The sequence below is a fragment of the Lissotriton vulgaris genome, chromosome 5 (assembly GCF_964263255.1).
Source record: "Lissotriton vulgaris chromosome 5, aLisVul1.2, whole genome shotgun sequence".
Lineage (NCBI taxonomy): Eukaryota > Metazoa > Chordata > Amphibia > Caudata > Salamandridae > Lissotriton > Lissotriton vulgaris.
In genome coordinates, this window is record NC_141693.1 from 1,624,218,933 (window position 1) to 1,624,363,111 (window position 144,179).

Genomic DNA, 144,179 nt, shown 5'->3' on the forward strand with positions numbered 1-144,179 from the left:
GCACAGGGGCGTAGGAGACAATACATTTCTGTGGGGGAGGGGAGGGACAGAGACATTCTTGGGGATTTTCCATTGACTCTGTTTGTGAACCGGATGCTCCAATAACATACACAATCCTATAGTTTTGAAGTCAAATAGAGAGAAAGGCAGACATGTTGGCGGAGGAGTGTCATCCAACTGTCTGGAAGAACCAAAAGAAAGGAAAAAAAATGATAATAGCATAATGGCCGGCCAGTAGGTAAGTGTTTTTTTTTAACCCGAGCCCCCCATACCTGCTTTTTCCAGTTAGCAGCTGCGACTGCATGTTGTCACGGTTTGAAGGTATGTTTTATTGTTATTTACATTTGCTGAGTAATTGAACCAAATGTGAAAAAATATGTTGATGAGCCTTGTATCTTCATGCATCAAGCAAATAAAGATGGGAGGGGAAAAAGGAAGAACAAACTAAACTTGTAGTGACATTCCTAAACGTCAAAATGCCCAAACCATCTCTTATGTATATGGTATTTGCAAATGGCAGCAGGACTCTGGCCTGATTTAGGTTTGGGCAGACAGGTTACTCCGACACAAGGCTGACAGATATCACGTCCGCCAAAATATAGGTCCCATTGTATCCACTGGGATTTATATTTCAGTAGACGAGATACCCAACACAGATGTGACGGAGTAACTCGTCTGCCTAAAATCCAAATCACGTCCTTTGTCTGTTCTGGGATGTCGATAATCTTAGCCAAGTTTCATTCAGTGGAGACCACTGAAGCTTCTCTCAGCCTCACAAGAAGATACTGGAATAACTAAACGAATTTTTAATAGTTAATCAACCTGTGTAAAACAAGCTCTCTCTGTTGGAAGCATTTATTGGAGTATGTCTGCCAGTTCCAGGGCTGAAGAGTACTTTAATTACTTGATGATATAGTAATTGAGCCGAAATCAGTAAAAGGTCAATTTCTTCATATTGAAAAATAGTGCCAATGCCATTCCTGTTAAAAGCAGCTGTCCAAGATTTTTCAAAATACCTAGGGTGAGGGTGATCCCTGACAATTGCAGGATGAAAATGTCTGCTGCTCCATCTCCTACAGTTGTTGCAGTTCAATGGCATTAAGATGGAAGTTAGCAGTATAAACACTGTACTGGTTAAATGAGTTGTGCAGACTGTTAAAAAATCCATCACTGCACAGCTTTGCTATTGCACTTTTTGCTACATTCACAGCAGGTAGTAGTCCTGATATAGTTTGATGGTAGCCGTGCATGGCGGTATTCAAACATTCCATAAGCTGCTGTACTTGGAGACCAATCCGAAGATCTAGGGAGGTTGTTCCTTTCTGAATGTTATGTTATGTTATGTTACAAACTTTTGTATTGCGCACAGCTGCCCCAGCTAAGGGGCGTCCTGGCGCATGGCAGATAAAAATGCAACACCACAGGAAACATAACAGAAAGGAGGAAAGTAAATTATTAAAACAAAAAAGTTTTTAAGACTTTGCGAAAGACTAAAAGATCATCGTCTAACAGCCGCATCTCTACAGGAAGGGAGTTCCAGAGCTCGGCTGCTCTGACCCGGAAAGAACGGCCACCGACCCGACACAGTCTGTATCGGGGAATCACAGTAAGTGCTTGGCCCAGGGATCTCAGGGGCCGAGTAGGCACATACCAAGACAGAAGGTCCGCAAGAATTGGGGGAACTACCCGCCTCAAAATCTTGAACGCCACACACAGCACTTTAAACTGAATTCTGGCCCTGATAGGCAACCAGTGCAGTGATCTCAATGTGCTGGAGACAGAACAAGTTCGAGGTAGGCCAACAATAGCTCTCGCCGCAGCGTTCTGGACGCGTTGAAGGCGGGTAACCTCAGCCACATTGGACCCTACAAGAAGAGAGCTGGCATAGTCCAGGCGAGATAACACTGTAGCCTGGACTATCAGCTGCCTGGTGCGATGGTCAAAAAACTTCAGAACAGGGCGAAGCGACCGTAAGATACCAAAGCAACAGGCCGCGGTTTTCTTCGTGTGGCCTACATAGCTGAGGGAGGGATCCATCCATACTCCTAAGTTCTTTAATTCCGTGACCGGAAGGGGGGCCGGCCCCAGCTCCGTAGGCCACCACCTGTCCCCCCATAGCTCCGATCTCTTGCCGACGATCATGATCTCCGTTTTCTTAGCGTTGAGCTGGAGACAGTTGTTCTTCATCCAGCTCGCCACCGCCCTAAGTCCACTCTGAAACCTGGGGGCATCCCAGTCCGCATCCCCGCTGATCGTAACCGCTAGCTGAGTGTGCCAGCAAACCGCAAGCACATGTATACACATTGACACTTATCCTGGAAGTTGGTATTTGTTCTAGGGTTTTCAGAAGAGGTTTGTAGTTATCCATTACTTTTTGTACAGCTTTTATGCTGACCGCACAGCACGTTGAACATAATGGCTTTATTTGCAACACAATAGCAGGGCCTTCAACATAAAAACCTCAAGCTTTTGTTGTCTAATCTATAGGAAGAGTTATTGTTGATGGATGACACAAGAGTAGCGTGTGCTAAAACTGCATATCTAGCACACAAACATGAGAAGCCCTATTTGACACATTTACAATAACAATAAGCCTCCTGTTTGAGATGCTTGCAAAAATTAGATTAACATTGTTAGTATGGAAGAGAGATGCAAATGTGAAAAAGTCTATTGTGTGAGACATATACGCAAGAAGTGTAGTAAGTTACATGCTCACACTGAAGATAGATGTAGTGGGATTTATAGAATGAGATGTGTGTGGGGAAAACTGAAAAGTAGGGTGCTATTGAAGACCACAAATACCAGGGATTGACTGTGATGGTTTTAAACACTAGAAAACAAATTGTGTGAGGTTTACAAGTGAATACAGTGGGTGGAAGGTTACAAATGAGTATTGTGTGGGGTGCACAAAAGAACAAAACTTCACCTGGAGAAATCTCACAGAAATGAATAACATGTTATATATAATGTTCTTTACAATGTGTGATGCTTTCAAACATGAGAACCTTTAGACATGATATGCATTCAAACACAAGAAGCCTAAGGTGGGAAAAGTGCACACACATAGGTAGTCTAGCCATGTGACACAAGACAAAGACAAGCTGATCTGTTTCCAATATCTTCCCATATCGAACAGAGCAAAAGGCAAGTGCTTGGTGCCAGCTTTAGGGTGGTGGCACTGTCTCAACAGGCACCAACCTCAGGAGTGGGGGGTTGCTGCAGTTCAAAATATTTTATGGGGTTAAAACACCTACAGCAAGGTTTTTTGTGTGCCCAGCAATTTTCACACAATGATAATGCCAGGATAACTCTGGTGATTAATGTACTTGCTGGAAAGATCTGAGCTTGGCATAGCAGCTCATAGATTTGTAGTTTATGCACCCAGCGGGTTACTGCTTTTCAAAAATGTCCTTTTTTTCTTTGCAGGTCGAGTTACAACCATTCTTATAGAGCAGAGTGAGCTATGCACTAGCGAGATAGAATATCAGAAACAAAAATATTGTGAGACAAATACTGTGTCATGAATATTGAGGACAAAACGATTGAAGGTAGGTTCCTATAGTTTATCTAAATGTTGCTATATATAACTCCTCATATATGTAGCTTGACATTAGATATATCTTCAAGATACGCAGATGTGAAGTAAAGAATAGTAACTCTACACTTACCTATTTGCACTCACCTTCTTGATATTTTGGCCCTCAATATTTTTGACATGGTAGTCTGTCCACACTGTATTTTTGTTTCCAATATTCCGTCCGTGATCCCTTAATCCCTATGCACAGGCTACAAAGATCTGCATGCAAACTGCAATGCATAGGTTTATAACATTACTGTTTCTTTCAAAATGTTATTGCTGTAAAGTTGCTAAAAAGACTTTATTTGGATAGTCATGCATTCCTATTAGTGTAGACAACCCCACCCAGTGTGCTACGTTATAAATCATGAGGTTGTGTTTGTCCAGACTAATTACAATGCATACCAGTATGGAATATATATGACTACCACAGTTTGTAGCTCACATTGTCTTCAGTAGCATTTTTCTGTACTTTCTTTTATATCCAATTGTATCGCCACTCTTTTTAAGTGGTAATGACCTTAGGTGTTCTTTTTAAAATTTGCTATGATTTTAATGAATTGTGCAAAAATAAAGAAACTTGAATCTTGTCTTCTTTAGCATTTACTGTACATAGATTTACACACTTGTATGATTCATTGTCTCTGTTTAATCAGTATGTATGATGTGGAGCACCCTAAACTTGGATGAGCAGCTATAAAAAAATATATGTGATAGAAAGTCTATGAAGAGATGAGTGGCACAGTTGGAGGGTGATCAGCGCCACTTCTAAATAAACGTGCAGTACTATTCTGTGAAACCCAATTTGCTTTTAGTCATTTTATTGGTGCAATTATATAGCATGGGGAGTTTGGTGAGCAACAAAGCAATTTCACATGGCAAAAGTTTTTAAAAAACAAGTGGGTGCTGCAGGGCTTTTTTATCTGTTGGCTTCCATACAATTAAAATTGGCTAATAATCGAAAAATTATTGCATCATTTTTAGGAAGAAATGTTGCTAATGTAACATGCCAGAACAATAGTGCAGGATTACAATATTATGAAGGAAAAACAGACCAATTAAACACAAAAATGCATTCCAGATGGCGGGAGATGAGTTAAATGCTATATCTTCTACTCCGAACAGGACAAGTCTTGTAGGTCATGTTAAAAGTCAAAAGCAGCTTCACTCAAGTGATAGACTTAGAGCCTTATTATGATGAAGGTGAGACCACCACCGACAGCCTGTCAATGGCAGTCCCACCACCATAGTAAACATGTTTACCACCCGCCATATTACAAAATAGCTCGCTGAGTGAGCGGCCCAGCTTTTAAAAATATTGACCAAATTAAATTGAGTATGGTAGCTTGATATAAAATATATTAATGATAAGGTATTTGGATAAAAGTTCCTTATAAACCGAGGTTATGTTTATTGCATCACTTCCAATTTTCTGTTTTAAAGGAAGCTCAAACACTTACATCAGAAGACCATAAGTTAGATAAGTTAGTAAAAAACGCTCTGGACAGGGCAAGATGGCCGCCGACTGACCTCAGTGAGAGCAGTCCAGACTCTCACTCTCCCTAATGCACCTTAAAATGTTTGGGCAAGCGGATTAATATGGTTTTGTGGACTCACCTGCTCGGATGGTTTGAAGCAGAGTCTCGAGTGCAGTGGTCAGTGAGTCGTAGATTACTCCTGCGGTGGTTAAGGAGGCTCAGCGTGACCCTCCGACTTATTTTGCAGTTACATTGGAGGCTGTGCCGACATTTTCAACTGAGATGAAAACAAAGTATGGCTCAGAGAACAAACAAGACGGCGAAGGAACTAAAGGAACAAAAACTAAATGAACAAAAAGACTTAAAAGATCAAAGGGGGTCCAAAGATGCGATGAAGGATGGTATAACAGACACAGCGCACGGCATAAACCAGGCGCGGCGAGAGGGTCTTGGTAAGAAAGCCAATGACAGTGCGGTGAAAGTGAAAGAAACCGGCGAAGCTGGGAGTACTAGTCTTCGTGCTGCCGCGGCTATTATGGAGGGCTCTCTGCGGCAGCAGACGGTCGCTGAGGCATTCAAAGTGAGTTTGGCTTCAAATATGGCTACTCCTGGGACTCCCAAAGATACAGCACCTCAGAAAGATATGGGACTTGTGGCCGCTAATCGGATTGAAATCAGCCAGGGGGGCAGAGCAAAGTCGGGTACACTGACTTTGGAAATGGAATCAGATCAGTGTGCGCCCTCACCTCCGCCTGTTGCCGGTAAAGCGTTAGGCGGAAATCCAGGACCGGAGTTGATCGAGATGCGGAATCGGGAGAATGAAAAGACTAAACGAATGTAACTCGTATGGAAAACACTGAAGGGTCTACAGCAGGACTGCAGGCACAAATATCCGGTGAGTCAGCTCGGGGTGTGAGTAGGGAGGAAAGTCCTATGGCTGCTGAGCGGTGCCCCCACACTGCTTCTGTTGACATATCACCTGGAAAGGCAGCTATTCTCGAGTCTGCGCCCATAGAGTCTGACAATGATAATAGCAACAGCAATGGCTTGATGTTAAATGCTGACAAAGACAAAGGAGTAACTCCATTAACTAACTGTAAAACACTACGAGGCACAGGCAGAGGCAAGGCCTGAGGAGGTGTTGAAAGATAAGGACAGTATCAGTAGCGGGTCCAGTGTCTTTACCAACAAGATCAATACGCCACTATGGTCTAACGCTCCCTTATTATCCCCAGATGGGGATTAGTTCATTCACTAAATGATGATTCTGAGTCATCAGAGCTCAGTGAGCTTGAAACATCGGAGGAGACAGTTTCAGGGGAGTCATCTGTCACACAGAGAACACAACCTAGCAGATCCATTAATTCGAAGCGACGGGCCAAATCTAAAGCTAGATTAGTAAAATCAGAGTCTGCTACAGCTCGTAAACTTGAATGGGATCATTCGCCAACAACATTGACCACGAGTATGGGCCGTAGCCCCAACCTTGATAAAGGGTCTCCAGGAGGCTCAAATAGCCTTAACAACTCAGATTCTACTGCTCCGTCTCCAACATTAGAGCTATTATACGCTACTCTAAAACAGACGCTGGGGGAGGCTAGACAGGAGAGCAAAAGACCGCTACAGGCCACTAAAAAATTACAAGAGGCCATCCGCAAGGTTAATAAGCTGTGTACTGACATGACCAAATGGGTCACACAAGTGGAAGAAAGAACTGTTGCCGTAGAGGTAGAAGTCAACAAGCTACAAGCATTTAAAGAATTTCAAGAAAAGCAGTCTTTGGATGTTTGTTGGAAGCTTGAAGAATTTGAAAACAGGCACCGCCAAAACAATGGACGGCTACTTGGTTTGGCAGAAAATGCGGAGGGGGAGAATATTATGGCCTTAGTCATTTCTTTGCTGAAAGGCGCCTTTCCTGAGCTCGCCCACTGGAACTGGGAGACGGAAATCCAGCGGGCACATCACTTTCCAATGACTATAAGAACAAATGCTAATAGCCAAGGGTAGCAACCTAGAGCTATTCTGATTTTTGTTGGGAATTTTCTATTAAGGCAGGCCATAATGGATCGGGCCCGACCCGACTCAAAGCGATCCTATGAAGGACATACCTTTTTCGCTCGACCAGACTTTTGCCACACCATGTTCGAGAGGAGGTTGAGACTTCGGCAGATGATAGCTCTGTTTCAAGGGGTTGGCTGAAAAGCTTTCTTGTTATTTCCTGCAAGACTCAAGGTTATTATAAATGGAAGGGTCAGAATGTTTGTTTCTGAAATGAAAGCTCAAGAATACCTAACTGTACTTAAGGAGACCAGGGGGCGGACTGGAACAGGACATACCACAGCTGATTAATTTGATTGGGATTTGGATATATGGGTGATTAAGTATGCAATTGCTTTGAGGTCAATTTTTTGTCCAATGGTTTGGTTATTTGGTATGGTCACTAATTTAGATTTGACATAACGGAGAGAGTCCACATGGGTGTAGGGCTTGGGGAGCCTCGGGGGGGGGTGAGAATTGGTACTGCTTGAGACGTGGGATCGGCTACCATACATAGGTCATGCCTGACCTATTTGCCTGTAAGGGTTGCAGGGGGAATGGGGGGGACAGCGGGGAGGGAAGGGTAAGGGTAAAGGATCAGCACAACACAATACAGTATTATATATGAGGGAAGGTAAGGAGATGAGCTTTGGCAGTCAAAACATGAGTAGAATGAATTTTGTATGTCCTCGTATTCTAAAAAGTAAAGATGATCGGTAAAGGTAGTTGGAATTGGGGAATTAATACACAATGATTTTACGAATAGCTACAGTTAATATCTGTGGATTAAATGATCAAAGCAAAAGGCAAATGGCCACAATTTTGTTTAAAACTTTATGCATAGACATACTTTGTATCCAAGAAACACATATAGAAGTTTCCAAAGTAGGCATCTTAGAACTGTTAGGATATAAGCTGATGGTGAACACCAAACATGGTACACGCACAAGAGGGGTTGCAATCATGAACCGTGGCAGCTGATCAGTGGGGTCAGTGGGCCATAATCGAATGTTTGATTGGAGGTGAAAAAATCACTATATGTTCAGTATACGGATCGAATGGAGATGATCCTGAGGTACTTGAGTATTCAGATTCTGAACTCACACTATGGTCAATGCCGGCCATCGGCTGTGGGGACTTTAATAATAATGGGTTAGGGGTTCACTGGGGTACCACCGGAGGTAGATACGTGGGTAGGAAAAGAAGGGTTTCTGCTGCTCTCACAAATCTGATTAGTAATAACGGACTTATTGATGCATGGACCTATCTGAAACCTAAAGAGCCCAGTAGTACGTCTTTTTCGGCACATCATAAAGCTATCTCATGACTAGATTCGTTTTTTGTATCACACCAGTATATTTCTAACTTTAGGATTGATAAATATCCACGGATTCATTCAGACCACAATCCATTAGGTCTCACAGTAGGCTGGACTTGAACGGAGATTACTACACAACCCAAGGTATGTTGCTCATATGAAGGGGTGGATCAGGGAATTTTGGTATTTTACCCAAGAGCCCACAAGTATAGGGATAGTTTGGGATAGATTTAAAGCCGGAGTTAGGGGGGAAACTATGAGCTACAGCTTGCATCGACAAAAAAAAGGAGGCACAACAGGAGAAAGCAATTAAAAATAAGTTAGCTAAAATAGAAGAGGAATTGGCCCTTGCAGTTAATCTGGGCAGACCAACACAGGATGTAATGGTACAGTTAGCAGTAAATGCAGCTGAAGCTGGAGAGCGGGTTGCTGTAAAAGCTGCAGACACTTATTTAGCAAAAAGAGAGTACTGCCATGAGTTTAGTGAGCGAGTGGGGCACGCTTTGGCTAAAAGAATAAGACAAAAGGCAGTGGCTGGAGAAATAACAACATTTTGGATGATAAAGGGAGTTTAGTAGCTGATCCCCTAGGAATTCAGGAGGTCTTTTGGTTATACAACTTTATAGTAGCAAATCCACAGAAGCACCAAATGCAATACAAAAGTATTTAGATAAGATACTCCTGCAACGGATCGATGCTATATATAGAGAGGAACTCAAGGGTATTTTAACGCAAGATGAAATAATGGGTGCTCTTCAAAATTTGCCATCCAGTAAGGCTGCTGGGCCCCATCAGATTCCGCTAAAGTTCTATAAAACTTTTGCAGATATAATAAGATCTGATCTGATCAAGGTTATGCGGCGGGCTCAAAAGGACGGATCTGTCCTGGTGTGTTGGGCTAGGGCGGATATAGTAATTTTTCTTTTCTTGTAAAAAGACAAACCATTGAGAGAGCGAGGCTCATATCGGCCAATAACTCTTATAAATAGCGATACTAAAATTGTTTCAAAAGCTATGGCAACAAGGATAAATAGTATAATGGGTAAAACTATTCATCCATGTCAACATGGGTTTATAATGGGCCGTGGAACAATGCAGCATGTCCGTCAATTAATAACACTCTTCGACGCAATAGAGATCTCAGGAGACCCTATGGCGGCTCTATTATTAGATGCTGAGAAGGCATTTGATAGGGTCCCCTGAGATTACCTCTGGGAGGCCATGAAATGGTTTGAGTTAGGGGGAGGATTTATAAAAGCTGTTCAAGTGCTATATAAAGTACCCACAGCTCATCTACGGCTAAATGGTCGTTACACTGCACCGTTTAATATCAAGAGTGGAACACAGCAAGGATGCCCATGTTCACTCCTGCTATTTTCTGTTTATATTGATCCTCTATTTTGGCTACTAGATGCTAATAATGGAATTACACCCATTGTGTCTCAGGGTTTGGAATCTAAGATATTGGCCTACGCCGATGATGTTGCTATCATCACAGCAAACCCTCCAGCTGCACTTATGGTGGTAGAAGAGGTAGCGCAGGATTTTGGTAGGCTTTCCGCGTATGCATTGCATAAAACTAAAACACAAATTATTATGAATAGGTATAGTACTATGGCCGATCTCCGAGTAGCTCAATCAGCAATGTATTTAGGTATTATGATTACGGCTGACCTGGGGAGCTTGGGTGCTAGGAATATTCGGCCGATAATTACCAAGGCAAGAACTGACTTTTATAGGATCAATAATGTACATTTGTCCTTAGTGGGTCGCTGTAACGTGGTGAAGATGATGTTTTTACCTAAGATACTCTATCTGTTTAGGGCTATACTGCTGGAATTTGAGAAGGTTTGGTTTTTAACATTGGAGAACATAGTGAATCGTCTGGGCGCATGGGAAAACTCAGAGGGCTCTTAGGTTAATGTCGCTTCCACGGGAAAGGGGGGGTTTGCCATCCCGTATTTCATAATGTATTACTGGGCTGCAGCAATCCAGTATATGAGTCTTTTATTTGGTGCTACTTTAGAAAATTCTAATGATTGATTGATTGATTGATTCGATATTTATATAGTGCTGACTGTCGCCCTACGGGCATCCTGACGCTTCTAGCTGAAGATAGGACCCAGATGGAAAAAGGCATAGCCGAAAATATAGGAGGCAGAGAACTAAGTTTTTGGGAAGAGCCAGGTTTTAAGGCTCTTCCGGAATTCTGATAGAGTGGCTTCTAGTCTCAAGTTCAGGGGGAGTTCGTTCCAGAGGCGTGCGCCCACGACGCTGAAAGCCCTCCCTCCTGCTCTAGCCCGTCTGACTCTGGAAACTGCCAGGGGACCAGCACTGGAGGACCGAATGTGCCTCTTAGGTTGATACCACCTGACCTTTTCCTGCAGAGGGATAGGTCCTAACTTATGCACTGCTCTGAAAATCAGACATAGCGATTTAAACTGAACCCTTATCAGGGCCATGGTGGAAGATGAGCTTCGCGGCCTGCTAAGTGCTAATTTCACCGCTGCGGATTGTATTCTTTGCAGACCCTGAATGATATAGAGTGAGGCACCTGCATAGAGGGAATTGCAGTAATCCAACCTGCTTAGCACGGTGCTCATCACCACCAATGGTCGTGTCTCAGTAGGGAGTAGCAGAAGTATTTTCCGTAGCAATCTAATTAACGAGAAAAAAACATACATTAGCAGTCATAGTAACATGGGACTCCATCTGGAGGTTATCATCAATTAATACCCCCAGATTGCGTACCTTCTTGACCGGCAGTATAGATTCGCCCTCCGGGGTAAGTTTAAATTCGCACGGTAGAGGTTTAAATATCGTTGCCGAGGAGCAGTACAGCACTTTTGTTTTTTCACTATTAAATTGAAGGGAGTTTTTCCTAAGCCAGCCAGCCGTCATTGCATGCATTGCTGGAAAAATATCCAGAGATACCGCCTGTTCCTCTTCTAGGGAGAACGCTAACTGAGTGTCGTCAGCATATTTAACTAGGCTGACTCCAAAGGATTTTATTAAAGATAGCAGGGGCTGCAGGTATATATTAAAAAGAATGGGACTGATCGCAGAGCCCTGCGGTACTCCATGTGTAACTGGCATTTTTCTGGAGGAGAATGATGCTAAGGAGACAAACTGTTGTCTTTCCGTCAAGTAGGACTGGAGCCATTGCAAAGCCCGCCCCCACACCCCCAGACTCCTAAGCCTCTCCATTAGGATAGAGTGATTCACCGTGTCGAATGCTGCAGACATATCGAGAAGCACTAAAACAGTTGCATTCCCGTCATCGGCTCGCATGCGCAGGTTATCCATCATAGTGACAAACGCCGTCTCAGTCCCATGTCCTGGTCTGAACCCAAATTGGTCTCTGTCTAACAGGCAGTTATCCTCCAAAAAGTATGACAACATCCGGCTGATTGCCTTTTCCAGAATTTTGACCGGATAGGGCAGGAGGGAGATGGGTCTAAAGCTGGCTGGGGTTGATGGATCCAGGGTGGGTTTTTTAATCAGTGGTGTCACCACCGCCTGTTTCCAGCTACCCGGAACTGTTCCTTCCCTCAGCGATTGGTTACAAATCTGTCTCAGCCATGGTAAGGTGTCTTTACCAAAGGTCTTCCACACTTTAGGAGGGAGAGGGTCACACGGGACCCCGACATCACACTGTGCCCCAAGCTGTTAAAATCCTCATTAGTGAGGAGCGGAAAGTTGTCCAGGGCCACTGATTGGGAGGGGTCATCTGCCACCATTTGTATAACATTATCTAGACGTTCACCATTCGGATTGAGTGTGTTAACAATTTTTTCGATTTTCTCCTGAAAATAGTGAGAGATATCATCACATAGCTCTTGTGATGCTACTACCTTGTTATTTAGACGGGTATGGGAGGAAAGGTCCTTAATGATTTTAAAAAGGGCTTTAGCTCCGTTCGGAGCGCCTATTATAGAGGAGGCATAGAATTCGGCCTTTGTTTTAAGGATGAGATCTTTGTATTTCAACGGTATGGCTCGGAGTTCTTTTTTGCCTTCCTCGGTGTATCCCCTTCTCCATTTCCTTTCCGCCTTCCTACGGAGTTTTGAACCAGGGGGCCATGATTTTATTCCTATTTTTTAAACGCTTTATCGGGATTAACTGATCTAGAATATCCGTCAGATAACTAGTATACTTTTTATAGTTCTCTTAACAGTTACTGATGTTGAAAAGTAGTTAATCTCCTTATCGAGTAGAGGAGAGCCGGACCTGTCTAGTTTTGACCAGTCCCTGCTGCTTCTATATGAGTTCTGCAGGCTTTTTACCTCTGAGCCGAGCTGTGTAATTTCAAACTGAATAAGAGAATGATCAGTCCAAGACTGTGGTAGTATATTTAATATCTTATTAGCCTTAATAGCCTGATCAGAGAACAGTAGATCAAGGGTATGTCCCCCTTGGTGTGTGGGCTGTTCCACTAACTGAGCCAGATTCAGGTTAGCACACGTATGTTTCGGATCTCTCAAGTGGCTACTACAGTTCCCTGCCTCCTTGAGGTTGAAGTCTCCCAGTACAATCATCTTGGTGTGTGTCAAGGTTAGATCGGTAATGGTGTATAGGAGATTTTGATATTGAGGAGTACTACCGGGAGGTCTGTAGCACAACAGTCCTGTCAGTAGGCAGCCCCAGGTGTCTGTATCGTAAAGCCCATGCTCTCTATCCCCTGGATTTCATCTGTCAGTAAGGAGGTAAGGTTCAGCTCCTCCCTATAGATGATCCCCACTCCTCCCCCTCTGCCGCTAGGTCTTGGCTTGTAAATGATTTTATAGCCATAGGGGTAGGCGAGTCCTAATTCCACCATTGATTCAGCAGTAATCCATGTCTCTGTCAAAAACAGAGCATTTAACCTCATATCTTCAATTAAGCCCAGGACATCAACATGGTGCTTCACGAGGGAGCGTCTATTAATCAGTCAGCATATAAGATTCTTTCCCATTGTTGCTTCATGAGATGTAGGGGGGTCACTTTACTATGTATCTTACCAAGATTTATAAGTTGGTCCCTATCATAGACCATGCATCCCACAGCTACCCTCCGATGTACAGCGTGGCTGGCGCTGTGCGCGTCCTGGGTGCTGAAGGGCGCAGATGGGCTTGCCTCTGGCACGCCAGAGGCGTGCCCGCTGCGCGTTTGCGCTGCACGCTTGCATTTCCAGGCTTTTATGCTGTCCGAAAAAGCCTAGAGCGCCTCGCAAAATGGTGCCGGCAATGGCAACAGGACGATTTGTCCCTCACCCAAAATGGCGCTGCTGCGATACCTAGGTCCGACCACGCTACGCTTACTGCCCCGCTAAATCAGCAGGTGTGTGAATCAAACATTTAATGTGCAGGTGTGTGGCTCAATTAAAGTTCTCCCAATAAACAGTTTATATTTTATTAAAAGAAAAAGAACTATCAGCTCACAGCGAAAATTAAAAAAGGAGCTGTCACCTCGTGACGAGTAATAATTAAAAAGTTCTGAGTAAAGCAGTTCTCAGCCTTCTAATGCAATGCCGAGTCTTTTTTACAGTCTAGCGCTGCGCACTTGCATTTCCCGGCTTTTATGCTGTCCGAAAAAGCCTAGAGCTGAGGAAAGAGTACTTCCTGATGTATATAAGTTGTTACTTGGGTATTATGCTGAGAATTGTTTTATAATATTTAGTGATCCCAGTTACTACAAGAAGACTAAATTTAAGACTCTTCTGGTGGCCTTTCAAATCTGGGCGGCACTCAAAAAAAAGATCGGTCTGGAACGAATTAATTACTATACTCAACTTTATAAAAACCCATCGCTTCCCGAAATCTTCTCAAATGGGATTATGGTGGCCTGGTCAGAGCAGGGGGTTCGGAAAATAGGGGATTTAATTCAGGCGGAAGGTTTTTGTCAGTTTAGTGACATTCAGCTGGAGTATGGACTCCCTAGAAACAATTTCTTAACATTTTGACAGCTTAGAAGTTTTTTAGTAAGAAGGTGGGGGGGCGCATGATTTTCTTCAGTCTAAGCTCATAGACACTAAGCATGGGCGAATTTTGCGAATCTCGCGTTCGCGAATTTTGCGGATTTGCGAACTCGCAATCCGCAAAATCCGCGAATTCTCGCGAATTTGCGGATTTTTTTTTTTGTGTTTGCGCGGGTTTCTGCCAGTTCGCGAGGGTTTTGTACAATTTCGCAAATTGCGAACTTACCTGTCGGGTCGCAAGTTTCGCGAACTTGTTGTTTCTATGTGTCCAGCCTGTTTGGGACACTCTTCTTCATCACTGCCACTCTCTGTCACCACTGCCACTCTCTGACTACTCATGCCACCCTCTGGCCCACCCATGCCACCCTATGTTTCATCACAGCACCCTCTGGTTGTCCAGGCAGTGTACATTATTGTGGCAACGCAAGCACACCTTCCCTGCCTCAAGTGACCTGAATTAATTTGGGGCTGATTAATGTGTCACAGAATATTTTTTTAGCTGGCACCTGCTTCCTTAGTGCTTCCTGATTAGTGATCTTTTGCACTTGCTAAGTGCTTTCATTGTTGCAAAATTAGTTACAACACCTGCCCTGCCCCAACTGACAATAATGAATTAGGGGCTGAATAATGGATTTGAACTTCCAGCCTGGCTCCTGCTTGTCTCCCTTAGCTGTAATTCAGGACCTTTGTGGCATATGTGTAACTATTCTGAGGTTCAGAGCAGGGTCACATAATAGTTGCAACTGGCAACTGAACTCTGGAGGGGCCCCTCAGGAAGCACTACAGGAAATGGCTACTAATGATGAGTCTGAACTTTTGAACCTGGTAAGTAGTTTCAGTTTTGCTAAGATCGTATTTCTGCAATTTTGCACTTATTCGCGGGGCGCGAAGTTGTACTGGGAAGCCGCGAACTCACGCGAACAGTGCGAGCAAAATCCGCTGCTCGCGGATTTGCGGATTTTGCGGGAGATTCGCGAATCTCGCGGATTGCGAATTTACCGAAAATCCGCAAAATCCGCGAGCAAAACGGATTTTCCGCCCATGCTTAATAGACACTATTAGGGCTAGCAGGAAGGGTCACATTAGGTATATATACGCTGAATTGGTAGCACTGAAACAAGATGATCTGGCTAAGCATGCGGGAAAATGGATGTAACGGGTGGGTGCAAAGCCAGAAAGGTTCCGCGATTCTATAGAATTAGGACAGACGGTTATGTGTGCAGCCGGGCTCCAAGACCATCATTATAAGACTATTTTTGCACTGTATTATACCCCGTCGAGAATAGTACAATGGGGTGGTACGGTAGGAATCAGCTATCCGCGCTGTGATCAGGGGCGGCTCCAGGCTCATGGTGGCCCTGAGCAGGGAGCAAAGATAGGGGGCCCCGGAAGAGGGGGTCAGGGCAAGCGGAGCCCCCCGGATCTCAGGAGGGGGGGGCGTCAGGGTGTTAGGAAGTGGAACAGAGCCGGAGGCCACCAAATCCCTGCCAGGGGCCGCCACGCAAATGTGTATCCATCCTCAGAGGATTATTATATTAAGGATATATATTGGCGTGGAGGCCCCTGGGGTTTGGTGGCCCTGTGCAGGTGCACAGCTTGCACATGCCTAAGGCCGGCCCTGCTGTGATGCACCCGCGGCGGATCTTATACATATGTTTGCTTCTTGCCCACGCATAGAAAACCTATTAGATTCTATTGGGAAGTTTTTCGACCTGTCATTAGGACTGAAAGTCACGTTAAACCCTGCCAGGATTTTCCTTGGACTTAGCATCGGGGTGTTCCTGAACCGGCCTATCAATTCCTCTTTTTGGCTATGCCTGTAGTTCGGATTAATATTGCTTCAGCCTGGCTGGATCCGCTGCCTCCTACATTTCAGCCGTGGCTGTCAAGATTACATTCAATATTTAGAGCTATATATGAGAGAAAGTGTAAAAAAAGTTAGACTACTCGGTCGGCGTATATGGGTCCCCATAATAAGGTGGAAGGAAGCTAATTAAAATGTTGTAAAATCCGCAGGCAGTTATGTTTGATTTAGGATAGAGCACTGTGTCAAACTTAAATTTCGGATAATAATATGCAATGGCTGTATTATTGTTTGATATATGTTACTTAGATGGATGGTTGACAGCTCGCGAATGCTCATCTTTTTTTTTTCTTTTTTCTTCTTTTTTTTATTTTTAATTATTGGATGTAACCTCATTGGTAAAATATGGTATAAGAAATTGTGCTAATCTTGGAGTTTTGAAAAATTCTGAATAAAGACATTTAAAAAAAAAGAAGACTGTAAGTTGGAATTGTCAAAATTTCTAAGAACCCGTCTAAAAAATCGTTAACAAATTTTGGATTGGATACGAATGTTGGACACAGATTAAGCCCATCTAGCCTGCATGCTGCAGCACTGACTGTCCTCTCACAGATATAGTGAGAGTTCTGTTTTGAGGTGGCCCTGATGTTACCGACACAGTGGCAAGCAGAGCAAATGACACCTGAGGGTCTGGACATACCCTGTCTCTCATTGTTTGCGGTTCTTGAGCCAGTGTACAACACCTGTTTGACATAATTCTGAGTCATATTTGAACTGGAAAATGTGTGTTAATTTTGCTTTCTTTCCCTGCGTGCGCTAAGGCTGGGTGTGGTTGACTTAGCTCACTCAGGTGTGTAACATTGTTGGTTGTAAAAGAATGACCCGATCCTGAAAATATAAGTGAGCTTCAGCCCGAAGCCTTTTAGCATAAGGTAAAACTTTATAGTCTGGCTCTGGCTCTGGTTCTGGCACAGCTCAAGCTCCCCTAGGACCCTTCATCCCAAAGTGAGCTGAACCTTTAAATGGCTCTTGTCTCCGGCACCAAGAATTACGAGAAAATGCTTTAACATTTGGGGCCAGATGTAGGTGGCCATTTACCGGCCGGTAACGGCCGATTTTGGCCGTTACCGACCGGTAAATGAGTTTTTGGGATGTAGGGGGCCAATTTTACCGATTCGGTAAATTTACCGAATTGGTAAAATACCGAATCAGTATTTTTACTGATTCGGTAACTTCTAGATGTAGGTGGGACTCTTCTGAGTCCCAAAAGCCTTTCAGATTCGGTATTTTACCACCCAATCCAATTGGGTGGTATAATACCGAATCCAGGTGTGCATGCACATGTGTGCATGCACACCTATGCCATGTGACAGACAGACATGCCCTTAGGGCATGTCTGTGTGCCACATGGCACACATGCCTGTATTTGGGGTGCTAGAGGGTATCGAAGTGACACCCCCTGCACCCTTGCTGGAATCGGTATTTACAGAATCTGTAAATACTGATTCGGTAATGCCCATTGATTCCTATGGGCTTCAATGCCCATGGGAATCAATGGGAATTACTGAATCGGTATTTACAGAAACGGTAAATACCGAATCTTAATGATTCAGTATTTACCGATTCTGTAATACCAACATCCCCCCCCCCCTCTATTTTACCACTTCTTAAATACCGAATCGGTAAAATTCGGTATTTAAGAAGTGGTAAAATAAAATTACCTACATCTAGGCCTTGATGTATAACAGAAGAGAAGTACCCATCTAGTGGCTGAATTGCACAATTTAAAACTACAAATTCTGTCAAATCCCAAGCAGATTTTTATTTCACCATGCAGTCTTTTTGCTTCATTCACACATGTGACAGCACCTTAAAATTTGTAAGTTCAGGATGTGTGGTATATAAAAACTTCTTGTGTTTGAATTAATAGCCTAACCCAATGTGCTCTGGAAAGACTAGACCCCTCCACACAGACCCTCAGTGCCCAGCACAGATCATCCTCCTCTCTGCAGACCCATTGTGTCCAGAACACATCCTTCCTCTCTCCTCAGATGCTCTGTGCTCCACACCCCTCTCCTCAAGTGAATTAAAATCACACTGGAGATGTCAAAAGCGATCAAGTACAACAATTGTAATTGTCCTTGGAGTTAGCAGTTCTGCTTCTCTGTATGAACTTGGGCCATTCAGCGCCACATCAGTCAAAACTGGGAGCATTTACACTGAAGAAGCTCTTGGTGTTACAGGCTTTATTAAGAACCGTGTGCTGAAAGCTATAGCCCTGTGCAAAGCTGGGTGAACATGCACACTGAGCTTCCATACCCTTATTTCCCAAACCCGTGCACAGTCCACCACCCTTACATCACATGGAGGGGTGCTTTGTCAAATGGAATATTCATTGATTTCTTGTTTATCATTAATCAACTATGATATAAGTCAAAAGATTGACTAAGAGATCTTGCCCTCTGTAACACAAGAAGTTGAATATATGTGAAATTGTAACCCTCTTCCTCCAGACCCAAAGATATCTGGAGCCCACTATGTACCTTTTTATTCCATGTCCAGAAGACGATAATGTTGAGCCACTGACCTCCCCTAGCCCAAACCACATATTAGAGTAAGCATTTTATTCCTGTAAAAAATATATGTATGTACATTCTCTCGTTGTCCTTGAGCATTCCTTGCCCCTCCAAACCGAGAGTTGCGTCGTGGCTTAGACTCCTTGAGACGAGTCAGATTAATAATTCAAAGAATGACAACGGCGTGTGCAGTTTTTAACTTTTATTTTCTGCCACCACCATGGTAGCACGGCGTCGTCATTCTTTAGAAATATGTATATATATATATATATATATATATATATATATATATATATATATATATATATATATATATATATATATATATATATATATATATATGTATATGTGTATATATATATATATATATATATATATATGTATATATATATATATATATATATATATATATATATATATATATATATGTGTGTATATATATATATATATATATATATACTCACACGTGTAATCCGGCGCAATCCTTTCCAAGTAAACCAAAAGGAATCACACAGGAGCCGTGGCCTCTATTTCAGTGCAGATTTATTACAGACACAAACGTCCTACGCGTTTCGGAGTGGAACACTCCTTCGTCACGGGCAAACTTTGTGCATTTCATCTTTGTTAATAAAGTAAATCAACATGTCACGTGATATAGTAAACATAAACAAAATACTTCTTCATATTATACAACATATGAGTATTTGCAGTATTTATAAGTTTGTTCAAGGTTTTTTGTGTCAACGGAAGGTAAATGACTAGCATTTCTAGAACAGTATTTTAGCATATCAAGAACTCCCTGATTTATAAATGCAGCGTTCGAGTGACGCATTCAAGTAGCACACATTAACTTATAACAGTTAAAGACCATCTTTCAAATGATTACTTGTGTTAATTCAAAAAAGAGGAATAGTGCTCAAGTCTGGTTGACATAAATACGGTTAAAATAAATACCGTGTAAATAAATTAAAGTCGGCTGTCCTGGGATTTGAACCCCTGTTGATCAAAACGTTGAGCAGTGGTATATTAGTCCACCGCGCTACGGGAATATTACCTCATATCATCCCGAAAGAGTGCTGCTTATGTTAAGCTCGCTTTTTGAATGGTATGAATAACTGCTGAAAACAGCCTCAACATTCAGACTGAAATCATGCTACATTGGTTATGGATGCCCCAGTGGGCGAAACATAATTATAAAACCAAATCATGCAGTACAAGTTTTTGCTGGTATCCAGTAGTTACAATACGTGAATAATACTGCTAATTCCTGAGTATCAAGCGCAAACAACTTTATTAAACATGATCATCACTGTTTGAAATAAACCATTCAATGTCTGAAACGAAGCCCCTGTGTAAACAAATATCGGCACTCAGACTACGCACTGTTTGCCTCAATGTCGTAGAATCTATCATATATGTTTAAGGAACATGGGGGTCCTAATAGGACACATGTACATTAGTTAGCACAGTTCAATAGTGCCCCAGTGGGCTAAATCAAAATGAAAGAATTTAGCTGGAGTGCTGCCCCTGTGGGCGAGCTGTTCAAAGGATAGCCAATTCATCTTTTCTTCCTCAAGCATCTGTTACCTTGAAAAAAGACAGAATGTCTATTAAAATCTTCATATCGTAACAAAAGTTACTAAAGAGGTTACACAAAATTTCTAAAAACAGCAAGTAGTAACAACAGCAGGTATGCATGGACAAATTGAACCAAACATGCGTTTTAATATAGATGTACTGATAACTCTTCATCCATATTCAACCCATGGGGCATCATGGTGTTGAATCTAATTATGAATTTGGATTCTAATTTTCTGAGTTCTAGCAATCTGTTGCCACCTCTTGTATTCGGAAAAACACAATCAATGGCAGCAAATTTGATGAGATTGGCATTACTGTTGTGTTTCTCTTGAAAATGCCGGGCTACTGGGTATGTTTTATCATTTTTATTGATAGCCCTCAAGTGTTCTAACACTCTTTTCTTTCCTGGATGGATGGTGCTTCCTATATAATACTTAGAACATGGACACTTGAGAATGTATACCACATATTCCGTATTACAATTCAGGTGTTTTTGTATAACCCATGGGGCCTCGTTATTATTGAATTTCACTGATTTAATGCTGCTACTGTATTTACAGGCCTTGCATTGGTTGCATGTGAAAAACCCTTTAATTGCATTTTCTTTTTTGGGATTGGGGATCATATTGTTACATAATTGGTCTCTTAAAGATTTGGGTTTGCGAAAGGTGAGAGATGGATAATCTCCTATACAATCCTTCAAATCCTTATCTGTTTTAAGCACTTCCCAAAACTTTTTTAGGCTCCTCCTGACCTCCCATGCATGAGTGCTGTAGGTAGTGATAAACCTTATAGTTTCCTTAGGCTTAATGACTGCATCAGTTTCCTTAGGAAACAGTAGTTCATGGCGATTAAGAGCTTCTACTTTATTGATCGCCTTTTTCACAGTTTTGGCACTATAGCCACGTGCTAGGAAACGCTCTTGCATGATGCTTTTTTCATTTTCAAATTTGCTGATGGTACTACAATTTCTGTATATATATATGCAGCAAACAGTCGTCAATAATTCATCCAAAAAGACGACAGCGGACCCAGAAGTTTGATGGTGCTTAAGATTTTATTGTGCTCTTCCCCGCACCTCCGCCATGACGCGTTTCGAGCCCAAACGGCCCTTGATCATATATATATAGAGCCAATACACAGAGATCTGATAGTCTACAATATAATATGCATTCTCACCACTGCGAAGGTCAAGCTGTCTCTTACTATTTAAGGCCTTTTGCACTCGCTCTTATGGACATGGACTGCACTCACTGTATTTCCCTGTACCAATGTGAAATGTGTGTAGACTTATGCGGATGCATTGATGCAAACTCTGTATTTCTGATACCTTGGTCGACTATCACCAATGTACCCTGATGTGTAACTGTTATTCTTTTTTGTTTGACAGTTTTTTCTGTCTGTTCTCATAAAACTCTTAAATTAATAAAGCAAATTATGATATAAGTCAAACTTGAATATTAACCCGTTACCCGCTGCGTAAATTCTGCCGCAGTGCGGGTGATTTCTTGCGCGGGCAAGTCCGTGTCGGCCAAAGGATGTGAGCATTGCTACGAAGGTAGTGCTCGCGACGGCCATTGGCCGACGGGCTCAGCAAACGGGTTAAAACAAAAGATCATAATATAAGTCAATATGCTGGAGCATGTAACAATAACAACAACATAAATAATAAAGCTAGGCTAAACTGACAAAAATAAAATGGGATTTCACCCTATCCATGCTGTAAACTAGCCCTTTATTATTTTATGTAAAAAACATTAGGCATAGATGTCAGAAATACATACTCTTCTAGAAGCTGAATTGTGCAATGTGAAAAGGTCAAATCTGGGCTTATCTCGGTTTCCCTATTTCACCAAATGGTACCATCTTAGGCAAATGCTGTATCTTGCGGAGCCTCCTTTTAGGTCTCGCCTAGGCAGCACATGCGCTGTCACTTCGAGATATGCTTTATCTAGAATAATGGCTTTAAGCAGCACCCATCTTTCTAATTGACAGCTTACTTTACTGTCCTTTGTAAATTGCTGCTTTTCATTGGTTAATAAACTCAGCAGCCCCTCCTTTTCTACTTTTGTAAGCTCCCATGCGGACTGCTCCTGTTACATGTGGTTTTACTTGTTGTCATTTATTACTTTTGGAGAACTCTTTGTTTTCCTTTTTGCTTGTTTAATGTCAGGTACTGCATGCACCCACGCTTGTTCCACCTCCCCGGCTGCAGCTGACTCCTCCTCCTCCCCGTTGGCTCACTATCTATGGCTGCAGCTGCCTCCTTCGCCATCTTGGTTTTCAAACATACAGCCTGGCATCCTAGTCCCTGCATTTCTGTGGATGCTGCCGCCTCTGTCGCAGAGCTGAATTAGTATATGGGCTTTCCTGCTAGGTAATCCATAATTAAGTGTGCAGCGCCAATGCGATTGCAGACTGTGCCTTTTGGCCACATGTAAAACTGAGATAATGTGCCCCACTTGTCCACCCAGGGACGCTGTTTGTGGTATGAAAATGAATGGTGTGAATAGGAAGCAAACACCTACGTGTGAAGAGACACTCGCTCACGCCCATGCTTGCTCCCTCTCCTTGGCTTTAGCGGGCTCCTCCTCCTCGTTCACTCCCTCTTCCTCCTCACTCCTACTTGTTTTATTAATGCTACCGGTAAACTAAAATAGCAAACAGTGGGATGCCACAAAATCACTGCACCTACAGGTTAAAAAACTTCAAACGCATGACCTTGCGTCCCCATCCCTACCTTCTTATAGCTGCTGACACCTCTGTCTCTGGGATGAATTAAGTTTGCAATCTGTGGTTATGATGATAGCAGATTTTTTATTGGGAAGTCAGTAATTAAATGTGCGCCGCCAATGTGCTTGCAGACTGTGCTTTTAATACTGTTACAGTTGCCTGGGCAGCAGACAGTAGTAAAGGGAGGCATGTAGGGGAGAACGAGGCAGCTTTGATAGTGCACACCGGCTGACCTCGGGTACGCTGCTCTCTTCAGGAAAGTCAGAAAAGTCTTCAGGAAGCTTGGCCCATCTCCCATCGTACACTGGCCTCCCCCCTCTGCTCTGCTTTGATGACTGGCAGCGGCTTGCCTTCCAACGCCTCCAGATGAAAGTTGCTTGAATCAGGGGTTTTTAGGGCAATGCAGGCGTGCAATGGAGCACACTGTGTACCCTGTGACATTGATTTGGGAACTTTTCGCAATACTTACACTATGTCATCATCTGTGCTCACGGTTTGAGCAGTCAACAGCGTGAGTAGTGAGTGCCAAATTGTTTCTTAGACTATCTAGAAACTGTAAAATGTGTGACAAGCATAAACCCTGGCCAAATCACAACTTCACACTACTGATGCACCACCATATGCCTGTGACCCACGAGCCCCTGAGTAACACTGGTTATCATGGACCACTATGTTCTGCTAATGTTGTGCAATTAACACACGAATCACATCATGCTGTTTTACCAGAACCATGTTGACAGAGATGTGTCAATGCCACATAAACAGTGGTGTGAAAATGCAATGTAATTTACCACCATCCATATAAATGTACCCAACAGCATGCAGATACTATTGCCCATGTAAATAATGCCATGTGAATGCCATGTAAATTATGAGGTGCAATGTTAGTATTCCAATACATTATAAATTGCTTTATAATAACATGTGTGTTAGGGTTATTGTCTTCTTAAGAATATGCAATACCGGCATCCATGCCCCATTAAAAAAAAATGCTGTACAATTCTTATCTTCATTATGGCTCTCAACTTTTTTTCGCACTCTTTCTTATCTCTCTTTCCCGTCTACCTGCTCCTTCACTGTCTCCCCACCCACCCTCTTCACTGTTCCTGTCTGCCTACCACTCCCTTCTCCACTCCCGTTCCCTCTAGAGAATCCTTAAAACTGCTGAAGTTTACTTTGTATGGCATGTATTTTCCTTCTTTATAATTTATTGGGATCCCTGTCAGTGGTTGAGTACAAACTCATAGATAAAGGCACATTTCATGTCTGCAGGGTAGGGTATGGCCTAAAAAGGTTAGGTTAATCTCAGTATGTGAACCATGATTAGTGAAAGCAATAAATAGATCTTTGAGCACTCACCCAGCACCCTCTATACACAGTGGCGTAACACAGGCCCCCACAGGCCCGTGTTGCGCGGGTCCGCAAGCTGCAGGGGGCCCACTCAGGAATCATCAACATAATACACAGTTGGTCTTCCAATCTTACATTCAGTGACATATACAATTTCCATTGTACTTGCTATAGTCAAACAGTTTATGTATGTTTAATTACGACCATTTTTATAAATGTTCTGTCTCTACATCTTCTTGAGGACTCTGTAATAAGATAATCGAACCTGGAACATCATAAACTTCCCCAACGCCCCATTTTCCCACCCACCTTCCCACCAATCGGCTCACTCCTGTACTTATCAACCTAGCGTTCCGTTGTGCATATTCCTTTGGGTCATCTCTTCTTAACAAATACTTTTAGAGCTTGAATCCTTACTGGGGAGTTTTGTAGAGGGGGACTGCATCACACTGCATGGACTCAGTGACTCGTGGAAGATGGGACAACACTTATTAGGGCCCTAAATGATCTGCCAGATCTTTAGCCTTCAGTGCTTCCAACATCTGGTCCCAAATCCATGGAAATGGGAGTTTTGCGCTCCCCGCGTAATTCCTCTCTTCTAATGATGGCGCTTTCTGCTCCTCCCCATCTGGCCATCTCTGTGTGCCATGTGTGTAATGGGGAGGAAGAGCCGACTTCCACATCATCGTAATAGCTCGTTTCGCTATGAGGATGGCCATGGCCGGAAATTTATACTGTTTTCTAAGTTTTTTCGGGTAAGGGTGTAGACCTAGTATCCCAGACAGAGGTGCTGTGTCCCAGAAAGAGGTGCCTGTCATATCCTGAATTACATCCCATACAATTGACCAGAATCCCCTCAACCATGGGCAGTTCCATAACATGTGTAGAATATCAGCATCCACCACCTTACTCTTGGACATCTGAGTATAAACAGTTGAGGCCGTGTGGGGTAAGTTAGGCCCTTTGAAGAATCATGTATTGGATATATTTAAATTTGGCATTTAGGGACACCTATTTTGGGGAACTCTAGTGCATACGCCCATTCTTTATCCGTCATTATTTTTACTGAGGTCTCTCGCCCACCAAGGAGGCCCCAGCATGCATTCTAACACCCCTATAGAACCAGTGGATTATGTATCGTCCCTCACCCATCTTCTAGATTGCTTACACCAGGCGATTTGTGGTGGGTTTGTTCCCATTCAGGGACCAGTGTTTCTTTACATAATGAGCAATGGTAGCGTGTATAATAAATAATGTGCGGGGAACTCTGTGAGTATGGATGAAGTTGACGTGGTCGGCTAGTGTGCCATCTATGAACAAGGCTCCCACTGTTCTCACCCCCCCTTGTGTCCATTGTACAATCCTATGTTTTGTAATTGGCCCCACTGTAGTAGGTATACCAAGTAATGGAACGTTAGGCAAGTATGGGTTAGTTTATTTGGTGTATTTCAATGTACCTTTCCAATATGGGATGGCTGTTTTGAGAAAAGAGGGAGTGTCAGGTGGTATTTTAGAGACGGGCAAAAGCAGTGTGTGCAGAATTCCCTGTTCTAATTTTCGTGTGGTATATCCAATTTCGTTTAAGTTGCGGCTTGCCAGCCAGTATTACAGCTATTGTAGTTGGCTAGCCATGCAGTACGCTCAGGAGTTGGGGGCTCCCAGTCCCCCTGCTTCCAGTCTCAGTTGTAATTTTACGAGGCTCAACCTCCGGCATCCTTTACCCCATAATAGCTACATGAGGAGAGTATCTAGCATAAGAAATACACTGGCCGTTATCAGAATCGGTATGTTAGTAAGGTAATACAATAGTCTTATGAGTAACACCATCTTGGAGATGGCTATTCTCCCCATGACCGAGAGGTAGTGTTGTCCAGAAGGATATCTGGGCACGTTGTGATCTAATTGCTTTCATGAGGTTCCCTTCTAAGAGTTCCTAAGGTGTTCTATATATTTGAATACTCAAGTATTTGAAGGTTTAAGGTGCAACCAACAAATCAATTAGACCAAAATGGTAAAATAGATTCTAGTTTTATCCACTTTATGATGCAAGGAAATCATTTTTAGCATTTCCTTAGCAGATAGGCTTGATCTTGATATTCAAAATTTCTGACAAGTTAGTGTAGTGGTTCTCTGGTAGACAGCTTTAAGTTCATTTGATTTGTTTAGGACGGTCTCTTTTGTTTTGTTTCTTTTGTGTGTGTGTGTCTGAGGTTTTTTTTAGGTGGAATTTGATTTTGATTTGCAGATAGTAGCTTTGCGTTGGTTGTATTCTATGTGTAGTATGAGCGTGCCTTAAATACTTGTGTGCCTCAAATACTTTGTGAAAAAATATAAACTGGTGTCATTAGCTGTGTAAAGTAGGGCACCTTTAAAGCAATTGGCACTACTGAAACCAGTTGGCTTGTTGTCCCACCAGACCATAAAACAGGCACACAATCATTCAAAACACCGGCCCATTCACTGGCATCTCAGAACAGCCTATCTGGCACTTCCTGATTGCCCTATCGGCAGTGCTATTGAAATTATATGGAAGGAGAGGGAGACATTATGCAGCAGAATTGAGTGAATTATGCGGCAAGAAAAAGCAAATTATGCAGGATCATGCGGCACATTTTGTAATAGTATTACTTTGTTATTTAGTCAGGTTAAAAACTAAAATTAAGACAGCTATATTAATGCCTTAACCGCAGCGGTTTTTCCGCAGTGGTGCGGGCGTTCTAAAGGGTGGGCGGGGCTGCATCGGCCGTTGGTCGTGCGCAGCACTGGGGAGGGAGTGCTCCCGTCGGCCAACGGCTGACGGGAGCATGGAAGGGGTTAAATGTGCTAACGCTTAAACAACGCCTTTAAGTACTGTTCGATTTCACGCATGACCTGTCTTTACAAAAAAGCCCATAAGTTTTGATACAAAGGGTCATCTAAAGAGCTATAAGAAAACAAGGGAGTAGGTCTAAAGGGAAACTTATGCAAGAAATAACCTGTGCCAATGCACTTGCTGTGTCAACTTGAACAATCGCATTTATAATAATTGGCAGGGAAGGAGGATTTTTTTTTGTGGTCTATCGGCTGATAAGCTACAGAAGCTGCTCTCAAGCCAGCCCCAGTAATCCACATGGCAATGTAGCAAATCTCTGCTTTCTAGACTTGTGCTGTTTCAGGGGCACTTTCCACACTGCAGCTGCGCACAGACATTAAACCATTGCACCTTGATATTTAAATCACATTATTCTTGGAATATCTAGGGAGATAATATGTGTGGCTCCAACAATGTGATTGGGGCTGCTGTTTAAAAAAGACATTAAAGCATTTTGCCTCTGATACTGTATTCAACAGAAAATAATGTGGGAACATCATCCTTTAGTAGGCTGTATTAAGAGTGCAGTTCCTTATGTTGCTAATATAGGTCCCTTTGAAACTCCAGAGGGACATCTAGTAACAGCCTGTGATACTGCACCCTTTTATTGCTTTGTGGATATTCTTTAATTTCTTATGCTACTGCTGGGATACTTTTTACAAAAAAACATAACTAAGAAACATTGTCATTTGCAACCTAAATAGCTCTAACCTTCACTAACATGAGACTGGTCAGACCCTCCAGGTTTTCACTTTTGTACACTTTTGTAAGAATGCCGCGATTTTTACAAAAGTGCCCGTGAAATCGTCACTTTTGTAAAAAGTCTGTAGTTTTTACAAAAGTGCTGGTGGTTGTTGAGGGCTGTTATTGCTGAGTATATTTCTGATAGTTGCTGAAAGTAAATGTTTTTTGAAAGCTGCTGAAGTTGAGGTCAGTGATTGTTGAAAATAGTTAGTAAGCCGCTGAAGTGGAGATGAATGAGGATGTAGAAAATGCTACAATATTTTGGTGAAATTTAATATTGGTGACAATTTTGCCGAAAGGTCAAGGTCAATGTTTCCCAAAGCTTTTGAAGCTAATAGTCATGATTGTTGAAATATTTTAAAATATGCGAGGTTCTGCTGCAAACCTGAGTACAAAAACCTTGCAGTAGTAATTGTCATATTTCCATCAGAATATAAGCACCCATACCAAAAGAACTTTCACCCAATCCATTATGAATACATAGTTCCTTAATACTGTGTGCACACTTACACACGTGGCTGTTCGTTTGTAAGGATAAGGAAGTCCAGAGTGAACAGATTTCTTCTCATTCACTTTATTAAACCAAATATGAAATTGGAAACCCCCAAAACCCAACTCTTTTACCCAAAGTGCAGTACTCTTTAATATTAGGGATGTGCAAAGTTGGCTGACTTGCAACTTCATCAACATTTTTAAAGTTTACGAGTTGCACAAAGTTCAAAGTTAGCATAGTTAGAAAAAGGAAAGGCAATTTTAGCAGCCGTTTGAAGCAGCAAGAAACGGTCCTCATTGCCTTGAGGGAATATAATTACATGTGGGTAGACTGGCTGAGCATAGTCTCTTAATTAATACTCATTCATAAGCAACATTTCCTTTTAATTTTAGTATATTATATTAGTACTTTTACCATTGCCTCCAGCAAAAATTGTGAACCCATGTACTATAACTATTTAAGCATCTTTACCACACAGAGGGGAGAATTTTTAATGAAATTGCACGAAGGGACTCCATTTTCACTCTAAGAGAATATATGTTTCAATTTGTTATACAACATGCACAAAAGAATGGCAAATATCAGGTATATTTTAAAGATGAAAGATTATTTTGCAAATAGGGTGAATAAAGTTGTGAACTAGTGGCAGGTTTCTTATATGAGAAATACAAAATGAGTTGGTGATGCATTATACCATTATCTTGCTTACTTTTAAACTCTGCAACACAATGCCATTTCCTATGGGATGCTACCAGGCCATCTTTGATGAGCTTCTCAGAACCTATACTAAAGCAAATGGAGGACTGCATTTTCCAAGGGATAAAAGCCTTCACCTGTGGGCTGTTTCCTCTGTTCCATATCCCAGGTTGCCTATTTCAAAGCGGAATACTCTGCTAAAACAGTTTCCATTGATATAAGGCTGAAAATGAATGATTAGGAGTAAAATAAAGTGCCGCAAAAATGCCGCTACATTTCCATATTTGTGCAGCTAAATTTCCATATTTGTGCCGCTAAATTTCCATATTTGTGCCACTAAATTTCCATATTTGTGCCGCTAAATTTGCTAATCCATGCAGCTATTTCCTGATGCTTATTTAGCCTGCAGGCATCAAGCTGAGTTCCCTATTTAGATCTTCCTCATTGCCATGCAGGGTTCATCTTCAAAGCCAAGTGGGGGAAGGGCCAAGGATGGCAGGATGCAGACATCAATCAGAAAACACAACTTGCTCCTCCTCTCTTCCTTTGTCTTCATGCATGCAGAATGGGGGCAGCTGTCAACAGCACAAGCAAAAGGGCAGATGGCGCAGGTAACTTCCTGACTCATCTTAATTTTGTGACCATCACATTGGTCACAGATAACTGAAAGCAGTTTGGCAGTTCAAGTGCAGGGCCACTCTTTGCGTGCTAAAGGCCCGGCGAATCATGAAAATGAGAGGGAAATTATTGTATCCCCTTGTCTCCCCCACCCTTGTCCCTAGTGTCCCTCACTTCAAAATATAGGAGGGGGATGCATCCCTTGCATCCCCCATATACCACACATCATTTTTTAGGGCAGAGACTGGAAAGGGGCGACCACTCGGTCCCCCCGAACGTATGGCGGAGTACCACGATCCCCCCGGGAAGCCATCTTGGGCGGGAGGCGAGTCTCGGCTGGTATGCCCGAAGCGGCGTAGCCGGGGCGCGCCTTTTCCCGCCCTAGAGTGGGTTGGCCTAGACACTGACGCAGCTGGCCACGCCCTTGGGGCAGGCAGGGGCGGGTTTACGCCCGCCCTGAAGACGGATAAAAGGAGAAGCAAGACCAGAAAGCATCCTCTTGTTCCTGTGCTCTGAAGCTGCACCTCCTCGCTGCACGTGAGCTCGAGACGGAACGAAGAGCCAATTTTGAGCGTGGTAATCGTTCTTGTTTGTTTTTCAGATACTCTGTTGGAGAATGCCGAAGAAGGCGGGAAAGCGCATGACTACCGACCAGATGCTGCGCGTTCTCATGAAAGAGGTATCCGACCTAAAGAGGCGAATGGATAAAGACGAGGAAGGGGGCCCGAAACGTCCTTTGGCGGGAGCAGCCCCGGGAGGGAAAAACAAGAGGCCCAGGAGGGGAGCAGCTGGGGGAGACATCCCAGGTCCCAGTACCCCGCTCGAGGCACCCACTCCCGTGCCGGAGGAAGGGAATCCGATTCCCGTTGTGGTCACCCCTGTGTCCGGGGAAGATATGCCGCCCGAGCTGGCAGCACAATTAGCAGCGTGGTTGGGTAAAGGTAGCGAGGGCGCCACGGCTGTCGACGCGCAGGTGCTGATGAAGCAACTACGTGAGACACGGGAAGCAGCGAAGGTGTCCATGCCGGCTGCAGCAGTAGAGAAGCCACAGGGGACGGGTTCAGTCGCAGAGGCGGCGTCCGGTTCAGGTAAGCGGCCATTGCCGATTGCGAGGGATGAGTCAGCACCCTCTCGTAGGGAAAAGTTGGGTCAGCATGTCCCTTTGGCTATTAAAGAGAAGATATGGGCAGGGGAGTATGTAAACATCTTCTCGTTGCTTACTGATCACTATGAGATGGAGCATGTTAAGGGCCAGAAGGACCTCATGCATCCGAGCGTTTGGCGCGCAAAGATGGCCGCCTTTAAGGTAAATGAAAACATTGGCAATTGGGGCAAAGCGTGGGGGGTTTTTACATCGATCTTGGGGGAACGAAGGCCCGATTTGCTACCCGAATTGCCGATTTATCAGTCACGGATCATGGGGTACTCGGTATCACACGAGGGTAATCATTGGTTCTGCTATGATAATCTTTTTAGAAAGGCTAAAGAACATGATAAAAACTTAACTTGGGATTGTTATGATTCTGTGTCATGGTCCAAAATGGAGGATACTGGTATGTTGAAATTGCCATTAGTAGGGAGTAACGTTGGTGAATCCTCCCGCCAGTATGCCGGGACGCCCTTTCGATCAGGTGCGGGTACCGACAATTACTCGAGGCCTGCCGGCAATACAGGAAAAGGGGGGTTTGTTGGAACTTCAACAGGGGTAAATGTACTAGGCCCCAGGGGTCGTGCAAATTTAGACACGAATGTAGTGGGTGTGGGCAATCATCCCATCCTGAGTCCACGTGCAGAGCCAAAACGGGTGATAACGGGGGTAGAGGAGGCGCCAAACAGGTCTAACATAGTCCGAGGGGCGCCTTTACCTACCCCGATTGATACCTTGGCAATGATTCCCTGGCTCAGCGAATACCCGGATCGTACTTCTGCTGGGGTGTTGCGGAACGGGTTTTCATATGGTTTCCGCATCCCAGTGGGGGACTTTCAAGGTGTAGAGAAATGTAAAAATCAGCTATCGGTCTTGCAGCATACGACCGTGGTACAGGATAAGATCCGGAAGGAGGTTACTCGAGGTCGAGTCGCCGGTCCGTTTAGTGTACCCCCGGTTGCTAACTTTGTTTGTTCGCCTTTAGGGGTGGTCCCCAAGAAGGACCCGGGTGAGTTTCGGCTGATACATAATTTATCAGCCCCACGTGGTCTTTCCGTAAACGAAGCGATAGACCCGGAAGTGTGTTCGGTGCGGTACGCATCCTTCGATGAGGCCGTAGCCATTTTGAATCGCCTGGGGCCCGGTGCGCTGATGGCAAAATCTGATATCGAGTCAGCGTTCCGGTTGCTCCCGGTACATCCAGACGATCAGCGTCTCCTAGGTTTCATGTTTCAGGGTCATTATTACATGGATAGGTGTATGCCGATGGGGTGCTCTATATCTTGTGCCTATTTCGAAAAATTCAGTAGTTTTCTACAATGGGTCTTCACAAAGAAGACGGGTTTCCAACATGTGATGCATTACCTCGATGATTTTTTGTTCCTGGGGGCAGCCGGGGATCCGGAATGTGGGCAGGCTTTGGCTGAATTTTGTGTCTTAATGAATCAGTTTGGCGTGCCATTGGCACCAGGTAAGACTGTGGGTCCTTCCACTTGCCTCGAGTTTCTGGGGATCGAGTTAGACTCCGGAGAAGGTTGTTTTCGTTTACCAGGTGACAAAGTGTCAAAGTTCAGGGCATCCCTGCAAATGTGTATAAGTGGATCTAAGGTCAAGCTGCATCAATTACAGCAGTTAGTGGGTCAGTTGAATTTTGCCCTGAGAGTTATACCAATGGCCCGCCCCTTTTCCCGTTCGATTGCTCAAGCCATGGTCGGCCTGAAGGAGGGCCATCATCGCACAAGGCTCTCGGCAGAGGTCCGCCAGGACATGCGCATTTGGTTGGCATTTCTGGCGGATTTCAATGGTCGAGTCGTCTGGAACAAACCGGCCGTGTCCTCTGAGGAGCTGGGGCTGTGGACAGATTCGGCAGGGAGCATAGGTTTTGGTGCCATTTTCGGCACAAGATGGTCTGCACAAAAGTGGCCGGCATGGTGGCATGACAGTGGACTGACAAGTAACATTGCTTTCCTGGAACTTTTCCCCATTTTGGTGGCCCCGAGAACTTGGCCCGAAGGGTTCAAAGATCACTCTGTGGTATTCTGGTCTGACAATATGACCGTAGTCGAGTGTATCAATAGCCAGGCAGCACGATGCAAATGGATTTTGAGACTGCTCAAGGAAATTGTTTTACTGTGTATGCAATTGAATGTGCTATTCAAAGCAAGACATGTCCCGGGGGTAATGAACCAGGCGGCTGATGCACTGTCTCGTTTTCGTATGCAGGCTTTCTGGGGTTTTCTTCCCACAGCGGACCCGGAGCCGGCACCCTTTCCCGAAGCTCTCTGGTCTCTCGGTGCCCCGAACTTCGTAACCTCGTGGGAGAGAGTTTAGCACCCAGGACGAGGAAGGCATATGAAGGGGCGTTCCGGTCCTATTTAGCCTTTTTGGGGACTGATAGAGAGGAGCTTTCGGGCCAGGAGGAATGGGTAGTGAACTTTCTGATGTCTTTACATCTGGCTGAGAAATCGGTGGCCACGGCTCAGAGGCATCGGGCTGCCATTTCCTTTGTTGCTAGGGCTCATGGGATCCAGGACCCGACAGCGTCTTTCGTTGTACAGAAAGCGCTACGTGGGTGGCAACGCCTTGAGGGTCGCAGAGTAGACGAGAGGCGCCCGATAGGTTTGGATAGGCTGGCCCAGTTATTATCCAGACTCCCTGCTACCTGTTCATCTCAGTTTGAGACAGTGTTATTCCGAGCCGCTTTTACGCTGGCATTTCATGGGGCTATGCGGGTAAGCGAACTAGTGGCGAGGAACAAGCAGGATGTGACAGGAGGACTGTGCCAGGAGCACGTTCAGATCAGAGGGGAGACAATGACGATCTCATTTGTCAGGTCCAAGACCGATCAAAGTGGGATGGGTGACTGCGTAATCATACGCAGGATTCCCGGGTCCTCCATGTGCCCGGTAAAGTGTTTAGAAGATTATTTAGCACGAAGGGTGGCATCATGGGGGGGGACCTTGTTGAGACACACTGACGCCACCCCACTGACAAAGTTTCAGTTTCAGCGGGTGCTTGCGATGTCGATTGCCGCTGCGGGCTTGAACCCGGGCGAGTTTGGGACCCATTCCTTTCGGATAGGGGCTGCTACAGAGGCTACAGCCAGGGGTCTGAATGTGGAACAAGTAAAACGGGTGGGGCGTTGGTCCTCCAATTGTTATAAAAGGTATGTGCGGTTGCACATGTTGTGAAGCTGTAATGATGTACTCACGCTTCTTGTTTTTGTTTGGTTTTCAGTTGCGCAAGCCTACGAGGCGGGGCGGACTATGCAGTCGACCCAACATCGGGCCAGCGGTCAGACATCACCGGCTGTGAAAAAGGAGGTGTGGGTCGTGGGCCACTCATACGTGAGGCGTGCCGCGGACGTATTCAAGGCAGGTGACATGATTCACGTGGCTGGGGAATACGGGTACAGTGTGTCCTTCTACGGAAGAGGCGGTCTCTGTATTGACCAGTTTCAATCATTTTTCGAGGGTTTGCTAGGGCGGACGAGGTCACCGCCGTCTGTAGTCATAGTACATCTTGGGGGTAATGATTTGGTCACCACTGGTAGACGACTTCTTCTTGAGGAGATGCTTTCCACTGTAAGTTGGTTAGCGAGGAGAGTTCCAGGGTGCACAATTGCGTGGTCCCATATGATCCCACGAAAAGTGTGGCGGGGGGCTTTTTCTGTTCCTGCTTTGAATCATTCTGTTAGAAAGATTAATAACAAAGTGAGTAGGTTGTTCCGTTCCAAGACACTGCATTCTATTTCGCATGGGTGTATTAATGATGACAGTATGTATTTGGGGGATGGTGTGCATTTGTCTCGGGTGGGGAATGAGTTACTCATAGGAGACTTCTTAGCATGGCTAAAGACGTTATAACATGACCTTTAGGTAGGAGTTTTGTGGGGGGTCCGGATAGCCGGTCAACTATCCGGCCTGTGGCGGTAAGGTCATGATCGGTGAGCACTAATTGGAAGATCCCTATGAGTGGGCGTCACCCAGCACGGATGGGAGCGCTCGGGGGAGGTGGCCATTGGCCCCTCAACGGGGAGGCGGTCCCTTCTAAGGATGGGTCGCCGAAAGGAAAGGAAAGGCGGTCAAGGCCCCTTCCTGGGTAGGAGGGGTTACAGTCCCCTCCTGGGGAATTTCCCGGGGCCAGGACGTCTGCGACGGCAGATGTGGTAAGTTGTGTGGGGTTTGGGGGGGGGTCTACGCTACCTTCTAGATACCTCACACGAGTCCTCGTACGACCTTTAAGTGGCGTTGAGTTTTATTGGGGCCCCCGTCAAGTCAAGGGAAATTGGTAGTTGCACTTGAGGTACGCCTCTGTGCCGCCCCTCACAAGTGAGGGCGATATTTCTGGGTTAGGGATCTTGACACCGGTTACGACCTTGCCGTTGGCCCTTAAACGTTAGGATGTACAATTTCAAAATTTCAAGTAAATGTTTTGTAGGATGTTAGTTCGGCTAGGAGAACCTTTGTATTAGAGAATCTGTTAAAGTTAGCCAAACATCGCAATGTGGTAATGAAATTGTACATAATATGAAAATGTTGATTTAATGTTTTAATTTTGTTTCATATTTTAATAAATACGGCCGGGAGGGTCACTCCCTCCCGTCTTCCAAAAACTTCAGAACTGTTTCCGGTTTCCCATCCTTGGGGATTGTGTTGAGAGGGGGTGGCGGGTATCTCAGCCATATGGAAAGGGGCGACCACTCGGTCCCCCCGAACGTATGGTGGAGTACCACGATCCCCCCGGGAAGCCATCTTGGGCGGGAGGCGAGTCTCGGCTGGTATGCCCGAAGCGGCGTCGCCGGGGCGCGCCTTTTCCCGCCCTAGAGTGGGTTGGCCTAGACACTGACGCAGCTGGCCACGCCGTTGGGGCAGGCAGGGGCGGGTTTACGCCCGCCCTGAAGACGGATAAAAGGAGAAGCAAGACCAGAAAGCATCCTCTTGTTCCTGTGCTCTGAAGCTGCACCTCCTCGCTGCACGTGAGCTCGAGACGGAACGAAGAGCCAATTTTGGGCAGAGACAAAACTAGTAAAACTCGTTAGCACTTGCCAGCATTTCTGCCACACTTTTGATGAAGCAGTGTAGTTACATTTCAGGAAAACTGTTATGCTTTTACTTTTCTTCTGGGTTGTTAACCTTGCTGTGAGGCAGTACTAACAATTCTCAGCATGTCGACTAATTAAACGAGACAGTAAAGGCATTTATTAAAAAATAATTTAAAAGGAGAAACAACTGAATAATCCCTTCCAATGAGAGAGTACTGTCTTTTGTTGCATGACTGATGTAGTTTTAATCAGAAAGTGCTGGAACTTCTCAAGGTATGTCGTGCTTATAATGGCATGGTACCACCGCGTCTCAGCGGGGGCTTTCATCCTTTTCATCCTTTTTACTGGAGAGTACTAGCATGTAGAACATAGAAACGGACAGATTTATATCTCGCCATTGTAGACCACCGATTCATCTTTAAGTTACATTACCATAGGCAATCGGTCTAATATTTTCGAATCGCTTCCTGCGCTCCGCTCCTATTGGACATCGACAAAACCTGAACTCTAATATTTTAAGTCACAGCCTTTTCAGGGGCAACAGCAAGGAAATGAAATAAACTTTCTATTGGACTGTAGCGTTCTGCTGGACACATTCTAGTCTTGCAGCGTGAGGAAAGCTGCCCTGGCTTGGTGAAGTTACCTGCGCATCAGAGAAGCTGATGCGATATATGAAAATTAGTTAGCTGCAGTGCTAACTCTTTCTGTGCCCTCCTTTGCGACGCCGAGAGACAGACGAGGCCCGCAGCGTTTGGAAAGGTGCTAGAGCCTAAGACTAATGCTGCAGTGCCACGTAGTGGCCATTCCCCTGCATTGCTCCCATCAAGTCCTATCAGCAAAGGGAGACTAGGTTATCTCTACCACAAGGTTCCCAAGTAAAGGTGGCATTCGGATTGGACTCCAGAACAGAATCAGTGGGTGAGACCAGCCTGCTTGCAAAATTCCAGTTTTGTCTCTTCACCATAAAACAGATTGAAAGACAATGGCTTGAACAGCTCCTTGTTCAAAGGAAACAGAGACTGACTCAGGGAAAACTGCAACACAGCACACACCCCAGGGCCAGCCTGTTTGCTGCAAGGAAGGGTGAGAGTGCAAACCCCTAAAGAGAAACTACAGCAGAGGCCAAAAGCTACCACAGCCCAGGAAGCAGCCAAGAGTCCAGCATAAGCCAAGCCCAAAAGCATAAAAAGCCAAAAAGGTGGGAAGCACAGCCGCCAGCAAGTGCACTCAAAGCACAAGGAGCACTGGGCACTACTTGACCCCCTAGTGGCTATCTGAGGCCTCTGCACCTGGAGAAGATAATGCTGCATGCCTACTAATGGTGAACGACCTCCACTGTAAGACAGAGGAACAGGCACGCAAGGTGCCAGGAGAGGGCACCCATGAAGAGGACGGAGCGTACAAAGTCAGAGGTGCGCAGAAGGCCGCACCAACGAACCTGACAGCTTGGGCAGGCGCCCGGGAGATAAAGACAAGTCCACAGAGAAGAACCAATCCTGAAGGCAGCAAGGAGACCATCTGCATCTCTGCCGCACCAGCGAAGCTCCACAGTGGGCCAAGGATAGCACAGAGTGTCCTCCTTCACATTGCCTCAGGACGAAGTCGCCAGTGACTCAAGACAGGCAAGAGGAGAGTCACAAACTTCATGTGGCAAGCTGCCATCGCATCATGTGCTCCAACAAAAGGCAACAGGTGGCAGGACGCCACATCACACCGCAAGCATGCCCGAACGGAGGCAAGCGTAGGTGTAACAATAGCACCGTCTCGAGGCGCAAGCACAACGCATTCGAGCAAAGAGTTAACCTGCCATCCTGGCAGAGGAGTAAACAGAACAAGGTGGCTGGACAGGAAAAATTCATATCATAAATACCAGAAACGCAGTCAATATGTACTACGTAACCGCGGGATTTATGTCCCAAAACAAATTTATTTTCTTTTTATCTAGTTTATCAGAATTTCAAAAACACAAGGACAACCCAAAGACTGTCACGACAGTGAATTCATGAGTACAATATCTACAAATATACAAATTTACAAATATACAATACTTACAAAGTGAATGAAGCAAAACAAATAAGAACAAATAGAAATGACACACCAATAAACAATGAAGTAATTCAGTATACAAAAATCAATTGCATTTATATACAGTGCAAAAAGTCGTGCAAAAAGCAAGGGTACAACCAGTCCATGGGACTATGAAACCAAGCGACAGGCGGGGGCAGATGGAATGGGACACCTGCCTGCCTGACAGAACCCGTGGTTCAATGTTTGTATTGGGTTACACAGCTAGGATCCAAAGTAGTGGACAAATTCTTTTCCTAGATGCACCCTTTTAAGTAACCACAGGGTGGAGGTGTCAAAGGTGGGCAGAGGAGCACTGTGAAAATCCCTGGGGAGGGGATGGGGCCCGCAAACAGCTCCTCAAGGAGAAGAAGCACATCCTACCAACACGACAGACCTGCAACATGTCAGCCGCAAAGTAAAGATCCTCCTAAGAACCGGACACGACCAGCGAGATGTCCATGTTGCGCAAATATGAGACATGTGGCAGGATGCCACATCTGAGTGATGAACCTGGCCATAGAAAGGAGAAGAGCGTGACATGACGGAAAGGAGAGTGGCACAACACCACAGGGCTAACAACCACCACAGGCGCGCAAGAAGGAAAAGGGGAAGTTTGACAGGAAAGAGGACTCATGCCAGCACTGGAGAAGGTGTTCATCATCACAAGCCAGCCACTGAGGTGCAGAGATGTTCATGCAGACAGCTTTGTGGGAGGACCATCTGTAAGCCGCCAGCAAGCGTGACCTGCGTCCAAGCCCCACTCTTCACAGTGCGACCATCTACTCACCTGTCTCCGGCTGCTTGGCATCAATTGCATCACATCTAGAAGTGTACCTGTCAGAAGAGAACCGTAAGTGGGCACGAAGTCCCTCTAACCCTCCTCACGCCACAAGGTCACCTAAAGCATGAGATCGATGACTTTTGCCCAACCAAAAGAAAATTATTGTATCTGTCATACAGGTGCATCATCACCAAAAACATCTGTAGAATATCGCATCACCAGAGTAGATCCAAACACTCAAGACATCCGGAGTTCAATGAGGCTAGCCACCCAGGAACCTTCTGTGTGCCCCCGTAAAAGAGAAGTCTGCCGAAGAAGAGCATAACCAACCATTGAACTATCCACCATTGAGGGTTACACGAGGGTTGGCTGCGGCCCTGTTGGGAGTTCTGCGAGACCCCTGAGCACGGCCTAGTGAAATGCGCGGTCACTTTTGCAATCCATGGGCAAGGGCCTCAACGAACTTCCTGTGAGGGGGGAATCCGAATCAGAGAGAGGCATCTGCAGCAGCTCCACGACAGGCACCAGGCAGCATGGAGGTTGCAGATGGAGACTTGTTACCCAAAGACCATCTGAGGAAGGCATAGAACCAGAGTCCTGACAGTGAGAGCACTCAGACTGAGACTACATGAGCGATTTGGCTGAGCTCCTGTTGGCAGTTCCTCAGCGACGCCTTGGTGCACATACAAGAAGCCTGCACAGTCCCATGGCAGCCCGGCAAGAAGGCGCTCCAGGAAACTCCTGTGAGAGGGAAATCCAGGTAGGAAAGACAAGCCTGAAGTTGGTCGGCTATTGGGAACTGTAAAAGCCTTATCGCCTCCAAGTAAAGCCCTCAGCCGCCAACGCTCATATTTGCAGGCTACTGTCCACCGGAGCCTCAGCGATTGCAAGAAGATCTCCAAAGTGGACTCCACCACTGCTCCAGATGCACTGCTATTTGACCTGTGTAAATAGACTCCAACACCGCAAGACCAGGTTGGTCTGAACTTAATCGCCAAGACAGACTAATGCTTCCTGACCATGTGGTCCAGAACTCCAGCACAGCCCAGCAGATGACCTGAAGAGACTCATTGGTGCTGTGTATTGTTGTTTTGTTTTCTTCAAAGGTTGGACTTTTGTTTGTTTCTTTTTCAATAAAATTTGTGAGGTATGTAGTGTCCCGCTGGACATGTTCTAGTGTTCCACTTCTGTTTGCACCCCATACTGCACACCCACCCATCACAGGCATCCCTGGTCAGGTGACCATGCGAATAAAAGGGGCCGGGCTCACGTCCCCTGTGCCAGTTCCTGTATTGTAATACCTCCTCCATGTGGTCATTTACCTAGCATGGGAGCCTCCGGCCCAAGACACCACAAGGTCAATTCCTACTGGACATTCGCAAACACTGAAAAGTAACAATTGGGGGTGGAGTTTTTTTCACAGACAGTGCAAGGGGAGGACACAAGCTTTTAGTACATCTCCATCCTCTTGCTAGTGAGTTTTCCTAAATATGCATATGACTTTTCTTTTTAACTACTGTCATTAAATGTGTGTAATTGTAATATTCTTGAATTACATATGTAATTCTACAGTGCCCTAAAATGCAGTAAATGAGAACTCGAAAATACCAGTATAGCATAGTAAACCCTCACATCTTAATAGCAATGATAATTACTTTGTAGAATGACGAAATTTGTCTAGCAGCATTTGGTCCATAAAGCTAACAGGATTGCATGGTTATGATCTTTTATAAATGTTGCACTTTTGTTAGCTTTACAGCTAGCGCTGTAATATTGTCAGGGATTCAGCACTGGTTTCTCCTTAGGGGCACAGGAGGATCGCCCCATCTGCTGCGAGCGCAGCAAATAACCAGCTTAAATAAAAAATAGTCTCATTACCATTTTCTAAAAGAGCCTGCCGTAGCGAGGGGGGCTCATTCACTGAATGATAAGCATAAGGTGCAGCCAACCCGACATGCACCCTCTGCGTTCTACTATAGTAATAGTGTTAAACAGCCAGGGGATTGCACAGGCAGGCTCCCAGTCAGCAAAGGAGTGCTGGGTCAGCCTGCTGGGCCCAATGTTGACGCATCTCTCATGCTGAAAACAGCATGAGAGTAGCTGCAGAAATGGTTAGGTTCCCGTTTGAGTAAACTGAAGTTTCATTCGCCTTCCGCCAGACTGCAGAATTGCCGCTGCTGTTGATGATGGACAGAGATTGTTACTGGGAGTGACCATGGTTGTGAGGGTAGCAGCATAGGAGCTCATTTTACAGACCATAAAAGAGCCTCTCGCCAGAGTGGACTGCACTGGGTGAAGTAGCAAGTGAGTTTGCACTCTATGGGTGCGACAAGGAATTAAGGACCCGATTCACAGAATGAACTTAAAACTAAATCCTAAACTTACTACTATTTGGTATTGACAGAATGCACTTACTACTTCTGGCATTCACAGAATGAACGTACTACTTTCGGTATTCACAGAATGAACTTACTACTTTTGGTATTCACAGAACAGACTTACGACTACTAACTTGGGGTCCATGGGGCCCATATACGAGCACTCTCATATATGGGCCCCACTCTCTGGAATAAGCTTCCCCTCAACCTGAGACAAAATACAAACTATCTTTTCTTTAGGAAAACACTAAAGACATTTTTGTTTCAGACATCATAATTTTCTGCACGCTCATGAAGTATGGCTCTAAGCATATAAGGTGAACTAAGGGCGGAGATACCCCTCCGGGGGTCGGGGCTGGCGCTATATAAGCACCTGAATAAATAAATAAATAAAACTTGATGTCCACACCCGGGCCGTAATTTCCACCACCGAGCCGTAATTTACGGCTCTCCGGCGTAATTTACGATTCCAACCCGCAATTTCCACAATTGTGCCGTAATTTACGATTCCGGGCCGGAAAAAAAGATTCCGGGCCAGAAGATACGATTTTTTGGCAGTTAGTCATGTTAGTCAAGGGTAAACACCTGTCCAAGTGCCTACCATCCCCCACCATGGATCAGCTGACACACTGCAGCCAATCCCAGCCAACAACTCCATTTTACCGTGGTGAATGTTGCCAGTGCCTACCATCCCCCACCACGCTCCAGCTGAAGCCAATTAACACTAATTGACCAGCACCACAAAACACATAAAAGCAGCACACATTGAAGGAACAGGTTTGGACACTGAGAGTTTGTGTCTACAATACAATGCAAAAAAACGATGGATTTGGGCCCAGATCTTTGGACTGGGGTGAATGTGTGACATTGATCCACATTCGGTCCATCACCTGTTTTGTTTGCAAATTCGCCATAAGTGCGCTGGGGATGCTCAGACGTGGGTCCCAGGCACTCCACACCACTGGAGTCAAGCTAGCCGGGCTGATGAGAGGTGTTACCTCGAAACCGGTCCGGTCCTCGGATGCTTGATTCCGTTCTGGGAAGGACATGGCTTTTGTAGTTCGGACTGGACTGTTCTCATGGGGCACAGGGTCAGAGCTGATTTGCATATCGCCATTGTCTAACCCAGGGTGGTGTGGAGTGCAAAAAAACGATGGATGTGGGCCCAGATCTTTGGACTGGGGTGAATGTGTGACATTGATCCACATTCAGTCCATCACCTGTTTTGTTTACAATACTCACAGTGCCACAGAAAATGGAAATGAGGAGAAAAAAGAAATTTACAGCAGAGGAGACCACCATGCTTGTGGAGTTCATAGTCAGGTACCACAAGCGCCTATATGGACTCCCACCCTACTGCACCAGTGGGACACAGAAGACAGCCCTATGGCAGCAGTTGGCCACTGCTGTCTAACCATTGGGGGAGGAGAGGCGCACAGTACAGGACCTAAAAAAAAGTGGCAGGACGAAAGGCAGAGGGTGAAGGAGAAATACTCCAAGATCAAATTAAGCAGGATCCTCTCTGCTGCATACCCTGGACCCCGCATCCATCTCACCCTACTGGAGGAGGATATCCTCACAACAATACACCCCCACTTAGTCCATGGGCTGCCCGTCAGTGACGTACGCTACGTGGTACCAGGTAAATGGAATGAAACGAAAAAGTGCATGAAAAGATTGTCTGTGTTACACTGTCATTGTGATTATGGAACTTGTCCAAAGTGTATATAAAAATATAGTCAGTCAGAGACTCATGTGTCACCCTCTACGTAGCAGCACAAGTCCCAGAATCCTTTGCATCAGAAAAGGCTAATCCCTCCCCCTCTATTAAAAACATGGGCACAGTACTGCTGCCATACATGCACAACCCTGCTAATTCAATGACTGTTCATATTCACTGAAAATGTGCAATGATATATGGAAATGCTAAATAAAGTTAAAAAATAAAAAGTAGCAATTGACAAATATTAGCAGGGAAGCGCCAGTACCAATGTGACATGCAATTCAACCCTTGCACAAACACGGATGGGTCGCGTTTACTTGGTGGTGCACTGTGGCGCAGGGATAGACAGATGTGTGTTGAATCTTATGGTGTGTAGGGGGGCTTAGCTGGAGTCATGTTGCAAGAGCAATGCAACTCCAATAATGTCCATGCACTGCCCATACCTAAAGTGCTGCGCCACTCCTTACGTCTGCTTCAAGCAAGCGTAAGGTTGCGTTGCTGCGGCCTCTGAAAAGTGACTGTGAAATCTTGTAGATTTCACTGAATCACGTGTACGCGGCATATCCCAAAGGAATGCCCACCCTGCCTACATCAAAGCTGACGCAGGTTCAATGTTGTGCAGGGCCTCACAACGTGACGCTTCACCATAGAAGTGTCACGTTGTGAATAATTCCAAATGTGTTGTCTGTTGTACACCACCGTTGTGTCACAGAAGTGATGCAACAGCATTGTAAATCTTATTCAAGGGGCCTGTAAGAAGTATATCACCCTGTGCCAGCCTAAATCACAAAGCACAAGGTTAGAGTATCATCAGATGTAAATATGCCATACACATATTCTGTTGTCCATTTTCCACTCTGCCACGCCATACATCCCCAACACACCACTGTTCCTACCTGCCCAGTCTGCGGCAGTACTTCACAATACTGTTAGCACGCAGAAGATATGGGCAAATCCCTGAAACGTTCCACAAGCACATTTGCCATTTGTTTTCTTTTCTCTCTTCTCACCCATTGACACATCCAGCCAGAGCACAGACAACTGCAGTAGCAGAGGTCCTGCATCTAATGGGAGGAATCAGCAACGTACAGAGGAAGGCATGACAACCACACTAACTGGTAAGTCAAACTGGCCAGGAGATGGTCAAAATGCATACATTGTCAGGAGATGACAGAGGGACAAATAGTGCCCACCTATGTAAGTCAACCAGTGATTCAAAATTTGCTTCATTACAATTGGAGTTGTCAATGGACATTCACCTTTACCATATGACATTTGTGAACAGCGAAATACAAAATATAAAATGTCTTGGCCCATCATACCTTTGTAATTGTTGTGCACAGCATGTATTTCACCAACAGTCCCGGACCGGGGAAACCAATCCTGTAATCGAGGACCACAACTTGTCAAAAGGGTGTGCCCACTATATTGTAATAGTGTCTGTAGACCTGATCAAGAAATTGTATTTGCACAGACATGGAAATGAATAACAAACAGTGAGATACCAGTCTCTGTAGTATTGACAATGCATACAGTGTCCAACTTCAAATCTTTCCAATATACATTAAATTGCACAGTCCACACAGCTGGTCATGTACTGCGTACATTGGATGGATTATGTTCTGGGCATCAACAAAACACGATAGTGGACCTTACCTCTGGATTCGTAGGTATGTCATTGTGATATAGGTAGCATCAAGGTAGTGGGCCCATTCTAAGTTATATGTGGGATCACTCATTACATTATGTATGGCACACTTCTGCAACAGTGGTGCCCACAACTGCTTGTGCTTGTCCTCTGTGCCAGAAATTGAGTGCATCACATGTGGCAGCAGAAATGTAAAGTTGCAAAACACACTTATCATTGTAGGTACAATGCGGTCCTCCCAGAATCAAAGACGCACACTGACTTCTGCTACTAGGTTGGACATGACATCTGTCCAGGGACCAGACACTGCTCAGGTGCTGGGCCAAGGTAACTCAACCTGGCTGAATGCTCATTAATTGTGCCTTTCACCTCCACTGTATGTGTTGTACAACACTGTTGTCCTGCATCACAATATGCTCACATAGGGCATTTGAACACATGGCCGATCAGACCGTGGTGGCAAATGAGAGGCTGACACAAAATGTATGCCAAGTGTGTGCAGAATGGACATACAATAGAACAATGTGTCATATGAACTGACCAAAACACAACAGGCTTGCAATTCAATGTTAGGATAAATCCTTAGCAAAATGTACATTGTTAAATCAAAATGAAATTGGTATGGCTGAGGCACACACTGGTGCCATTTGTGTACCTTTGAGATGGGTGTAGGGGCTGCTAAGGTGACTCTTCATGCAGTTACACCTGCAAAATGAATTGGCTGAAGAGCAACATGATAATCCAGTGCAGGTGGCAAGCCTGAAAGCTTATCACCTCATCTGCAATGTGTGATCATAACCAAATGTTGTTTTCTGCTTGCCTCCCTTCTATCGTATTCACAAGTATAGGTGAGCATTTGACATATGAGGTTTGGATGTCTGCTGCACAAGACACCATCCGTTGTCATGTAAGTAGTACCATGATGTTGGAAATGGAGTATGGGAACAGAGAACACTCAAAGGTTGGACATTAGCAATCTGTGTTCTCTCATTCAAAAATGAGCTGTGTGACCTCATGGGTAGGGAAGCACAAATGGGCAACATCATGTCCTTGACAACTGCACATCTCAACCATGAACTCCTTTCTAACTTGTTAACAGGCAACATTACACCCATGAAAAAAGTTAGTGCTAATGGTAAAGGTGAAATCAGTGTGATGCAGATGAGTCTGGGCCATTTATCCCCTTCCTTGAAAAATCAGTAACCTTCTCATACAAGTTTGTCAGTTGATGTGTCATCTTATTGATGTCAGTGCTGCATGGATGTAACAGCTGGCAAATGCTGCTTGTGAGCAGGTGCCCACATGTAAAGTCAATGAGGTAAACATGCTGCACATCGTCCTTGATTAGCCGCAAATGGTTAATGAGAATGACATGTTGGCTCATAGCTACAATCTGTTGTACTAAAATATGGACATGTATTTCTCATCACAGGTGCTGACAGGATGAGACTACTTCAGTGGACACCATCCCGGGGGATGCATGACATCCTGGCTGCAGCAGTGAAACTCTCGTGCACCTGTCCTTCAGGGAAATCGGGCATGAGGTGTGTCACCAGCTTAGATTACTAAGCCATGACAGAGATCGAGATCCCCTTCTGCATGGAATCAACAGTTGTTGTTTACAAAGTGAAATACAAACCAGGAGTGTCACATATGCCTGTCTGTCAATTGGTGATGTAGATCATTGAGAATGTTGTTTCTAACCTCTATAGCTATGTCTACAACAACTATGAGGAGACAGGTGCAGCAGGATACACCAGGGGGGAACGCGAAGGGACAGAGAGTTGTGGCTGGAGCTGGTGAGTTTGCTAGTATTATGTACATCGTACATACGGGGTGCCGCTCATCGTTGGATTATCCCTGCCACGAGGATCGCTTTTGGGCGTCTGTTCCCTTGCCTGCTCCCTGAGGCTGTCGCTACTGGTGTGAGCGGCTCCGCAGTCGGCGGAGAGCTAACTCGCTCCCAGCAAGCTGCAGTACAGGTCGAGGACTATTGGCGTGCACTTAGCCTTGAAGCCTACCGGGGGACTGCGAGGACCAGCATTCTCCACTCAGCACAGCTGGTGCCTCTTCCCCCGGCGGCCACGCCCTCTGACTCGAGTCCTTATTACCTTTCGCGACACCCGCTTCGCGGGTGTCGCTCATCGTTGGATTATCCCTGCCACAAGGATCGCTTTTGGGCGTCTGTTCCCTTGCCTGCTCCCTGAGGCTGTCGCTACTGGTGTGAGCGGCTCCGCAGTCGACGGAGGGCTAACTCGCTCCCAGCAAGCTGCAGTACAGGTCGAGGACTATTGGCGTGCACTTAGATTTGAAGCCTACCGGGGGACTGCGAGGACCAGCATTCTCCACTCAGCACAGCTGGTGCCTCTTCCCCCGGCGGCCACACCCCCTGCTTTCACGTATTTTACTGGCGTAAGCACCACCGCGACGCGGGACGGAGCTCGGGGCGAAGACCGGGCAAAGAGCAGGCCATTTTAGGCCGTTCGAGACCGGTGGAGACTGGACTGGGCTATTCCCCTTGGCCCCAACCTTGTTGCTGTTTAAGTTCGCCCATTGAGACACCTGTAGACTATAAGGTGGTATGTCCACATGGGAGTATAGAAGTAGGGCTGCCAAAGGGAAACTGCAAAATGGGACACTTGATGACTTTATTACCAGGACTAATACCGCCATAGACATTGAGATCAACAAAATGCAGCATAGGGTTTCCATTGAACTCAATATTGCTAGAAGGTTGTCCCAGGAGCTGGCTATGGCCAAAAAATCTTCTCTAGGTCAGTTTGCCCTTGCCAAAACACCTGAACGTTTAGTAGGCCCGGCTCCCATTCTGACACAGGAAGTCATCCACCAGCCAGCACTCTCGTCCCTGTCAGCCCCAGCATTAATGGCGGAGTCTCCCTGTTTTTCCCCACCCACTCATAGTCCATCATTGGGTGGGGTGGCTGGGACTGAGGGGACCCTTTCGGAGATGGCACCTGCTGTTAAGTGTAAGGTAGTGAGTGAGAGGATCTCCCTTATCCCCCAAAAGGGTGCTATCCACAAACGAAAGCGCAATAACACATCTGCCTATTCTAGGAAAAAGACCAAAGTTGCAAAGGCCCAGTTTTTTTACGGGGACAAAGCCTAATGACAAGAGGGAGGGTAGGCCCCCCCCCCAATTACCCTCTCTTACACCCCCTGTTGGATCTCACGCATCCCTTTTGATGGGAAATAATTGCCCCACTGCATTAGAATCTAGTTCAACTAAAGTGGTGGGGGATCATGATAATTTTGTAATAGAAAGTGAGAATGGTGGGGTTCCACTCTGTACGATACAAGGGAAGGATGTGGAATTTCTAACAATTGTTTTGGAAACATTAAAAAAACTCTTAACCCACCTCGAGGTTAGGCTGTCACGAATAGAAAACCAGCTGCTTGAGACAGAAAAAAGCATTTTAACTTTAGCAACCCTGAGCATACCCGAAAATAAACCAACTAGTGCCCTAGTTGCCACTCGTATTCTACCTGCACCTGCTGCCATTCCAACAGAAGTTTCTGCGACTAAACCCATTCCGAAACCTCAGCGTAAGGTTGTAGCAAGCACTCCCACTATTCCAGCACTGGAGGATGCTAACCAGGTGCTAGCCTATTCTCCACCAGCCCCGAAACCTACGGCAGTCCCGAGAACTAAAGATCATAATACACACCACTTTACCTCACAAAGGGCAAAACCTTATACAAATCATTGTAGGGGTTATGTTGATCTCCCGCCAGATGTAAGACCCTATGTAGTTGTGTTAACGGGGGTACCGGAAATTCCACACCATCAACAGGAAGACTTTGGCTCACTCAGAAATAAGGTAACCCATTGGCTTAATGTAAACAGACCATTACCTAATCACCTGAGAAGCAAAATCCTTATGGTGCGGCGGGTCCCCTGGATAGGTACCTCACATAAATCTATCACAGGTGATTGTGTTATTGTCTCCTTTGAAGATCCTAACACAGCCTACCACATCCACTCATGGAATAATTATGGTGGGAACACGCCCATAACATCTAGACCTCTAACCTATTTTTATCCCCGGCGTTCATATCCTAACACTGGGGGAAATTGGAATTGGATCCCGGCAAGAAATTGTGTCCAGGGCGGGCTATCCAACCACTGGCAAGGCACACATGGTGGGTGGAATGGGGCACCCACTTATAATAGATTTGGGTGCCTCGAGGATGTGGATTGACTTTCCCATAGGGCCTCTGACACACTGCCCCCAGCCGCCCCACACTGTTCTTTGCCTTGCCCTTTACCCCGCTCTGTCCTCTTACCACCAGAATGTTCCCCTGATAACTGTAAATCATTTATAGGTGAGACTATACACATAGAGGGGGATGATGTTGCACACGGTGTTGGTGGCACATTTCCTGAGCCCAACTACGATATTGTGAACCAACTTCTACCAGCTGGTGAGAATGCTAAGGGTATCCCCTTTCTTAAGGAGCCGTATGAAATAAACTTGCAGCATCCAGAGGGATTCCCCGGCACTAAGTCATCTCTCCTTGCTCTAGATACTCGGGGCGAAACATCTGTATCTAGCAGCTACATTGAGCGGCCAACATTGCAGATAGGGGGAAAACTCACTGAGCGTCTTGTGGAATCATCTGGGAGGCAACAGCTAGCTTCGTCCCTGGCTAATGCCCCGAATATTGCTTTAGTCCCCTCCACTGTCGATTGTGTGCTGGACGTCGAGGGAGTTGGTGGCGAAGGCCTAAAGTTGCTTAGCTGGAACATAGCTGGCCTTGCACGCAATATAGACCTACCCGATTGGAACACATTTGTTGATTCCTTTGGGTTGTGTCTGTTTAAAAAAACCTGGACCGTAGAACCACACTATAAGGTGGGCTTTACCACCTATTTTGTCCCTGCGATCCAAGCACCTGGAGGGAAAGGCCGTCCTTCCGGCGGCCTCCTAATTTGGGCAAGTATTTCTCTAGGTCTCTCCTTTAGGTCTATAGCTAGTAAATATTTAGACTTGCAGAGAATCACAGCTAGAGGTCCACGTGGGGGGAGAAGGCTTGAAATCTTTAACATTTATGTTAGGGGCTCGAGGGGTGGGTCTTCCACATTCTCTCTTATGGGCATTGAGGAGGGCCTTAGTTCCTGTGCACCAGATTCCCTAGTAATATTAGCAGGCGATTTCAACTGCACATTTGAACCCCTTGCTAGGGAGGATATACTGGGCACTGGGGAGGATGATGCCAGAAGAGGTATCCCTTCCCTCTCACTGGCCCCTATTAGAAGCTGGTCCCAAACTGCTATTGATCTTAATGCTCTCTGCCTGGAGCATGGCCTTAGGGCCACCAATGGTAGATCGGCCTCAGACCAGGCAGGTGCTCATACGTATAATAGAGTAGGACACTCTTCACATATTGATTTTATTTTATTGAATTATACCCTTTGGCCCCACTTAAGAAGAGAAGTGGAGAAGTGTGGCTCAGGGGTTAGAGGCGGCAGACCCGGAAGCTGAGATCGGCCCTGGACCAGGGTTCAATTCCCCGCCTCGGCGGGTCTTGGGCTAAAAATTCCACGGTCTCGATAATTCTCGTTCCGGTGCCTTCTCGACTCACGGGTTCACGCTCTGCGACTCTGGGCAATAGCTTGCTTAATCTCCACAACGGCCCCTCGCGGCGGGATGCCTGGCTTTCACCTTGTGGATACCCTGCCGGGGCCTCTCACAGGGGAATACCAGGACGGGTTCCCTAGGCAAGCGCCAGGATGCCCTTTGTGGTGACAGGTTGCGCTATACAAGTATACCTACATTCACATTTACATTTAATAGATATGGAGGTCCTATTGATGTCTGTTAGTGATCATAATCCTCTATCCTTGTCACTGTCCACCTTATGGATGGACTCTCCCTTGACACAATGCCACCCTGCTAGGAAAACAACGCACAAAGTTATGTTATGTTATGTTATGTTATGTTAGTGCTATTTGTATTGCGCACGGCTGCTCCAGCGAAGGAGCGTCCCGGCGCACCGACAAGGTGGCGAACACAACACAACTGGGGAACAGAAATAATTATTAAGAAATTGGGGAGTGAAGGATTTAACAAAGCTCAGAAAATAAATGAGTTTTAGCGGCCTTGCGGAAGGAGAGCAGGTCACTAAAGGTCCGGAGTTTCAAAGGGAGAGCGTTCCAGTGTGCGGCTGCCCGCACCTTAAAAGAGCGGCCCCCCACCCGACTGAGTTTAAACCGAGGGGCTACCGCTAATTCTTGGTCTAGCGAGCGCAGAGTGCGGCCCGGGATGTAAGGGCGCAAAAGTTGGTGCAGTAAGGGAGGTGATAGGCCCTTCAGAATTTTGAAGGAAAGGCACAAAACTTTAAAGTGGATCCGCTGCCTAACGGGTAACCAATGCAAGGCTCGCAAAGATGGACCGGCCGAGCAAAACCTAGGAAGACCTACGATCGCTCTGGCCGCAGCGTTCTGCACTCTTTGAAGTCGAGTTAACTCAGCCTGGTTTAATCCTATAAAAAGGGAGCTGGCATAGTCCAACCGCACCAAAACCGTTGCTTGCACCACCAGTTGGCGAGTTGCGGCATCGAAGTATTTGAGGGCAGGGCGCAGATTGCGCAGGATGCCGAAGCAGCAAGCCGCCGTCCTTTTGGTGTGGCCAACGAAGTTGAGGGAAGGGTCCAGCCAAACACCAAGGTTTTTGATCTCCGCAACCGGAGTGGGGGTCGGCCCCAGCTCAGAGGGCCACCAAGTATCTCCCCAAAGGTCCGTCCGCTTCCCAAAGATCATCACCTCCGTTTTTTTGGCGTTTAGTTGGAGACAGTTGGACGTCATCCAACCAGCCACCGCCCTGAGTCCTTCTCTGAATCTTGGGGCATCCACCCAAGAGTCCCCACTGATCGTGACCGCTAGCTGGGTGTCATCTGCGTACGACACCATGGTCATACCACAGAGCTTCACAACCTCAGCCAGCGGCCTCACGTAGATGTTAAACAACGTGGGGCTCAGTGAGGAGCCCTGTGGGACCCCAAGAGACAGAGGATGACATTTGGACTGGTAGGGCGGGGACGCCACACAGAAGGAACGATCCCTGAGAAACGAACGGAACCACTGGTGTGCAGTGCCGATCACCCCTATCTCCTCAAGACGTTGCAGGAGAATGTCATGGGAGACCGTGTCAAAGGCGGCGCTAAGGTCTAACAAAACAAGCGCCGCCGTTTGACCTGCATCCAGAACTACCCGAAGGTGCTCGACCATAGATAACAGTGCTGTCTCCGTACTGTGGCCAGCCCGAAAACCATTCTGGGTGTGGTCCAGAATGTTAGCACGCGACAGATGACCAGTGAGGGCGGTATTGACATGCGCCTCCGCAAGTTTGGCTGGCCACGGGAGAAGCGAAATCGGGCGGTAGTTCTCCGATTTTGTAGGGTCGAGAGATGGTTTTTTCAAAATGGGCATTACTACCGCATGCTTCCATTTCAAAGGCACCTGGCCTGATGCTAGCGACGTGTTGATTAAGTCGCAAACCGGGCGAGCAAAAACCTGGTCTCTGAACATAGGTGGCTCCCTACTTATTGTGGCAGACGACTAAAATGGAACACCTTTGCGGCTAATGAAGATAAGATTCAGGGTGCAAATTAATTATGTCTAATACCGCTTTGCGGCTAGTCACCCTTGAAGCCTCCAACCCTGAAGTCTCCAAGTTGTTTTCTGAAACAACAAAAGCACTAGGCGATTTGTTTGTGGTTCATTCCTCAGGCGCCAGGAGTAAGACTTATGGTAATCACACGCGCAATATGGGTTGGTTTACCCAGGCCTGTAGTGTTGCCAAGAGGGAGTTGGTGAGGGCGGTGAAAGCCAAGGATGGCCCCCAGATTAGTTCCGCTAGGTGTACTTATCGAAAGACTTTAGCAAAGGCAAAGGCCGAGCATGAGAACCGGTTCTGGCAAGATCTACTGGTCGCCAGCTCGAGGAAAGATTCTAAGGGTTTTTGGGATCTAATAAGAATGAGGGACAAACCTACGGACTCCCTTATCACATGCAATATAACGGAGGATGTATGGTTTGACCATTTCTCAAAGCTCTACTCTGTGGCCGCGGCTCCACTACTGAGGTGGAGCAGTACTTCCCGAGCAACACTGAGCTCAGAGAGGTAGTTTTATTCACGCACAAGGAAGTAGAAGGGGCGATCAAGTACTTGGTTCCCAATAAGGCAGCGGGCCCAGATGGTCTCCCTGGGGACTTGCTTCGTGTTAATGTGGATGAATGGGGGAGACTCATTGCCTCAGTGTTGAACGGTGGCCTGGCTGGTTTAGACCTCCCAGATTCATGGAGGGGTGCAGAGGTCGTACCAATCTTTAAGAGAGGAAGTCGGGACGATCCCTCTAATTATCGTCCCATAAGCCTCCTGGATTCCACACAAAAGTTGGCAGGTAAAATGGTCCTAGGTAGGCTCCTACAGTGGGTTGAAGAGAACAATATTTTATCCGACTTCCAAGCCGGGTTTAGATCGGGCATGGGAACGATCGAGCAAGCGCTCCGGCTGTTGATGTTGTTTTGGAAAGTGGTTGTACTGGGCAAAGGCAGTCTATACCTTGCGTTTATAGATCTAAGGACTGCCTTTGACCTGGTCCCACGTAACCACCTTTGGAGCGTCCTCCATTCCCTAGGCATCCCCCCTTACCTATTGGATATGCTGCTAAGATTTCATGCCAATAACTTTACACAGATTAGGTGGGGAAAACAGGGTCAGAGAACAGCTTGAATACCGGTAAATAGGGGTGTCCGCCAGGGCTGTGTGCTAGCTCCCACTCTATTTTCATTATATGTCAATGAAGTGGTTGAGCACCTACTACAACATCCAGCAGATGCACCATCCCTGGCGGGTAAGAAAATCCCCACACTCCTATTTACCGAGGACACCCTCCTCATCTCCAAGTCACCAGTGGGCTTGCAGTGTCTTCTAGATAACTTTAAGAACTTTTGTGATTCAAGGGGATTAGTCATCAATACGGGAAAGACGAAGTTTCTGGTCCTAAATCCTCCCAAAAAACCAGTCTACCCACCTACCCTTGACTCAGTACAACTCGAGAGGGTCAAAGAGTTTGACTATCTTGGCATTCGTCTCTGCGACTCCCTGAGTTGGAAATCACACCATAACAAGATGCTGCTGACACATAAGAGGGTGACGGGGGCTCTCCTAAAGGAACACCGGGGCTCTTCTCTAAAACCCATTGCACCGGTCCTCGATATTTACAGAGCCCGAGCCGTCAGTGCAGCCCTTTATGGGGCCGAATTATGGGGTGTGCAAAATGTGGATCATCTAACTTATTCTGAAAATAAATTCCACAAAGACCTAATGGCCCTCCCCTATAGCACCCCAACCCTACCTCTCTTAATTGACATGGGCACACGTCCTATCAGTGACCAGGCAAAACTGCGCCCACTCCTCTTATGGGCTCGTATCTGGAGAGTCCCAGAACTCTCCAGCTATGCAGAGGGGCTAAAAGAGATCCTCCTCATGCCTGGCTGGGCTAAGATCCAGTGGCTAAGGGGAGTTAAGCGGCTCCTATTAGACTTGGGACTTGAGGATGCTTGGCTCACTCGATCGGCCCCGCCCAAGTCAACCTTGAAGCAACTTTATTGGGCATGGGTGATTGAGGATAGAAAAGATAATGCTAAACTGTCCAGGGCCACGACCGAATTCCTACAGGTAAAGGAGGTTCACTTCTGTGAGCCTTATCTGGATTGTATTAGAACCCCGTGGGATAGGGCACTCTACTTCAAATTTAGGGTAGGGGTCCTCCCCCTAGGAACTATGACAGCCAGCTGGAGGGTCCTGATGCAGACAACCCCTTTTTGTCCCTGTTGTGTGGAGAGGCTAGAGACAGTTCCGCACTTACTGTTCGAGTGCCCGGCCTATGTAGCCCCCCGTAAAACATGGCTGAAGCCTCTGTGTAGAGAACTTAAAACCAGATCCCACAAGGAGGCGCTAAGTATCTTGCTAACTGACCCCCGGCCATTGTTTGCGATTGGTATGGCTAAATTCCTAGGCTGGGCCTGGCGCATTAGATTGTATAGACTGTCCCATCTTGTCTAAACTGTTTTTAATGTATATGTTTTTATCAATGCTGTTTTTACTATTTTTATGTAAATGTCTTGCTTTTTATGATATGAATTATATATCGAAATAAAGCTATTTACTACTACTAAGTATTATGTACATCTCCTTGTAAAACCTCAATGCTATGGTGTGAGCGGTCATTTGTGGTGGAACCCTAACCAGATCACATGATCCTCATCTGCTGATGCAAAGTACAGTTTATACAACCCTGGTGTTGCAACACATGTAATACCTGGTCAATCACTAATACGGTTGCAACCTCTGTGTTTCAGATGATGCTCAGGGAGAGGATGACAGACCGACAACCAGTGCTGGCTAATGAGGAATCAGAGGGGAGAATCCCCTGATCATCCAGGCAGTAATGTCGGCAGCAAGTCATGCTCAAGAGGAGGATCAAGATCATGAGGACGTTGACTTTGAGGAGGATGATGACCACATATCCATCGACTTCGTGGATGACGATACTGATGTCACTGTATCACATCCTCTGCCAAGCAATGCTCGTCTTCCTCCTCCCAAACAAACAATACCATGTCCTCAGCATAGATCAAACTAGCCACGGCTCCCACACATCCAATCACAGACATCACTCCCTCACAGCCCTCACGTCCGTGACCAACATGGTGGTTCCCCTACCCGCTCTTCCCTACGCAGTGTATCCCTGCTATTCTCTCCACCATCTGTGGGAAATACCAGCCCTGTTGTGGTGCAGGTATCCCCTGGGCACCCTTCTCCTGCCCACAGTCTTCCACCTGCCACCCCCCCCCCCCTGTGTTTGGACCTGCTCATCTCATCCCTGGCAGACACTTGTAGAGGGGGCCTGCACATGGCGATGGTGGCCAGTGGGAGCAGCACTTCTACCAACAGCAGGCAGATGTGAGGCAGGACATTCATGCCATAGGGGCTACCCTGTCAGACATGTCTGGGTCCCTGCAGGACATGGTCCAATTATCTCAGGTGGTGGACAGGATGTGCCAAGCTTTGGATAGGATGGATAGCACTTGGCAGGAAATGTCCAGGAATATGACAGACCTGATATCCATCCAAAGGAAAGAGAGTGCAAGACACCATGCCTTGGCCATGAAGATGATGGAAGGCATTGTGAGTGTGATCATAAGTCTCCCTTCACAGCCAACACAGGAGTGGAACAATCATACTGGCCTGCAGGACAGCACATCCACACACCTGTCACACCAACTGTACAGCACCACAGCAAAAGTACACAAACACACCGGCACCCTGAACAGGCACCCCCACCACCTGCACAACCAACCCCTGTATAGTCACTCCCACTACACCCACCACCTGCGCAAACACCACCAACCTCTGTAGAGTCACTCACACCACCCCACCACCGGCACAAACAGCACCAACCTCTGTACAGTCACTCCCACCACCCCCACCACCTGCACAAACATCACCAACCTCTGTACAGTCACTTCCACCACCTGCACAACCAGCCCTTGTCCAGGCACAGACACCAAATGTGCAGACAACATCTGCACCTGCACCTCTTGATCACCCTGTAAAACACCCACATACACGAAGGCGACAAACTCAAACTGACCCCTCACCGCGTTCATCACCCCCACTATTGCGGAGACGCAAACACGATCGCCAGTGACATTCATGTGGCCAATTTGTCTTGGGGCCCTTAGGTGTATAGTGAAAATAAAGATCTACAAAAGTAATATCCTGTTGTGTATCATGTCCTGTGTAACGATGTAGGCATGTGTGTGTGTGTGTGTGTGTGTGTGTGTGAGACAGTTACAAGTGTAACACATCATAGCAACACGTTATTATGTGCATAGCATACGACTCACAAAATATGTGTCCATATTTGGAAACAGACATTCAAAATGAAGTCAAACAAGTTAAACAAAGTAGAATTCCTCAAAGATATTTATGTAGGAACAAAAACTAACCGTCCATTTGGAAGGGAGAAAGGAAAACAAATGATGATCTTAATGCAGAAGGAGAAGGGAACTTGGATTGGGGTGGGGCAAAACAAATATAATACGTCGGGGAGCGTCAGGGAAAACAGTCTATTAACAAGGGGGAAAAGAAATCTTTGTCTAGAACAACATCTCAGTCCAAAAGTTAAGTGTCCTTCTGGTCATCCTCCAGGACCACAATGTCTAGATCTTCGGGGTCGGACACATCCACACGGCTGGCTTGTGCAGGAACAGGCACCACATGAGTACGTGACACACGAGGAGTACGGGGGGGAAAAGTGTGGGGCAACGGACACATTGACGGTGGTATGGGAAGGATTTGGGAGACAAAAGACGACATGGTTGTGCTCAGCGACTGGATGTGGGTGCCGAGCTTGTCCATAGATCAGACAAGGTCCGCTCGCATCATGCGTATCTCGAGACACACTTGTAGCAAGATGCGAGCGGACATGTCAGGTTGACCGTCGACCATCCTACTCAAGTCCCCTGGCACAGCCACAGGAGGAACAACACCAGGAGGGGTCGGGGGGGACAGAAGGGATGTGGTGCCTCAGGTCCGGTGCTGATGTGTTCGGCTACCAGGAGAGGGACAGGTTTCAGGGGATCGAGCTGGAGCCCCCGATGGCATGGGGGACTCTAGAGGTAGGGAGGGGCAGATGGCAGGCCCTTATTGAATGTTGAAGCTTCACCAGCCACTGGTGATGGGTGAGTGGCTCTCCAGCACATCATGGTCCGAGGTGTCCGGTCGTTCCCTCCCCCCCTACAATGTCCACAGACTCCACCCGGGACGTAGTACCAGAGTCGTGTTCTTCCTCATCCCGGGTGGGCGCAAGATGTTGAGGTCCCCTCCTCTTCTTCCTTGTTGGTGGAAAGAGGTTGTAGCTGCTGGCGAACTGATGTCCTCCTGCTCAGCACTTGTTTCTGCTTTTCTTCTGTCTCACCAACCGTGCCTGCAGAAGTGTAAGCAAAATCCTGATGTGGTGTTTTTTTCATGCAGGACGATACACATACATAGATGAGCCAAGGTCAGATTTTGTTCTCCTCTGATCACACTCTACAGTTGTCAGGGGCGATTTACAACTTCTGGCGCATCTCTGCTAATCAGCAGAGGGTTGCCAGAAGAGTTGCGACGATTCTGCCCACCCGCGCGCCACCCCTGATGTGCCGCATTTACAAGGTGGCACACCGTGGCGCTTGGATGGGCAGATGTGTGACGCATCCCCGGTGGAATAGCGGCGCTTTGCTGGAGTGGCGTGGCAAGTACAACCCCGCTCCAGCAAGGCTCGGGGGTGAACGATCACTAACATGCTGCGTCAATCCTTACGCCTGCTTCAAGCAGGTGCAGAGTTTTGACGCAGCATGGCCCTAAAAGTGACTGAGTGAAATCTTGTAGATTTCACTCAGCCACTTTTAGGAGGCGTTCCTGTACCGGATGCGTCACGTTGTACTTACCCAGCAGCATGGCGCTTTGTTTGCTCCGCCGCTGCGTCACAAAAGTGACCCAATGGCGGTGTAAAAGAGGCGCAAGTGCCTTGTAAATCTGCCCCTCAGTCTTTATGAACATAATGGGGGTTGGGAGCACACTGCCTCACAGTCCCAGCACTGTTTGCCCCTTTGCATCCTGGTAAATGCAGTACACAGTTCAAACTTACTTCAAAATCATCTGAGGTTGCTAGAAATACTGCCAAGTTCCTCTCAGGTCACAGTACCACTCACAGGCACACAGCAACCCCAGATGATTTTTCTTTGCTGTCTAAAACTGATGCTCTCTACTGATGAAGGGCTCAATCCAGAAACACGTGTCTAGAGATATACAGCAATGTCTGCACCAACTTTGGTGAAAAACTCCAGATAATTTTGAAGTAAGTTTGAACTGTGTACTGCATTTACCAGGATGCAAAGGGGCGAACTCTGCTGGGACTGTGAGGCAGTGTGCTCCCAACCCCCATTCTGATTATGAACTTAGATTACATGTATGTTCACTGTCATATACTGAATTGAGTTTGACATGGACATCTCATGTGTATTATTGTGGCTTACGCAACTGTATTGGCCAAACCTCAACCTTGGCATTCTTGTGATCTGTGTGTCCAGGTGCCAGTTCAAAAACCAGTCCACCAAAGGAGAACATGAAGAGTCCAGATTTAATAGAATTTGGCCACTGATATGGATTTGCAGCTATTTAACGTCTGGACAAGTGTCATCTGCTTTGTAGCCTTGTAGGGGACAAGACGAATGTGGTTCACACATCCACATAGGGTCTGGACTACTCCTCTAGCTACATTGTGAGTCTAACCTTTTGCCGTCCCCACACATCATCGGACAATCCAGTGCCACATATTGGCTTAATTGACTTAAAAGGTAGTGCAGTACACCGGTGAACAGTGGTGGGTGGTTGTGACAGCTACCTGTACATGTAAAATGTAATACAGGCCACTGAGGGTGAGACGTCTGTCAGTGGACACACCTTGCAAATTTAGGAAAACTTAAGAGTGATGCAAGGATCTCAAAGTCTGTCTTGACTCCATGGCACATGATGATCTGTCTCAATTGGAACCCAACTCTACAGGTGCAATGCAAATCACAACATCCAATACCCTATGGTCTACCATGCGCACACTGGACAGTCTCTGTACCATAGCTCATCCAAAGCACACATCTTGATTTACTTGGTTCAATGGTAGTGGTGCTGGCAGAGCAGAATTCAATATGAATGCATGAGTGTGACTCATTTACCCAGTTGTCATGAAGAAACTACAACTCCCAAAATGCACTCTGCCCTGTACAGTCCGTATGCCACAGTGTGCTTTTTTAATCTTGGTGACTGCTGCTTGGACACGAAATTGGTGAATGGAGGCATGGGACACACAATGGTACAGCACTGTTTTACTCACATCATACTCCAAGACACATATTGCATATAACACCTTGGCTGCTATAGTGATCCTCCTTCTATGCTGAAGGTCAATGGAAATGGGTGGGGTCAAGAGGAGCTCAGCTCGTCATGAGTGCAGCTCAACTGTGCCTCATGACGAGCTGAGCTCGTCATGAGCATGGAAGGGAATAATGAACTTACTAGGTCCCTGATGCTCATGCTCCTCTAGCTGAGCATGGAGGGTCGACCAAGCTGCTTGCAGGACCCTCCTGTACAGTGGGGAGAGGGGAGGATGAAGCACATGGTGCTGGGAAGACAGGCCAGCCAGCTCTGTAGCCTTGTGACGGGCCCAGCGCTCTAGGTCCTCCCAGCGCTTGCAGCACGCCCTAGCACTCCTGGTTGACTCTCCCACTGTACTGCAGCGCTCGGCGATGTTGGCCCATAGCTTGGCCCGGGCTGCAGTGCTCAGCTGGTGCTTAGGGTCCCCATATAGCTGAGGACATTTCTCCAGCACCCCCTCCACCAAGATGTCCAATTCCCTTTCTGAAGAAGGGGGTGCTCTCTTCTCATACTCCTCAGCCATTATGGGGAAATAAGTTTGATGAGAGCAGCAGGATGCCAGCGGATCTGATCAGTGATAGAGGATGACTCAAAATGAACACAAAATGGCTGCCAACTACTTCCTGTGATGTATTTCCTGTCTCTCACTTCCTGTATGACATTGCCTGTATGAAAAGATGTGTTCCAGTTTATTTTCGGAATTCGCGGCCCGAAAATGTAGTTTTCAGATTTGAGCGTCAATTACGCGCAGTCGCATTACGCAGCGACTCCGGAACTTACGATTTTGGGCCGTAACCTCCGAAAATGACCCGGAACATATTATATCATACAGGAGATGTAATACACGGAGTGGGAGACAGGAAATACATCACAGGAAGTAGTTGGCAACCATTTTGCCTTCATCCTGGTTGTTAGACCTGGCATCTTTGGTGTGGTTTTCCCCTATCTTTTTGCCACTACCTCCTGTATTTTTGATGCTGTGCTGGATTTCGTTTTTGCTGGTTTAGATGCTTTGGACACTCTGCCACTGCTGATCAGTGCCAGAGTGTAAGTGCTCCCTATGTAAATTGTTATCATGATTGGATATACATGTTTGGCATATTTGTATCACCATGAAGTCCCTAGTAAAGTGCACTGAGTGTGCCAGGGCTGGTGATGACAAATGCTACTAGTGGGCCTGCAGCACTGATTGTGCCACCCACATGAGTAGCCCTAAAATGGTGTCTCAGGCCTGCCACTGCAGTGCCTGTATGCAGTTTAGAAACTGCCATGTCCTCCTGGTCAGTGTCTCCACTGACCAGGCCTGACCCTTCCCTTTTTGTGCACAGTAGTCACCCCTATGGAAGGCCCAAAGTACCCCCCTGGGCAGGGTGCAGTGTATGTAAAAGGTAGAGCATGTACTAGTGCAGGTGACATGATCTGGTAGTGAATTACAGCAATTTTCATTTTTCACTATTGTAAGGCTATCTTGCTCCATAGATTAACACGGGGGATGCTGGCTACAGTGGCTTTCAGCATTTCTTCCCATAGGAACAAGATAGGACATAAGTATCTAGTATCCCTGAACTCAGAATTAAATAACACATCTTTTAGGAAAGGTTGTTTTTAAATCCTGTGTTTGAGAACAGCACTTTTAGAAAGTTGCTGTTCTCTTGTCTGACCCTTCAGTGTGCCTTGGCCTGTTTGTGTATTGACTGTCTGGTTTGAGAGTGACAGGGGCTGGGGATTCCCCAGGAGGCTGGCTGAGTCAGCCCTAGGCTGAATGACTGCATTTGCAACCTGAGTGGTGGGAGGAGTTAGCACCTGGGCCTGAATAGGGCTGTGCCTGCCTGCCACAATGCTGGCTCCACCTCCTGCTGGGCGGCTGACGACCCTGCCCCTCACTCTGAAAGGAAAGGAGAAGCCAGGCAAACAAAGTGCTTAAGCAACACCCAGAACTGGTTCAGACCGGGGTCAGCGCCCACTTGCACAAAGAGAACAAATACTTTTAGGGGTATAAGTACAGTACCACTGACAACAGAAAATTAGATCATCCTGGAATCAAGAAGGAACCTCTGCCAAGGAGAAAGCTGAATCTGAAGAAGGAAGACTGTCCTGCTGTTGCTCTGCTGGACTGACCTATTGCTTTTCTGCCAAGGAGAGGGGAAGGACTTTGCTGTTGTGCTGTGTCCCCTGTCTTGAAGGAATCTCCAAGGGCCTGAGAAGAGCTGGCTCCCTGTTCTGAAGTCCCAGGAACAAAAGGACTTCACCCCCAACTTCCCTGAACTCTGCTGAGAGAGTTCTGTCCTTCCTAGAATGCTTGATCCAGTTGTGGGGCCTCTGGAAGTTGTACCTGTGCTGGGAAGCTTTAAACTAAGCTTGAGAGACTTTTGCAATTGAAAAGTGTTGCATCGCTCGCTTGCGGAGCGCATCCCCGACAGTGCGAGAAGTTTCCCACCGCTACGAAGGTCGAGATCGTCGCAGCGCCTGTTGCCACTGTCAGAGCCGTCGCATCCTTTGTTTGCGGGACGCACCTGATCGGTGCGGGAAACCTAACATCGCTGCGAGTGTCGTCGCAGAGCCTGTCGTCGCTGGGTGAGATCGCCGCACTGCTTGCTTGCGGACCGCATCACGTCGCTGCGAGTGTCGTCGCAGAAACCATCACATCGAGGAGCTGCGAGAGAGAAGATCACCTCCGGTCCGCGCATCGTCGCCCCGGAGATCGTCACACCTCCAAAGATCGTCGCATCGTGCCTTTGCGAGAACAAACTTCCTACGGAACCTACGCACCGGAATCCATACAAGTAGCCTTCCTCCCCATACAGACCGGATTCGTCGCAACACGCCCCCTGCTGCAGCGGGGCTGTCGCATCGCCTCCCCAGGATCTCAGGAGCAACGCATCGCTTGTTTTCCACCGCACCAGCTTTTGCTTTTGGAACTTTGTCGCAACTAAAGGTACTGTGTCTGAAACATGACGCAACTGTGAACTTTTCACACAACTGTGGATTATTTTATCGCAACCTAAAGAACTTACATTACAACCTTAAGAACTCTTTTGAAACCATATTCTTGAACTGTGTATGTTGGATTTTTGTCGTTTTGGTCTTGTGTAGTTTAGAATAAATACCTTTATTTTTCTAAACTGTTGTGGAGTCAGTTTGTGGTGTTTTCACTGTGTTACTGTGAGTGTTGGTACAAATATTTACACATTGCCTCCTGAATAGCCTTGACTGCTCGTGCCAAACTACCTAGAGGGTGAGCAGGGGTTATTTCAGAGGGTTTCCTCCTTACCATGACTAGAATCAAGGGTCCCTATGTGGACAGTGGTACCTACCTCTGCCAACTAGAGACCCCCAGTTCTAACATTGGTCCATCCACAATCAGTAATGAAATCCACTGCCATCCTGCTGCTCTGTTGTAGGAAAAAGTGAAATGACAGTGCAGGTGTGAATCATGAATATGTAACAAAAGGGGGAACAGATCATTTACATGTATGCACAGATAGGGGGGCTGACACAACATCAAACCCCAGTATCATTTTCTCATACTTTGCATTATGGGATATGTAGTCCATATTGAGTGCTCATTATCAGAGTTGTGCAATGTGTTACATAACATTGGTGTGGAGCAGTGTGGATATGTCACAGACACATGGGGGCAGATTTACGAGCCCTGTATGCCACCTTTGTGCCACAGTTGCGTCACTTTTGTGAACCAGCGGCAGCGCAAAGCCAACGCCATGCTGTGGGTTATTTTCAACGTGACGCATCTGGGAAATGTGTCATGTTGTAAAGCCCTGCGCCACAGTTGCGTGTTCCTGCGCAGGGGGGGTGCTTTCCAGCACAGTAATGCCTCCTAAAAGTGGCAGGGTAAAATGTACAAGATTTCACTCAGTCACTTTAATGGCCATGCTGCGTCAGAACCCTGTGCCTGCTGTAGAAGGCGTAAGGATTGACGCAACATGTAAGGCATAGGGTCACCGCTAGCCTTGCTGAAGCTGTGAGGCGCTTGCGATGCAACTCCAGCAGTGCTTCAACTTTATGGCAACAGATGCGTCACCCTTCTGTCTATACTTGCCCCATGGCGCGCCGCATTGTAAATGCGGCGCATACATGATGGCGCATGGGGTGTCTGCTGTGACGCACAATAACTGGGGCATCCCTGCTGATATGCAGGGATGCACCAGTTATGTAAATCTGCCCCATGGTGCCTGATTTTCCCATTACATCATCACTCACATTCTGGGCCCATCATTTGTGGGGGAGTCAAATCTGTTGAGGTCACAGGCCTGAGTATGCAACCTTCTGTAATTTGGTGACCCATCCTTATGAGGTCCAGGTATGTCTCTCAGGACATGCATTGTTTGTGATCAGCGTGAATAGTTGGTTTTAGGGATGTCCACTACACTGATCGCTGACATGGGCACATTACCTGAGGCACAGTCCACCTTTTGACTACTGTCCGCGACTGTGATTTGCATGCAGTTGGTGTTGCTTGCAAAATCGTCTCAGGGTGGGATTTATTAACACTGTTGTGTCTATCCAAGTTTCATCATTGACAACAGACAGCAAACCACATGCTGTCCGTGGCACTACAGGTTGCTCATGTGAAAAATGTGGCAACAAGCTGATCACGAAATTGCATGCCCTGATGTCGGTCATGTGAAATTGCCCGGTTTCCCACATTCAGAACTAGCCGAGGTTCCAGAGGCATGTGTAATCCATGCGTTAAGGCAATGTTGTGCAAAACACAACAGGCTAATATGATCTTGCACACAACTTCTGGGGAGTAATGAAGCACACCCCCTCTACGGTCGAAACATCTGAATCGCGACTTCAACAGACCAAAAGTGCGCTCTATGATGGCTCGAGTACGTATGTGTGCCCTATTGTACCTGCGCTGAGGTAGTGTTTGCATGCCTGTAAGGGGTGAGGAGATGTGGGGAGAGTGCATACCCAGCATTGCCTGAGGAGGGAAGAAAGGGCAGTTGTTAACATTTCCCTCTTTGACTTGCATAGAACATGAGCTATACGTTTGTACATACAGTGTCTGTTGGACCATGATTCTTATTGTACAATGGTTAATATTGGGGGGCATTCAGACATTTCAATGACACATATCACTCATTTTTAGTGCTTGGTACTTACCCAGTAGCCACATGTTGCCAAATTCTCCAGCAGCCATACACCGGGCAAGAGGTGACATGCAGAATATGAAGCTGTCATGGGTACTGCCTGGGAACACTGCATGCACATTGATGAACCTCCCACTGGTATCACATACAGCTTGCACATTGATGGAATACCATCTGAGTCTGTTGCAGAAGATGTGTGCAATGTGGCGCGGTGGCTGAAGGTCCACATGGATGTAATCAATTGCACCCAGCCCACGTGGAAATTGTGCAAGGAGATTAAAATCTCTTGCTGCCGTTTGTCATGGCCAGTGTATGTGGCATTTGTATGTAGTTGGGGGCTCTAGCAGTGATGCATCTCAGTACCTGATGCAGGCACCGTGACTGGCTTGCCTGGGAAATGCCCACATGGTACCTGGAGACCCTTTGGAAGGACCCAGTAGCAAAGAAGTGCAGAGCAGAAAGGATCTTGAGATATGCTGGTATTGCATGTGAGCAGCAGGTCACAGAGTCAAGTTCCTGCTCCCACTCACATACCATATCCAAGATGACTTCTGAAGGGAAACGGTACCTGCCCCTTACATCCTGGCTGGACATTCCAAATAGGTCGATCCTCTGTCTGAAGATCCTCTCTGGTCTCCTCCTCCTCCGTAAGTAGTTTTGCCGCATGGCAAGGGGCAGTGCTACAAACATAATCAGTGACATCCTGAAAGGGTTTGTTTGTGTCTGCCCTGCATTCATACATGCTGCAGGGCTGGGATTGGCTGCAGTGTGTCAGCTGATCCATGGTGGGGGATGGTAGGCACTTGGACAGGTGTTTCCCCTTGGCTAACATGACCAGCTGCCAAAATTCGTATCTTCCGGCCCGGAATCGTAATTTCCGGCCCGGAATCATAAACTCCACCGCAGGGCTGTAAATTCCGGCCCAGTGGCAGCAATTACGGCCCGGGTGCGGAAGTAAAGTTAGTAGTCGTAAGTCGATTCTGTAAATAACGAAAATAGTAAGTTCATTCTGTGAATACCGAAAGTAGTAAGTTCATTCTGTGAATACTAGAAGTGGTAAGTGCATTCTGTGAATACCAAATGGTAGTAAGTTTAGGATTTATTCTTAAGTTCATTTTGTGAATCGGGCCCTAAGAGTATATTCTGGGCCTGGCTCGACTGGCTGAAGCTGGAGTATGATAATTTCCAACACACACGGATGTCCTTCTGAGTTGTCTTCTTGTGGAGGGCCCTAGATGACACAAACTCTAGGGGCCCACTGGTGACCTGGAGGGGCCCATTGACAAATAGGGACAGTGCCTAAAGGTGAAGCGAGGGACCTTTGATCTGCTGCTGAAGATGAATGCAGTAAGGAGGTAGAGATACTGCATGCCCATGCCTTCCTTTTAATTTGTATTGCCGGCGCTGAGCTCAAACAGTCCTCCTGATCAGTTTCACATCATTTAGAAATTGTGGAAGAACGAACTCTTTCTTTCCACTCACAATTGGAGCCCTTATTATGACTGGGCCACAATTATGCACTATCAACAGTGCAAATTGTACACTTGGTAAATAAGCATGGGTTACAATATTTGCTAGATTGCTTTGCTGCTTATTTTCATGTATGCACCCCGGGGGACTGCCCTTATTGTCTGCTATCTTTAATTTATGAATCCCAGGATTTTGTTTTTTTTGTCTCATAGTGAATGTGGTCCACGGCACCCAAGCTGTGGCAATGAATGATCAAATGCAATCACTTCTCAAGGCCTGCCGTCTGTAACGTAGCCATGGGTTCTAATGCAGCGATTGCAATGGGCCCTCTGGCTACTGTTTGAATGGTAACTTCATCAATAACTGTGACTTAGTGGGCACCTCGATCCTCTGGGTCCCATGTCACTGCACCTGCAGCGCTGCACCTATGATACCCACAGATTACTTGATGAAAATCCGCCTGGTCCGTTTACTGATGTAGACCGTGGATATGACCTATTTTGTGAATGGATCATTAGGGCTCTTGATCTTTTGATCCCGGCCACTTAGAGTAAGTGCCACTCTCAAGCGCCCAGTCCCTGGTATAACAGTACCTTGTTGCCTTTGAAAAAAGCTTGTAAACAAGCGGAAAGGTGCTGGGGGAAAACTTACGAGGTTGAGAAGAAAGCATTGTATCTTTCTAAAGTTAACACCTACCACAGAGCCATCTGTAAAGCCCGTGCGGCTTATTACGCTCTAGAGTTCAAAAACTGCTCTAATCCCTCGAAGTTGATTTTTAAGTTTCTGAAAGATCTTAATACTAAGAGAGCTCCAGCAGCTGAACCCCACTCAGTGGCTCATTGTGAAGATTTAGCAATCTTTTTTCTTGAAAAGATACAAACCATCTACCGCTCCTTCCCGAGTTCCATCTCACCGAGTGAGGCTCTGAGGCCGAGTTGTGCCATCGAGTTAGCTCTTTCGATACTCCTTGAGATGTCCGGGGAAGTATTTGATGGTGTGTCCACTAAGGTAAAATCTGGGTCGCCTGCTGATCCACTTAGACCTGTCCAGATGAGAGAATCCTCCACCCGATGTTTGCCCCATGTGCGCCATCCTATTAATCTATCTCTCTCGTCCGGCATAGTCCCCCATCAAATGGAAACAGGGCTATGTCACTCCCATTCTGAAGAAATCCACATTGGATCCTCTCAAATTAGAGAATTATCGACCTATTTCTCTTCTTCCATGGGTTGCGAAGGTTGCTGAGGCCCATGTAAATAACATCCTGTCTGAACATCTGCAGAGGGTCAATATTCTGGATTCCTCCCAGAATGGGTTTCGTGCTGGCCACAGCACCGAGACAGCTCTTCTCTCGATGACTGAATACCAGCGGAATAGGTGGATTCTGGTCAAACTGCGGCACTGGTGTTACTTGACCTCAGTGCCGCGTTTGACACAGTCTCCCACGCGATATTACTACGGCGGCTCGGAGATGCAGGTGTCTCTGGCATGGCACTTGACTGGTTTCGGTCTTTTTTGACAGACCGCTCATTTAAGGTTACTACTTCACCTTGGGAGTCTAAGGCCTATCCTTTGGAACTGGGAGTTCCCCAGGGCTCGGCATTGAGTCCCGCATTATTCAATCTTTATGTGCAGCCACTGGCTGAGGTCGCCAAGCTGTGGGGCATGACTGTTGTCTCCTACGCTGACGACACGCAGCTGGCGGTTACCCTCAGTGGGAACTCTGATCTCGATGCCCTTAGGTTTCAAAACGGTCTTTTGGCAGTGGCTGGCTGGTTGACAACCAACTGTCTTCAGCTTAATGCCAAGAAAACGGAGGTCCTGATTGTGGGCAAACATAGTAACCTCTGGGGTGATACCTGGTGGCCCCCAGAGTTAGGAATCACGCCGGTCTCGGAGGTTAAAAATCATGGTGTCTGGCTTGATCCAACCCTTTCTCTCTGTGGCCACACTAAAAAAGTAGCAGCAACCTGCTTTGGGATTTTACGGGGCTTGAGGTCCGTGCAAAAAAAATTTGATGCCCCAACTCGATGCTCCAACACTCAGAGATATTGATTTTGATTAAGATGCAAGAGTGGGGACATAATGAGGGGTGAAGAGTGCATCTAGTAAAGGAATAGAAACACAGACTTGATATTTCAAAGCAACTTACCCAAGCCCTGTTCTTGGGAGGCAAAAATTAAATTCCATTATTTAAAAAAAAATCTGAATTCTCTGGCACTCATCTCTCATCCACTGCTTGTGTCACACCTACGAATCTTTATTTTTTTGAAACCTCCTAAGAATGCCACAGCCTACCCCTCCCACATGTGATCCTCTTATTTAGCCTAAAATGTCCCATGCCTCCTTGCACATTCCCACATTGGTCTTAAAGAATGAGTTCAAGTCACCTGCAGAAGGTCCTGTTGCATGATATGCTAAACACCACCCAAAAATGAAGAGAGCAGGGTAGAAATTAAATGGCTTTTATTGGTTACTTTATGGTAGCACACACTACCAAAGAAAAAGACTACAAAAAGCAAGGAATCTGGGCATTTGGTTTGATGCCGCCCTCACCTTTGGCCCTCAGATCAATCAGGTGGTGGGACAATGCTTTGGGACCCTCAACAGCCTCAGAAAGACGCTGAAGTTCTTGCCTGTGAGAGCCCGACAGACCTTGGTACATGCACTAGTCACTTCGAAGATGGACTATGGCAATCTTCTGTATTTAGGTACCCTGGAGAAGAATCTCAGCCGCTTACAGGTCCTACAGAACGCTGCTGCACGACTGGTGCTTAGATTACCCAGAAGAGCTGCTTCTGCAGCGGCTCTCCGGTCCTTGCACTGGCTCCCGGTCAGAAGCAGGGTAGAATTCAAAGCACTCTGCACGTGCCATCGGATCATTCATGGGAAATCCCCTCTCCCTCTACAAGGACTCTTGACACCTTATGAGCCTCCCCGCTCTCTAAGATCTTCTGGCTCTGGACTCCTGGCTGTCCCTAAGGTATCCAGAGCTCGGATGGGGGGTAGATCTTTTAGATACCTTGCAGCCGCCAGATGGAATCAGCTGCCCATGGCGCTACGACTAGAGCCATCTGAGTCAATTTTCAGAGCTAAGCTCAAAACTGCTCTATTCGCCCAGTAAGTGTGCCGCTTTTGTAGGGTCCAGGAATAAAGTAGCTCCTCAGCGCGGGGACACGCCGTTGTGCGTCACCATGCGCTTTACAAAACCCCCAAAATAGAAATAGAAATAGACTTTTCCTTCATGTCCTCGCAGTGATTTACTCCAGCGCTTCTTGTGTGTTTATACTTACTAAAACCATGATGCTTAAACCGTCACCCAGCAAGGATTAAATACTTTAGTTCTGTGTTTCCTTGATGAGCAGTAGTGCCAAGAGAAAGCACTTCAGAGTCTTTGATATAGGGATCAACTTGTACCCCACCCTGTGTTCTGAGTGTATCCTTGGGAGTGCTATTAACTTCAACCTTTGCTCCGTGTGTATCCTTAGGAGTGCAAGTAACTCCAACCTTTGCTCTGAGTGTATCCTTGGAAGTGCAAGTAGCACCAGCCTTTGGTCCTAGTTTATCCTTAGGGGTGTACATAAATCCTACCGTTGCTCTGAGTGTATCATTGGGAGTGCAAGTAACTTCAACCTTTGTTCCGATTTTATCCCTAAGAGTGCCAATAACTCCAATCTATATTTCAAGTTTATTCCTAGGATTGCCACACTCCAACTTGTAATTGGTTATTCTGCTCTCATGTTGAGCTGCTAATGAAACCTGTAAGTTTATGTCTCTGAATGTAATGCTTGTTTATTTTATGTAGCGACTTGTTAGTGTATTGATGGAAACTGTCTCCTCTTGGTATTTATAATTAGGGCTCCCGGTTTTATGGTATTTATTTTTTTTGCCATTTCCGTCTGTATTTATCCATATTTATTTTTTTGCCATTTTTTCTATATTTATCCACATTTATTTTTGCCACAAGCAAAAGACGATGCTACAGCTAGTATTTTTCCACATTTATTTGAACTGAAAACACAGCGAAAATAAAATGCCTTTCTACACTTTAAGTTGAAGGTATTGGGTAAACTTCGTGCTAAACTACTTCTATAACATACAAGAAATGCATTGCATTTGTTAGTATCACAGTATTAATTGATCCAACTTTCGAATGCCATGCTACATACATTAGCTGCAAGTCCCACAGTAAAAACGTCTGCATTTTTCTTAGTAATTTTTTTTATGTTTCCTTACTGGTGCTTTCATAGCCACAGGCCCCTGTTCTCTTTTAAACTGCTTGTCATTGGATTACAAATAAAATCAAACAGCCTTGAGCACACCAAGCAAGTACTAAAATCTACAGAGCTGGATGTGCCCGCAATGTTGAACCCCCACTGATTTTTAATTGCTGGACGTTGAAACTGGCTGACTGGGGAAAGCTCCTCTGCTACACTCTACAGGTGTGAAGTGAGTCACTCGCCTAAGACACTCCCTTGTGGTGCACATGTCATGTTCAAGGCAGACGGCCCATTGTCATTCTAAATGTGATAATCACCTGATGTCAGAATGACAATGGGCTGTCCACAGCCTGTGCGAGGGTGGGGAGGGGCTGATGCATCCCATGGAGTTCCTAAGAGAGATGCGAAGTGCGAGCTGGCCCCAAAAACTTTTTAACTCCTGGGGCTTATCACAGGGGAAGAGCAGTTTGCTGAAATGCCCAGAAGCCCAGGATTAAGAACAAAAGACAACCGTAAAAGGAATGATGCTGCTGAAAACTGGGGAAACAAGTCATTGGAGGTGCATTAGTATGCATTAACAAGCCTCCCCCACCTACTCACTTAAACAATTTAACTCGGACTGCGAGCAGGAACGGCGGCTTCTGCTCTGCAGATCCGCAGGTCAGAAGCCATCCAAAGTCTGTTATATATTTTGGTTTTCGAAATGCTTTCAGGCCAGCTCAGTGATGCGATTCCCCTGCAGGAGAAGCTCTATTTTTAGATCAGTTTGCAAATCGAGACTAAAATGTAATAAAGAAGGAAATATACTTAACGTGCGCCGAGGTGTGCTTTCTCACTGATTAGCACATGCCAGAAGGTGACCTCATCCATGCACAGTTTTACTAGTATTTTACTGTTTTTACATATAAATACAGACAAATGAAAAATAGTTTTCCGTCTGTATTAATATGTAAAAATCCCTTTAAACGAAAAACCGGGAGCCCTATTTATAATGCATTGCATCATCGCAATGTCAGTCATTCTTGTCTAGTGCACATCTAGCTCGCAAACTTAGAAGATCTCAGAAGTGACAAATCCTATTATCCAGTGTTGCACAGCTAGTCACCAGATCCAGCATTGCAGGACTCTCTTTTCCTATTTTATCCCATACCCCCTTCCTGCCAAGGAGACAGTGTAAGGTCTAAGGTTTTGATTCCTTGCCTTGCATTGTCCTCTGGAGGAATAGGAGGTCCAGCATCGGCTCCAGTGTCATCTCAGTGGTTGGGACCAGGTGAGTGCAAGAAATGTAGTAAATTGCTCCACTGCCCTAATGGAGTTAGGGCAGAACTAATGGACATCCTGGCTGCTTCCGGTGCAGGCTGCAGGCAGCTGCCAGTAAGAAGGCGAGAAAGAAGACAGCGGAGAGGTGAGCGGTGGATGTGGCAGCAAAGCAGGTATGGTTTCTTTTATCCAGATTTCTCGATTCAGGTTGTTACAGGCCATGAAGAAGCGTGAGATAGGTGACAGAAGAAACAAGTTTGATTACTATTGCCCTGCCAGGAAAAATATTTCAGCTTGGGAGTTCTAATTTAGAAGAAGCAACAGAATTCAATTATCTGTTTTCAACTAAGAATAAAGGTGGAGAACATGGCATCCGAATATGCATCAGAAAAAAACATCTAGAGTTCTTTATTCGTCGGTAATGTTCTTTGACTATGTATTTCTACATCATACTTAAAAGAATTTGTAAACCTCATGGGCTATCCTGAGATTCTACTAAAAGACACATGAATGAGCACATACCTTTGAAGATATGAGCATAAAACAATATGTGGTGCTAGCTTTTGGGATGCTTTAAACTAAAATGCCTACTCACGCACAATAACAACTATGGGGGATATTCTCAAGAACGTGTGATAAGTATCGCAAAATTAGCTTAATGCAACCTTTCACATCGCAGTCAATCGCCGGAAAAGAACACAGTGATAAAGTTGTATTCTCAACATGGCGGTACCAGGCAATTGTCTCCCAATAACGCGTCAAATGACTGCGTTAAAATTAACACAACACCAAACCGTGATGTAAAAATCAGCGATAACCAGCGACAGGTCTGCAATTCCCACGCGTCATGCGAGAAATTGCATCATAAAAGCAGAGAAAAAAAAATTGCAAGGACAATGTACGAGTTTAACAACACATCCGTGATGTAGTACAAATGTCCACTGTCCCACATCAAATAGACATCTTCTCAGAAACAGTCACAATGTACATAGTCATGCAGTCAGTATGTAAAATTCGCCAATGCATAAACATACATGGAACACACTGTGAAACTGCATCTCCCCTTTACATTGCAGAGGGACAATCAACACCTCCTGCAGAGCCGATCCTTCATCACGTCAGTGATGATGGAGACGACCGCCAGGACAACGACCACAGCGAACTCCAATGGTTCATTGACAACCTCCACACCACACCTCCAGTAGCAGGGTAGCCCAGCACCATTGAGGTGAGCCCACCCCCTGCACAGACCACACAGCAGGAAGCACCCACCACCATGTCTGGCACCCAGCACCTCACCGAAGAACATATGGCGTTCAATCGCCATGTGTCAGACCGCCAGAAGGAGCTTGCTGAACAGTGACGGGTGGGGTTCGACCTCATGGCAGCCAAACTAGATGCCATCCGTGGGTGTCTAAGTCCTATCAGGGACCACATACACACCCTAACAGACACCCACAGTCCCCACCATGCCCTCCAACAATCCATAGCTGCTGTCGCTGGAGTCATTACTCGGAGACAACAACAACTGTCTAGTCACAGTTGCTACAGTGATGTCATCCGTGATTTGGGAAACATAAGGAGGGTCATGGAAAACATGGAGTGGATGAAAGCGCAAATAACTGCTACCAAAGCTGCACATGAGAAAGCTGTAGATGGGATCTTCCATGCCCTGCAGATACTTATCATGGGAGTGATGCCACAAGACATTGCTCAGATCAATGCTGGTGCTACTTCTACATCCACATCTCCGGCCCTGATGTGTCAGTGTTTACACAGTGCTGCAGACCAAACAACACCTCCCACATGTGAGGCACATGAAACGTAAGAGGATGAGGATGAGGATGAATCTGCCTTAATGGCAAGAAGGAAGCAGTAGCACTCATCTCCACCATATGGCTTGTTTCTGATGGTTCTTCCCTCTGCATCATGCCCTGGAATAACAACTTCCACCATCCGCGATACACTCTGCGACACTAACCTTGGACCTCGACATGGACTGCCATGTTTTGTTTGCTAAACAATGACGCAGCAACCAGCCTGCGGACTGGACTCTTCCCCTTCCAAGTAACTTGTCAATCCCTAAAGGACTCTGACTGGCCCTCCACAAATTGTAAAGTGTAGCTTGCATTGCCCAGTACTAAGACAGCTTCAGCACTCCACTGAACGAGAACAACACATACTAATACACACAGACGTTTCATGTCTATGACAAATCAAGTATGAAAAGCATGGACGAATATAGGGGCAGTGATTCCCCCTTACGTCCATGTTTCTCATGTTGTGGGACTTGAGTCACATGGGCCATCCATGCATCATGGTGGTACATATTTGACCCCAAAAGAAGGCCTGTTGTCAATTGTAGTTCACAAATGACAGCCAATATGTAATGATTTGTGACGCATGTGAAACACTGATGAGTGGGATTCCGTACTATCTTTGACACACAGAAATGGCATTTCAAATATGTGACACCCTAAACAGCCTCTATGTGCAGAGGTGACACACTCACAATCTATTTTGAAATCATGAGATTGTTAGCACTACATGTTGCACTGACATTTGTCAGAATGATCTGCTTGTACAGAGGAGTGACATGCGCTCAGGGAATGTGTGTTCTAATGAATGTATTCATACATGCTGGGCCTGTGGTCATTTTGTACTGTCCTATGATTGCTAAGGACTGTGACAATGTGACATGCTCATGTGAAGAAATTGTCAATTATGTTGTTCCTACGGGCTATTCCTGCTGCAGTGGGGTGAGGTCCACCTGCCTCATCTTCCTCATCATCGTCCGGTGCATCTGGCACGTGTATCCCCATGGGGCATTTGTGCGTACACATATGTTGGGCAACACACAACATGTAACGATCATCTTGCACACAATGTCTGGGCTGTACAGGAGCCTTCCACCTGTGATGTCCAAGCACCTGAAACAGAACTTCAACACACCAAATGTGCGTTCCACGTTGCCCCTGGTGCGTTTGTGGGCCACATTGTACTGTGTCTGGGCCTGTGCATTCGGGTCTCGGATAGGTGTCATCATCCAAGGAGAGAGTGCATATCCTTGGTCACCTGTGACAGTGCAGAGAGACATGAGTCAATAGTTGGTTCTGCATGATGTGTTGGCAGGCTCACTGGTTCATTGGTGTGTGATTTAGTGATTCCTTTTTGACATGTACTACTTGTAGCAAATGAGCTGCATCAATGTGTATTACGTAGCCTCACTGCTGCTCCTCTCTCCCCTGAACCTATTAACTATTTTGCGCAGCGCAGTTGCATCACTTGCACACCTACTGCACACCATTGTCATGCCTTTCTGCGCATGTCCACAAGCCTGACACCGACACTGTGATGTTGTGCATTGAAGATGTGCGGCAACGAGTATGTAGGCCTATGGTAAGGATAGGCACGCGATGCGGTTGAGGGTAGGCCTTTTGGTTTATGCTGCGGTAATAGGGGCACACACAACTGTTGGCATGTATGATCCCGGACCCCGAGCGGGCTTGTGCTCCCTCATTTACCCCTTCGACCGAGCCTGCACTCCGGGTGCATTCTACATTGCAACATTGTCCATTGCGGGATGGGTGGCGCCGACACTACAACAGAGACCCACACATTAGTTACTTCCTTGGCAAGGCCAAAACGTAACCATGCCCAGAGCCTTGAGTTGTGAACAACACTCCTACGCTGGACTGTCGTACGCCAGTCCACTCCGCTTACGCATACAGGGGGGTACGACACAGCTACATGTCCCTGGTCTATCTCACTGCCTGAGGTGACATGGTTGCATAAGCTGTACACAGCACAATGTTATGTGGTAGGGTCCGGGGCCCTCATGCATACATAATGACCACACAGGGACACTTGGATGGTTTGCGGAACTGGCTACGGGCACGTGCGCTCGGCCCCTTTTATTGCCAGGTTCACATGTCCAGTGACGCCTGTGCTGGATGGGTGTGGTGTGAGTATATGCAAGCCCTCAGGGAGTGGTTGGTGCTGGCAAATACTACAACAGTGATCAGACAATCAGAAGTTCAAATTTCAAACATCAAGGGTCCATGACTGGAGCTGCACAGAGTTAGTGGCCCTGGATACACTGCGGGCGGCACAGGCACAACGCTTCGCAACGGGGATTTGCGGTGCACTGAGGTAGGGCCACGAGAGCTGAGTGGGTCCTCTTTGAAGTCCAAGGTGAATGTCGCAGAGTGTTTCGGGGGGACAGTGGAAGGTGTTCTTCGAGGGCATGATGCGGAGGGAAGAACCAAGCAGAAACGGGCAATATGGAGGAGATGAATGCTACAGATTCATTCTTAATACCGGAGGCAGCGGTGGGGTACTCAATGAGTAAGGAGTCCTGGGGGCCTGTGTCACGGAGGCCAGTGTTGGTCTGAGGAGGCTGCCAAGGTCATGGGCCTCTGGCTTGGCACTTCCACTGGTGTGTGGTGGGCCCTCTTTGACACACACTGGTGTTGGCAGGTGAACAGTGAGGCCTGGGTTCACAGGGGCGGGCAAGATGGGTCTGTAGACCAGCTGCCCTGGTGCAGCAGGCGCACAGGATCGCAGACAAAACCGCTCACGGCAACGGCCCCATGGCCGGGTGAGAGGCGCCGCTCAGGCAGACACGTTGGCCATTCTGGAAGAGAACCACGCCCAGACCTACGTGCTTTTTATTCACACCCCTACGCTAGCCTGGCGTTCGCCAAGCCAGCCCACTATGCTCACGCTTACAGGGGGGGACATAGCAAGCTACATTTCTGTGATCTTCCCCACTGGCTGAGGTAACATGGTTGCGTCCACTGTCCACTACACTCCAAACACTAGCAGTGTATGTCGACATGGATATGTCTGTGATCTGCATACTGCAGTCTGGCCAGCACATCCATGCCACACTTGGCATTGTGTACATTCTCGTTCATGGGTCACTTTGTTATTGTTATTGTTATTGTGGTTTTATATCGCGCCTAATCACCTGCAGGTCTCTAAGCGCTTGGAAAGATGGTAACAGACAATAACTTGGCAAGGTGGAAGCTGGGGCCATAGCTAGATTATACTGTGCTCATGCTTCTACTGAACAGTAGTGTTTTTAGGCTCTTTCTGAATCATAATAGATTCCCTTCCCCACGCAACACCCCAGACAGCCTGTTCCATAACTGGGGAACTAACACTGAAAAGGCTCTCCCTCCCTTAATCACTAACCTGTAGCGAGGGCAGACCAGTAGTTGGGAGTCTGAGGATCGGAGTGTTCTCATAAGGCAATACAGCTGCAAACGATCTTTAATGTAGGCTGGGGCCTTGCCATAGATTGCCCTATGGACCGTACATAAGTTCTTGAATTCCACTCTTTCTTTAATGGGGAGCCAATGCAAACTTTGTAGTAGGGGAGTGGCTTTAGATCTCCTCGGGAGTCTGAAGATCAACCAACTTGACTCCTTTTCACATGCCTGGTTCCCACCTCTCCCCACATTCTGCTATTGTGTGGCTGAAGTGTCATGCCTTTAATTGCTTGTGTACAAGGCTAGCCCAGGTTAACACAGTAAGTTGTGCTGTTATGTCTGGTAGGTTGGCATGTTGTTTGGCATGTAGCATGTGAGTTTGTAACATGTGAATTCCCAGAGTTGTGAGTTGCATGATTGAGGAGTTGAGGTGCGTAGTGTGTTAATTTGGTACTTACCAAGAAGCAGTGCATTTTGGTAGGTGCCATCCTGGAAGCGCTGGTTGATGATGGACTTTCGGAAGATGTTGGAATCATGCAAACTGCCTGTGTAGTTGGCGAAGATATTGGTGAAGAGTCCCCGGTGGTCCACTGTTGCCTGCCCATTGATGTAATGTGTGTCCTTTCTGTTGCGGTAAATGTGTGTAGTGTCGGCAGGGGGCACAAGTAGGACATGTGTGCAGTCAATTAGCCCCAATACATGCGGGAAGGTAACTATGGCGCAGAAGCCTTGTGTGGTCGCCAGCTGTTCCTGCGCAATGTGGGGGAAGTGAAGGTGCTGGGGCACCAAGCTGATGATGGCATCCAAGACAGTTGTGATGAACTATGATAGGGCTGTCTGTGAGACTCTTCGACTCTGGCAGTTGTTGGTTGGAAGGTAGCAGAGGCCAACAGATGCAGCACAGCCAGCAGCTTTGTCTGCGGATGGATGTTGGTTGCCTGCTGTGTTTGTACCATCAGCCTGTGGTTGTCCTCTTGAGCCTGTAGTGAGCAATGCTAACCTCGGGTGTTAGGTCTGTGAGGCTGGTTCGTTTTCTGAAGGTCCTTTGTCTGCGTCTGCTCTTGGGGCCCTCTTAGGGCTCTGAGCTGCATGATCAGTAGCTCCATGGCATGTGTTGTTCTTCAGGTGTGGCTCTGGGCTGGGCACCCTTTTATGGTGCAGGTTGTCATCCGACTTTACACCTGGTAAGAGCAGATGTTAAATCCCTGCTGCTAACGCACCTAACCACCTGTTTTGGGATCTTATTGCTGATCTGGCTGGTTGTTGAGAATTTTGCGGAGTGGTGTCCCGGCTTTTTGCACGGGAATGCCTACTCTGCATATCTTTAGCGCTAGTTGCCAGGGTCATCTGTGGCAATGTTTTTTGCGGCTGCTATCGCAGGAAAACTAGTGATATCAGCTGTTAGCATCAGCTTGTGAATAGGGCAATACATTTATTGCCACTTTGGCTGCGATAAAGTGCTGATAACTCGGCGATAAGTCCTTGAGAATATGCCCCTATGTCTCCCACTCTCCATATTATTGATTCCCAGTTTGTATATGTGTGGTTACATCAGATAATAAAAATGAAGTTGTGGGTTGGTATAAAGCAAGCCATTTTTCTCACCACTCTGCTAAATTCTTTAGCTGTGAACAGAATATGAGTATTGGGCATGCATAGTCACTGCTAAATTTACTTGTAGAAAACGACACCCGATCAGCCATATGTATGTAACTGAAGTCTTCAACAGAGTACTGTAAGGGATGCTAAGAGAAATGTTCCAGATAATTCATCTGGATGTCCCCTATTAATGCCATCCTAAAATGAAGGATGATGTCTCCAAAGAAAAGGAGGATCGTAGCTTGGACCTGGTTGTTTTCCTCCTCTGACTTTGTTCAGAGAGGCCAGATGGGAAATAGCATAAGTCAATAACTTCGTAGATTAGACAGGAATAATTATACATCATAAGTTATGATGATTAATAACGTTACCGATTTAATCCAATACAATAAACTAGTGTTACAGCCAGAAAATTAAAATTGGGCTGAGGCTGAATGACTAACTTTTATGCCTGTAGAGCAGGCCTTGGAAACTCTAATAGGTCGGATTTTAATGTGATAAAATTTGCAAACATAATGTTTGCATTATTTTATTTGTATTCATTAGCACACTAAAGCCAGACCACTTTGCTTTGCCAGTGCTTGTCTTTTACTTGGCAGACCTTCTGTTTTACCTCATGCTGATAAAACAGAAGGAGTGGTGGGTGTGTGATGCAGCACTAGTCTGTCCTCTACCTTGTTGCATCACTGTACTGTCCCATGTCTCCCATCTTGTGCAGGTTGTTACATTATCCTTGTTGTATTTCTTTAATGATTAGAATGTTAATACATTCAAGATCCGTGCCAGAACGTTGTACTGACACTTGAATGACAGCTATTGGTGTGTGCACATCTTGGAGACGTTTCCAGAGAATAAACTACATAAAAGACAACTCTTTCTACTGCGTTTTTATACATTTTAAAAGTGGCGACGAGGGAAGAAACGATCCATTACTTATTTGTGCTGTGGTATTTTATTTTATTTTTGTTCCTGTTTTCAAAAAAAAAAAAAGAAGAAAGTCATCTACTTTCGTGCCGTGAGTAATAATATCCTATTAATTGACTTTTTCAAATGCGTTTCTCTCCGTGTATTGTTTTTCAACAAGAAACGCTGTGAAAGAGCCATGTACAAGAAACGCTGTGAAAGAGCCGCGTATAATCTCAAGAAGACGTTGAACATTGTTTTATGTCAAGCGTTATCAGTAACGAAGGTACGGCGGCGTTTGAGAGAGGCGTGTGGAAGCGGCGTGTGAAAGCTGCGTATTACTTAAACGAGTGCCTTGTGATTTCTAAATTACCACACTAACAATACAAAGTGAAGAAAATTAAACCCTCTGCATTTTATGAAATCTGGCACAAGACTTTTCAAGTGTATACGTTTGAATAGATTACCTTGCTCGTGGATGCGCTGTGCTCCATTCCAACGGCAAGATACATGAAGCTTCAGGAAATACACCGATGACGCGCAATGCATTCTGGTACCCGCTATGCATTCTGGGGCGCGTTGCTTAGCAACTCTTCGATCTTCATTTTAAGTTAACTATTTATATACCACAGACCTTTTAAAACTCGGTTTTAACTTCATTTTACCTACAATCAACGTCCAACAGGAAGAATGAGACTACGGTGACTACTTTTATTTTGTTAGCTTATTTTTTTTTTCTCTTTCTTTTCTTTAATATTACATATTAACATTAAGTATGGGTGGAAAATCCGTTACGCTCGCGGATTTTGCGGATTTTCGGGAAATTCGCAATCCGCGAGATTTGCGAATTTCCCGCAAAATCCGCAAATTCGCACGCAGCGGATTTTTTTTGAGGCGCGCGGCGTTGGTGATACAATTTTTGCGGCGCGCGGAGTTTATCATCGTTTGCCGAGTTGTTTTTCTCGATATTTTGCGAGTGCTGCGCCATTATGGATCTTGCTGTGTGATCCCGCGGGAATTTGGCGAGCGCGATAACGCCATCGCGGCTTGCCAACTTGCACAGCGAGAGTTTGTCAACGCGAGTACGGCGAGATCACGTCTCGCGGTACTTCGCAATTGCGAGATTTGAGATGCGGCGAGCAGCAACAATCTCGCACAAGCGAAAATATAAAATTTGCAATTCTGCACAAGAAATCCACCAGCAAGCAGCATAAACCTTCTTGAAATGATGATTTTTATCTGAATAACTCATTAGGTTGACATTTGCCTGAACTTTTTTAGCGAGGAGTCCATTTTGGGGAGGGGGGGAGGGGGGGGGGAGGAAGGAAGTGCCCCACAGTCTTCAACTTCCTGTTCCTGTCCAGCAGGCTCCTCCCAGTGCTTTGTCCATCTCCTGGTCACTTTTCATTTGGATCTGGAGCTGGAAGGATTACTTTTTGTGGATGCTGCTGGATATTTGGATTTGAGGCCTTTTTGACTTTCTTTGGATCACTGTTGGATTAGAAATTTTACAAGTAAGTTTGTTTGGGGCATTACAGTTGCTGCAACAAACATTTTGGAATTTTCGATTTTTGGGCTGTTTTGGGGCCTTTTGCCCAGGGGTACTCAGTGGTGGGTGGACTGAGTCTTTCTGTGGGTTGCCTTGAACTTAAACATCATGGAGGGCATGGATGGATTTGGATTGTGCTGATTTTTAAGTGATTTTCGTTTTTTGGGGCTGTACTTGTGGCCTTTTCACCAGGGGTATTTGAGTCTAGCATGGGCCTAGTCTTTCTGTGGGGTGTCTTGAACTTAAACATCATGGAGGGCATGGATGGATTGGGATTGTGCTGATTTTTCAGTGATTTTCGTTTTTTGGGGATGTACTTGTGGCCTTTTTACCAGGGGTATTTGAGTCTAGCATGGGCCTAGTCTTTCTGTGGGGTGTCTTGAACTTAAACATCATGGAGGGCATGGATGGAATGGGATTGTGCTGATTTTTCAGTGATTTTCGTTTTTTGGGGTTGTACTTGTGGCCTTTTCACCAGGGGTATTTGAGTCTAGCATGGGCCTAGTCTTTCTGTGGGGTGTCTTGAACTTAAACATCATGGAGGGCATGGATGGAATGGGATTGTGCTGATTTTTCAGTGATTTTCGTTTTTTGGGGTTGTACTTGTGGCCTTTTCACCAGGGGTATTTGAGTCTAGCATGGGCCTAGTCTTTCTGTGGGGTGTCTTGAACTTAAACATCATGGAGGGCATGGATGGAATGGGATTGTGCTGATTTTTCAGTGATTTTCGTTTTTTGGGGTTGTACTTGTGGCCTTTTCACCAGGGGTATTTGAGTCTAGCATGGGCCTAGTCTTTCTGTGGGGTGTCTTGAACTTAAACATCATGGAGGGCATGGATGGAATGGGATTGTGCTGATTTTTCAGTGATTTTCGTTTTTTGGGGTTGTACTTGTGGCCTTTTCACCAGGGGTATTTGAGTCTAGCATGGGCCTAGTCTTTCTGTGGGGTGTCTTGAACTTAAACATCATGGAGGGCATGGATGGAATGGGATTGTGCTGATTTTTCAGTGATTTTCGTTTTTTGGGGTTGTACTTGTGGCCTTTTCACCAGGGGTATTTGAGTCTAGCATGGGCCTAGTCTTTCTGTGGGGTGTCTTGAACTTAAACATCATGGAGGGCATGGATGGAATGGGATTGTGCTGATTTTTCAGTGATTTTCGTTTTTTGGGGTTGTACTTGTGGCCTTTTCACCAGGGGTATTTGAGTCTAGCATGGGCCTAGTCTTTCTGTGGGGTGTCTTAAACTTAAACATCATGGAGGGCATGGATGGAATGGGATTGTGCTGATTTTGCAGTGTTTTTCGATTTTTGGGGGTGTTCATGGGGAGGGACAGGCCATGTGTAGTATGTGTAGTATGAAGTAGTGTGGCTCACTGGTTAGAGGCGGCAGACCCGAGAGCAGAGGACGGCCCGGGACCAGGGTTCGATTCCCGGCGCGGCAGGTTTCTGGACCAGGGTCAGCGGACTCGATAATTCTCTCGCCTCGGTGCCCACTCTGATCAGCGATCACACTCGGCAACTCTGGGCATTAGCTTGCCTCATCTTCACTAACGGCCCCACCAGACCGCTGGGGATGCCTGGTCTCACCCTGGAGATACCCATTAAGGGACCATCTCTCAGGGAAGCCAGGAAGGGTTTCGCAGCGGTTGAAGCGCCTTGGGACCCTACGGGTAAGTAGTGCGCTATATAAATGCCAATACATTTACATTTACATGTGGCTGGGGGCCATTTTGAGTGCTGCTACAGGCCCTGGCAATGTGCTGGGAGGCAAGTGGCCATTTTGAATGCAGGCTTTGTTGTTAGGCCTGCAACCATTTTGCCTACTTTTCAACCTTTATGCCCAGGGGTAGTGAGTCTTGCATGGGCCTAGTCTTTCTGTGGGTTGTCTTGAATTTAAACATCATGGAGGGCATGGATGGATTGGGATTGTGCTGATTTTTCAGTGATTTTCGTTTTTTGGGGCTGTACTTGTGGCCTTTTCACCAGGGGTATTTGAGTCTAGCATGGGCCTAGTCTTTCTGTGGGGTGTCTTGAACTTAAACATCATGGAGGGCATGGATGGAAAGGGATTGTGCTGATTTTTCAGTGATTTTCGTTTTTTGGGGCTGTACTTGTGGCCTTTTCACCAGGGGTATTTGAGTCTAGCATGGGCCTAGTCTTTCTGTGGGCTGTCTTGAACTTAAACATCATGGAGGGCATGGATGGAATGGGATTGTGCTGATTTTGCAGTGTTTTTCGATTTTTGGGGTGTTCATGGGGAGGGACAGGCCATGTGGCTGGGGCCATTTTGAGTGCTGCTACAGGCCCTGGCCATGTGCTGGGAGGCAAGTGACCATTTTGAATGCAGGCTTTGTTGTTAGGCCTGCAACCATTTTGCCTACTTTTCAACCTTTATGCCCAGGGGTAGTGAGTCTTGCATGGGCCTAGTCTTTCTGTGGGTTGTCTTGAATTTAAACATCATGGAGGGCATGGATGGATTGGGATTGTGCTGATTTTTCAGTGATTTTCGTTTTTTGGGGCTGTACTTGTGGCCTTTTCACCAGGGGTATTTGAGTCTAGCATGGGCCTAGTCTTTCTGTGGGGTGTCTTGAACTTAAACATCATGGAGGGCATGGATGGAATGGGATTGTGCTGATTTTTCTGTGATTTTCGTTTTTTGGGGCTGTACTTGTGGCCTTTTCACCAGGGGTATTTGAGTCTAGCATGGGCCTAGTCTTTCTGTGGGCTGTCTTGAACTTAAACATCATGGAGGGCATGGATGGAATGGGATTGTGCTGATTTTGCAGTGTTTTTCGATTTTTGGGGGTGTTCATGGGGAGGGACAGGCCATGTGGCTGGGGGCCATTTTGAGTGCTGCTACAGGCATAATCACCTGCAGGTCTCTAAGCGCTTGGAAAGATGGTAACAGACAATAACTTGGCAAGGTGGAAGCTGGGGCCATAGCTAGATTATACTGTGCTCATGCTTTTACTGAACAGTAGTGTTTTTAGGCTCTTTCTGAATCATAATAGATTCCCTTCCCCACGCAACACCCCAGACAGCCTGTTCCATAACTGGGGAACTAACACTGAAAAGGCTCTCCCTCCCTTAGTCACTAACCTGTGGCAGACCAGTAGTTGGGAGTCTGAGGATCGGAGTGTTCTCATAGGGCAATACAGCTGCAAACGATCTTTAATGTAGGCTGGGGCCTTGCCATAGATTGCCCTATGGACCGTACATAAGTTCTTGAATTCCACTCTTTCTTTAATGGGGAGCCAATGCAAACTTTGTAGTAGGGGAGTGGCTTTAGATCTCCTCGGGAGTCTGAAGATCAACCAACTTGACTCCTTTTCACATGCCTGGTTCCCACCTCTCCCCACATTCTGCTATTGTGTGGCTGAAGTGTCATGCCTTTAATTGCTTGTGTACAAGGCTAGCCCAGGTTAACACAGTAAGTTGTGCTGTTATGTCTGGTAGGTTGGCATGTTGTTTGGCATGTAGCATGTGAGTTTGTAACATGTGAATTCCCAGAGTTGTGAGTTGCATGATTGAGGAGTTGAGGTGCGTAGTGTGTTAATTTGGTACTTACCAAGAAGCAGTGCATTTTGGTAGGTGCCATCCTGGAAGCGCTGGTTGATGATGGACTTTCGGAAGATGTTGGAATCATGCAAACTGCCTGTGTAGTTGGCGAAGATATTGGTGAAGAGTCCCCGGTGGTCCACTGTTGCCTGCCCATTGATGTAATGTGTGTCCTTTCTGTTGCGGTAAATGTGTGTAGTGTCGGCAGGGGGCACAAGTAGGACATGTGTGCAGTCAATTAGCCCCAATACATGCGGGAAGGATTTGGATTGTGCTGATTTTTAAGTGATTTTCGTTTTTTGGGGCATTACAGTTGCTGCAACAAAAATTTTGGAATTTTCGATTTTTGGGCTGTTTTGGGGCCTTTTGCCCAGGGGTACTCAGTGGTGGGTGGACTGAGTCTTTCTGTGGGTTGTCTTGAACTTAAACATCATGGAGGGAATGGATGGATTGGGATTGTGCTGATTTTTCAGTGATTTTCGTTTTTTGGGGCTGTACTTGTGGCCTTTTCACCAGGGGTATTTGAGTCTAGCATGGGCCTAGTCTTTCTGTGGGGTGTCTTGAACTTAAACATCATGGAGGGCATGGATGGATTGGGATTGTGCTGATTTTTCAGTGATTTTCGTTTTTTTGGGCTGTACTTGTGGCCTTTTCACCAGGGGTATTTGAGTCTAGCATGGGCCTAGTCTTTCTGTGGGGTGTCTTGAACTTAAACATCATGGAGGGCATGGATGGAATGGGATTGTGCTGATTTTTCTGGGTTTTTTTTCGATTTTTTTGGGGTGTATAACTGAACTGATGTTCCTCTGTCTTCCATTGTGTTTAGGTGCACAAGACTCAAGAGAACCACCAGTGCCAGGAAGAAGTCCTGCAGCGGTGTGTGTGTGCAGCATAACGTCACGCGACGTCACGTCTGGCCTCAGACAACTCTACAATTCGTGCAACTGCGGCCTGCTGTCTGACCTGCTCTGAAGAAGATGGCCCCAAAAAAAGTTCCCTGTTGCTCCTCTAGCAAGAAAGTTGCTAGTAAGGAGCAGAAGAAGCAAGTTACCAAGGAGGCTGGTGTGCCAACCGCCACGTTTTTTGGGAGCAAAAAAAAGTACGCCTGCAGCAGCAGGATCTGCTGGGGACCAAGCTGGGAGCAGCACCCCCGCTCCATTAGGTTCAGTGCCTCCACCACCACGCCAACTTAAGTCAAAGCCCTTGAGTGCTTCAGAGGCAGTCAGTCTACTTCTCCAATCACCATCGACCAGTGATGTTGGCTCATCGCAAGAAAGTAGCAGCAATGTCCCTAAATCAACACAGGTTGTTGTAACTCATCTGACAAGTGTTGAACAACCACAGCCGCAACAACAACCACATGTGCAAGTACAAGCCCAAGTACATGTGGAAGGAGAGGCAGCGCAAGGAGATGCGCAAGCAGAGGTGCATGGAGGGTCACAAGTGCCCACAATAGTTGTTCCTCCCGAAGTTGGAGCACATCAGGAAATCGACAATCAAGCCAAGGTATCATTTGAGGAAGCCACTCCTCCTGATGATCATTCATTGTCTTCTACATCCCTAGCAAGGAAAAGATCAAGGGGGGTGTCTACATCTTCTTCAAGCCCACCTCCTTCTGATGAACTGGATGAAAATTGGGAACCATCACGACCGTCTGAGAGTGAGGCACACCATGATCTGACAAAGGTACTTAAGTGTAAAAGGAAGGTCGTCGAAAAACTCATAGCTATGGAGTGTGATGAGGCTCAACAAGAAGTGGCGGATACTGCTGCTGATAAAGCCTCTCACGACAACGATCCAGTCATCATAAAGGTTACTGCAGGCCCAGCGGGCATGCAGCAAAGAGACATTTTGACCCTATCCCGAGAAGCTGCTGAGCGTGATGATGATGTCGACGAGGAGGCAATGGAAATGGAAACACAACAATCATTACATTTGGAGTTAACTAGTACACCAACACCTACCGCTTCCATATTTCTTCCTCGCAAGAAGGGATCTCCATCCACCTCGACCTCAATTCGTGGTGGTGAAAGTGCAAAACGTACTGAAGTTCGGCAATCCACATCCTCCACTTCATCTGGCATTAGCAACAGGACCACCACCACCAGTATCGCCGCCTCCTCCGGCCCCCAAAGACATTTCAAGTCTCCAGTTTGGGACTTCTTTAGTGTTTGCCCAAAAATGGAAAACGTAGCCATTTGTAGCATTTGTAAGCTTCGAGTTAGTCGTGGTAAGTTTGGTTCCAACTATGGTACCGGAGGCCAGAGAGGTCATCTTAGGAGAGCGCACCCTGTCCAATGGTTTCCGCACCTAGAGGCGGTCAAGGAAGCCGGAATTGCACGTAATGAAAACGTTGAATTTTCATCTGATGATGATGAGGAGGAAGAAGACGATTCAAACACTTCACTTACACCCAGTACCCCTGTCAGCAGCACACCCCATGTGAGGCACACTAAGAGTGTGGGAGAGAGTGAGACATCAATGCGGAAAAGTTCATCAGCGAGCATAACTGGGTCGAAGATATCATCATCATCCCGTAAATCCTTGGTCCAGGGCAACATTAAAAAGATGTTGTTTACAGAAGCGCAATATGAACGCAACCACCCACTGACGAGTCTGTATAACACTAAGCTGGCTAAAATGCTAGCTCTGGACCTTCTCCCTTTTTCTTTTGTAGAAGGGGTTGGTTTTCTAGAATTAGTGGCAGAGCTCTGCCCTAAATGGAAGGTTCCTAGCCGGTTCTATTTTGCCCGAGTTGCCGTTCCAGCACTACATGAAGATGTTCTGAAGGTGATTGGGGCAGCTTTGCAGAAGAGTGCTGTTCACACTATACATCTGACAACAGGCATGTGGACCAGTGGCGCAGGCGCTGATTACATGTGCATCACTGCACACTGGGTCTCTTTTTCAGGGGCTAAAGCAAAGCTAAACACAGGTGTTGACACGGACATTGTTTTTAAAGCTGCTCGGAAACATGCAACACTAGCCATGTTTGGTTTGGAGAAACGTCACACAGCAGAAAACATTTTGGATGTCTTTAACACAAAGGTCCTTAACTGTCTGTCCCCACTCTAACGCCAGGTTGGTTATGTTTCCACGGACAATGGCGCCAATATAGTTAAGGCCATGAGGAAGGGTGACTATTTCAGAGTGCCGTGTTTGGCGCACTGTATAAACCTGGTTGTCCAAAAATTCTTGGGTAATAAAGGCAGTGCAGCATACAGAGTATTGGACACCTGCCGAAAAATGTGCAACCATTTCAGCCATTCTTTTAAGGCCCGGAAGCAGCTGAGGAGCCTGCTATATCAACGTCAAATGCCAGTGAAAGCACTCATCCAGGAGGTGGTAACACGTTGGACTCAACCTTCTACATGCTTGAGCGTCTGTATGAGCAGTATACGGTACTCGATCAATATTTCTTGACAGAGGGTACCCATTGGCGTATTGGCATGGGAAAAAAGAATTGTGGCCACAGCTCACCAACCTTGCTTTAAACTACTTGTCTTGCCCACTCGCAAGCGTGTCTTCTGAACATGTTTTTAGTGCTGCTGGTGGCATTGTAACTCCCAAACGGAGCCGCCTCTCGCCCAAAAATGTGGAGAGGTTAACAATGATCAAGATTAATCAGCACCTCATACCACCAGATTTCAGAGTACGAGAAATCACGCCGGGTGAAGACGAGGTGGCCAGCAACATAGATGAGGGAATTTCTACTCTGTCAGGTGACACTGAGCTCACCCTGCCTGAATTAGCAGAGTATGATGACGAAGCCTTATTCTCATTCCTGGACCGTGATACTGAGCCCTGAAAATGAGACAACGAATCAATAACTTTCTTTTTCGTCCTTATTCACTTTTATTCCTGTGTGTCTGTCTTTCTTTGTTGTGCACAGTTAATATATTTCAAACTTTAATCAGATAATCACAAAAACAAGCCCATCAGCAGAACTGTCTTCACTGGTTTGCTAATTGATTTGAAGTTGCCGCAGTCTGCATTCCTCAGGTTCACAAGTTCAGAAGAACATGCTCCTCTATCCTCCTCCTTCAGACTCCTATTTCCATCAAACCAGAGGGCTGGTTTACGCCCAATGAAGAAAGACTCAGCACTTGTGGGGGTGTTGTTCTACCTCTTTGCAGGTGAGTTGACGGCTCTGGGACCATTGTTGGGAAGCTCTAATACCGGATAAAAGTGTTTCGGACCAAATCCGAGGCGCAAATTTTTCAGTGTTTTTGCTGACTTGCTTGCCTTTGAGGTGCTCTTAGGGGGGGTTCCGTCTGTTTGTGGGTGAGTTTCGGGGTCAGGAAATCCGTGGTGGCAACCCCGACTTATGGCCTAGCTACGCAGCGCGTTTGGACCGAAGGCCGAGAAATATTGCAAGTATGAGATTTTGCTTTTGGCCTGTTTGGGGGTGTTATGCTTCTTGGCGGGTGGGTTGGCGGGTCTTGGGGCATTCCTGGGAAGGTCTAATACCGGGTAGAAGTGGTTGGGACAAAATCCAGGCCGATTTTTTTTTGGCTATTTCTGACATTTTGCTCAATGTAGCGTTTTCGGGGGCCTGTTTGGGGGGCTTCCTGGTGTTTGTGGGTGAGTTTCGGGGTCTGGGCGCACTGCTGGCTATATATACTTTACTTTGCAAGAGATTTGAAGCAAATCCATGGTGGCAGAGGGGAGTTAGGGCCTAGCTGCAGAGCGCACGCGGAGTGATTTGGGAAATTTGGAAAAAAAATGACAAAGTCCCCATTTTTGTACTTTTGCTCTTTGGCTGTTTGGGGGTCTTCTACTCATTTTATCATGCGTTGACGGCTCTGGGGCCATTGCTGGGAAGCTCTAATACCGGATAAAAGTGGTTGGGACAAAATCCAGGCCGATTTTTTTTTGTTGCTATTTCTGACATTTTGCTCAATGTAGCGTTTTCGGGGGCCTGTTTGTGGGGCTTCCTGGTGTTTGTGGGTGAGTTTCGGGGTCTGGGAGCTCGGCTGGGACACTCTAATCTTGGTTGCATTTGCTTTTCAGGAAATCCGTGGTGGCAACCCCGACTTATGGCCTAGCTACGCAGCGCGTTTGGACCGAAGGCCGAGAAATATTGCAAGTATGAGATTTTGCTTTAGGCCTGTTTGGGGGTGTTATGCTTCTTGGCGGGTGGGTTGGCGGGCCTTGGGGCATTCCTGGGAAGGTCTAATACCGGGTAGAAGTGGTTGGGACAAAATCCAGGCCGATTTTTTTTTTGCTATTTCTGACATTTTGCTCAATGTAGCGTTTTCGGGGGCCTGTTTAGGGGGCTTCCTGGTGTTTGTGGGTGAGTTTCGGGGTCTGGGAGCACTGCTGGGACACTCTAATCTTGATTGCATTTGCTTTTCAGGAAATCCCTGGTGGCAACCCCGACTTATGGCCTAGCTATGCAGCGCGTTTGGACCGAAGGCCGAGAAATATTGCAAGTATGAGATTTTGCTTTTGGCCTGTTTGGGGGTGTTATGCTTCTTGGCGGGTGGGTTGGCGGGTCTTGGGGCATTCCTGGGAAGGTCTAATACCGGGTAGAAGTGGTTGGGACAAAATCCTCGCGGAAAAGCCTTTTGGCACTTTTTGTAACTTAGGGTTCGTTATGGTTAGCCCTAGCAGCAGGATTGCATGTGTTTCGGGGTGTTCTAGATTTTTGCAACTGAGTTCTGGGGCCTTAGAGCACTCGTGAGAATGTGTAATTTTGGTTGCAAGTCATTTGAATAAAATCCATGGTGGGAAAGGGGGGATTTGGCATAGTTAAAGAAAGGCTTTGCCACTATTCTTAACTTAGGGTTCGTTAGGGTTAGCAGTATTTCTATTGCATGTGTTTGGGTGGGGGGGTTTTCGAGTCTTGGAGCGATGCTGGCTATGGATACTTTTGCTTGGTTGCTTGCAAGTGGTTTGAATGCAATCCACGGTGGGTAAGGGGGTACTTGGGCCTACTTTTACTTTCAAAGTACGTTTTGTCACCAGTTTTCTGCTAGGCCTAGTTTTTTGAGATTTGATTGGGGGTCTTCTATATTTTTGCGACTGGCTTTAGTAAGGGTCTGGGTGGGAGCACTGCTGGGAAGATCTAATTTTGTTCTAAAACACACCTAGCTTGAGGGGAAAGATCCGCTACATTAATTTGCCCATACTTATTCATCCTTCAAAAGGTGACTCTGACAGAGTACGCACTTTCAAAAATATAGTACTGTCTACTAGGAAAATCAAAGTGTGACTTTTTGCACTCCACAGCCTACATACCTTATATTTATTTATCAGTGGTGTTGTAATATTATATCACTTCCTGTTTTTCGTTGAATAATTACAGGCCGGGTTTCAGTCTGTGCAATGGGGGAAAAAGGATGGAGTCAGGCTTCACATTAGCGAGCCACAATTCAGCATCAGGCAGGCAGTGGACAGGGTGTCTTCTGGTCACCAACATCGATGGACGAAGCGTCAGCTGCAATGGAGGAGTGCCGCTAATAAGAGGATTTTTTTTCTGCAGGCAACTTACTTACCAAATTCAACAGGACAACTACAACAACATACAGATACAGTATCCTTTGTCTTTTTCTCCGACTGTGACTGCATTTCTTGGATCTCTCTCTGCTTCTAAATTGATCCCTTAACACATCACTTAGTCCACTCCACTATCACATCTGCACCACATATAGTCATTTGTAAGTGCTCCTACGTAATTCGCAAGTCGCAGCACGCCCCAGCCCGTAGAGGACTGGGATGGCCCCAATGATGAAGCATGTCACCAAGGGGCAACCCTGGTGAGTGATGGGACACCTAGAAAAAGAGCAATTTCTCCTTTTCTATCTATTATACCTTCCAGACCAACCCCATTGAGTGTTGTGAATGGATTTATAGTGACCAGCAAGGCTCTCAGGTATCTGGCAACAGAGACCTTATGTTGAATATAGTTATCAATAATTCCACACACGCCCTGTACTGTCGCATTCTTTCTTCCACAGTTGTCGAAAGTACTACTTACTTTTCACTGACATGCATCCAGTAGTGCATGCACTTTCAAAGATTGATGGATAGGTTTGTACCCAAAGATTTGTTTATGTTCACAATTGTTTGTCCATGCTGTGCTATTTTTTCTTGTCTCCCAAAACCTTTCCCAAAAACCCCCGTACCCATCCATTTTTCAAACCCTAACCCTCTTCCCCCGGGCTGTGTGGTTTTCATTGATGTGTGACTAAATTACAGCAATAAATCCACACACTTGCTGGGGAGGATAAGGTGATAGCAACAGGCTGGTGAAGAAATCCGAGGATATATTCTTACTCTGATTGACAAAGACCCATGGCTAATGTCAAAGAACTTCAACCGAATTAGTTATACTTTAACATTTGTTAGGCTACAATGTGGCACTGTTCTAGTGTACTTCTGTCACCTGCTATATTCTCTATTGTACCGTTGTATTGCTCAGGAGGACAAACCAGATTTCATTTTCTTTTTTTTCATAGGCATGCAACTGCCACTGTGTCACACCACTAGTACCACCGCTATGAGGAAATTTTATCCGCCCAGGATTGCCAACCTTATTCGCTGTTTCCCGTGGAGCCAGCCCTAGGCCTAGCCCTACTTGCAAACAGAAATTACAGGTAAGATAGGCGTTTGGTTGGAGGTAGTATAATGGAGTATTAGGAGAGACGAGAGATTGGATTGACGGTAGTACTACTAAAGTCCTAGAACTATTCAGGAAAACAAACTTACTGTTAAACCCCCACCCACCAGACTCAAAAGCAGTAAAAAACAGGTATGGTCAGATAAAGTTTCAAAAAGTATATTTTTATAGCCCTAACAAAAGAATCTCGCGCAAGACCCTCCCTAACCCCAACGATTGTCCTTCAAAAGTCCCCAAAAATCCCAACTCCCAATTCCCACCCCCAAAAGTCTCTAAAAAAGGGGCAAGGGACACTATGGCAGGGTGCTGTTGGAATTAGCAGCCATGGCATCATGCTCCTTGCGGAGGGTGGCAAGTTCGAAGCGGAGGCCCTCCACCACGTTCTTATAGTTATTGACCTCCTGCTCCAGGTAGGACAGTCTGAGGGATAAGCGGCGCCGGTGTGCCTTGCAAATCCTGCGAGGGGCAGCTGCTTTCTTTGATGCTGGGTGGTGGCGTTTGGCTTTGGTAGCCCGGCTCCGTACCGCTGGTGCACTGCGCTGGCTGGCAGCCCGCATGGAGGAGGATGCAGCTGTCCCAGTGGACGTTGTTGTTGTACCAGACTGCGTCTCCTCCTCCTCCAGGGCCACCAGCCGCCGATATTCAGCGACAGTGGCATCCAGCCTCCGTTGCCGGGCCATTCGAGCCAGCTCCTTCCTCCTTGATGGTGTCTTGGATTTGGAAGGAGCAACTACATGAAAAAAGAAAGACATAGTCTGTAACCAATGCTCCTTAAGATTAACACAAAATGATTGAGCAGAAAGTTGTCACAGTACAGTAGCAAATTGAAAGCACAGTACATAACTATTGAGGACAGTATCTATGTAACCTCCGACTTCTTCATCCTTGCTCTAACATTAGTGGGAGTTTCAGGAACAAATTCTACGAGCACTATGGACTTCCATTACAGTCGACTATGACAGTACACCACTCTTATTCTTCTTCTTCTCTCTTGTTTAGGAAAATTGGTACGTTATCTTATGCAAGCCGGCATAATGCCAGCGCAGTGAACGTGCACCCGAGAAAAACAGACGCACACCATGGTGAGTGAGACAGACTTGCGTTACTGTACCGGTCCAGTACATGCAGGTGGTGAAGCTCTTACTTTTCTATTACGGGTGGCACTGAGAATACTCTGTTAAAAGGGCTACTGCTTAATTAATTTAGCTTTCACCCTACAGTGCAAATGAGTATTAGAAAAGGAAAATGAAGAAGCTAAATTATCTGATTATCTATCACTTCACATAGGATGTATTTGATGACATATGGGATGACTTTAGGTGCTTTGCTTATTATTGAGTGAACAGTGATATCCCCACACATGAATGACGTACTACTACTAAACTAAAGTTATTAAGAGAGGTAGGGAGTGTCCACCATAATAACCGGATATATGCTGTGCTTGCAGTTGCAATACAAACTACTGCTACTATTCATGGTAGTATTTGGACAACGTTACAACTTCTTTTCCTTGCCTTTCCTACACTGGAACGGACGTGCGGGTGCGGTGTTACCTGCTCTTCAAAGTAACACTTAGTTCATCCAGTAACCGTCTACTCTCTCTAGATACACATATGCTATCTAAGAGTCAGATAGTACCATGAATGATCCAGGCATCCATCCATTCAAACATTCAAAGTATATTGCACACATACAGTTTCTGTCTCACCCACCCAGGCTGTTCTCCTTCCACCCATCCTTGCTTCATCATTCACCCAGCCATGCACCATACCATTTTCTTACCTTCCCAGCCACCTCGGGGACCAAGCAAACACATCATTCTTCTTTGCCAGTCATCATTACATTTCTCGTGCTTCCACACTTACTTACACCCTTCTTTCGCTTTTCGTTCATCCCATCCATCAAGTTCACCTCAGATCTGACTGGGATTCTTCTCGCCAAAAACTTCACAGCTAAATCGAAGTACATTTAGAGGAGGCTACTACCTGCTTTTTTATAATACACCCGTGCAGAAAGCACACTCTGCAGTCTTCAATTTCAATGACTAAGGAATGTATAGCTTACCTCTGCCCGCCACCACCGTGTGAACCCTCACAGGCATGTCCTTGTCCGGCACTTGCACCGCCTCCTCCCCAGAGTTGTCCTCCTCGTCCAATGCCACCACCACCTCCGCGCTGGCCCCGTCTCCAGATGTTCCACCTACAAAGTACATTTAATAATGTTAGAATACACCACTCACTACTATATAATATTTGGTCTAGGAGGAAGAAAGAAATGTGAAAAAAACAGTATACAATTTAATAATTTATGACTGTGTACTCTAGAGTAAAAATGTCCCTTTTTCCAGGGAAGGCTGTTGTCTTGCTGCACTTTCTGGCACAACTGATGAATGTTTGCTTTTTACTTTTTAACACGCACCACTTTTTCTTCTAACAGTTAGAACCTTGACTTCTAAGAACACGAGCAGGATCAAGTTCAAACCAGGTGAGAGCTCGGCTCGACCACAAGAAATGTGTCCAATTAATCGTCAGCACTAAGCACTTTTCCATTTTCAGTTACACGTTCACTTTTATGACAAACTTGAATTTAATAAATGTGTTTACTTTTAATAAAGCTTTTAAACTTAAATAGACTCTGTGGTTTTTGGTCCTCCAGACTAGAGTGGATGAGCTAAAAGTTTTCGAATTTTTGCAAGCATGAGTCCGTGCCTCTGCCATCGGTGACTTTGGGAGCTAAATGACTCTGCCACACTATCTAGTCAGTAAGGAGATTGGGGGTTGAACTACAAAGTCTGTTATCACTGAGGTATGTGGAAAGTCTAACAGTTACAGCACCTATTATAATTGATAAGCTAAGCGATGCATTATTTAGTGTCCATAGTTCTGTTTGTGCAGATTTGTCCCTGCAACAGTAGTAGAATGGATTGTCCTCCTATCCAAACCAAAAGTAAAGTAGTATCTTATTCTTTCTTGGTGGTCATTCACCTTTTTATTGTTGGCAATGGTCAAAGCATAAACATTTAAAATACTTGAAAAGACATTATGGACAATCCCAGAGGACTGCACTCAGTGCATAGAGCTATTGCTGACTAGAGTGGGAGTCCAATGGAAATGCCAAATGTGCAATCTTAGTTAGCTACACAGACAGACTAATAAGAATAATCTAGTAATACCACACAGAGTCATAGTCGATGCAGGATAAGAATTTAGATCCTGTCTACAAGAAGATCAAAGACGATTTAGAAAAAATCGAATGAGGAACGCTAGGAAAAAATAAGTACTCTATATTAAAATTAAAAATTACTGGGGCCAGCAAAGGAGCCCTCGCCTGCCCGGTCCTGGCCTGCATCGTCAACAGCACCCTCCTCCTCCTCCTCCTGTGTCCTCCTCTTGCCCCTGGGGGAAGCTGATGTACAACATGAAAGAAAGAAAAACAGAAAACATGGATGATATTTCTCAACCAAATCAAACATTTCAAAAGAACTAACAAAGTAACAAAATATTTTTGCGAAATAGCAAATAGGGAACGACTCCACAGGATATATTATTGACCAATCTCATGTGGTCGACTACGTCATTACTTTAGTATTGCTTGATTTGCGGACCGTCGAATTGGAAACTACCCTATGTAACTCACTAAACAAAGTACTAAAAAGGTTTGCCTAGGATTGTCAGGCAGCAGTCCGCAGCACGCAAAGTGACAGCCAAAGTCCATCGTGATTGAAGATCAGCGACAACACTAAAGTTTCCTACTACATTAACCAGTCATTAAAATACTCAAACTATTAATCCACCACCACTATTTCTTCTTATCGCCATGTGTACAAAGGAAGGACTGGACTTGAGTCTGTAGGGGCTGATTTAGAAGGCCCTTGCGGCTCTGTTGCTCCATTGTTGCGTGACTTTTGTGACGCAGCGACAGCACAAAAGAGGCGCAATGGTGCAGCGTATATTAACAACGTGACGCATATGGGAGATGCATCACGTTGTAAAGCCCTGCGCCAATAGGGGGCGTTCCGGCGCAAGGGAGGGCGTTCCTGTGCAGGAACGCATCCTAAAAGTGGCTGAGGGAAATCTACAAGATTTCAATCAGTCACTTTGAGGACAATGATGCGTGACTCAAACCCTGCGCCTGCTTGAAGCAGACGTACGGCTTGATGCAGCATTGGGGAGATAGGGCACCCCAGAGCATTGATGGAGCTGCACCATCGTTGCGACGCAACTCCAGCAATGCGCCGCCTTTACGGCACAGATGCGTAACACTTTGGTGACGTTTTGGGCCCATGGTGCGCCGCATTGTAAATACGGCGCACCATGGGTGATGGTGGCGTGACGCACAATTACTGGCGCATCGTTGCTACTTTGCAGGGATGTGCCGGTAATTAAAGATCTGAACCTTAGTGTGTAGCATTACGCAGTTCTTTCAACTACACTCATACATAATTTCACAGGCCAATGAAATGAACACAAAATCTAAAACAAATAAGCATAGTAGCAACACTACTGAGAAGAAGGAGAGCAGTGTACCTGAAATGCACAGAAGATTTTGAAATATAATTTACCTACAATGTAATGAGCAGCATTATTGCTCTTGGTAAAAAACAAAAATTTGCAATATAATAACACAGCAGGAGAAGACATAGTAGTAAAGACATAGCTACTACTACTCACCAAGCCCGGGGATCTCAAGGCCAAGGAGGTCGAGCAGATCTCGCTCACGGGTCAGGACATCCGTCCAGCGGTGGGTGGCCTGGTTGTAGGTGCGCCAGACCCCAGAGTGGTGGTAAATGGCCTGGCACACCTTCTCCCACCGCTTCCGGCGTTCCCGGGCACCGTACCCGACACTGATCTTGCCGCCTCCCATGATGGTCCTGGGGAGGCGGCGCTGAACATAAAAAACGAGTTGGCCCACCTCCTCCGGGGTAAAGATCTCCCGTGGCATCACTAGCTCCCCCCTCAAACGCCCGCACGGGAGCCGGACACGGGGTGCGGGACCCTTCCCCTTCTCGGGATGCTTCCCGGCTCCCTTCACCATGGTCTGGGCGGAAAGGAATAAAGAAAATAGAATAGGGAAGAGAAGAAAAGAAAAGAGTTTACAAAAGTAGTTTAAAATTAACCAAAAGTAGCAGTAAACACAAAAATATAGGGCTAGAAAAATAGAGGGATAGATAATAAGTAAAATAGATTAAAAAAAACTTCAAACAAGCAAAGGATGGCAGAGATTGACAGAGGATACAAAGACCATGCCCAGAACCATAACAATGAATGAGAAACAATATGGCCGCGCCCGTTCACGACCGCGCGGGTAAGTTCGCGCGAGATTTTCCTTGCGAACACGCGCGAAACTGTACTGGCAAGCCGCGGACTTTGCGAGATTACACTTCGCGCCCGGAAACGGAAATACGTCAGGCAAACAAGATGGCTGCGCCCTTGAACGGCCGCGAGGGTAACTTCGCGCCTTGCGCTATGAGCGGCTCGCAAAAACGCACAAAACCTTGCCAACTAACACGCCGCAAAAAAAACAAATTGCATATTCGCACGAATTTGCGGCTTCCGAATCCGATCTCGCGCGTGTTCGCGCCCCGCGAACCCCGCGAAATTGCAGAAAAACGAGTTTTTCAAAACTGAAAGCACTCGGCAGGGGCAAGAGTTCAAACTCATCATTAGTAACAATTCCCGGTAGTGCTTCCTGACTGGGGCCCCTCCAGAATTCAGTTGCTAGTTGCAACAATTGTATGACCCTGCTCTGACCCTCACAGCAGGCTCATAGAATAGCTACAAGTAGGCCACAAAGGTCCTGGGGAAAAAAAATGCACTGCAACAGAAAGCAAAATTACAGATAAGGAAGCAGGTGCCAGACTGGAATTTTAAAACAGTGACACATTAATAAACTAACCCCAAATTAATTCATCTCAGTTGAAGCAGGGCTGGTGTGCTTGCTTTTCCCCCCCATAATCTATAGGAATGATAAACCAGAGGGTGGCATTGATGTAACAGAGGGTTGCAGTGGTGAAACAGAGGGTGCTGGGAACCTTTGATGATGAACCAGACGTAGAAACAACATAATTTGCGACAGTTGCGCGCCGAAATGTAAGTTCGCAATTGCGAACTGGTACGAAACCCTCGCGAACTGGCAGAAATCCTTGCGAACACAAAAAAAAAAAAATCCGCAAATTCGCAAGAATTCGCGGATTTTGCGGATTGCGAGTTCACAAATCCGCAAAATTCGCGAACGCGAGATTCGCAAAATTCGCCCATGCTTAATTAACATACAGTTAACACTATTTTATGCTATATTGTATATTGTCACTATGGAAACCAATACTATTTTAGCTCCTCCAAAATTCTTACAGGACCCTGGCATTCCTCCTATGAACTGGGAGGATTGGCGTGAGTCTTTTGAAACATATTTAGAAGCCATTGGTGGAGAGGTATTTTTAGCTTCACGCAAATTAGCTCTACTTAAACACAGTCTTGGTGTAGAAGGTAGAAAAGTGTTAAAAACATTACCCATACAGTCTAACAAGGTTACTTCTAAGGTATGTGATGTTGGTGATGAAGACCTTAGCGATGAAGAAGTTGTATTTGACTCTTCAAAAATTGAAGTATTTTCTTCTGATGAAAATCTTGATTCTCTGAAGGCTTTAGAAGAAAATTTTGGAAAAAAAACAAGTATAGTAGTAGAAAGACATAAATTCTTTTCAAGGGCACAGTTACCTGGTGAAACTGTGGAACAATATGTTACTGTTTTAAGAAGACTAGCAGTTACTTGTAAATTTAAGGATTTACATGAAGAGATTGTAAGAGATCAATTCATTAATAGAACCAACAATACCAAAATCCAAGAGAAATTATTAGATTTAAAAGATCCATCTCTTCACAAGACCATTTCAATTGCTAGAAGAGTTGAAAATAATTCCAGATATGTTAAAGAGTTAAGCTGTGCACATAGCAAGGACTCTAAGTTGACTGATAATAAAGAATCTAATGATGTGTGCGTTGTAGTTAATAACAAATCCAAATCTTTCGACAATAGACATAACACGAAACGTGATTTCAGAGTTAGACCTCAAACATTTTCCAATAGTAATAAAAATACCATGTCATACAATAAACCTATGTCATACAATAAACCATCTTCTAGCAAGTCACACAATTTTAACAAACAAATGTGTTTCAGGTGTGGAAATGCGAGACATACTTCAGAAAATTCTTGGTGTCCTGCATCAAATGTTACATGTTTCAAATGCAACAAGACTGGTCATTTTGCGAAAATGTGTAGATCCGACAATCCTAATGCTTGGAAAAATTCAGTTAACTATATTGATCAGTCTAATCACTCTGATAGCGATACTGACATAGAAGTTATGCCTATTTGGAATGAAGTTAACCATGTTGATGATGAAATTCAACCTCCCAAATGTGATGTCATGATCAATGGTCACATGTTAATTCTTTGGGCTGATTCTTGTTCACTATATACCATAATTGACAAGAATATGTGGGAAGCCTGTGGCAAACCTAGTCTCACTTGTTCTCAAAGAACTCCTGTAGGTTATTTAGGTATCAAATTACCGGTTATTGGATGTTTTGTATCTGAAATTATTTTTAAAGACAGGAACACTTCAGGTACTGTCTATGTTGTGGAAAAAGGAAGAGCATTATTAGGATGGAAAGAAGTGTGGAATCTAGGTATGACTCTTGATCCCAATCATCCGGATAAAATAGTATTATCTCCTAATTGGCGCAAAAAACAGTCTGATGTAGTTTTACTAACTCAAGATGATGCCAGTTTAGAATGCCACAAAAAAATTCCTGAATTATTTAGTACAAAATTAGGATGTCTTAAGAAATTTGAACATCGCATTATTCTCAAACCAGATTGTACTCCTATTGTCCACAAAGTACGCAATGTTCCCTTAGTGTTAAGGTCCCAGCTTAAAGTAGAACTTGATCGTTTATATCAACAAAATATCATTGAACCTATCGAAGCATCAGATTGGCTTAGTCCAGTGGTTTTGGCACGAAAACCCAATGGAAAATTGCGCATGTGTGTGGATTTAAGAGATTTAAACAAGAATATTTGGGTAGATCGCTATCCCTTACCCAATATCAACGAGATGGTAGCCTCTGTCAGAGATGCTAAATATTTTTCGTCAATTGATTTGTCAAATGCTTATCATCAGATAAAATTGCATCCTGAGTCTCGTCATTTAACGTCCTTTATTACTCCTGAGGGAGCCTTTCAATTTTTAAGAATGCCTTTTGGGTTGTCCTCTGCATCAGCTGTCTTCCAGAGAGTTATGACTAGAGTTCTTGAAGGTATACCTAACATGTTAGTTTTTCAAGATGATGTATTGGTGTGGGGGGAAGACAAAAATATGCATAATGAAATCTTGAATGATGTATTACTTAAACTTCAGAATGCTGGTTTAATGGTTGCTGCTGAAAAATGTAAATGTGCTACTAATGAAATTGAGTATTTGGGGCACACCCTATCTGAGTTCTGAATGCCAGTCAGTTTTTCAAGATGTGAAAAAAGAGATAATAGATGCTGTTGCACTTAAACCCTTTGATCCCAACAAGAAGTCCATCATTGTTGTTGATGCAAGTGCATATGGTTTAGGAGCGGTTTTTATGCAGGGTAAGGACAAATTGGAATGGGTTGTAGCTTTTGCTTCCCGTACTTTAAAGGGCGCTGAACCATCGTATTCTGTTATTGAGAAGGAAGCTCTGGCTTGTTTCTGGGGTGTAAATTATTTTAGAAATTATGTGTGGGGCACAAATTTTGAATTAAGAACTGACCACAAACCCCTTGTTGATATATTTTCAACCAAAGGTGCTGGGAAAGCTACTCCTAGAATTGCAAAGTGGATTTATAAACTACAAGAGTATGATTTCTTAATGAAGTATGTACCAGGCATTAAAAATGTCAATGCGGATTGCTTATCCCGTCTTCCTATCTGTGGTGAGGATTCTGTATCTGACCAAGATGAGGAATGGTCAGTAGCCTCCATTCAAGAGGTTTGTAATGATGCTATTGATGAGGTAGAGTGGAAAAAAGCAGTTCAAGATGACCATATTTTGAAGGAAGTAATTGTACGATTAACCTCACCATGCAATAATTTCTCATGGAGTGATTGTGAGCTATCTGAATATAAAACTGTGTGGCCAGAACTATCTTATAACATAGAAACAGGTATAGTCAGGAGAGCGGATAAACTTGTGTTACCATCTAGTTTACGTGATAGATTGCTTGATCTTGTTCATGTGGGACATTCGGGAATGTCCGGAATGAAAAGAAGGTGCAGGTGTGATTTTTGGTGGCCTGGAATGGATAAAGATGTAGAAAGGCGTGTGAGGAATTGTTCAGCATGCACTTGTAGTGATAAATCTCATGTTTCCCAAGAATCTCACATTAGTTCTGTTGTGTTTCCTGACAAACCATGGCAAAGATTAGCTATGGACAATTGTGGTCCGTTTAGCATTGGCAACATTGCTGGGAAATTCGCCATCGTTTTAATGGATTATTACAGAAAATGGCCTGAAGTAGCGTTTGTGAAGGAGATCAAAGCTTCTAATATTGTCAATTTTGGTGACGAATTGTTCCATAGAGAGGGTTTTCCTGAAACCATCACCACTGACAATGGTCCACAATTTGTAGCTAATGAATTTCAAGCATATTTACGCTTGTGTGGTGTGAAACACATTACCACTGCAGTTTATTGTCCTAGAGAGAACGGTATGGTTGAGAAATTCAACCGTGTATTGAAGGAATGCATACAGTTGGCCATGTTTGAAGGTGCCGATTGCAAAGTTGCCGTTAAAGATATGATTTGGAGCTATCGCAATACTCCGCATTCTGCAACCTTGATATCACCTTTCCATCTTCTTAAGGGGCGTTCTGCTGGTAATAAAGTAACCCCTGCATGGATGCTCAATACTTCTAAAAGCCCTGTTCTTAAAGAGAGTCTAAATGACAGAATGCATGTTTACCAACAGAAATATGTGGTTAGGCACAACAGTAGAATCAAGAAATTGGAAAGACCCTTTCATATAGGTGATATTGTGAGATCGTCTCGTTTTGGTTTGTCAAAGGATGGTTCTTCTAAGTGGTCTCATCCTAAGAAGGTGTTGGAGGTTATGGGAAATTGTGTTCTGTTAGATGATGGTCGCAAATGGAATTTGTGTAATGTTTTTTTATGCAATGACTTGGAATGAAAGTTGTGGTTAAACAGAAACCGTGATATTTCTACACCCAAATCCAATCAAAATGTTGTGTCATCTAATTCTCTTACTATTCCTACTGTGTTAACAGAGACATCTTCTCCATGCTCAAGGAGATTATCTGGGAGGATTATTGTAGAGCCTGTCAAGCTCAATAATTACATGTTGTAACTATCAATTATACAATTATTGTGTTAGGTTCTTGTTTTAGTTATATTTTATGTATTTTTTTTTTTTATTAATTTTTAGAAGGGAAGATGTGTTACATTATCCTTGTTGTATTTCTTTAATGATTAGAATGTTAATACATTCAAGATCCGTGCCAGAACGTTGTACTGACACTTGAATGACAGCTATTGGTGTGTGCACATCTTGGAGACGTTTCCAGAGAATAAACTACATAAAAGACAACACTTTCTACTGCGTTTTTATACATTTTAAAACAGGTCTTTATTGTCTTCCATTTTCTCTGCTTGCTGCAATACTGTATATCATCAATCTCCTTTTATCTTTATCAAGGCTTTGAAGTGAATATTTCTTGTGCTCATTTCCGCATGTGTCTACAGGTGAAACTGTAAAGATGCTTTTATGGGAGTTCTTCATCTTCAGCATTATGCGTTTAAAACACCCCATTTTTCTTGGACTGAATGAACCATGGAGTGCACTGTTGTATCATGTCACATAGAAGTGCTGGAATCGTCCTCATCCATTGAACTTGGGTGACTCCCCAGTCTACCTTTCTGCCTGACGTGAGTGTCAATATATTTATGTGCTTTAGCGTTGCACGCAATACATGCCTGGTAGCACACAAAGCACTCTAATTTACCAGTGCCTTATTGCATTCAAATGATGTGTATGTGAGGAGCTTGTGAATAGACTAGAAGCAAAGAGCAGGTCAGTTTGGCTTTCACAGCCACGTTTTTTTTCTAATTTATGCTAACAAGACTGAGAAGGTACATTTCCATTCTCTGGTGCATGCTTTGCTTTTGAACGTGGAAACTCAAGAGATAATTATGCGGTAGGTGCCCTTGTAAGTTTTCTCATATAGGAAGAGGGATGGAAAGCAAGAGTACGCTTCCTCGTGCACCTTTGAGTAGAATGTATTGTTTACATGTATTGACACATTAAAATATCCGGAATAAACTACTCCATTAACACCAACCAGGAACATCACAATTCTTATTTTTAAACCAGATAATTTCTGAAAATTGGGGCTGGATGTTTGCAATTTGAACCACCATTGATTGTTTAATACAACGCGTAGAAAATGTATTTGGTTAAATGGTTAAATGATGAAGCACACGACACGAGAAATACATAATTGCTAATTATGTACCAAATTAGTTTTTCATCGAAAACACAGCACCTGACTCCGAATATCTGACCTCTTTTACACTTATAAGGACACAATATGGATTTACGAGATTGTTTCAAGGAGGTAAAAATCCTTATGTTTTTCTAAACCCACATCACGGAATAACTGCAGGAGGCTTTCACCGGGTCTCTCATGTGGATGACGTATAAAGAAATAATGACTGCCTAGATAAATACCTCCATCACATAGACAGAATAATTACAATACTTAAGGAAGAATCTTACAAATTAAACTTCGGAAATGCTACCTATGCTACATGAATACAGTCTTGCTGGCATACGAGCTATCCACTGAGCTCCAGAAATCTGAGATATGGTATTTGAGTGTGATCTCTCTGGGAAACAGATTATGCAATGACTAGTAAAAGAGTTCTTGGAAAAAGGTAGGACACTGCAACCACCTATTACGTTGTAAGCATTACTGGGATTGACAAACATATGTCCTAAATTATGCGGGGTGTGTAAAACTATTGTACCAGTTGCTCTCACTTACATTACATACAAAGACTGGAAACATAAACACACTTACATTCTCATGGATTTACATGAAGACTTGATCTCAACAGCACATTTACAAACTATTAGAACTGTCAGCCTAAGGATGTTCTTCGTACAAACTTTTTACCTTCACTTTTACTTTTTTTGTTGATCTTGTTTTTGTTGGCAATAGGACTCTGCACAATGTACCACTGCTCACTACTTAAAACACGGTAATATTGTTCATCACCAGTTGACATATATAATTTACCAGTAAGTCCCCGGTAAAGTGGTACTGCATGTGCACAGGGTCTGTAAATTAAATACTACTATCGGGCTTTTAGCACAGATTGTGCCACACACTTAAGAAGCCCTCTTAAACATGTCTCAGACCTGCCATTGCAGCCTATAGGTGCAGCTTTAAACTGCCAATTCGATCTGGTGAAATAAACGTTTTCCCAGGTCCAAACCTTCCTTTTTAGGTCTCGCCTGAGCCAGCGATGCGCCACACTGGGAGGCTTTAAGGGCTTTTGAGCTCTGAACACATGCACAGCATGTGCTTTTTTTTTTTTTTTTTGCCCGAAAGTGGCATTTGCATGTGTCTTTTTTTAACACACAGCAGGCAATTGATGCAAGGTGGGTGATTGTCCCACCTTGTTTATTCGATGGCCTAGGGTCCTCGGGCACGAGCTTCAATCCCAACTGTCCCCAATTATCGCATTGGCGTTAATTGGAATTAGATGGCGCGATGGTGGTCAGTGCTGGTCGCGCTGGTTTTTCGCCTGCAGTGGCGGACACACACACGCACCAATCCGTGACTTGTTGGTTTTGTGTTGAGCAGCGGTTTTGCTTCTTATTGTAAGGTGCGAGGTTGATCGCTTTTTGGCTCGCATTTTTAGTTGATGTTTTTGCACTCCTTTGCTTTGCCTGTAGCGTAAGTAACCTCCTCGCCTGTGGTCTGAGTTTGGCTGCATACCGCTTGAAAGAAATAAACAACGGAGTGTAAAGAAGCTGTTTTCGGCACTGCAGGGCCATCTCACGCTGACAGGAGTCCAAGGTCATGTTGCAATTCCCCGCACCGAGACCCCACCAAGTGCGTCATTAGTGAAACCCAGCCTCACTTCCCACGAACAAGTCCCCCAGATAAGTCACCAATGTTTGAACAAGACATGCTGTCAGTGGCTCGGCCCTTTGCAACTGCCCCATTAACACATTCCTCCCGGCCTTAACCCCTCCCTTCAAACTCAGGATTCAAATGGTGCTATTTCCATGATTGTTTCTTCTTCGATCTTCAATTCATTTCAATTTAGGTCTCAAATGTAGAGTAAAGCACAGAGCTAGCTGAGTGTTTTTTAAACTTTAAAATTAGTTCTGATTCCCCAGAAGCATTGACCTCTGCATTCGGGGATGGTATCATGGCGTGCAGCTGAGCTAGAGCTGCTGGCAAGCTGCTACAATGTTAATATTTCATGATCGGGTTCCTACGACCCGGCTCTCTGTAACGTCATGTCAAGGTTGTGCCCAATGGCTACTACTGAGACATGACAAAGCCCAGTCAAGTTGTGTGGTAATGTCTCTGGCGACACTGGGACGAAGTCACCTCCTGCAGGTAGCAGTGCCGGAGTTTGTTTTGGCTGGCTAGTTTGCACATGGCGCTCGTGGTGCTGCCTCAGTGCTTCCGACGACCACGTCGTGGCTCAGCTGTCATCTGAGCTGCAGAATTAAAACCAATGCCACCTCCGTCCCCTCCCCCGCAAATTAAATTGCCCCTGAGGTGAGGGAGACAGAGTGTAACCCTTGCAGCGGCCAAGACTCTGGACTGTGGAGGACCCAGGAGGCGGGCGACAAAACCTCAATTGGCGCGGTGGTAATTTAAGTTGAAGTAAGTTCAGACTGTAGCACTAGCCATCCGAGTCTGTTTTAGTTTATTAATTCCATGTAGTCAGGCTGCCTGCCTTCTTCGAAGGAAGCACGTACAGTAACTTTGACTTGCTGCCTTCATGAGATGCAGTGACTCAGTAACTTCGCTCGCTACAATTTTTTTAAAATTTGAAATAGAAATATCTGGTTTTCCTTCTGGCTCGGCTTATCCCCAAACACTCCCACCTGGAAGATATGTAATTTAGAAGTGAGGTGCACAGGAGGGACTCGCTGCATAGTGCCCACACCGTCACCCGCTCCTTCCCGCACTTGAAAACATTTTTACCCATGAATGATACACCAGACACTTTGTTTATGGGTAAAGAACTGCTGCAGGTTTATTAACATACAACCATAGTATGACATTAGTGGGTCATCTTACGGGCGATCCAGGGCAGGCAGCCCCTCGCTGCCCCGCCCGCCTGTAGAGCCAGCCAGCACTGTGGGTCGACGCCCGGACAGCAGTGCCGCACCTTGTAGATCTTTATCTTGGACTCCCGCCCCTTTCAGGGCAGAGCGGAATGGCACACCCCCGGTTGGTCCAGGCCCCCCAACCACCCGAAGGACTAACGGGGCGCCATCATGGTTTCCGGAACCTCCTGCGGCTCACGGTCTTAGGCTCGGGCACCCTTACTGTGCCGGGCAGAGGTACCCTTACTGTACCTGTCTGCCGCAGAGGTACCCTTACTGTACCCGTCTGCCTCCAGATCGTCCTGTAACTCCGCCTGCAACACAGAAAAAACATTAAAACAATCCAGTGAGTTTGCGCCGCCTAACATGCTGCTGGGTGAGCGGACAGAGTGGGTGCAGCACTCGAGGGGGGGGGGGGCGGACGGACGCAGCCCGCGGACGGAGGCTGACTACTGGGCAGAGGCAGGCAGAAGAGGTCGCAGCAAGGACGGACCAGGCCCTTTATACCCGGCACGCCCACCCCGGGAAGGCCCTCCCCCGGCTGGAGAGGCATGCTGGTACCTGGGAGGGGCCTGGGGGCTCCCTGGATCCCTCCCAACCCAAGTGTGCAAGGAGAAAACAAGGGGGAGGGGCTGGACTAGTGGCCACTAATGGGCTGCCCTGCCAATGTCCCCCTGCGTGGGACGCGGGCAGCGGCATAGTGCCCACACCATCACCCGCTCCTCCCCGCACTTGAAAACATTTTTACCCATGAATGATACACATGACACTTTGTTTATGGGTAAAGAACTGCTGCAGGTTTATTATCATACAACCATAGTATGACATTAGTGGGTCATCTTACGGGCGATCCAGGGCAGGCAGCCCCTCGCTGCCCCGCCCGCCTGTACAGCCAGCCAGCACTGTGGGTCGACGCCCGGACAGCAGTGCCACACCTTGTAGATCTTTATCTTGGACTCCCGCCCCTTTCAGGGGAGAGCGGAATGGCACACCCCCGGTTGGTTCAGGCCCCCCAACCGCCCGAAGGACTAACGGGGCGCCGTCGTGGTTTCCGGAACCTCCTGCGGCTCACGGTCTTAGGCTCGGGCACCCTTACTGTGCCAGGCAGAGGTACCCTTACTCTACCTGTCTGCCACAGAGGTACCCTTACTGTACCCGTCTGCCTCCAGATCGCCCTGTAACTCCGCCTGCAACACAGAAAAAACATTAAAACGTTCCAGTGAGTTCGCTTCGCCTAACATGCTGCTGGGTGAGCGGACAGGGTGGGTGCAGCACTCGGGGGGGGGGGCGGACGGATGCAGCCCGCGGACGGAGGCTGACTACTGGGCAGAGGCAGGCAGAAGAGGTCGCAGCAAGGACGGACCAGGCCCTTTATACCCGGCACGCCCACCCCGGGGAAGCCCTCCCCCGGCTGGAGTGGCATGCAGGTACCTGGGAGGGGCCTGTGGCTCCCTGGATCCCTCCCAACCCAAGCGCGCAAGGAGAAAACAAGGGGGAGGGGCTGGACTAGTGGCCACTAATGGGCTGCCCTGCCAATGTCCCCCTGCGTGGGACGCGGGCAGCGGCATTCCTGAGGCAGTGAGACTGCACATGCAACAGCTTTTCAGGAGAGTCAGTGAGTGCGGACAGACGAGGACAGCGCCACACCGAGTTACACATTACTTGCTTTGTATGGCTGCAAAAAATGTCTACATTCTGAGCTGCATGCAGCGCCCTGTATGTTTCCCTCATCTTCATTGCTTGATTTTGCTTGTCACAAAGTGTCACTCATAGTCGTTAACATGTCTCTCATAATTTCACTGAAATTATGAAAATGTCATACATGTCAATCTAAAACATTGGTACCTATGGGTTAGTCCTCTCCGCTTCCAGTAAAAACAATTGGGCATTTAAAGCTATGTTAGAGCTAACGTTTAGCGTAGGGCTAGCACTGTCACAACCGGTATTTATGTCCAGCCTCATTCCTGGGTTTGGGGGGCACGTGCATTATGTTGTTTATTTCACTTGGGCCTGGGTTCCGGTGCTAGCAAAAGAAGACATAAATCATTATTGTGCTCGAGCCTACCATGGTCAGGTCAGGAGAGCAGTCGGTCTACTGCATCCTAGCGCCAGATATCAGAGTGACAACTCAGACAACTTCATGTCTGGTGCCAGCAGACTCTCATGCAGGTGGACTTACAGCAGTCCTGAGCCTGGCCCTCAGCATAAGCACCACTGCAACGTCACAAGTGAAGCGCTCTGATGGGTAGACACACTCCCCCAGGCACTTGTGAACTGGCAGCCGGGGAACTCGTGCACTAAGTCTCTGACTCTGTACTGAAGTTCACTCTGACCGCTGCTGGCATGTGTTTTAATAGTAGTAGACCGTAATACCAACTAGTTTACACCAAAATGAGTCTGAGCCATAGTTGTCTTAATGTATATTTCACTCATTTGAAACGCTCAAAAAGTTCATGCTTGTAGCGGTGTAGGTTAACTTGTTACATCCACAAAGAGTGAACAAATGCATGAAATAATTTGAGATGATTGTTGTGTCTTCAGTGACTTCTTAGAGTTTCTTGTTGCTAAAATGGGTGCAATTTCTGATATTTATGTTTCCTTATATGTTTAATTTGCTCGCGCAAAAGTGTCAGTCATAGTCATTGAAATGTCACTCATAATTATACTGCAATTATGAAAATGTCACACTTAGGCATCTGAAACCTTGGCACCTATAGTGTCTGGGTCCGAGTATATATGTATATGTGCCTGTAAGTGTATGTAAGTGTGTGTATAAGTGCTTTTGTCTACCTCTATGCATGTCTGTAATTCTGTCTGCCTGTGTATCTGCGTGTCTCAGTGAGATTCTGAATGAGTGTGTGTGGTTTGCGTGTGTGGCTGCCTCTCTGCATGTGTGTCTGCCTGTATGTGTTTTTGTGTGGCAATGCCTTTTGCCACATAATTACACATCACATAATTACACTCTACTCAATGCAACATAAATACACTCCACATAAATGCACTCTATGCCACATACCACCAATCAACATAAATGCACTCCACATCCTGACACAATTTCCCTAAGCATAATTTCACTCAACACCATAGTTCCAGGCCACACAATTCGACTCCACACATTTCCAATACACACCACATAATTACACACCAAACATATTTAAACTCCACAACTCCACAACATACCTCAAAGCCACATCATATAGTGGCACCACCCAAGTCCAAACATCACTCACCACCACCATTTTGCATCAGCGCACCACCTAAGCATCACCTAAACATCGCCTAACCATCACAGCAGTCTGCCCTCGGAATCTGGCATTTGTTGATTCTCCCCTAGTGTCCGTCTGCTGATCGTGTTATAATTAAATTACTGTTTTCCCACCTCCACTCCCCCATTCTTTGTCCCTCTCCCCCATAACAAAAAAAATTATAACAAACAAGCGTGAGAACATGCAGAAAGAAGTTGCTAGCAGTGCTACTGCAAAAAAATTAGAAGACATTTTTAATCTTAAAATCTTTTTTTAATCAGGTTGTTCAGTTGTATATAATGTTGTGTTGGTTTGTATAAAGGCAACAAAAATGCTTTACACTTTTTATTATAACTTTTCAACATGATGCACAGCAGCCACAATGCTCTACAACATAGCCAAAAGTTCTGGCTAAACACATAAGGACCCAATTGCAAGACCTAGTAGCTATGCCAATGCTTTTTAATATATATAACTCAGCCCAAGGGTAGGCCAGAGGCAGCTTAGAGGGTAGGGTGCACTGTATTTAAAAGCTGGACATGTACTTTTAAGTTTTACATGTGCAGGTAGGGAAAAACACCTTAATGTGTTTTTCAGTACTGCCAGGCCTACCTCTCCCATCTGATAACATTCAAGTTACTTATAACATTTAATACGTTCATGTTTGGTGTGTTTGCAATTGTAACGGAAAATCCTCTCTCGTGTTGAAAATAGACTTTAAATTATAATTTTGAAAACACCACTTTTAGAAAGATGGCATTTTCCTGCCTCAGCCATTGGGTGCCTGAGTCTGTCTCTGGGTCAAGGGTGTAGTTGATAGTTGGGCTTTGAGCATTTCTCCTAGATAGCCACATACAACAGAGAGCTTAGTTGTATCTGGAAGGGTCATCACTGGCAGGATGGGAACGAGAAGCTGGACACAGCCCTACTTACAATTGATTGGGATAAGTCCTGCTTCCACACATAGGGCTGCATACCCCCTATACTTAGTCTAGAGCCAGGACAAGAAAGGGAAAACACTGGTGCACTTTAAAGGAAAGTCTCTAGAACATTCCCCCACTTCAAAGACCAATCTTGGCATAAATATTGGACCTCAGTCACCAAGTCTTCTTTTGGAACTGTAGATACTCTACCAGGAAGAAGGACGGCAAATCTTCGGTACTGCTGCTGTGAAGGACTGCTGCCCTACTGTGCTGATCTGCTGCGTTCCAGCGTTAGTGAGCAGGGCTGCACCTGCATCTGTTGATCCTATGACTGTTGTCAGATGTCATCGAGTGTTCTCCAAGCAGGTGATACCCGATACATTTCACCAGGTTCTTGTAGCAGAGAACTGTGAGAGCCATTATCCAAGTGAGGGGTGAGTCTCAGGTTCTCTTAAGTTAGCTGTGAGCTCTGCCATACTTGTGGGTTGTTTGCTAGAGAATGTCTTGGAACACACTGCTTGGAAGGAAGTGGAGCTCCAATCGCACCTGGAAATGTTGGGTTACCTAAGTGGGTCTGCGCGACAAAGCCTGGAGCATGGAAGAGTGTCCTGGGCTGCTGCAAATAAAAGGAAGGGCAGGAGGTGTGGGAAACCAGCCTTTGAGTCTCCCGCTGTACTGCTTTAAAGATCAAGTATAATGCGGTGACCCAGTGACCCTTAGTACCTGGGCGTCTAGGGTATGTGCTAATGTTGGTTCTGTCGGGTAGAAAAATTGCTTTAACGTTACATCAATATTTTTGCATGAAGAAAAAGGAAGAACACGCCTAATTTGAATCAATCAAAAAGCAGTATATTGACAGCATAAGTCATTTTTTCTTTTTACAGTTTTATGGTAATAATATAGTATGGCTGTCACAAGCAAACAAAAGTTATGCAGTGGTGCTCGTTAGGCATATGACTTGCCTAGGAACCAAGCACTGCATATGTAATGCCAGTAGTGCTTATAAGGCATATGACTAGCATAGGAACCATGCACTGAATAGGTGCGCATACAAGGCCTGGTAAAAATAATGAGGTGCCAGAATAGGCGGCCCTTGAGCAGACCGGGCGGACATATCCTCCCTGTGACCTGACTGAGCGTGCCGGGTGGCATGTTGTGTTGGGCCTACCAGGGGGGATTTCTGCAAGGTGCAGAGATGATGCCAAACCCTAGGGAGGTTAACGCAGCAGGACGCAGCCCAGGAAGCTGGTGACACCTGTGGAGTTCACCTGATCTTCTGGGAGAACAACCTGCTTTACAGTGAGCCTAAGGTTCCTTTGCATGGGGTAGCATGTGTGCTGGTGGCCCCCCCCAAATGCTACAGGGTCTTCCTTCAGGGTCAGGCTAATGAGGTACCCCTGGCAGGACATCTGCAGCAGGAAAGACCTTTGACACGCTTGTCATCCACATTTATTGGCCCATATGGGAAGAGCCTCAGATGCATTCTGTAGGACTTGTCTCACTGTTAAGCTAGTGGGAAGATAGAGAAGGAGTTCAAAGCTTCCCTGACTCCAAAAGACTGTCAATGGAACCCCCTGTGAGAGGGTGGGCATCAACACTCTTAGGCCCTTGGGCCCCAAGACGGCCTTGGGCAAAGTTTCACTCTGGTCTTGGTGGGCCATGCCACATGGTACCCAGAGGCCATCCCTCTGAGGACCACAACTGCACCAGTGGTGGCTAGGGCCTTGATGGGGATTTTCACCCCTGGCATGGGTTTCCCAAAGGAAGAGGTGTCAGACAGGGGCACCATCTTTATGGCTGCGTACAGGAAGTCAATATGGAAAGAATGTGGGTAACTTACAAGCTCTCCACCCCTTACCACTCCAGACCAGTGGACTTATTGAGTGATTCAACAAGACCATCACAGTCATGATTATGGGCTTACCTGGCCTCATGAGGCAGAAGTGGGACGTCCTCTTGCCCTGTCTACACTTCACCTACAGGGAGGTACCACAGAAATTTGTAGGGTTCAGCCCTTTTGAACTCCTCTATGATCACCCTGTGAGAGGCCCTGTCAGCTTGGTAAAGCTGGAATGGGAACAAGATAACAAGAAACCCCCGTAAGTTATGGTTAGCTACATGTTAGCCAGGAGTTGATTAAGCAATAGCATAACCAGAAATCCACACTGGTCAAGTTTCAGCTTCACCAAAGGTGCGGGTGATGGAGCAAGTTGAGCCTATGGCCCTCCAAGATCGCTGGACAGGGTCTAATCAGGTGATGGAGAGGAAGGGGAGGCCACCTACCGTGTGGACCTCCAGCAACACCTGAGGGGTCCCCACCTAAATCTCATGAAGCTTCGCTATGATAGGTCTGTGATCAACATGTTGTTGGTGATCGATGATGGAGAGAAGGAGATAGAACATCTCTCCCTGATCTCCTGTCATCCAAGGAGAAAGGTGCACCAGTGGAGGCTGTCAGCCTCTCCCCTACAATGACCCCAGAGCAGCAGGGGGACTGTTTGTTACTCTGTTCTACCTCACCCCATGCTTGCACACCTGTGTACCCAAGATATTGACACTGGTGACAGTCTCCCTGTCAAACCAAAATCTACAGACTATCAAACAAGGTAAGGGCCAGTACCCTGGAGGAGGTCTCCAAGATGCTGGAGTTGAAAGTGGCTGAGCGCTTCAGTAGCCCCTGGTTCAGCCTAGTGTTGCTGGTCCCCAAAGCTGACCCGCCGGTCACCACCCAAGAACTCCAGATCTGTGTGGACTAATGGGGGCTCAATTCAGTGACCAATATGGATGCTCATCCTATCTCCCAAACTGATGAGCTCATTGATTGGTTGGGGCTGCCAAATTCCTGAGTACTTTTGACTTGACTTCAGGGTATTGGCAGATTACCCGAACTGAGGGGGCCAAAAAGAGGTCAGTATTTTTTGCACCAGAGGGTCATTTCCAACTTAAGGAAGGAAATTCCTTTTGGCCTTTAAAATGCTCCTCCATCCAGAGGCTGGAATGGAGGTCTTCATTGCTACTTACTTGGCTGACACAGCTGTCTTCAGTAGCAGCTCGGAGGACCACTTTTTTACCTCCAGGAAGTGATTTAGGCTCTGCAACAGGCAGGCCTGACTATCAAGCCAGTAAGTGCCAGATAGATGCAGCAGTGTTGACTTGGGGTACCTGGTGTGCAGGAGTAAGGTGCAGCACCTCCAGGCCACCCCCAAACGAAGACAGAAGGGCCTTCCTGGACCTCACTGGCTACTACAGGAGATTTGGAATGGGATATGGCCCTATTGTTGCCCCTTTGAGCGGACGTTTTAGAAACAGACAAGGAATGTGATATGGGCAAAGACCCATCAGGAATCTTTTGACTCCCTCAGGTCATGTGTACAGCCCCTATACTCAAGGCCCTATACTTAAGGCCCCAGACTTTTGCAAGGAATCTATTGTGCAAACGTATACCTCAGAGTATGGCATAGGAGCAGTACTGTCACAGTTAAATGAGGAGGGCCTAGGTCAGACTGTGGCCTTTATCAGTAGGAAGTTACTTTCCCAGGAAGAAAGGTGGAGTGCTATTGATATAAAATTGCTGTGGTCTGGGTGCTGAAGAAGCTGAGACTACCTGTTTAGAACTCACTTCCGGGTTCAGACTGGCAATAGGTCCCTTAGGTGATTGATGCGGATGAGAGGGTGAAAATCTCAAATTGTTGAGATGGTCCATCTTTCTACCAGGAATGGACTTTACAGTGGAACAATGTTCTGGGTCAGACAAAGCCATTGCTGATGGCCTCTCCAAGTTTTTCCGCCTGCGTGATGACAACTACCAGAAGGTAGGGTAGCTCTCCTCACTTTTAGCATATGGGACATGTGTTAGACCTGTCAGCCTTAGGTGGTTCTTTTCTTTCTTCTTTTTTTTACTCCTCATCTCACCGTATCAAGTCTTTGTGGAACATTTACAGCCATGCTCTCTGTCTGTGGACCACCAGGCTGACCACGCTTTACTTGGGTCACCAGACCTCCTCCCCCTTAGTATCGGGGGCATGGTGTAATCATTGGAGTGTCCGGATCATTCTTAAGCTCCTTCCCCACCTCATTAGAGGGTGCCAGATGTTAGACGCCTTCTCCTCTGCCCTTTCGTATTCCAACCGGCCATACTAAATGATGATTTTAACCAGTCTTCACTGCTCGGGGGAAGGTGGTATTTCCATCTCCTACATATTTCCCTCCTTGCCAACAATATCAAATATAGGAGGAGCCCTTTTTCCTGACATGTGGCTAGCTGGTAGAAGAATCCATCATCCCCAAAAATAACTAGTGAGGAGTTTACTTTAATTATAATGTTGAAAAGTCCCGACAGTGCCTGTCCTATCTCTTTCCAGTATTGATGTAGCTCTTTGCAATCAATAAACATGTGAATATCGTTAGCCATTAGTTTCTGACATCTTGGGCATTTCGGTGGGGGTATAGGGGCAAATTTCCCGATTTTCTAGGGGGTTAATTGAGCCTATTAATAACGAAAAAGTGGTTCTTCTTCAAACAAGCAGGCTTTATATATTTATATAAAATCTTCAAGGATGGTTCAAGCATGCCCTCTGCCTGCAATGCCAATGTGGTGTTATTCCAAACCCCCTCTGCCGGTGGTATCCCCATATCTTCTCCCTCTACTAAATGTTGGTACCATACTGAAATTTCTTTTGCTATGGGTGTGGGGGATTGGCTAAGCCTTTCTACTATCTCAGTACTCCCCATCTCCTCCCGTTCCGCTGTATGCCAGGACACTATTCGAAGATATTTGAACCTTGATAGATCTGTCCCCACTTTTGCCCTCAAATACTCCCATGGGTGTATCCCCTCCTCATCCATTAAATCATTCCAATTCAAAATTCCGGCTCTTTTAATGGGTATGGCCAGGGCATCTTTTAGATAGTCGGGGTACCAGGCGAGTCCCAGATTGGAGATGAAGCTGAAAAGTATCCAATCCCACTGCCTACCCTTACCCTGTACCATACCTCCAAAGCTGTTTTTAATATCTTCAGATGGACCCTCTTGAAGTATCTTGGAGAGCCAAACTTATACAAAAATTCATAATTCCTCCCTTCTACTCTCACCATTTCTTGCAACAGTTTGCCCCAGGATGAATCATCAGGTCTGGTGAGTAACATGCGGAGGCTCTTAAACTGAAAAGCCATGGCATAGAGGTTGATATCCGGGCGGGCTAGCCCACCCTTTAACAGTCTTCTTCTAAGTTTCTTCCAGGTTAGTCGTACCCCTTTGTCTCCCCACACAAAGCTTCCAATTTTGCTCTGTATTTATTTCACATCTTTCTTGGGGAATAGTAGCGGTATAGTTGAAAATAAATATAAAAGCTTCGGGAGAATAACCATTTTGACTAGATTCACTTTTCCAAAAATTGTTAATGGGAGGTTCCTCCATCTACTAAACAGACGGTCTATTTCCTTAGTGGTTCTATCCAGATTTATCTTGGGATTCCGATCTAGTTCCCTCACGATGTATAGCCCCAGGTATCTAAATTCCACACTCTCCACTCCTAGCCAATGATCTATGTTCCAACACATAACCTCGGTCTTTGATCTATTTGCCTTATAGCCAGACAGTGCACCGAACTCTGCTGTCAATTCCTCAATACGAGGGATAGCTGTCACTGGATCTCCTGTGTATAAGGACCAGATCATCTGCATAGAGGGCCAACTTGGAGCTATACTGCTCAGACTGAAAAGGTGTTATAATAGTATCGAGCCTAATAGCCTGAGCCAAAGGCTCAATATATAAATTGAACAGTAACGGGGAGATGGGGCACGCCTGTCTAGTTCGCTGCTGAATGTTAAATACTGATGTTAATGTTCCATTTAAAAGGATCCTAGCAGAGGCACCCCTATACCAGCTCTTAAGTGTATATATAAATAGTGGCCCAAACCCCATTACTTCTAGGACTTCCCAAAGGTATTTCCAGCAGACTTTGTCGAACGCCTTGGCTGCGTCGAGGGCTACCACTGCCAAGGGTTCTGATTTTCCCACTGCAAGGTCTATATTTCCTAGCAGAAGGTGTGTTTGATCTTCAATGTGTCTACCAGCCACAAAGCCCTTCTGATCTTCATGGATCAATTTAGGTGTTAATTTGGCCAATCTCCCTGCCAAAATGCCCATAAAGATTTTATAATCTGAATTTAGCAAGGAGATTGGTCTATATGAGTCCGCTCTTTTGAGATCCTTCCCGGGCTTCAGGATCAGGACTATTATAGCTTCCTTCTGTGAGTTTGGGACCCTGCCTGTAAATGAATAGATTGAGTTAAAAATGATTTCTAATATTGGCCATAGATCGTCTGTTAGGTGTTTATATACCTCACTGGGTAATGCATCCATACCAGCTGCTTTTTTATTTTTTTATTTCTTAATCTGTGCTGATATTTCTTCTACAGTTATGGGGGCATCCAAACCATTTCTCCCCTCCTCAGACAATTTTGGCAGATTCTTATTGCTCAGCCAAGTGCGTACGGCTTCAATGGGCGGATTCACCTCTTCTTTATACAGATCTGAAAATAGAGAAAGAAGGCAGCTTTGCATATCCTCAATACTCCTTGATGTTTCCCCATTATTGTTAATTATTAACTCCTTGATGTCGTTCCTAACACGGTCAGTTCTAGATTTCCATGCTAGTAGTGCACCTGCCTTTTCCCCATATTCAAAATTGTCCATCCTACTTGAATCCCACTGGGCTTTACACTTTGAATCTAAACGCCCTCTATACGATTGTTTAGCCAATTCTAGATCCATTTCAATCTGGGCAAGTCTTTCCTGCTCGCTACTATGCACATTAATCCTATCTTGCTCTAGCTGACCTATTCTGTTCTCAATTTCCTTTAGTTCCCTCACTTCCAATCTGTTCTTAGCACAGACTAATGCATGGAGCTTCCCTCTGAGCCCTGCCTTATAGGAATCCCAAACGTTATCTGGAGTCGTAGACCCCATATTAAATGTAAAAAACTCTGAGGTGAATGTCTGGACCGATTGTATAGTCTCTGGGCTAGACAGAATAGCCCTCTTTAACGTCCATCTAGACTGTGTCTATTTCACAAACACTAACTGTATAGGAGCATGATCTGATTAAAGGCTAGGCTTCACTTCTACCTTCTTGATGTCATTAATTGAATGCCTATCTGTGAATATGTAGTCTATCCTAGAGGCATGTTTAGACTTCTTACTATAAAATGTATGTCCCTGTAGTGTACCCTGCTTAGCTCTCCATACATCCTCCAAATCGAGATTGTGAATCATATTTCGTAGTGCACGGTGTATCTTTGGTGCCCCTACGTAGTTGCTCAAGTTTGACCTATCTTTGATGGGGTCTAGTAATACATTAAAATCCCCTCCCAAGATATAAGGTGGTGCCTCTAACATCAATATGGATTGTAGTTTCAAGAGGTAAGATGGATCGTCCACATTTGGGCTGTAAATAGAAGCACATACAACCTCAATGTTATTCAATGACATTTTAAAAACTATCCATCTTCCAGAGGAATCTGTTTGAACCCCCCTGATTGTTGAGGAGGTACCTTGTTTCACTAGTATGGCCACTCCTCTATTATGTGTTGTCTGCTGGGAGACCTCAAAGTCCTTTATCCATTTGACCTTAGAGAATATGGATCGACTTTCAACTTCACTCAAATGGGTCTCCTGTAATAGACAAATCTGAGCACTCGATATTTCCAAATATTTGATAATAAGTCTCTGTCTACAAAGACACCGCATTCCATTCTCATTCCAGGTGGTAAAAATGGTTTGTTTATTCCCTGTACTTTGTTCTCCCATCATTCGTTCTATTCCCTAACAGGCTTAATTCCTTAACTCTAGTAAGATGAGTATTTTTTTGAATTTTATCCCTATGCTCCCCCGCCCCTGTGCTCCCCCTGTTCACCCACCCCACACAGACTCCCCCTGTGCCCTACCCCCCCATGAGGAACCCTCCCTTCCAATAGGATAAGCCTATTTGGCTAGGCTCCTTCTCCTGGATGCAGTTTTATTTTCAATTAGTTTTGTAATACTCTGTCATTAGCCGGTCTCTGTATTGCGGCCTTACGGCATATCACCAATCAGGCGTACTAAATCCCAGAAAGAAAAAAAAGAGAAAGGAGGGAAGTATAGAGGGGAAAAGACCAAACTGAGAGTGGAGAAAAATACAAAGAGGCCAGGGAAAAGAAAACTTCTATCCTCTACCTATCCCCTACCTATACATCCTTTCCCCACCTACTCACTGCCTTTTGAACCCTGTTCTTTCCCGATTTTCAGAATTAAATTGTCGGCATCTTCCCCTGTTTTTACCAAGTGCATGTAGTTGTTCCACATCACCCTTAAGTGTGCAGGGAACTTTAGTTGTGCCTTAACCCCCAAACCATTCAATTCATCCAGTCTTTTCCCAAGCTCCCATTGTCTAGTAGCTGTCACATAAGAGATGTCAGACCTTATTTGAAAATTGAAGGGGTTAGAGCTGTTGAATGCAATTGTTTTTTCTTTCAATGCTGACGAGAGAATCTGCTCCTTTACAGCATAAGTCAAAAAGTTTACAAAGATTTTCCTTGGCTTTTGCCTAGCAGGATTTCTTCGAAAGCGGTCTCGATGTACCCTCTGGATTTCCTGTATTAGGTCCACCATCTCATCTCCCTTCAAAACAGTCCCCTTTATCAGCGATATCACAAAGCCTTTTAGATCGGCTCCTTCCATTGCTTCTGGCACATTGAGTATTTTTAAATTGTTCCGTCGAGAATGATTCTCCAACCTCTCAATGTCCTCTTTTAGTTCTCGGTTTTGTGCACTCAACTTTGCAACCACTTCATCTGTAGAGTGCACCGAATCCCTTATAAGTGGTAGTTGCTTCTCCAGTATTTCGGTCCTTAGTGTAACATCATCAAGTCTTTTTGCTAGAGCTTCGCACGAGGCCTGGATGGCTGCCTGATTAGCTTCAGAGGTTGAAAAATGGCTAGCCAGCTCAGATTGATTGTTCTCTGAGACCGTAAACCTGTTTGATATTTCCTCCTTCATGGTCAGAAGGATATCTGCCAGCGTTAAAGAGGTCACATCCACTTTACTAGTACAAATCTGCGCTAGATTCCCCTGCGGCTCAAGTGTTTCAGACTTTTTGGAGGGCTGGTGGCTGGGGTGAGGTTTTTCTCCCTCTTCCGTATTACCATCTATCAGCACAGAATACTTGTTAGAGAGAGTCACATCTGGATATTTGTTAAGTTGACTGTCTCAGCCCCCCCTGCATCTACTTGAATCACCTCCGCCCCATCTATCATAACCGCATTGGCTGTCTCATTACTCACGGGGATTTCTGCGGGGGCTTTTGCAGGTTTCTTCTTGGGCTCGCCGCCCCCCTTCACTGGGGAAAGTTTCTTTTGTTCTACCCCTATGTCCTGCTTTATAGCGTTCTTTTGGGGGGTTGAGGCCAATAATGGTGGGGATGTCTGTGTTTTCGAGGGCTTTAATGATTTGGATGGAGTCTGAGAGGTACTGGTAGCCATTACTTTATAATACGTTTTTAATGAAGGGGTGACCTTAGTATATGGTGGGACGCCTTTCTTAGTTCTAACCTTCTTTTTAGATGTTCTTGTTCTTGCCACAGCCTCCTCTAGACTTTTATCCGGGCTATCAGCTTTGCCCCTACCTTGCCTATTACTAGACCTTACAGTGGAGATAGGCGGGGACACTCGCATAGGATATCCTGAACTTTCTTGCAGGGGGTCTTGTGTTAACCTTGCCCTCAATGCATGCCTGTTAACTCTTACAGTTTGGTTTTGTGCCGGGGCAACACCTCCCTTCTGCTCTACCGTTTGCAGTGCGTCTTCTACTACCTCAGATTTTATTTGATCATACACCCCCCACTTTTTGGCCCCCTCAGAGCATTCAATTTCATCATCCATCCATTCCCCTTTCTGCAATAATGCAGTGACAACCATCTTATCAGATGCTTTCAGTTTATACAGCTCAAACAGCTTAAGTAGCCCAGCTCGATCAGCCCCCTCCGTTAGATACCTTAAAGTGTACCTCCTGTGATGTCCCTCCACAGGGGTTACTTGCGCTTGATCTGCAGATTTTGCTTGCACTTGTAAACTCAGCGCTGTACTCACCCAGATAGCGCTAATCAGAGTACTTGTACCAGCTGCGCTAAACGTGCCCCCCTTGCTACTGCCACCTCTTCCCTTGTGGAATGCTTCACTTCTCACCAGACCGGCGTCTCCTCCTTTCCGCGGCACCTGGAGCACTCCAAGCGCCCCAAGCAAGCTGCAAGCAGAATCGCGCCTCCTTCGCGCTAGAGGTGCCTCCTCCCATCGCGTACGATGGGTCTTCCCGCTGACGCCTCCACCGACGCCGCTAACGCCTCTGCTTCCAAGCCGTGAAGCTTCCTCCGCATCCCTCGCTGGGTTTCGCTGTTCCGCTCCTGCGCCCATTCAAATCAACTCAATCCTCCTGCCACACGTCAAGGGAGGTCCGAAAAAAAGTAAGCCGCTACCGCTACATTCAATCCAGAGCATCGATCACGCCTGCATCCGAGGAGCCGAGCCGCAGCTGCTTAGCTGACGGCCGCCATGTTCCTCAGCTGCCAGGTGACAGCCTTAGGTGGTTCTAGGAAAACAGGGCCTTTTGCAGATGTCCCCCCACTTCTTGCCCTCATTTCAACTACTAAATGCTTGTTTTATGATTCTGGTTATGACCTGGGTCCTGCTAACCAGGCCAGGACTAGTGGTATGTTTAAAGAATATATAGTATTTAGGTGCAATTAAAATTGGTACTGACAACCTACTTCCAAGTCCCTAGTGTTTGGTAGTGCAGGGAGGACCTGGCCTGCCAGTTCAGGCTGGACTGTTCCCATGGGGCTCGGGGTCAATACTGATTTGCATATGTCTGGGTTCAAACTAGAAGGGCATGGTGAGCAAAAAAACGATGGATTTAGGACCAGATCTCTGGACTGGGGTGAATGTATGACATTGTTCTGCATTCTGCCCATTAGTTGTTCTTTTTGCATTTGCCTTTCCTGGGTGACTCATAGATGGGCTGAATAGACCTAGTCTGCATTTAGAGTAGACGGAGGGGTATCACTAGCACCTGAATAGGCTGTGTCTCCTCTGAACAATGCTGTCTCCACCATGTAGGGAAGTTTGGCCATTGAGGACAGAACATGTTTGGAATGGGTCAGATACCCTTGCCACAAAGAGAACAAAGAAAAAATGGGGTCTACGTATTGGTCCTTAAACCCCAGAAAGTTACGTAACCTCTGGTTTCTAGAGAAACCTCTACCAAGGAGAAGAGCTGCATGGCTGTAAGGAGGAGTACTGCCTCTTTGCTGTGTGGTTTCGCTGGGTTGGCCTGCAGTTGCTGGAGTTGCTGTGAATTTGCTTAAAAGGAATCTCCAAGGGCTTGTGTGTGCTTGCTTCCTGTTCTGAAGTCTCAGGGGCACAACCTGCAAGCCACTGACCAGCAACTGGACTCCTCTGTGGACTCCTGTATTCAAAAGCGCGCCAATTCCAGTTCCTGGGTGCTGAGAACTGTGTGGTTGGTGTTGCAAAGCAAGAAGAACAAATCTGTCGCTGTCAGCGATACTGCCAGTGACACTGCGACCTGCACCGAGACCAGGGGCAACGCTTTTGAAGTGCACTATACACCACCGCCCAACGGCATCGCAGCTTGACTACCCTCCGACGCCTGCAGCTATCGGCCTTGCCAACGCCAGAACTCACACCAATGCTGTCAGCTGCCAGCTTCACATTATTGCTGAGCAGTAACCCAATGATTTTGACTTCACAAACTCTTTGACATTGCATTGTCTCACTGGAACTGATGCCTCATCACCGACGCCGCCTAACCTCCCCTGCCCCAGACTCGACGTCTTGCCTCCTCACAGACTCAACACTCACCTCCCCCGTGACAGCAAGGAGCCATCTTTGACTTGGCCATTGACTCCTCGCCTCCACAACGCAGTGCATCACCCATGGACTTCGTTTCAAAGGTACTGTTATTTGGGGGGTCTGTGTGACTCCATGCCGACTCATGCACCTGGAGTACTTTGGATTTGTGTCTGTCACAACATCATAATAGCGCCAGGTGGAGTTATTTGTTGCTACAAGTTCTATTTTGGAAGTAACCATTTTAAAAGTAATATCTTGAAACATGTATGTTGGATTTTTGTAGTTCTGGTCTTGTTTGGTATCGATAAAATCTTTTTTTTCTAAACTGGTGTGGTGTCCATGTGTAGTGTTTTCACTGTGTTACTGTGTATTTGCGGTACAAATACTTTACACATTGCCTTTTGGATAAGCCTGTCTGCTTGTGACAAGCTACCCAGGGGGTGAGCAGGGGTTATCTAAAGTGAGTAGTGACTAGAAGGAAGGGTCCCTACTTGGACAACGGTGCATACCTCTGCCAACTAGAGACCCCCATTTCTGTCATCTCATCATCTATATTATACCCATTAAATGTAAGACTTTATGTGCCTGGTTTAGGATTTGCACCCACTGCAGTTGAATTGGAAGGTTTATTTGCATTCACTTTTCCTGACTTAAGCCCGTATTAGCAGCACAGGCTGTCTGAGAGATTGGACAGAAGCTCAAAGCAGATGTGTTACATGTTCAGATCTATCAAGGAAGTAGGAGCACAGCAGCAACCAATGATTAGATAGAGGGCATCCTGGACTGCTAGATATAGCCAAAGGACAGCAGCCAATGATTGGGTAGAAACTACCCTAGACTGCTACACAGGGTAGAGGCTCTCCTTGAGTGGCAGACATAACCAATGATCTTGAGGAGATGTTTGCCATCACTAAGGAAATTAACATGACAATGCACCATTTGAAAACAATGCACTTGCACATGATAGCGCTACCCAAAAATCTGGGGACAACATTGAATGGGAGTGGCCACTTTGCTTTGGGTCAGCGGTCATGTTATAAATAGAAACTGGCCTTGTCAACCTGATAAAGAGTTCACTAGTTTACATTAAGAAGTTTAGTGCACCGAGATTGTACCGGTCAAGGCACAGGAAGCATTTTGGGTGGCATTCTCTTGGACTGAGTAAAATACTTGTCACTGTTGTGAATTAAAAGATACATGAGTGACATGTCTGCCCTGTTGATACCTGCTTTATGCAGGCCCAGAAATGCATGTGCAGGTTCTCCACTTGAGCTATGAGTGGCTTTGACTCAGCCTTAAAGGTTGATCAATACTAAAGACACTGTAGTGTCCCTATAGTAGGTTTTGCTCTAGATGTGGTACACCCAATGTGAGTGGTACACCCGACTGCCTCAATCTGCAAAAACTCAGTCTGATTTAGTGTTTACTGGACAGGAAACTCCATCACAAACATGATAGAGTACTGTGTCTACCAAACCCTTTTTTTAAAATCTTTTTATTAAACAAGCTCATGAAATCACATATGCTGATAGACGAGCACATATGTTCAAATGGTCAAATATATAATGATACTTAACATTGTTTTAGGGTCAATACAGCATTATTCTTCCAGTCTAAAACTGGTAAGTTGCCGCCTAGTTAGAGCTGATCCAATTAGAGAGTCTGTTTAGGCTTGTGTCTTCTTTATTCACAAGCTGAGCCTGTGCTCCTCGACTCACATACTACTGAGTCTTTGCCTGTATACCTGTATTTCTCCCAGGGGGACCATATTTTGTCTACTTTCTTCTTGCAGCCCCTGCTGTCATATATAACCTTTTCTGCTGGGTGGCTCAAAAATCGATCGGTCTCCCATTCCGCCAACGTTTGGGGGATGTGTGAACCCCATCTACCGGCTATGTAGCATTGTGCCACTCCGGAGGCCAGGGCAAGCAAGGTTCTTGTGTGCCTGGACCAGTCTTCCTCTCTCTTAATCAGCAATGAGACCTTTGGCATCTAGAGGTGCTTCTTCTCCCATGACCCTTGACATTATCGCCACCACCCCCTGCCAAAATCGGTTGATTACTGGGCATTCCCATATAATATGGAAAAAGGATCCTTCCGTCTGGCAGCCTCTCACACAGTGTGATGAGTGTACTTTTCCCCATCTGTGCAACAGTTTGCAGGGGTAGTATGAGCGATGTAGGATTCTGAGTTGTATCAGTCTGAATCTTGACCTAATCGCTTTCTCTCTAGGGCCCTGTAATGCCTCAGTTTTACTCTTTATCCTCAATATTTCCTAAACCAGCCACCCAGGCTGCTCGTAGGGAGGCCAGGGGGTCTGGGCGTTGTATATTCATTTTTATTTATTGTAGACGGAGCTTTGTCCAGTATGGGGTCTGCTAATTATTGGTCTTTCAAGGGGGAATAAACAGGGGTGGTCTCTCCTCATTTTATATGTCTAGTTAGAACGTGTGCGAGTTGTCCGTAGGGGAAACCTGGGTAGGTGATAATTGAAATTCATTTTTTAAGTCCTTAAATGGCATCAGCGCTGCTCCCCTCCGTATGTCCCATAGATGGTACATACCTATGGCCCTCCATCCCAAGAAGCCCACCAGGGTGATTACTTCTCTCAGTTGGCCTCCCACCCACAGTGGTGTCATCGCTGTAAAACGGCCATGCAATCCTAAATATTTGTTTGCTGCCAACCAGCATTCTATTACTGTTGTTGTATGGGCTGGAAGATCTCGTGGGGGCCTTCAGGCATATAGTAGGGCTTCATGATTCCCATTGGGCATTGCGTCTCTATCCATTTTATAGGCCGGTTCTTCTCTTTCAGTATATATCTACTCATTTATAACCATCAGCTGGGAGGCCCAATAGTATAGTCTAACATTGGGAATCAAGAGTCCACTGTCCTGGTGTAGTGTAGTTCCTACATTCCCAATAGGCTCTGCGCATTGAAATAATATATCCTATAGATTAGACGTAGGACTGAGGTCGACTAGGTCTCTATCGAGTATATTAAACTTAATAGTGAATACCAGGTAGCTCATAGGTCACTAGAAACTTTCTCGAATTCACAAGAAGGCATTAGTTTCTGACAACTGCATAAACATGACAACTTTGTTTACCAAGAATAAGAAATCAATCAATCAGGCATTTATTAAGCGCGCTATATACCCGTGAGGGTCCCAAGGCGCTGAAGGGGGGGGGGGCTGCAGCTAGAGGTCGAAGAGCCAGGTCTTGAGTAGTCTCCTAAAGGTCTCTGGGTCCTCTGTCTGCCGAAGGTGGAGGGGGAGGGAGTTCCAAGTCTTGGCGGCGCGGTAGGAGAAGGATCTGCCTCCGGCGGTGGTTCTGTGGATGCGTGGGACGGCGGCCAGGGAGAGGTCGGCGGAGCAGAGTCTCCTGTTGGGTGCGTAAAATGATAGTCGGTTGTTGAGGAAGGCCGGGCCGGTGTTGTGGAGTGCCTTGTGTGCGTGGGTGAGGAGCTTGAAGGTGACTCTTCTGTCGATGGGAAGCCAGTGCAGGTTTCTCAGGTGGGGGTTGATGTGGTCTCGGCGGGGGGCGTTGGTGATCAGGCGGGCGGAGGCGTTCTGGATTCTTTGAAGTCTGCTGATGAGTTTGGCCGGGGCTCCGGCGTAGAGGGCGTTGCCGTAGTCGAGTCTACTGCTGATGAGGGCGTGTGTGACGGACTTTTGTGTGTCGGTCAAGATCCATTTGTAGATCTTGCGGAGCATGGGGAGGGTGTAGAAGCAGGTTGAGGAGACGGCGTTGATCTGGTTGGCCATGGAGAGTTTCGAGACGAGGATGACTCCCAGATTGCGTGCGTGGTTGGTTGGTGTAGGGGCGATGCCCAGGGATGTGGGCCACCATGAGTCGTCCCAGGCTGAAGGGTTGGGTCCGAGAATGAGGATCTCTGTCTTGTCTGTGTTGAGCTTAAGCCGGCTTTCTTCCATCCAGTCGGCGACAGCCTTCATGCCGCGGTGGAGTTTGGCTTTGGCGGTGCGGGGTTCGTTGGTGAGGGAGAGGATCAGTTGGGTGTTGTCGGCGTAGGAGATAATGTTGTGGTCGTGGAGTCTGGCGATGTGATGTGCGAAAAGTATCTCTAGAGTCCTGGAAACAATAGATAAGTATTTCACTCAGTCACTCGTGCATGCTTTGTTTCTACAGAGGTGCAGAGAAAATGAGAGATGGGCTTTTTCAATAAAAGGTCTTATTGAACAGTCTTCTTTCTCATGCAAGTAAAGTGAACTGCTACAATCGGAATGCAGACTGCAAAGTATAATGCGGACAACGAGAAAAATATTATAAAATAATACTGTAAGAGCATTGTATGGTTTCTGAACCATATATAAATACATACATAAATAACAAGGGCTAAAATTACTCAACTGGTGCTTCTAAAATACGTCAAACAAGATTGGTGGAGGGTCAAAGGGGAACAGATATTTATAGACCAAGAAGACAGACTAAACCCCCTACTCACGATATGACTATACAAAACAAGACTGTCAATGGTCTCTACAGGTAGTATGGTCGAAGAAAGGGAGAATCTGTGTCTACCTATGAAGTGTGTACAACAAAAAGAAAATGAATCCCATCAGCCCACCCATATGGTAGAGCATCATCATCTGGGATAGAATCAAAGATGATCCGGTTGAGGAGTGACACACCTGTTGGTATTGTGTGCTTCTCCAAACCAAAGGGACCAACAGTGATAAATCATACCAAAAACCAAATGTATGTAATGGTGTGGGTTGTCGATTGCAGTGAAAAAAAATAGTTTAGAAAAAAGTGAAATATAAAATTGGCTACCATAACATAAGGAAAGTTTTATTAGGGAAAAGTCACGGTGTCAATATTAAAACTAAGTGTGAGGCAGTTTGAAATTATAACTGCTTTATAGTGTGCTTTTTATTTGTAGTCAAACCACTGTAGAACAGATGCAGAATTGTGGTACCCACCATCACAATCAAAGTGGCCTTAAAGGATGAACAGAATGTAAATATTACAAAAAAGGGGACATTATGTTCTATTGTTCCCCTTCCTACTATTTGTTAATTAGCACTAGCTCATAAACTCTGCCATCGTAATAGGTTAATTACATCATCATATACCAGTTTGACAAGTGCAGGTTGTCCACTATTCATTAAGCCAGGCTCTCTTTCTAAGAAGCCAGTTGGGTTATCGTCCAGTGTGCTTGAAAGAGCAAACTCTCAAGATGCTGGTCTTTGCACCTCTCTTCCCCTGCCACATCTAGCGATCACCCACGTCCCAATGGTGGTTTCTTTGTCTTTAGCAAAACGACCACCAAGGCAGTTCCTCTCAAGGCATTGAACACCAAGGGCCCTATGATGATGTAGGTCGGAAAGTCTCCAACTGCAGGTGGGAGGCTTTCGGACCTACATCTAAGGTTTACAGTTCAATCACCTTGTTACAATGAAGCTGGTTGGAGTGTAAACCGGCTGGTCTGATTAACTTGCTTTCCCGACGGGCTAAAGGAGTCAATGTAATCCTTAAGGGACGGTGTTTCCACCGTTGGGATTATGATGTTGGTTTTAGACATCTTTTCCATGCTGGGCTTTCCAACATGGAAAGGCTGTCAGAAAGCGACTTTGGGGGTCACTAGCAGGGCCCCTTTACCTCCATGGCCTAAGGTTGTGAGCCTGGGGGGCACTTATGGTGCCCCCCTGTAAATCCCTTCCACCTGTGGCATGCACCATGAGGTGCCAGGGTGCCTGCCACAGGGGTGCAGGGATTTAAACAACCTTCCTATTTCTTTATGAGAGCTTGTGCTCTTGCTGGTTTTTAACTGCCGCACAAGCTCCCATAGAGAAATGGGAGTCTAATAATGCAGTTGGGACCGGCCAACCGGAGGTTGGTCAGTCCTGATTCCACGGCAATGTCGGTCAGAGGCAACTCCGACCGACATTATAATGAGGCCTCAAACGCTTTTATTTATCAAAAACAAACAAGAATTTGTTATTTAAAAACAAAATATAGAATGACCACACACACCATGAGAATATTCACCCAGAGTGTGGAGGTAATTTTCCTTTTTTTCTGTTCAAGGCCCTCAGGTTATTTGTACTGGGGAAGGATTGAAAAAAAAACGATTGTCCACTCTAAATAGGGTGGGTGCTCTGATGGCCTTACTTTGACGTCCTCACCCCCGTCGGTCTATGGTAGTATGCTTTCCGATGGCACCAGCAGTAGAGGCAGCCCTGTCAGAAAGAAGATGGTCAGCCTGAATTAAAATAGAGCAGGGGAACTGAGGGTTCGTGGTGGAGTAGACCTTGTCCATCAAACTCTAAATCAGGCCCTAAATTGAACAATAAGGTAACATAGGAGAGGTTGTAATGGCAGATGAGGCAGCTTCTAATGTGCTGCATAAGCAAAAGCAGTGATGAAGGGTGAGATCATTTCCCAGCATAACTTTGGTGGAGGAGGAGTAATTAGATGCACTCTCAATGATCCCCTAAAACACTGGTTGAGGTTCTGGCAGTAAACTGAACACAATCGTATAATAGCAGGAATAGTATTAAAAAATATGTTGCACCAATGATGCCAGCAGCTTGTAAATGCTCAGATTCTAATGTAAACATAGACTTAAAAGCAAATATACTATCAGGTAGAATTTACAGCCTAGTGGCACTGCGACTCAAATGGATATAGCATAGTCATATTTGAAATAATAGGATCTGTAAAAATTAAGACTGGAACCATTCAAGTGTATTCATTTGAAGTGTGATAACATCAAAAACAGTCTTGAAGGCTGCAGTAAGACGACCTAGTGCTTGAGGAATTAAACTCAGCTTTTAGTAAAACTGCAATATGTTTTGCAGAGTGAGTATATAGAAAAAGAGCTTTTTCAAAAATTTAAAATAACTAAAGTGCCAAAGTTAAAGCCACTTTTTTCTGTTTTAGAATTATTAATAACTTGTTTACTTCATCAGGTGCAAAGAGGTAAGTGTAATATTTGGCAAAAAAGGAATACCTGAAGTGTTAGTGGGAGCAGGATAAAATATTACACTAAACCACTTCTCTAATGTCAAACGTTGCTACGGTATTTCATAACCACAAGGCAAGAAACATGTTGACCACAGAGAGGAGCATAGCTTCAACTGAACCCTCACATCAGGGGAGCTGCCACTCCTCACACATTTTTATTAAGGCAGATATCCAACCTGAATAAAATTATCCTTTGGAATATCCTATCTTTTTTAAAACGCACTCACTACACTTCACTGTACCTACAGTTTCACAGGCCACACCCCCCCAACGAGGAGCTGGTCCAGATGATGAAGCATGACACCTAGCTCGCTGGGTGTGTGAGTACCCTAGTTCCGCAAACGCTGGATTCCCTGGTCCTTATTTATGAGTCCTTGCGTCAGTTTTGCGCCGCCGGTGCGTCACTTTTTGTGACGCACCAGCGGCGTACAAAATGCGCCTTGTTGCGCCATATTTAAAAAGTGACGCATCTAGGTAGATGCGTCACTTTTTACACCCCTGCGCCACATTATACCTGCATCAGGTATAATGTATGCAGAGGGGGCGTTCCCCCGCAAAAAGCCTCGTAATAGTGACGCAGTGAAATCTATGAGATTTCACTGCGTCACTTTTAGGATGCTGTTGCATCAAAATCTTGCGCCTGCCTCACAGCAGGCGTAAGACTGACGCAAGCCCTTTCACATGGGGCTTTCCCCATGTGAAAGGACGCATTGCTGGAGTTGCGTCACTTTTGTGACACACTCCAGCAATGCGTCACTTTTGCGCTTACAGATGCGTCAGTAATACTGACGTATCTGTAAGTTCTTGCGACATGATGCGTCATACATTAAATATGACGCATCATTGGTGTCGCAAGGAGTGCGCAGTGAAAAGTGACGCATCGCTGTTTTCACGCAGCGATGCGTCACTTTTCATAAATGAGGCCCCCTGTGTTTCCAGGTACCTCATAACATCCCCCCCCCTTTTTACCACCATCGGTCTTTTATGGATGGAACATGCCTACTGCTCAGGCTTCACGAACTGAGGAACACACCAACTTTTGACATTAGTGACCTGATAGGGCAAGGTTGCTGGACCTCTTTAAACAGCCCTCCAGTCCCCCTTCTTAAAAAGAACTAAACCACTTCACAATCTTTTCAACAGTAGATAAATATATCCACACATATGACAAAAATGTGTGGTGTCAGGACGCCCCATTAAGCTCCCTCTGGGCTGCAGTTTAAGAGCACTACGGTGATTCATGGCAGGGAAAAGTGCCTTTCAGTGCCTTTCTCATGCAGAAATCCCTATGTTTATATATTTATTTAGGTCACTTCTAAATTGAAAGATAAATATATCCTGAACCCAACCCACAAAATGAAGGATTCTCTTCGTGTTGAGGGTATGGAGTTTTGGAATGAGAGAAGTAGATCATTTCAATGTATCCGTTCAAGGTCATTCTAAAGAAACATGTATGGAGATTGAGTCGCGCGGCAAAGAATGTCCGAAAGAATTTAAAGTCTGAAGGTGTGTTAATATGGACAGTATATTAATTGAGGTAGTAATGAAACTAGAAGTGAAGGCCCCATTGATGTAGAAGATAGGCAATGTGCATGGGTTCATATAAGAATTCTTAGGTAGTAACGGGCAGGCAAATAATGCCAAGGAATAGACATTATATGTTGAGATCATCAGCCAAAGATGATATGTTAGACATAAAGCAAGATATGGATCTCATCTTTTCTGGCCATACATGTATGTAATTTGTAAAATGTTATACCGGGCGAAAAGAGCCACCTAGTTCTGGAAGGCCCAGGGCTAATTATGTAATTTGAAGGTCCAGAGCTCCAGTAAAGCTGGGTGGGTTCACATGTTTGGATCTGTTCTTGTCAAAGGGATCATAAGCTTTTGTTATGAATTCTGAGAGCTAATTTTGTAATGCTGGAGACAATTTTTATCTGTTTAGACCGTGCGTGAACATTTTTGTCTACACGGGAGAAGGTGCATTCCAATGACTCCCTTTCAAGTTTCCAAATGTGAGTATATATAAGAACGGAGATTGGGCCTTCCTGGTTTCTGCCACCAGCTGAACCCAAAAGAAAATAAGTTAATTTCAAATCATTACATATCATTTGCATATGCAGCTCTGATGCCAGAAACAATATTTAACACACTAACTGCTCTGTTGGTAACACTCTGACACTCTGCTGAGTAGCTTTGCGCTCTACAAAATAATATAACACGACATAACATAAAATTAGCAGGCTTCTATGTAGGACTGGGCTTGATAACTAGTCAGCAAGGATTTTCAAATCGAATTGTTCATTTGCACCAGCTGAAAGGACACCACCCAACTTTGCATATGATGGTGTCTTAAATATGTTGCTATTAACCAATGCATTTCCATCATTTGTAGTTAGAGCGCTCCCACATTTTAAATCTGGGCAGACCCGAGAGCAGAGGACGGCCCGGGACCAGGGTTCGATTCCCGGCGCGGCAGGTTTCTGGACCAGGGTCAGCGGACTCGATAATTCTCTCGCCTCGGTGCCCACTCTGATCAGCGATCACACTCGGCAACTCTGGGCATTAGCTTGCCTCATCTTCACTAACGGCCCCACCTGACCTCCGGGGATGCCTGGTCTCACCCTGGAGATACCCATTAAGGGACCATCTCTCAGGGAAGCCAGGAAGGGTTTCGCAGCGGTCGAAGCGCCTTGGGACACTCCGGGTAAGTAGTGCGCTATATAAATGCCTATACATTTACATTTACATTTACATTGTTGTGAGGAACGTGTATGCCTACATATACTTAACCTCTTCGAGGCTCATGACGAGCTGATCTAGTCATGAGCCACGGCGCTCCGGTGCTCATGACGAGCTCAGCTCGTCATGAGCCGTGGAAAGCTCGCATGCGGGGATAATTCACAGAGCTGGATGCTGAATTAATAGAAATGAGGCATACTACACATTGGGAAAAGTAGGCTTTGACAATGATCAACTGACCATAAGCAGTGTTTACTGTCCAGGAAGATCTGCATTATTGAAGAACAATGCTAGCTTTGAAAAGGTTCATTATTTGATAGCTTTACCAGTGAAAGTCATGAAGCAATGATTAAGAAATATTTCTCATGTAGTTTCAAAAATATAATTCAATGAAAAAAAGTAAATTTTTGATAACTTTCAGGGTGAGGTAACTTTAAGGAAGTGTGCGGCCTGTAAAAGAGACTGTTTAGAACTGATTTGCCTTGCCGTCCTGCTCAAAAGAACCAAGACACATTAATGGCTGGCTGACAGGCATGTTAACAGTCTTGCTTGTAACGGTCCGTGGCTTGGAACTAGGCCCACCAAGGTAGTGGTATTGTCAGATAGTGTTCACTTAACAGTAATGAACCATCTCAGAGGGAGATAAGAACAGTCAGAAGAACAAAGAGCAGCTCTGCAGTTCATCTTTGACTTGGAAATGTCAAATGGTGTTTTCTGGAACATCCGCTATTTAATCGTTGGACCCCCAAGACTTTATTACAGCATCCCCCTTACGATGGGAAAACCTGTTCTGGCATAGTCCCTGTTAGAGGGTAGAAAAGCTCATCTCCATAGGGACTGGCTGTGGAAAGGACCAGAGCTCCTCCAGGTGGAAGATGGCAGCACTTTCTTGTTTTCGATTTTTTTTACGTTTTCTATAAATTACAAAAAAATGCCAAAAAATTATTTGAGAATACTGCAAGAAAGTAGTCAGGATTAGGTGTAGGGTATTCTTCAGTCGTCATGGACTCGTGCATAGCATAAAACGTCCTCACAACATTCCTTCACCTGAGAAGAAAATATCTTGCAAGATGAACACTCATCTTGAAAGCTGGAAGAAAGATTACTTGAACTCCTGACTCCTGCTACCTGATAAAGGGACATTAAAAGCAGAAGAACCCCTGAGTCACAAGAAATCCGGGTAGACACTTCTTTAGTGCCTATCAACTATGCATATTGCAAAGGTTCTTTGCTCTTGTTACAGTTCATCACCAAGCCTCTCGGCCCATCATGATTGCTGTGTTTATCCTTTTCTCCTTATGTGTCAGACCATTTGGTTTTAAAGGTTTAGGGTGTGTCCTTGACCTTTTCTCCGGAAGAGTCAAAGTAAAGCCTGACATCCCTTTACTTTCATCGTCCTATGGGAGACGTCCTAGTATTCCTCCATGTATGGCCGGCGCTAGGCATTGGCAGTGTGGGCAGCTGCCCAGGGCCTCACACTCAGCCCACCAGCACAGGGCCCCGTACTGGGGGTGTATCCTCTTGTTTCCCTGGTGAAGAAAGGTGTTGCCTTGCAATTAGGGTCCATGGGAGGAGGCCCCCCTCCCCGGGCCTCTCGGTGCCTGGAGGCCTAGGGGAGGGAGACACTTCCTATTGTACCAATTGCAAGGAGACCATTTAGAGACACTGTGCCACCTAGCGGGCTGAAGTTGTGAGAATTGCTTGTGGGTGATAAAATGCTGGACAATGGCCATCTCGCAGTGTCTATGAATGGTCTCCTTGCAAGGGGTCACTTATCTAAATTAGAGGGGCCTCGTACATCCCCTTTTGGTCCAGGGCTCTGCAAATCCTAGAACCGGCCCTGCCTCCATGATCATCAAAGAACAACATTAGGAACAGCTGAAGTGTTTGTGCATTTAAATATATATCTAACTTAGGGCCTCATTAGGATGGCGGATGGACCTGCGTCCGTCCGCCATCCCAGAGTAGGAGGGACCGTCTGTAGTGCCAGTGGCGGTCCCTCCGTGCAGATTAGGATGTGACTGCCACCCTGGCGGTCACATCCTGTATATTTAACAATGCGGTGGGTGCTTGAAGCAGCACACGCCGCAATGTTAAATAAACCATGTTTTCCTTTGCATGCATGAAGCTGCAGGCACTGCGTGGTGCCTGCCGCTTCGTACACACAAAGGCAGGGGGGTACCATAGGTATCCTCCATGTGCACCTCCCATCCCCTCTTCACCCCTGGGGGCCCAGAACGGGCCCCCTAAGAAAAGTCCATATGCCTTTCCACTGCGGAAATGCCGCCGTGGAAAGGCATAGGACCGCCGCCATCCTAATATAACTGGCGGTGTCTGATAGAAACCGCAATCCTAATGAGGCCCTTAGTGTTTCCTTTTGTTTCTCAAGGCTTCCCCATCCAGCATTTTCAAGTTCTGGCACCCAGCCATGGACAGAAGAATCTTCAGATTGTTTCTTTCTGCTCTTTTTCCCCATTTTTCCCATTCTGCCATAATGACTGTTGCTCCGGAATTTGGGCCCATTTGTTTTCTCTAATTTCATCATATGTTTAATTTTTTTGACACTCACTTGATCCTCCGCTGGATCTTGTATTGTACCACTGAGTCATTGTATATAAGAGATCAATCATCGGAATATCCAATGAGGATCAGGAATTAGATACCTAATTCACAAATTGATAAATAAATTGAAATATATGATAATCAATAGCATAAAATATAAATAAAGAACTATCACTGCTAGTCTTAACCTTCAAAAGAAATGTTGTGGGACTAAGATTGTGCAAACCAATAGTTCAGTTAAGGCAATATAAAACAATAGCATTAATACTAGAAATCTCTCTATACTGATCCTTCCCTGTCATTAATGAACCAATTGGAATGCATAATCATCTTAGGGGGACAAGCATCCAAAACTCAGAGTCTATGATTTAGCAAAGGTTACATTTAGCAAAAATATTCAAAGCGATGTACATCATTAATGAACATTTAGGATCTAAAGAGTGCCAGTCAATCTAATTGGATTAGTATTGCCAATGTGACAAATAGCTCTTGAAAGTTTAGAAAAGACATGAGCCATAACAACTCTTCGGCAGTTTCCCATCAAGAAAGAGTCCACCAAAAGCACATGGGGCATATTCGTCAATCTGTAGAGTTTGGAAAAGTTCCCAAAGGCAATGTCTGGTCAGGAAACGTAAGTTCTGCCAAAATCCATAAAATTATCTGCCTTCAGTGTGTATCCTCTTCTTCAGATCAACGTATATTATAACCTTCTATTTCCGGTGTTGACAGCCCTTTGGTCACCTCATCGTGTCAGACCTTTCAGTCCATTGGTCAGTTCATGTAGGATGATTGCCATGAGATATAAAGAAGACACATATTATAGAGGAGGTGATGCAAGGCACATACTTTGTCAGATCATCCGGTTTACGTAAACTTCCATACAAAGATCCGTTAGCAGTAGGTACATGAACGAGTTCAAGAGGACAGTTTCCCATAGCAAATGTTCCCTAAGTACTGACTTGTAGCTAATAGTTCTTGTTAATGAGTCCCTACAATAGAGGCAATTTTAAAAGTGTATAATATAAAGTAATAGAAATAGAAATTTCATAGAAGTAAGTAGTTTCAGCTTATAAAGGCTTATTTTAATTTGTTGGGTTGCAAAAATCACATACAGGTATGGCATATTTCTTCATTTTCAAAGTACTAATGTATAAAATAATTTCAAATCATAAAATATGAATATTGATTCAAATAGTGTCATATGGATACTTCGTTACATATATTGCTTTAAGTTAGCATGAGTGCATTACATGTTTAAACAGCCTTTTTTCCTTCGGCTTCAGTTTTGCACACGACACATACTTGTTGTTGTCGCTTTCACCCTAGAAGCGGTGAGGTGGTTTATTTGAGAATAATATGTTATTTCTATGCTATCAGCTTTGCCTGGTACACTTGGTACAACTGTCTGCACACTGAGAGCTGCACACTCTAAGATTAACCTAACACAAGGTTGCTGGGAGGCCTGATCCTCGCACCACATTAGACATAACACAAATAATGTTGATGCCAACATTTTGGGCTCTACGCGGGTTTCAGATAGAGTTACACGGAATGAACGTAGACACTTGGTGCTGCGCATGAAGAGAGCTGGTAGCTGTTGATGTGATCTGCTCCTACTGACATTGAGAGGTATGGGGCCGCCATGCTAAAGCCCGAATGAGACCTTCTTAGATATAAAATAATATGCTAGATAGGGTGCGCGAAATATAGGTGATATAGATTTCTATAGATTTTGCATTATAACATGCTAGCACCTTTTGCTTACTATGGATTAGTGACTATGCTGCTGACTCTGATTTTTATAATCTGCATTTTGGTATTATACAAGATACTGCGTTTGAGAACTTTGCATTGAATAATAAATATTTCAAACTTGCACTTGTGTTCTTTGACTCTCAGTTTTGGTTTGAAATGATTATATAACGAAAGAGTGTTCATGTGTTCCACGATTCCTGAGGTATTCTAAAGATCATGTTCTGGTTTGTCTAGACATGGATCATTCCATAATGATCCATGAGACACTGTAGCTAGCTAGGTAAGGGGATTTCTGACACTGAGATGAGTTTTTGGATCATCCTAACTCACTGAGGTTCTAGATCTCTATGCACAGTTCTGTGGGAGAACGGAAACCCTGCTACATGGCGCCCAACGGTTTGGTTGGCCTTATTTCATGACACTCGAGTAGTATATCATTCAAACCTTGACACCTTCATTCCCGTTTCCGGTAAACGGTGGTGTCGGAAAAACCTACCTGATTTTGTATTGGGTCTTTTCAAGCTTGAATTCTTCTGAAAACGGTTTCTTTGAATTACTACCCAGTTGTGCTACACACTGTTCTTTGTCTCTTAACACTTCCTGTGCTAACATGGCCGTGGACATAGCGCAGCATAGCCGCGTCGCGGTTCGCGACCACTTGCGGGGTTATAATGTACCTGCGGAAGGCTTGGCTGTGGTTCTAGTGGTGAGTGCGGAACATGCGTACCCGTACGAATTGTTTTATTCCTGGGTAACATTTCCGGCTGTGGACGCTAATTCGGGTGTCTTCCATTCATACACTGCCACGGATGTACCGGCGGCTTATGCTCCGTACAGGGCACTGGAAGTACCTATCGACGCTTGGCAGCACGGAGTTTGGTTTGGTGGCGCCCTACCCCATTCTTTAACGGCTCCGAGGTTAGGTCCTTTGTCCATTCCGGGCACAAATTGGCCCGCTTTGGGTGGATTTACTCCTCATCCTAATCGCGCCACTTGTAACGTGGGTGACCTGCGGCATCTTCATGAGGTCGCGGTTGGAGTGATTAAAGCGCTTGTTCATTACATTGGTCGTAATATTCATGGCGCAGCCCCCGCAGGTGCGCAGCTTCGGGCAGAACAGGCTGGTTTGAAAATCAGTCCTGTCTTGGTGAATTCCGTTATGGGCAGAAAGCCAGAGAATAAGGATGATTTTCGTTACTGGCTTGCCGAGAAATTCGACCAGCTGGAGGCTGTGTTTCCTAATACGACTCCGGGTGAAAAACACCGGATTCTTACGCTTAGTTCACCGAAAGATTTAGCCCCTGAACTTGCTGACTGTGAAACATGGGGTAAGACTTTTGCAGCGGTTTACTCGAGGTGCTATGGCACCCCGTCTGTGTCAAACCTTTCTGAGGTCCTTAAACGTGTTCAGGATGATCACGGACCAGAGTCGGCGGTTGAATTGGGTATGCGCCTGAGCGGCTCGTTTGAGACGGTTTGCGGTCTTATCCTTGCAAATGTCAAGGGGGATGCAGTGAACTTTCAGGTGGCCAATGCTCTGGCGTTAATTCCCGAGGCCGAGAAACCCCGTCAGCTGGCAAGAATTATTGTGGCGGCTTACAAAATGGTTGGCCGCACTTCTAAGGGTTTAAAAGCTTTTTCTGAAAAAGAGAGGAAGCAGCCCCAGGGACAGTCTTCGGAAACGGGTGGACAACCCAAGTCCAAAAAACAAAATTGGCCTAAAAAGCAGAAGCAGGGTAAGCAACAACAACAGCAGACACAGGTTTCTAGTCCTACGCCTTCGCAGCCTGCACAGTCAGATCGAGTTTATGATTTGCGCGATCGCGCGACGATTAAAACGCCAGAGAGATATCAGGCTTCTGACCAACGCTCTCCTCGTTCCTTTCAGGACTCATCAGCTCCGTCAACCGGTGGTGGAGGGGGCGGCAGGGGCAGGGGTGGCCAGCAAGGACGTGGCCAGCCCCGCACGCGAAGTGAAGGGGATCAGCGGGACGACTCTACGCCAAAGAGACCGCAGTTTGCCAAGAAGAAAGTCGCAGCCTTAACGGCGCATCGATATGCCCCAGATAGTGAGAACGCGGCTTCGGAATCTGACGTGGGCTCTGACCTTGCTGGACAGTGCGGCGGAGATTACCATAGTGAGAGAGGCCCTCCGTCCACTGTTGAAGGTGACAGCGACTGAGACTTTTATTGTGATTGAAACAGCTGATACACATGTTGCTCCCCCTGAAAGACTTTTTGAAATTGTCCTGTTAATTGAAGGTGACATGCAGCGAACTGTGAAAGGGGTATTTTGGGAGAATCTTTCGGATACGTATGACATTTTGCTTTCGGAGGCTGACTGGCCCCCACCTTTTGTTCTCGCAGCTCCGGGAGGGGAGGAGGTAATCCTCCCCAGTTTCGCGCACACTGTATCGAGAGTGGAAGCGCTGCATTTTGCAGAAGAGTGGGCTCTGGCGCTTGCGCCGGCTGTGTACCGAAATCAGTGTGGCTGGGATAAATTGTCCCCTAGCCATGAGATTCCTATACGGTCACAGCCGAAGCCACAACCCCAGTATCCCATACGGCGTGAAGCTAAAGCTTCGGTCGCGGCTATCCTTGAACAATTGGAATATCAAGGTGTAATTGAAACGTGTGTGTCACCAATGAATAATCCCCTTTTTACTGTTAACAAGCCGGATGGCTCATATCGTCTAGTTTTGGATTACCGGCATTTGAACTCGCATTGCCGTAACTGTGCAGTACAGAATACTCACGGCTCTGCCCTAGTAAATAGTCTTGAGCGTAAACGGTTCAAAACCACGCTTGACATTTCCAATGGTTTTTATGCACATAGATTAGATGGTCTAAGTTCCCAATGGACCAGTTTTACGTGCGGCGGCGTACAAAAAATGTTTAAACGACTCCCAATGGGATATAAAAATAGTCCTGGAGTGTTTTCCGCCCGCATAGTCTCTCTTTTGGAGAGTTTCGATCCAGTTGCATGTTCGTATGTGGATGACATTTATCTCACAGACGACGAGCTTTGGGTGCATCTGTGTCGAGTAAACAGCATAATTTGTAACTTTGCAGACATGGGTTACAAGTTTAACTTTGCAAAATCACACATTGCGGAGTACACAGTGTTGTTTCTAGGTTATGAACTTAACCATGAAGGAAAGGGATTGGCTCCTCACTTCCTGGAGAAGTGCGCGCAGTTACGCTCTCCGACAACGCTGAAAAAATTACAGTCTTTGCTGGGTTTTTTAAATTTCGGGAGGACATACATTCCGGAATATGCCCAGCGTATCAAGCCTTTATATGCCTTGGTACAACCATCTTTTTCCAAATCATGCTGGCTGCCTGAGCATTCAGCCATTCTGCAGTCTTTGCAGGCTGATTTGCTCACTTCTGACTACTTACAGACCCGTGATAACCAGACCAACCTGGTGATAAGAATTATCCCTGGGACGGTGGGTTTCACGTACCTGACTTTTAATGAGGGGGATACTGTACCTATTGCTTACAAATCACACTTGTACACTTCGGCTGAACTGTGTTTTTCCACTGTGGAGAAAGTTTTAACGGCTGTGCAGATGGCAATTCTTAAAGAACGTGCCCTGTCGCAGGGAAAGCGCATGTTGGTTGTTACCCCGTGTCCTGCCTTGGAGGCGGTCACGAAAGCCAGTGTACCGAATTCTAAAGCTTTGCACCCTCGGTGGATTCAGTGGGCTACATCCTTGACATCTCAGGATGTCACGTTTATTTTTGACGCCGCTTTACGGTCGCAGGAGTATTTACAGTATGAATTTGTTCATCCTGCTCCTTTAGCAATGCGGCCGTTGGAGGATTTCCATTGTATCATTTACACGGATGGTTCGGCGCAGGTTGCGCATGGCTCTAAACATGCCTACGTTTCCGCTTGCGCCATTGTGGTCGGTGCCATGGTGAACGATGAGTTCAAGTCCAGTGTCGTGCACACACAGACGCTTGGGGACTGCACCGCACAATTAGCTGAGCTCCGTGCTCTGATGCTTGCATTGGAGTACGCTGATCCTTGTGTGACGACTTTAATCGTAAGTGATTCTTACTACTGTGTCCAGTCTTACAATGAGAACTTGTTCTTTTGGATTCAGAATGATTTTCATGATTCCAAGGGTAGCACAATAAAACATAACATGATCTGGGTCCGAGTGGCGGAACTTAAAGAGAAACTGCCGCTCGTGTTTGTGATTCATACTCTCGGCCACCAGCGCGTGGGGGTCCACGCTGTTGGCAACTCGCTTGCTGATGAAGCAGCGAAGTCAGCGGTATCCAAATACTTAGTTGCAGCAGTCACGAGGTCCAAAAGCAAAATAGATGACGACATCTTGGCGGCGGTTGCTGCCACGGAGAAGGGAGGTAAATATCCTGCGGGGTTCCCTTCGAAGTACACATACCACTTAAGTCCCGATAAGGTTCCTTATGTGAAAATTCCGGAAGTTGGAGAGCGTCTAGTTCCCAACTCGGATCGCAGAGCTTCTCTGATTACAGCGGCTCATGAAGGTGTGGCGTCTGCGCATGCGGGCGTCTCAGCCACTGTATCTCAGCTACAACAGAGGTTCTGGTGGCGGGGACTGTACAAACAGACGCGCGATTATGTCCTTATGTGTGACATTTGTCAGCAGATCAAGCCTTCTACTGCTGCGCGTCCGCCTCAGACACAGTTGTACATCTCTAATAAACCACTTGGTTGTGTTTATTTGGATCACTGCGGTCCTTTTTCTTCTGATACTGCGTATAAATACATCTTAGTAGCAGTTGACTCATGCACACGCTTTGTGTGGTTATGGCCGCATCGCAGCGCTGATTCACGGACTGTCATTAAGGATTTGCGTGTCTTTGTGGGAATCTTTGCTTGTGGGGCTTTCCATTCGGACCAGGGTCCGGCTTTCGCCTCTAAGGCGTATAAGGATGCTATGGTTTCGTTGGGAGTACAGGTGAAGTTTTCAAGTCCCTACAGGCCTGAGGGCAATTCTGTGGTAGAAAGAATGAACCGCGACTTAAAGCAATCTTTGACAGCCCGAGTTATAGGCACTGGTAGAAACTGGCTGACCCACCTCTATGGCGTGCAGCGTGCGCTTAATAATCTCCCTAGAAGGTCTCTGGGTGGGCGGACCCCATACGAGATGCTCTTTGGTATCAAGATGTACGTCCCTGACCTTGATGGTGCAGACTGCCAGGCCCAGGCCGCGGCCTTTGACGTAGATGAACATTGCAATGTTTTACAGGATCTACAAAAGACCAGAGACAGTCTTGCAAAGGAACACTTGCCCTCCACGTCGGATGATGCGTTGCAGATCCCGGTAGTTGGCTGGCTACCCCAAGTTGGAGAACTGGTTCGAGAGAAGATCGATAACAAGAAAGAATTTGGTCCCTCATATCGTGCACCAGTTCGGGTTCTTGGAGTGAAGGGCACAAGAACAGTCATTTTACCACCACTTCCAGGTCGTAAAGAAAACAGATTTATTTCTATTGACAATGTCAAGACACACAGGGTGGCCGATTCTTCATAGCATGACACCGGCTGTATCCTGTCCTTCCATGGTGAGGCGCTCTGTGCTGGCTATTACATCTGGTGCAGATCAGGAGGTGTCCCTCGAGATGCCTGCTATGTCCAGTCCTTTATTAAATACTATTCCTGTTACTAACATTGATGAGGTGACCTATGCAGATCCTGCAGATTTATCTATGTCCGATTTACAAGCTCGTTTGGCTAACCAGTCCAGATTCTCTTTTGACTCTGATTCGGAACTTTCAAAGAAACCATCGACTATTGCAAAATATGCCACGTTGTTTAAAAAACATTTTCTAATTCCACCTTGGACATACATTTGGCTGATACTATTTTCGTTTTATCTTTTTATGTCAATTGGTTTTGTGTTTTATTTTTTCCACCTGATCGATGGCCATTATGTGAAAGAAAGAACAGGAATTCGGTACCTTAATGGAACATTGGCCCCTCTTTCCTCCTCACATTCAGCACACAGACTAAAGAGAGACTTACATTCAGTAGAGATTACTGCTTGGCCTGTCCTTGATGGGATTGTGTGGGATGCGGTTAGGTTTCAGATACATGGCCCCACAGAAGTTATTAATGTTCCTAATGTGCTTAGAGTAAACATGGGAGATGTGATTAAGCAAAATATTCGTTCTGATGATTGGGATCTTCAGGCCGTAGAAGCATTATTCTCTGATTTGAAATATTATGCGGCCTTTGATGCTGAGGATTTGTACTTGGATTCTGTTAATTATGGTGATTTGTTTTGCTATCAACATTATGGGAATCATTTCTTACACAAAACGAGTTCCGTGAGGGTTCCGGTAAACTACACACAGTGGGAACATTGTCCTGCGCCTTTGCAAGGGAGCTCGAGTACTTTCCTGGGAAAATACTTATATTTTACAGATTTTAATCAATCAAATCCTGAGTCGTTTTATTTTAAAGTGAAACAGAAATTCATGTCCAAAGTCAGACTTACCGATACAAAATTGCTGTATTCAAAGTCCTTTCTAGACAGGTTGGCTGTAGATGGCTATGAGTTATGGAAGGAGACTATTGACCTTAAATCGGTTTGGGGTACCAAAGATTGGCAGGTACAAGGCATTGAGGCTTTGCATCGTGCATGTCTCATCCCGAATCACATGTTGTTTTTAAATTCTACTATTTCCCAGACAACATGTTTTGGATTGGCTACATCTAAAAAATTAAATGCACCAACCATCCCTGATTTGGAAGAATATTCAGGCTGGAATAATTTCACTACATTGTCCATAAGTGAGATGCGAGACCAATTACACAATTCCTCCTTTAATATTTCCAGTTTTGATCCAGATGGGTGGCTTTTGTGGCAAAGAAGCTCTGATTCTTGCCAACGTCGTTTTTTGGGTTTGTCTGAAGGTTTTTAACACATCAGGCCGGATCCCCGTTTTGAAACAGATCACACAGTTACTACTTATTCAGTAGGCAAATTGTGTCAGACCTGGTTGCAACATTCCACTTTGGCTGCAGTGAAACTGCATCTGTCACGTTTGAATGAGAATATAGACCTGAATGATTTTATAAAAGGCCCGGCTAGGGGTAGATCTAAACGCTTTATTTATGCTGTTTACAATGAAATTTGGAAATTTTCACAAGTTGAGGCAGCTAAACGCCTAAGGGCTATTGATCAAGCAAATTTGGAAAAAGTGCTTGCAGTGGTCGATAACAGTATTAAAAAGCTTTCTTCCAGAATTTACACATTGGATAATATTGTTTCTTCTGTTGTTGATATTGTACATGATGAAGTGTCCACGTTATACCATGGTCAGAATCAATTGCGTTCTGTAATGCAGTTTGCCTGGACCCTACAGACACTTAAGGCTGGTCGAGTTCCCTGGACCTCATTGAACGTTTCATCCCTTTTTGCCCCTTTTAATCTGACTGAAAAACAGCGCATGCTTTCAATGCGTGATGCTTCATTTTCTATGTTACATATTGAGAAGCTAGAATCCTTACCTTTCTCTGTTGCTGAAACCAC